This window comes from Gobio gobio (assembly GCF_949357685.1).
Source record: "Gobio gobio genome assembly, chromosome: 21".
In the NCBI taxonomy this organism is placed as follows: Eukaryota; Metazoa; Chordata; class Actinopteri; order Cypriniformes; family Gobionidae; genus Gobio; species Gobio gobio.
In genome coordinates this window covers 36,725,080-36,865,610 of record NC_137117.1, presented here as the reverse complement: position 1 = coordinate 36,865,610, position 140,531 = coordinate 36,725,080, and the positions used below count along the sequence as shown (strand labels likewise).

The 140,531-nt window shown below is 38.7% G+C and overlaps 2 protein-coding genes across 2 annotated transcripts; one reads left to right on the top strand and one right to left on the bottom strand.

Moving 5' to 3' along the window:
• Positions 1-11,908: 11,908 nt before the first annotated feature.
• On the top strand, positions 11,909-16,465 carry LOC307117211 (putative methyltransferase YdaC; the record flags this gene model as incomplete). The annotated part of the gene is made up of 2 exons (XM_079802003.1): positions 11,909-12,344; positions 16,269-16,465. The coding sequence occupies 2 exons, from the start codon at positions 11,909-11,911 to the stop codon at positions 16,463-16,465; spliced, it is 633 nt and encodes a 210-aa protein (XP_079658129.1).
• Positions 16,466-25,850: 9,385 nt separating this feature from the next.
• lgr6 (leucine-rich repeat containing G protein-coupled receptor 6) lies at positions 25,851-135,470 on the bottom strand. The gene is made up of 18 exons (XM_079802973.1): positions 135,039-135,470; positions 89,394-89,465; positions 57,267-57,338; positions 55,216-55,287; positions 51,295-51,510; positions 50,800-50,871; positions 45,254-45,322; positions 44,448-44,519; positions 40,854-40,925; positions 40,225-40,293; positions 39,307-39,378; positions 37,686-37,751; positions 37,346-37,417; positions 34,669-34,740; positions 31,098-31,223; positions 30,122-30,276; positions 28,994-29,074; positions 25,851-28,591 (listed from the first exon to the last, which is right to left on the bottom strand). The coding sequence occupies exons 1-18, from the start codon at positions 135,230-135,232 to the stop codon at positions 27,342-27,344; spliced, it is 2,874 nt and encodes a 957-aa protein (XP_079659099.1). The 5' UTR covers positions 135,233-135,470; the 3' UTR covers positions 25,851-27,341.
• Between the last annotated feature and the right edge of the window lie 5,061 nt (positions 135,471-140,531).

Below are 140,531 nucleotides of genomic sequence, written 5' to 3'. Positions count from 1 at the left end.
TAAAATTATATAAAGTAATTATTCCATCACAAATAAATCGCTCAATCAAGTGGCTGTCTAGTATTATACACAACATTATACATTCTCATATACAATATAACATTTTTATATTATTATTTAAAATGATTATTATTGCCCCTGGTTCAGTAATGCACTCTTGTAATAAAGTAGCAGTGGCTGGGACAGATTTTAAGTATCACCTCAAGATGCAATCTAATCCTGCTTACATGAAATAAGCTGCTCATGAGCAGGTTTAAGCTTACGGACCTGTTGCTATGACAGCAAGTTCAGGATGAGCTTCGAAGAACCAAACAATCCAAGATCATGCCAAATCGTCAACAATCAAATCCAGCTAACTGAGTTAGCGAGGTACGAAGAACGGGCCCCTGTTGAAATCACTCATGGTTCTGTTCATATCTTCAGTTTATAGCACTGACTTGTTCAGTACATTTAACTTTTCGCACTTCTGCTGAGGATTTATTGACTTGTGGTCTGAAATAAGGTGATCATTACAATAATTATAGCTGAACAGTAACTAGTAGTAACGCATGAACAATATTTTTTACAATGTAAATATTAAAAAACCTGAGGTTTAAATGCGACCATGTTTCAATTGATATAGACATACAAAATATAGTGTTGGTAGGTAGGCAAAAACTGGATTATTTCTGAAAATGCAAGGTCGACATGAAAAAGTGAGACTTTTCTTCCATATTTTGACGTATATCACGTGGAATTTTCACATGGTCCCTTATTTTACTGCAGGCAAGTAAAGCGAGTCGGAGCAGCAGACAAACAGTAATATTACTGTTATATCAACACGCACTTTATTAAATTAGTTATTAACTGTAGTAATAGATATGTGTAGTAGGTTATAGTTAAAATCGTCAACGTAGTTGTTTTGTCAGTCTAACTTACTATCTTTTGTAAGACTGTCGCTCTCAGAGAACACGACACATGCTTCTTTTTGCCGCCGGCCCTAAGCTGTAAATTCAGTTCTGTTTATAGTAAGGTGCGTCCCGCTGGCGGTGATGAAACGTTTGCCGCCGAATACGTCACTCCCATTTCTTGCGAGATGCCGCGGCCGACTAGCCGGCGGGCCGCCGGCTTCATTTTCTCTGGCGGTTGCCTCCGCCTAATGGACCGCGGCCGGCTGGCGGCAAGCCGCTTTGAAATACAAGGATTTCTACTCTCAAAATCGACCAGCCACGTTGGTTTGGCTTGTTGGGAAATAGAGTGGAACTGACAGCATTTTAACTAGTTCTCACATTTGAAGCGATTATAAAATCATATCAAATATTAGTTTTTTTTTGCTCCAAAGCCATTAGGGTTTATAACAGATTCTTGACTCTTGATTCCATGATAAGGTTAGGTTTAGGAAATTACATTTAAATTTTCACTTGATTATTTGCATGTCGAGTGTGTTTAAACAGTGTTGGTCAATTTGACCCATAATGGATGTAATACTTTTTTTTTTTTTTTTTTTTTAGCATAATAGGAGGGTTAAGAAAGTTTGAAAGTTCATTTTAGTATATTGAACACTTTTATTTTTGTATTGCCCTTTTTCTATTTCTTTTTGGACTGACTTTAAAATAGACATTAAAAAAAATTAGAACTTAGAACTTCATGACATTTTACTTTTTCAAAACCCATATTTTTCTGTAAAACAAAAATATATTATTAATGATTTAATTATTTTGGAAAAATTCTACATTCATAAGACAAGAATAACTCAAAAGAAGCCCTCTAATATTACCTTTTATAAAGCTGATTTTTACAATATACTTTGAAACCCTTTCAAACATGAGGTCGCAAAACAAAAAGCTTACAAAAACAGAAACCTGAAAGCTTTTCAATTTCATGTGACTGCCTTAATATTATAAAGTATTTTCTATCTCAGAATTCTTATTTTTATTATTTATTTTATATACAGTGTTACATTTGTTGTTGTTATTCTTTGTTCTACATATTCGGAACTGTACACGCAGAGGGTACGGCGTACCCTACGCATAGACACGTTGGATACGCCGTACCCTACGCCGTAGCCTGACGCGCACCTCTCCAAAAATGTAACAACGCGTCAATTCTACGCGGACCGCAAGCGCTGTGATTGGTCTGCCAGAACCCTTCCCTCAGGTCAATAAATAAATAAAAAATCTGCGATAGGAGTGTGTGGCTGCGTTCGAAACCGCATACTCTTTGAGTAGGTACTCATTTTCAATAAGTACTTACTTAACAAGCTCTAAAAGAGTAGGTACTATATTGCCTGATCTCGTTAAGTATGAATGCGATCCGCACTTTATGCGCCATGTTGACGTTATCATGTGACCTACGACGTTATCTCAAGCGCAACGACTTGAAAGACGAGTGACAGGTTTAATTCATCGATCTATAAATGTCTTAATATTGATTAAACTTGCTAATTGTGTGGGCTTGTTGAAGAAACAGCTGCCCATTTATTTTGTGATATTAACCCTACTAATCTGACCCAGTTTTATCCTTACCAAAACCCACAATCGTGATCTCTTAAATATGTTGTTAATTTCTTTATTTTATATGCAAAACATGTCATCCACAAGCAAAATTGGCCTAAATCTCCTTTATATTTTCCTTTTTAAATTTAACTCCTGTTTTATCCCTCAATCCCTTATTCAAAGATCTAACCTTGTTATTGTTTTTTCTTTGTATATAATGTATGCAAACCCATGATATTTGTTTTATTATTAGGATTGTTAAAGATACAACCATGTAATTATAAAATAAAAGATAGGCCTATGAGTGACAGGTGCAGTAACAGCTCAAAGCATCAATAACTCCACAGCCCGACCTGTGCAGTTTCCCTCAGAGTCTGCAACGAGGACGTCTTTCAGCTGCTTGAAGATCTCACCTTGGGAGAACACTGTTGATTTTATACTCTTAAAATGTAAGTTATTACTATTCAAAATTAAGATTACCCCAGAATGAATTGCATTGCTAGCCCACTAAAACACTTACAATAATAATAATAACAAATGCTGACCAATACTTAATTATATTACTTTTTTTTTTACTGAAAATTATATTGTTTTAGTAAAACAAGCAAAATGCAACTTGTTGTCATATGACATAGCGATGCATGAAAATACACTAGAACAAATGCAGCCGATGTGAATACCAATTTTCAGTCAAGCAATGAATAAATGCATGAGTTAATAAAATATTTTATTTACTGACAACAATAGGAAACATGAATTAATGAGTAAAAGAATGAATAAAAGTAAACATCACAAATGAATAAGTCACCATGAAACAAAGCTTTATTCAAACGTATTGTTCTAACAAACCATCACACATTTACAGACGGTGAACCCCACATCTGCTGCCATCTCAACACAGCTTGATGAAGCAGTTGACCACGTGAACACCTTCGCCTGTCCTAGCCGTCCCTCACGTCCCTTCTGAACCCCACAACCTTGAAGCAAGAGTGGGAGAACATGTGCGGGACAATCTGACTGCTGATGTGTCTACTCCAAACATCCGTGTGCCTGCTCTCCATCAGCATGACTACTTAAAACGCTTTACAATTCATGTTGTCAGCATCCCATTTCTTGCCATATTTGATTTAATATTTTTTACAATTACATGCTACTTGTATTGTAGCTTTATGACTTTTGTGGTGTAGTGGGCTAAACACTGAACTGATAAGCAGAAGGTTTCTGCTTGGATCTCCACCAGTGTGTCCTTGAGCAAGGCTCAACCACAGAAGCTCTGCAGCAAATGCACAGACATCAAGAATCAGAAAAGTGCTGAAATAACTCTGTTTGAAATTAAAATAAAATACAACTTAAGATTTAAATGTATGTTTTATTCATTTCTGTAGTATACTCAAAGCCTTTGATGACAGGCTTCCTTCATCTCCCTCTCTCCAGTCTCCACCAGATAAACACACACGTGCTCTTCTGCCCCTGTTACATCAGACAACATTCATCTTACCTGTATCTTAAACAACACCTTGATAAAAGCATACACGTTTATGTGCTCAATAGCCTTAAATGTTGAGGTAGTTGCTGATGTGTTAATGTTCCTCAATTCATCAACAGTACTAATGGACAAATAAAAAAAGATTACTTATGTTTAGTTACTTTATGTAGATCTATTAACATTACTGACGTTCATGTAAAGCAGTGTTGACCACAGTGAACTCTACATTAGATTAGATTAGATTCAACTTTATTGTCATTACACAAGTACAAGTACAAGGCAACGAAATGCAGTTTAGGTCTAACCAGAAGTGCAATAGCAGCAAGTGCAGGATATACAATGGATGCGTAAGTGCAGGACATGGATATGTACTGAATATGTATAAATATGTATAAATAGAGAGACGTTATTACTATAAACAGAACTGAATTTACAGGTGAATATGTACAGTGAATAAATATACAGATGGCTATTACTATAAACAGAATTTACAGGTGAATATGTACTATGAATACAATATACAGATGGCTATTACTATAAACAGAATTTTACAGATAGAGGTATACAATAATATGCTAGGCTAATATGAGGAATAGCAGTGGAATAGGGTAGTGCAATAAATTATGGACAGAGCTATCCGGAAAAAAAAAAGTGTAAAGTGCAGTGGAAAGTGGTTGCATATTACAGTTAGAAGTACAGTGCAAAATGCAAATGTAAACATTGGTACTATAAATACAGTCGGCAGTGCAAATGAGCATAATCCAGTTAAGATATGGCAGTGCAAGATGCATATGTAAACAGTTGTTACTGTGATAAACAGTCGGTAGTGCAAATAACAAAGTGAAGGAAGATGTGAGGTAGGAGAGTTATCAGTTTATGAGGGAAGTGGATCAACGGGGGTTTGAGTTCAATAAAGAGACAGCTCTGGGGAAAAAACTGTTCTTTAGTCTGCTGGTCCTGGTCCGGTGGATCCTGAAACGCCTGCCGGAGGGCAGGAGAGAAAACAGTCTGTGGGCTGGGTGAGAGGAGTCCTTGAGGATGCTGCGAGCTCGATGCAGGCAGCGTTTCCTCTGGATGTGTTCGATGGCAGGCAGTGGAGTCCCTGTGATGCGCTGGGCAGTTTTCACCACCCGCTGCAGTGCCTTGCGCTCCGCAACAGAGCAGCTCCCATACCACACTGCCACACAGTTGGTCAGGATGCTTTCTATTGCGCAGCGATAGAAGTTCACCAGGATAGCCGAGGAGAGCTGATTCTTCCTCAGTGTCCTCAGGAAGAAGAGGCGCTGGTGAGCCTTCTTGACCAGGCTGGAGGTGTTGGTCGTCCACGACATGTCCGCCGAGATGTGGGTCCCCAGGAACTTGAAACTGGAGACACGTTCAACAGCCATTCCATTGATGTGGATGGTGTCGTGTGTGCCTCTTGACTCTTTCCTGAAGTCCACGATGAGCTCCTTCGTTTTGGTGGTGTTGAGGAGCAGGTTATTATCAGCGCACCATGTGGCCAGGTGCTGGATCTCCTCCCTATAGGCAGTCTCATCGTTGTTGCTGATGAACCCAATCACCGTAGTGTCGTCCGCAAACTTGACGATGGAATTAGATCCATACACAGGCTTGCAGTCGGCGGTGAAGAGGGAGTAGAGAACTCCCTCTTCACCTCAGTATTATAGCACACACACATCACTCTGATCAGATGTCTATTTCATGCTGTGATGTCATCTGCAATACTTATCGAAAATGTTCCTGTCAGATGTTAAATAAACATTTAGTAAGCATCTTTATCTTTAAGTATATCGTTTATGTAAATCCACTTTGGAGACGTGTGTGTGTGTTACTGGAGCTCATACATAATAAAACGTGTTTTTACAGCCCAATCACAACTACACTATACTGACTGTCGTCTTTACACTTTTAACAATTCAACAGTTTAACGTTACTCTACAGTAGTCCAACAAATGCGATTTTAACACAAGGAACGGTGATTTTGGTTTGTAATACTCACATTTGATTGGCTTTTCTCCGCCTGACGTCTCCTTTCCTGTGGCCTCAATGGAAGGCAGGGATAGAAAAGTATCCGACGATGGGTACTTCACAATCTGGGCGGAATCAGTAGGCCATCCGGGAACTTCTCGCCTACTCTTTTATGATTACTGAGGTTTCGAACATACTTCTCCTTTCACGTACTGTTTTCGCCTACTATATAGTAGGTAAGTAGGCATATTCGAACGCAACATCAGTCTACGCACGTCCGAATCTCGCGAGAAATACTCCAAAACCCTGGTAGTTCTCGTCTACTCTTTTATGAATACAAAGGATTCGAGCATACTCTTCGCTCGCCTACTGCTTTTTACATACTATATAGTAGGGAAGTATGCGGTTTCGAACGCAGCCTGTGTGTGTGTGTGTCAAGAAATGGGATGATAGTTCCTTACGACTGCTATAACACAATATTTTGCAGTCCAGCGATTCTTTATGGTAGTAAATAAATACATAGATCCGCTGAGTATAGTTTATTTATTTTCTCATTAAAACCAAAGATGTTAATCAGTATACCATGAACAGGGACACATTAGGGTATATTTCGTGAATGAAGTCTCCGCAACAGCAATCGATTGCTCGAGCCACCGCTGCTGAAAACAGCGGCCACAAGCTCTGCATGATTTCACAAACACATTCCAGCGCCAGATCGCCTTATTTAACTTTACTAATCAACTAGAGATGCTTAATTTGTATTAGATACAACAACTCAAGCTGCAAGAAAAGACGCTCTCTCACTGCTGCGGATACTCCGACATGAATGCACAGCAACAAACGGCTTCTTCTTCGGCTGTTGTCTTGATTACACCAACATGCCCGAGGACACTGCCAACTAGCTCCTGCATGTGGAATTGCACATTGACGCAGACAACAGCGCAGAAGTATGAAAAATAAAATGCTTAAATAAATAAATGCTCACGACGGCGTCGGCTACGCGCGTAGCCTACGGCGTACACTACGGCGTACTGTCGACGCAGAAGTATAAATGGGCCTTACCACAATGCTTTATTATTTTTATTTTTCTCTCATTGTACTTTTTTTATTGTACTTGTCTATAAATGTACTAATTTAAATAAAAACAAAAAGAGAAGTACCTCCACCGGCCGAGAGGGGCAGTATACCTAAAAAAGACGGAAGACAAACCGGAAGAAGTTACCCCGCGTGAGTTCACATATGAAACAGATTCACCAACAGCGGCCGTCCACTCATCACACGGTTTTAGTATTTGAAGAGAGAAGATTAGAAAATATCATCGACTACGAGCGTTTAAGTAAGTACATGTTTCCTTTTTGTGTAACGCAATATTATGTTCATTTTTTTTACATAGTTTTTAGTTTATCTTAGTCATCTATTTTCTTGCCCAACTAACGTTGGTCAAGCTAAAGTAGGCTTGTTTACATAGTTGCCTATTGTTAATGTTACTACTAACTTTCTGAAGAAGCTACATAGTTTCTTCCAGGCATTGAGTTGTTTTCCCCTTCTTCTAAGATACATATGTTTATACGAGTGTGAGTACAGTATGTGTTTTAAGTTAGTTTTGGTCGAATACGTAACAAGTCCCTGAACTTCTTGTATGGACAATTCTGCCCCTTATGTGGTAATGTAGACCCAGCAGTAGATAGCGAAATCTTTACGAAAAAGAGTGATCAGAATAACTTGTTGTTTTCTAACTAAACAGAATGATGTATATACCGGTAGGTTGTTTTAATTTGTTTGTTCCGACACGCACGCTGTTAGTCTAGTGCACAATGCAGTGTTAGCGAACACGTGCTGTTTCGCCTTTTTTACACACTGAGTTCAATCATGTTAAAATGTATCTAGCTACTGTAGGTAAGTTAGCCAAAGCTTTACATCTAGAAAGACTTAAGTTTAACGTTTGGTGTTTTCTTAGAAAAAATTACATGCTGCTTGTCCAGTAGCAAGAGTGGCTAACAAGTGTTAGCTAACACGCGCTGTTTTGCCTTAGAGAAATGTTACACACTGAGGTTAAGCAATGTTGCTAGTACATGTTAGAAATGTAACTAGCTACAGTAGGTAGCCAAAGCTTTACACCTAGAAAGACTAAGTATAACTTTTGGTGTTTTCTAACAAAACAGAATGATGTATATAGGTTATTTAAATGATTTTGTTAGTCCGAACAAGCATGCTGCTAGGTCAGTTCACAATGTAGTTACAGTGGCTAGCAAGTGTTAGCTAACGTGCTGTGTTGCTACTGTTCTTCTTGAGTTATTTCTCTGAACTGCTGTACTTTTTTTGTTTGAGGACAATGTAGTTTACTTGAATCACTACACTGAATTAATACATTTTACTGTTCCACATTTGCCTGACCAGTTTTTCCCCCCACAGCATAGCTACTGTATATTCTGTATATAACGTTAACAATGCGGTTTTGTTCACATTGTTTTGCAGATACCTTGACCAGAGCATAAACGGTTATCTTCACCCAAGAGACGTACTTTTGGACAATCGTTTCGGCTTTTAAGATAAATGCATTGTTAGTCACAATGTCTAGTTACTGGGCTAAAAGGAGACGAATATTGAAAGGAGTTGAGAGGGACAAACAGGAAATTCAGGGTATCCGCGGGGCATTAAAAAGCATTAAAAGTCATTAAATGGATTTTGCGAAAATTAAGGCCTTAAATGGCATTAAAAAGCATTAAATTGTATTCTTACAGGCATTATTTTTTTTTAGATAGCCAGTTAATATTGAATATAGCCTTCATAAGAAAGCGCAATGTGATGAATATACTTATTAACCTGATCTAGCTTCCGAAACCCCGCTACTGCCGCACGAGCGCGAGATCTTGCTTTCCTGCCACTGCGCAGGCGCACCTCTCTCTGCGTCTGCTGAGTGGCTGAGAGGAGCAGCGCATTCAGTTGAGGCTGTGCGCTCTGCCAGAGAACAAAACTAGAGCTGCGTCCGAAATCGAATAGTTCTCTACTATATAGTGTGCGAAAAACAGTACGCCAACAGAGTAGTACGTCCGAATTCATAGTAAGATTCTTACGAGATTCGGCGAGATTCTGAAGTGCGCATGCGATGGACACTTTACTCTCCTCCCATGAGGCCATGGAAGACGATTTATGAATGGAGGTGAAGGGACGCAACTGACGCTGGTAGGTCACATGATCATGACAACATGGCGGATGTAGTACGTCCGGATTACATTCATACTACATTAATTCATACTATATAGAACATATTTTTTTAACGGTCGCGAAGTTCTTTCAAATTCAAATGTAGTACCTACTCACCCAGTACGTGATTTCTGACGCAGCCTAGTGGTGTGGGTTGTGCCAGAATCAAGTTATCTTTCGCTCTTTAACAAACAATAACACACAGAATTATGCCTAAATGTACGTTTTATGAAGTATCCTCATAAGAACAATGAGTTTTAAATGAGTTAAATAACGTCTAAAATTAACTTTGAACAAATATTTAATATATACTGTCTTTATTTTTTCTACATTGGTGATTTACTGTGGAATTATTACATCATACAATATATTAAAAACATGTTTTAGACAGAAAAATGTGTGAATAATCTAGAAAAATTCAATTGACAGAAAGTTTACATTAAAATATATTATGCATACCCACTATCTATCTACCTTTTGTATTTATTGCTTTGCATATTGTATGTTCAGGGATGACTGATAAGCAGACATGCTATTTATGACTGGATGTAACTTTTGATAACTTTGCAGTAAAAGTGGCTATTGATTTTGCCCTATCAGTGTGGCTCTCCTAAAAAAATAGCTGTTTAGGCTTGTGCACCATCTCGAGGGGAAATGGACACATGAGTGACGCACACACATAAGGAAACTCAGTTAAACATACTGCGGTAAAAATTCAAAATGTGGAGTTTTTTTAACTTGATACAGTTATCAGATACAAAATCACACAACCTAGAATGCTGTTTTCCTAAGCAGGCTAGCATCACGATTAAAAACGTGACACTGATTTCATACAACAGTCAAGTTAACAAATAGTTAATATTAAGTCAATTACATTTTAGAAGGAACATTGTTTGAAATTATTTTCACTGCTAAAATAGAACAAAAACAGTCAAAGATCACAGCAGAACCATATAGCAACCCTGAATCCCAATGTGCATACTATCCGCCCTATATAGTATTGAATATTACTAATGTCTTTAGGATGGATAGAATGCACATTGAGACGCAGGCTCAGCCTTGATTTCGTTTTGATTCAGCGTTTTGACCAATCGGTTGAGTCAAAGATTCAATGACCCATTTATAAACACCTGCCTCATTCTTGAATGAATCAGCCATTGGAATGAATCGTTTGAATGAATGACTCACTTAAGACAGTTACTTGACGCCATCTACTGGTGGTTTACTTTTAATTTCTTAACATTTCTTACAATCCCATAAAATTATTTAATGCAGTTGTAATTTTTTTATTGTAAATTTGTAAATGATTTAGTTTGATTGTTAACAGACACAAATCTATCACACATGTAGATTCAAGTATGTTAAAGCTCCAATATTCTAAAAGGATATTGCTTCAGAAATTTTACACTACAAAAAATCTATTTTTTTCGGACAAGCAACTGTTTTACTCGTACAAGTGAATGACAAGGCTTAATGTCGAGTTGTTAGTGTCTCCTGAATTGCAGAAGTTGACGTCATTCATGTAGGCTATATCGAAACTAAACTTTACCACGCTAGCCTTTAACCCTGAAACCATTTAAACATACATTTTAAATATTTAGCTGTATGTATTTACATTAGACTTGAACGCAACGCAGAGAAGGACCTTGCCTTTTCATTTATAGTCCAGCACGTACCTTTTGAGTGTGTGTGCTCAAAACGAAAAAATATACGACGTCCAGAAATCAATTTCAGTAATACTTAACTGAGTTCATTTAACGACATAGATCATAGGTTTAATGATAGTTTTACCCTTACATCTACTAAATACATAGATCCACTATTTGCATAGATGAGTCCAATGGTCTGGCGATAGAACCCGTGCCAGAGGTTCTGGTTTCTATCCGCCCTCGTATAGTTTTTTTTTTCTCTCATTAAAACCAAATATGTTAATTTAATAAAATTGTCCCGTGAGATGTTTCAAAAATGGACGGCGACAATATCGACCCTGGCAAAATGTGGTGTCCCACAACCAAAGTATGCCTATGTATGGTATTCGGTGCCTTTTGGTCATCATACAATTTATATTTTACAATCTCAAAATCAAAAAGAAATGTTAAATTCTTTTGGTCAAGCTCGGGTACGTACATTTAATAATGTATCAAAATCAATGAAATGGAACATCAAAAATGTCAAACCTGTTAGGGACAAATACAACCAGTTTAAAATACTTATTCTAATGGGCATTGTGAACATTATCTTAGACCACGGGCCAGACTTCACTCCCCACATGCATCAATGAGCCGTGGGCGCCCATGACCCTGTCAAAATCGCTCAAATCCTTATGCTTACCCATTTTTCCTGCTTCGAACACATCAACTTTGAGGACAAAATGTTCACTTGCTGCCTAATATATCCCACCCACTAACAGGTGCCGTGATGAAGACATAATCAGTGTTATTCACTTCACCTGTTATAATGTAATGCCTGATCGATGTGTATATATATATATGCATAAATTGTACTTACTTTCTCACAAATGCATAATTTTAAATGTTTTCGTTTTTAAATATAAATGTCTAAAAGGTGTTTTCGTTCACTTTTTAAAGTAGCCTACTACATTATTGCTACTCCAGTAAATTTTCACTGTCTGAATTATTAGTATTTCTGTTATTTCTGAATTATTAGTATTGTGTGCTATTTGTATGAAATCATGTGAATTGCATTAAATTCTGCTTTGGTCATAATGAATGTTCATGTGTAAAATAAATAACTCTTTTGTTTTGCGTGTCTAGAAATGCTGTTTAACAAATTGGGCAAACAGCTGGGTCACCCCACATATTCTCTAACTGGATGGTTGGTGAGCAAGTTCTTTAAATGGCACAATCAGATTTTGGAGGAGAATGCAGTGAAATTGTGTAACATCCAACCCAACGACACGGTGCTGGAGCTGGGTCACGGGCCGGGCTTCGGCCTGCAGGCGGCCTCGCAGCTCCTCACGGGCCCCAGAGGGAAACTGCTCGGTGTGGACTACTCACAATACATGCACCAGATGGCCAGTAAGCGCATGATGGAGCAGATCTCCAGAGGAAAGACTGTGTTGTATTTCAGTGATTTGGTGGCCATGCCAATAGAGGAAAACACTGTTGACAAGGTGTTTCACTGTAACTGTTATTACTTCTGGCCGGATCTGAATGCGGGAGTGAGAGCGATTCACAGAGTGATAAAACCAGGTGAGATCACAAGAACGTGAGTGAAAATCTCTAAACCAAAAACAATGTGTTTATTTTAAGCAAACTTTAAGTTGTCACAAAAAATTAAGAAGTGAATGAGACTAACAGGGTCTGCTGGATTTGTGGACGGTTCATTTAGATTTGTAGATAATTTTTATTTTTATTTTATAATTTTAAGTAAAAAGAGATATCGAGAGATTACGTAAACAGCAATAGTAGGACATGATTTCATGATTTTCTTTATTGTGCTCTAACAACTTAATAAGCAAATGTTATTTATTTTTGCATCAACATCATCATGTAGCCTACATGATAAACTCCTCTCTAAATATGTTACAATTTAGCAATACATTCACACTGTTCTTAAGGGGGACATATTTGTCCGTCTTACACTCTTAAAAATAAAGGAATCCAAAAAGGGTTATTTGCGGCAATGCCATAGAAGGGGGGTGTCAAACTGGATGGCAACTGCTCTAAAGCTTCAAATTGAACACACCTGAACCAGCTAATCAAGAGGTGTGTGTTCGAGCTTGGTACATAGCTCCACAAGAACAAAGAAATGTGTTTGGTTTTTTTCGAGGTGGCAAGAACAAGAACAAAGTTCGTTCTGGCTGGGACATCATACTTCACGTGCCGAAGCAGGTGCCGAACATTTCCGCTTCTCCGCATTAAAGGCCGTTACATACTCTGCAAGCCCTGGTTTTGGGAGTTCTTGCAGCTTGTTCTCGACACATCGGCTGAGCAGAACTTTCTTCTTGTGGGTGTCCGAGAACTGTTGTGTGATTGGTCAGAAATTTAAATGCGGAGAAACGGAAATGTTGGTCACCTGCTTTTCTCGTGAGGTATGGAATGTCATGACCTGAACGAACGTTGTTCTTGCCACCTCGAGAAAACGAACACATTTCTTTGTTCTTGTGGAGTATGTACCAAGCTTAACCCCGCCCACTGTACATTTCTGACCAATCACAGAATAATTCTTGGACACCCACAAGAAAAAAGTTCTGCTCAGACGCTGTGTCAAGAACAAGCGGCGAGAACTCCCAAACCAGGGCTGCGAGAACAAAATGACGTCATTTTGTTCTCGCAGCCCTGGGAGCGAGAACCTTTTTCTCTGTTCTTGCGGAGTATGTAATGGCCTTTTGAGAGGCGGTGTGCAGACCAATCGTTGTACGACATGCTTGCGTTACTTTGATGTCATACATAATCTTTATACGCAGTGCCGCACCAAGTTGAACACACCTTAAATCTTTGGACGGCCCACTCCGGGATGATGTAATTTTTGCCGCACGCTCGTGTGGACGAAAACAAATTTGCACGAGCCGTCCCTATGCGACGCTGATGGTAAAATGTGTCCCATTGGAATTCTATTGAGAATGTAGTAAAACACTATGGAGAAAGTCCAACATGAGCTAAAACAGCCACTAAAATGACTGATGAAAAGAGGGGAAGCATCATCCTGCAAGCTTTTTCAAATGCGTGAATGCACAAAAAACACCACTCGCGCATAACGCGTGAACCGCGCAAGACGCTCAATTTCGCGTCATTCGCGCCAACGAGGCGGAATCGCGTCTGCGTCAACTAGGGATGTGCAGTAGACCGGTACTGGAAAAATACCGGTATATATTTTATTTCAAACGGTACGATATGATTTTGCTCATTTCGGTATATGCTGCTGTTCCGAAGTTCACCGCTAGGTGGCAGCGCGCTACCCATACTGACGTGAAACCGGCAAATGTGGCAACAGAACAAGATGAATACAGCAGTTGAATCTCACTCAACACGCACAAAACTCATTAATAAAGAGAGGAGTAGATGTGAAATTTGGAATTACTTTGCTTATAAAACTGCTGAAGAACCATCAAACCTTGCCAAGCATCGGTCACTTAATTCCTGACTTGTAAGACATTAAGAGATCGAAAGGTGAGTGCATAATTCTAACGATCTAATTTAGAAATTTTTCTTTCAACACTGATTAACACACATACATAAGATCGTATCGTTTAAATATAAAGAAATCTCCAGCGTTCGTTTCAACCAGTGACGTTTAGACCTCATAATATTTGCACGCATACTATTGCACTATTTATATCCGCGAAAGACATAACCAACTGTGTTTGTGACTACTCACTAAAGATTGACATTTTTGACATAATTTTGTGTGCATTTGACTGAGGAAAAACAACTTAATGATGTTGAAGGCCGAGCTTCGGCGTGCGTGAGGTTTATCTCTAAAGATGTGGCTCTGCCGATGTTAAGCAGAAACTCCCGACTGTATGCACATTTAAGAACAGATAGACGCGACGAGGACGTACAAAAACACTGACTCACAAGATAGAAAACACGAAAACACCGTTCTGTCGGGAGAGAGAGAAGCCGCAGTGTGTACACGAATAATAAATAATTAGCTACACATAAGAAATCACTGATCACAGATCAGAAGGAACTGAAAAAAGACTTCTGTTTTCATTTGTACATCCAAACACTGAGAAACTGCCAGTATTCACTCGTTCACAACCCATGATCTCTCAAGCGTTTGCATGGGCGTGCCAGATTCTCTGGGCGGAGGAAAGGGAGGTAACCGTTCCTGCTTGGACGTCAAACCAGGAGACTTTAGGATTGGCTCGTCTGGCCTGTCATTTTCTCAAAGGCAGAGAAAGACAGCCAGAACTCGGTTTTACACCGATCAACATTTCTATCCACTTGGGGACAATATTCAGGCTAGGGGAACTCATATTAATGTTGAAATACCTCATAAAATGAAAATTTCATGCCATGGGACCTTTAACATGTCAATCACTCGCGCCAGACGCTCTATTCGCATTCGGTGTGATTGCAGCATAAAAGAGCACAGAACTTTCTAAAGCTTTACGCTCCATTTCCATGTGGTAGGCACTTTCATATCAACTAACATTTTGAAAATACAAACAATTTCAGGAATCCAAAAATTTACATCAGAGCGTCTTGTGTTCTGCACGTGTTTCATGAATGAGGCCCATTGAGCAAATTTTTCGCTTTTTTATAGTTTAAATGAAGTTACTCCCATAATTAGCGCAAAACATCATGGGACGTAGGAAAAAGGTGGATAGACTGAACATGTAATATGCATACGCATTATGTCACCGTTTTCATAAATTCACATTTTTTGTAGTTTACACAGAGACAATAATGCTATGGTTTTCAAAATGTTGCAGTGCAAATTAATGACCAAAACGTTTTCCATTTTTAGTTAAAAATGGTGTTGTGTAAATGGCCCCTAAATCAGGGGTTCCCAAATCTGAGTTGAGGTCCACTTTCCTGCAGAGTTTACCTCCAACCTTGATCAAACTCACCTCGACAACTTCCTAGTCATCCTGAAGACCTTGTGCTTCTTTAGGTGTGTTTGATTAGGGTTGGAGCTAAACCCTGCTGGAAAGTGGACCTCGATGGCCAGAGTTAAGAATTCCTGATTTGAATGGATAGAAGAAAGACGTTATAACATAAATGTAGACTTTTTCACTTCTTTTTTTCACTGTATAACTTGTGACCAATCCCAATTTTACAAGTACAACGCCGTTCTGATAATGCTCTTGTATGTGGTCTTTATGAAATCATTGGTTTTTAAAGTCATTGAAAATAACTCATGAGGTAAAGTTTAATCTCAATATTACCTACATCTTATTACAATCGCATTATGAGGGGTGCATTCAAAGTCGGTGCGGTTGCCTAGACAGACAACAAGAATTTTTTTTTATAGAATTGGAGTGAAAATTCCATTTCAATTGGTATGATAATGCTTTTGCATTAATGACACCATGTAGTTCACAAGTTTACCTGATGATTCATGTGAGCATGATTTGAGAATTAAGCTGTGGACCTAGTCTTTCAGACATGTCACTCTCACACAATTTTTTTAATATTCAAAACAAATTATTCTCTGTTCCCCAGGTGGAATTATGGTTACGACTCTCAGACTAGAGAGTGTTAAAAAAGTAGCCTCAAAGAACATGTTAAGCGGGGAGAGCTGGCGTCCTGAGGTCTACATGGAAGCGCTGCAGTCCTCTGGGTTCACAGATGTCCGAATGGAGAACAAAAGAGAGAAACTCATCACATTTCAAGCTATTTTCGCTACTGCTGTGAAATAAAATTACTGTGTAATTAGGGTTGGGTACCGAACTGAGTACTTTTAAGGGCACCGACCAAATTACGTCGGTACTACAGAGTACCGATTCACATTAAATCAATCGTACCAAATTTCAGTACCTTAGAATGCATATTGTGATATAGTGTCTGTGAATATTAAACCACAAAAAGACCATTTAAATACGAATCATGCGTGTCTGTGTCTCTGTGCGAATGAATGCGTAGACGCACGGTTTACAGTCTATGGGTTTACCTCACACACTCTCACTCAGAATCGCGCGTGACGGTCGCATGTTTCCATCTCTGCCTCTCATACGAGAACATGAACGTCATCTTCAGAGCCACTGACAGGGTTTTTCCTGGGTCAAAAATGGTCTTCGGCGGTGGCTGACCGACATGGTCATCCACACATACACAGTAAAAAGTACCCTACCCACGTGATCTGCAAGCACAATACTGACAATACATTTAAAATAAATTCAAAGAAACAGTTTGTAATTTTTGCTTATCTTATTTCGATACCTTGATTTTTGTTTCTTTTGTTCCTCATTTTTACACTATTTACAAATAATTGTTTTGGTATATAACCATGTCAATATTAAAAAATAGTATTAAAAAAAATAACAAATAGCCTAATTTTCTGCCATATACAATTTCATAAAATTATCAGCTAGCTAATAACAACTTTGTTCTGGTTTCACCTCACTCCATTCTAAACTAAATGATTTTAGGCTATTTATTTACTACACATTGTCAACAGAAATAAGCTGAAAGACTGTGGATAATTCAAACTAATTCTTACAATCCACTCTTGCTAAATTGGGTGAGCACACTTGTGTTCTCATTTCAGATGTTCAGAGTAAATGATTCAACTGATTCGTGAGTTCAGTGTTGGACAGTTCAGTTGTTCTAACCAGTCGTTAAAATGATTCGATTCAAAGGAGTCATTAGGTCGCGAATCGGACACTAGCAGACGCGTTGTGTGTGAATCCCGTCTGTTAGAACATCGCGAAAGATTTGTCAACACACAGAAAACACTTAATAACTGGATAGGATTTGTTTCCCGTTTATTGAAAGTATGGTTTATGTCAGCTGGTCGGTGAAGAGTTAGCGTTTTTTGAGCGCAATTCACATCCAGCGGTAGTTCAAGGGAAAAAATGTCCGAATCCACCACGTGCAACATGGATTCGGTCTTCCGACCTTTTGATTAACGTGATATGTGAAATATTAGAATGCTAAAACGGTGCTTATTTTGAAGACTGAGAGCGTGCGCGCGGGATAGGGCTCTCCGCTCGTTCTCTCTGTCATCAGTTAACATGCGCCGATCACAAGCGCAGTAGATCTACATCACTCATAAATCACAATAACTGATCAAATAAGGCTTTGGCGGGGCAAAAATTTGTTTTGGCGGCCGCCAAAAAATGTTCAATGTAGGAAAAACCCTGCACTGAGTCACTTCATGAGCATTTTACCGTTTTATTTTAGAAAAACTATCGTCATATCATAAACACACAGAAACTCAAAGGTATTCACGGCAACCCGTCAAAATAAAAGTTTGGCTAACTTGACAAATAAATTACAGACAGCGACCAGGGCAGCTCTGGCATAATGTCAATAACACTTTAATAAATGACTTACAGGTTCTTTACAGTTATTTATGTAAACATCCCAAAAGTACCGAAAAAAGTACCATACCGATACCGGTTTAAATTTGAATGGTACCCAACCCTTTGTGTAATACTGATATGTAATGATAATATATCTGCCCAGACAATCTTTGTCAGGATCGAATACTTCAATTCACTGTTGAAATAAAAATATTTAAATGGTGGCTGTAAACTTACAGATTTGTTCAATCAGACATTAAATAATGAAGACAACTGGTCAATTAACAATATTATGAATGTGTAATGTAATGCATATATTTAGCAAAATACCCCACCCACATTCCCACAGTATCTGTTAGTACAGTTTACTGCAGGACAGCTCATTATGACGGTGTGAAATAAACAGTTACGGAAATGTAGAAATTAAAGCTTGATCTCCAATCTCCTCCCGAAAATCCCCCCAAAAAGTCTGTTGGTACCTTATACCTTTAATGTTTGGTGGGCCGTCGGGGCCAGCAAGGCCTTCTCTGCTGGCCTAATCACTATCAGAATCTCTGACTTAAATTGTAATATTTCTTTTCCATGAATGTGTGTTAAATTATTCCCAATAGTCTATTTTCTTAATTTCGTAGATTTTCTCTTGGTTGCGCTGCTTCCAGTAGTGTTTATTTATGTTAGAGCTTTTATCCAATCATATTCCAGGCGTCATGTGTTGCCAGGGTCAAAGAAATCTGCCTTGAGGCCTTCAGAATCAATATTGCTGGCGCCTCTGGGTTAAAATGAATGGCAATGAAACTGATAATCAGATAATCACTCAAATTTAAACAGCCAATCAGATTTCGAGAGGGCGTTCCCGGGGCCATCTAGCAGGTGTACAATAATGTCTGCATTTTCACGTCCTTTGATTGGATGGTCAGAAAGCGACACGTACTATAAGTAGTGGCCTAGTCAGAATAACTAGCAAAACCGCAGAAGATAAAACATCTGTAGTTTATATAGCGTTTTTTTTTTCAAACCCCAATGGCTGACAGAGGAGAATAAAATTAATGTATTAATTAACATACTTACAAAGCCATTTTCAAAATTCCCACGCTACAGCCGTCTCCAGCTTATCGCACACTCACGGAACGCTATTCGATCTGTCCCGGCTAAAAATGAACTAACTGCCATCAATGATTTTGAAGTCCCGCGGATCTCCTTGATTTATTTGAGAGCATGGGTCAGCTGCACACATTGGCATGTTTTGTGTACAAATAATCATAGCCTATTTTGGTGAGTAGGCTATAATGCATTTTATTCACATTTTTTATAGCCTAGAGTCAACCAAAATCAATTAAATTTTTTTTCTTGTAAATTTATGATTGAAATGTATTACTATTAATTCTTTTCGTTATGGATATATTATTTTCAAGTGTTTTGTGGGTTTTAAATCAATTTGAATGAAAAACTTTGTATTATCTTTGAACCTCACCTAAAATAAATTTGTCATACTGTTGGTAAGATTTTTCAAGAACCATTTATGCTGTTGCGTTTTCTTTCCTGTAGAATTTGCACACTAAAAAACCCTGCACAATTTGGGAGAACTCAGTAGGCAGCCTACTACAAAAATGCACGGAAAACCCGGATCGATGCTTCTGTTAGATATAATGTATGCGGTGTAGCTGTGGCTGCAGTGAAAGGAGACTTGTTGAATTGTGTCAATTGGGTTTCCTGCGTTAATAATTCTTATATGATTTAATAATTAATTATCGCTTCATGAGAGATGCAACGCCCTGTTATACTGCGTTTCTGTGTAATATAAATGGTTTCTATAGCCGTGGCGTCATGATTTTATTAAGAGGTGAATTAATTCAGGTAGGATACCACTGAAGGCCTAGGTGTGAAATGCACGGCCCGCCACTGGTTTTTATTAATATGGACACATGAAATTATACTCTAAGAAAATGCCAGTAGGTGGCGGTAAATGTCTATTCATTCATTTGATTCATTCATTCAGGAGTGAAGTAAATGGTTATTTTTATGAAAATGGTAAATGTAAATGGTTCTCTTTATGGTCCGATTCAGCGCAGATTCAGAAATGAAACGCCACAGTGTGTTGCTCGGAATCGGAGATGAACAATTCTGCTTTGTCTTTATATTTTCATTGGCTAAACTGGGTAAAACAGACTAAAAACAACACAATTTACTTATTTCATTAAACTGTTGAATAAGATCAGTATCGCACATTTGCACTAGTCTCATGCTATTCTAGAAAGAAAAATAAAACTGGTGAGATTGCTTAAATCATGATGTAAATGTGAGGGCGTTTGATGCGGGGGGTTAATAAAGGCCTTCTGAAGCGAAGAAAATGTAACGCCTCTCGCAGTTCAAAATGCTTATGTCATACATCGCACCAGTTACTCTTTTTTTTGTAAGTTGAAAATGGAAGGCGGTCTGGCAGAAGCTAGATATTTTACTTTATAACTTGTTAAATATGGATATTTTTCGAACACAAACGCATCGCTTCGCTTCAGAGGGCCTTTATTAACCCCCGGAGCCGTGTGGAGTACGTTTGATGATGGATCGATGGGCTTCCTTCCATTCATTGCCATTATAAAGCTTGGAAGAGTCAGGACATTTTTTAATATAACTCCAATTGTATTCGTCTGAAAGAATAATGTCATATACCTTGTGCTCCGTTACAGAGACCCCTGTGGTGAAAATACATTTTTTTAATGAACCTACTTTTCTAAATGGACAGAGGCATTCCTATTACCTAATAAGGAAGCTCAAACAGTAGCCAAATGTTTGGTAGAGGAGTGGTTGTGTAGATATGGAGCAGCTTGGAGTATCATGCCTTTTTAACCCTTAAAAAGACCCTATACCTTGGGTCTTTAGTGACCCGGGACGTCATTCACTACCCTCCTCCTCCTCCTTAATTTTTTTAATTTAACCTTCTTAGCATTCCTCAGTCAATACATTAGAAACAAAATAACAATAAAATATTTATAGGGTCACTAACGACCCGAGGTGTGTAACAGTGTAAGTATATTTTTTCTGCACAACAATAATTGAATCTTTGATGACTGAAAAAGTGAAATTCACCTTTATTCCACAAGGCAATGTCTGACACACACAACAATGAAGTGACGTTTCGCTCATAGTTACCGCAGGCAGAAAACAAAAGAATAGAAGAATCATCAGCAAAACTTGAAATGTCTCAGAGATTTACTGCAGATCAAGAACTGAACGCAGTCAAATATTACTGTCACTGTCACTGACGGTGGATCTGCTGAAGAAGCTGTCAGAGATCAAAATATTGATGTTGAAGATGTTGATAGTTTTGAGAATATGTTTGAGATGGTGAATATGAGGCAGATGCTGAATGAACTGAAATGAGCTCTGAGGAGGACAGTGATGATGGTATAAAACATCTGCTCAAACTGAACTCTTACAAGCAGGGGCATACATTTCATCTAACAGTTGGGGGGGACAATAAACATGAAATTTCTCACAAATAATACAGCCAAAATCGACTTGTGAGGAAATGTGTACCACAATAAAATAATAAAGTACTTATTTGGCGTTTTGGTGCACTGAAAAAATATCTAATGTCCGTTTTTCTTTTCTCTGTCATTTTATCTGACCAACAACACAAAGCGATAGTTGTTTAAATATGAATACGGTTCACCACGCAGTCATATTATAATTATTAAATTATCTTGCATCCTCAACATAGTATTTTATACAACCTGATCTCACAGAATTCCGTGAAATGAACACGGGTCCCTTAACTCAAAATCCGTGACAGTTTCACGGAATCGCCGAAAATTCCGTGATGGGTCCACGGAAGTGATTCCAATGCAAGTCATTGACAGTAAAAAGCAGACATGATTTTATGAATATTTATAGGCTACTTTCATATTTTGGAGCAACTAACTCCACTCCTACCCTAAACCTACCCACTCTCAACAATATAAAAACACATAACAGGCAAATACAAGTACAGTCACAGGTATTTATTGCAAAAACTGACCAAAAACAGTATAAAAGTATTAACTCATGTTGCATTCCAAGTCTTTTGAAGTCACACGATGTCTTCATGTAAAGAACAGAGTTGATCTTAATGTTTAAATCGCTAAAATGATGATCCCGCCGCTCCGTGAACACACTCATTCATATCTGATTCAAATAATACACACGCGTCTTCAGCGTGACGCATTCTGTCACGAGACACACGAGAGCCAATGGCATTTTACAATCGAAGCCAACGTAATGACGCTATTGGTCACGAGACATACGACAGCCAATGCTGTCAAAGCTGACGTAACGTTTCTCCCGGCGGCAAATTTGAAATGTATTTTTAATCTTTGGCGGATGGACTCGACGCTGCTGATCGCTTTTGGGGATTTTCTTCACACAAATTAATCGTTTGGCCTCGGAACACTTGGAATATTTGTACTTTTGGAATAAATTGTGCCTGCAGACGTATCTGCCTGTTATATCCTGTTTTTTTATAATACACATATGGTTAGGTTTAGGGAAGGGATTGGGTTACGAGTTCAAAACGTGTCTAAATACTGTAAAAAAAAATATTAAATAAATAAAATTATGCTGGCTGATTAAATCGAGAATCACACTCCATGTCATAATGGCAAAAATCATAGTTTCATGATGATAACCATGCCCAACGCGTCTGTATACTGTCATTGACTTATATAGGCATCACTTCCGTGGACCCATCACGGAATTTTCGGCGATTCCGTGAAACTGTCACGGATTTTGAGTTAAGGGACCCGTGTTCATTTCACGGAATTCTGTGAGATCAGGTTGATTTTATACTATGATATTCAGATATTTAGATATTCAACTGCAGCAAGCCCTCTGATCTGCCACTTAATATCATATTGAGCTAGCCTAGAAATCTAGACGCACCCTAGTGGCAGCAAATGTAATTTGGTCGTCTAGCAACTCTCTGTTGGCTTGTGAGCTGGAAAAACGAAACTCTGGTCAGGCCAATCACATCGTGTATAGAGTCGGTGGACGGGCTTAACATACGGCAGCGGTTACGCATGCTACTTGTAAACAAAGCAGCTGGCGAACAGTGGTCTTTCGAATCGGTTTTGGCCGCGACTCGCGACTTGGAGTTATAAGCTTTTCTTTGAGGACTCAAAATGTTTCTAAACTTAAAACGCATTTTTTTGTCCCGTTTACATTTGTATTGTTTTACTACTTACACATTTATTTTAAGTATATATCATTATATGTTGTATATGTTTCCCTCGACCCCCTGCGATTTACGCCCCTCCTTACAAGCTCCAAAAGGTAACAAAATACACTTTATTTTATTCTTCTGTAATTGTTACTCTTCAGACCCCAAACTCTTCAGGAGAGATTTTAATAATTGTGACAGGTAGAGATCCACCCGTGTTAGATATAGATCTGGGTCGCTAAAGACCCGGATATGTAATAATGATTGGTGAAACATTCATGCAAGGGTTAAAGAGCTGTGTAGATTGCTGAAAAGTGGAAGATTAGTTTATTGAAGAATTTAAAATTATTAAAAGACACTGATATTAGTGGCCACGATTCGATACAAACTGCGATACTGAACTCACGATACGGTATGCATCGCAATATTTTAAGCCAATATATATATATTAGGGCTGCAACGACGCGTCGACGTCGTCGATGACGTCGACTGCGAAAATAATGGCAGCTTCTGCTCCCGGGCATAGTGAAAATGATAATTTATCATATAGAGCCAGACCACGACATTCAAAAGTATGGGATTACTTTAAACAGAAGCCGAATTAAACTGTGCTTTGTTCGCTCTGTAACGCCGGTTTATCACTGCGCGCGGTGGCAGAGCAGAAGCTGTGCGCGTGGAGAGCGGGAGCTTTCACACTGCCAGTCAGTGTTGCCAAGTCCGCTTTTTTTCCGCGGAATTGGGCTACTTCTACACTGTTGCCGCGGGCTGTGTCTCATGTCCGCGGGTTGAAGCAAAAAAACACACATATTTAACCCCCCGAACGCGATGTTTACCAGAGAACCTCCCCGAAACGCGATTGGGCTTGTTTTGGACTAGTTTTGAGTAACGAATGGGTGGGTTTTGTTGTGTAAACCTGGCAACCCTGCTGCTAGTGTTCGTCTCGAGCAGCTGAACCGTGGCGCGTGTATTGCAACAGACGGTCACATTTTCCGGGATTCTTCTCCGACCCCAGTACGTCTCGTGCTTTTATTTATTATGGGCTGCATATATCTCCTGTTAATGCGACCCGGTTCCCCTCTGTCCCAAACACATATGCATAAAACATGCTGTATATAGGTAGTTTGCATGATTAAAGTAACATTAAAGTTAAGATATGCCTCTAGCTTTAATCATTTTAATGTGTCTTTGAAGTTTGGGCAAAAACTTCTGGCAGCTTTAGTCGTTGTTTATGCACATGTATCTTCAAAATAGACGACTAGTTATACATTAAAACTATGCTGAAAGCTCCTGTATGTGAACCTTTTGCAGATAAATACAAGCGTTTACTATTGACACAAATCAATAAGTAAATCATACTCAACTACTATAGTAAACAACTTTTCCTAAGTAGGCCTACTCTGTAGGCCTATACATTTTATGATGAATAGTATCATTATATATTATGTTTAAAAAGCTTCTTGTGTTTATATATTTCATTATAAAATGGCAAACTATGTACACTACCCTTCCTGAAATACAATTAATATTGTCATCATTCATTGATTTCATGTTAAAATAATATACAAATTCACTACCCTCTTTGAAATACAATAATCAGTAAAAAAGAATAATAAGATTAATCTGGAAAAATAATCGTTAGATTAGTCGACTAATCGAAAAAATAATCGTTAGATTAGTCGACAGAAAAAATAATCGTTAGTTGCAGCTCTAATATATATATATATATATATATATATATATATATATATATATATATATATATATATATATGTATATGTGTATATATATATATATATATATATATATATATATATATATATATATATATATATATATATATATATATATATATATATATATATATTATATATGTATATATGTATATATGTATATGTATATATATATATGTATATATCTTTTTTTTTTAACTTTTTTAAATTGATATTAAAATTATATTATTATTATTGTATTATTATCAGGACCCACAAATATTCCCCCATTGCATTGTTATACATTTATATTCAACATTACATATAGTCGTTTAATGTAGCCAAGTGTTCTGACTGTCATTGCTCTAACAAACTTGTCTTACTTTCCAGTCCTCAGAATTTAAATAAAACAAACCACTATATCTAGAGAAGGCAAAGAAATGGACGGCACAACATGCAATCCAGAAGAACAAGGTATGAGTTGTACTTTAAACTCTGGCAAAGCCTGAGCTCAACACACACTGTCATAACACACACGAGCCGCTGGGGGGAGCCGTTGTTATTTTGTTCACTCTGATTGCACTGATTTCCTTCTCTCTTGTGTTTAAGGGTTGTGTGGAGACGGAAGAAAAGACTTGCACTGAGAATAAAAATAAGAGAGCTGCACACAAGAGAGAAGCACTTTAGAGTAACCCAAGAACATGTGCATGTAGTGTATTTGACAAACATCCGAATCATAGTAACTGAATCTCATTGTTATAGTTCGTTTTATATCTGGGTTTATTGTTGATGATAGGAATGTAATAAAATATTCAAAGATACACTACATTCACATCCCTCTGAATTGTTCAGTAGTCCTCAAGACATACATTTATGAAACTAATAACTTTATTAAATCATTCTTTATCACATGTGTACAGAAATATGAAAATATTTACATCCAGAATAGTGTCTGTTGTACAAAGATCTTAAAATTTCAATATAAAAAAATTACATTTTAATATACATTTAATATAAAAAGAATAGAAACCAATAAGGATAAAAAAGGTATAGCATGCTAGATCAGAGGTAGTTATATTTTACAATACAATAGCTAGCCTACTTTACAATCTGTAAAAGATCCCGACCAAGCTTTATTACGACCTAATCAAATCACGCATAATTCTTTTTATATCTTCAGTTTATAGCACTGACATGTTCATTTAACTTTTTGCTCTTCCTTAAACCCGTGGTCTTGGTGCAAAAAAGGAGATGCAACTCTGAAAATAGATGTTGTGAGGCTCAGACATAGTCTATGTAAGTACGTGAACACCGTGATGAAAGCTTGATGTTCACACCGTGTTGCAAATTACGTTTTGACTTATTTAAATACATACTGCATTCTCAGACTTACTGTCAGGTGGGTTTCGGTATGAATTAGCACAATGTCTCCTATGGTGCGTTTTTGCTTTCAGATCAACTTCTGTCATGTTCGAGCATTGGTTTGAAGAAAGTCAATTTGTTCAAATTAGTTGTCAACATGTTTAAAGCTAGATACCTGAATTTAGGGCACAGACATCTGAAGGTAGCTCTGTTCTCTCGAGGTTTCATACCACCACAATGCATGTTAAATATGTACAGTGTGACTGGGAGCTTGCAGATCATTGGCCAAGCTTTTTGTATACTTGCAGAGAGTATGTTTCTGGCCTTATGTTTTAGCATCTCTTGGCTTGGTTTTTTTTTCTCTAAATATTATTTGACCATATACATAGGCATTTACCTTCTCATACATTTTTTTTTTTTTTTTTAAGTAGGGGCATACAAGTTACGACTTGCGAATAATTAACAAGACTTTGATATATACACACTTGGAAATGAATGCATAATGCTTTGAGATACATGACACAAGAATTGAGCTTTATGCAGAGACCTTTTTCACATTGAAATATTTTAGATACATAACTCATTTTACATCAGCAAACATCCCTGTGATATTTTCCTAATTAAATGAATGTTCCAGGTTCAAACCAATAACATTTAAAGTTGTTGAAGCTGTGAAATTGAAATGAATCGAAAATCCTCAGTATTCCCTGGATGGTGATATACTGAACCCGGAACATTCCTTTAAGCCTACTTACACAAACAAGTTACACAAAATAAATGCGGATTTGTTTTTGAACATTTAAGATTGTTGCTTAAATTACTGAATAGCCCACAAGATGTGGTTAGGATCTTTTTTGTATGCCATGTAGCAGTTGGGACAGTACAGCTGTATATAGTCCCACAGTTTATTGTTCATTAGCTCTGAAGGTTTTAGGGGTCAGTTCATATGTAGGCTCTCGACTTCTCGCTCTCAGAGGGTCCTTGAAAACTTTAGAGTTTAGGAGAAGACTTAAGAATGAGTTGAGTGAATCGGGGAGTGGTAGACTCTAGAAAAGAAGGTGCCGTTATGAGTTTCCAGTCCACTGCTCCTAAAATGCTCCTGCTCTTTGGCAATGAGTTCTGGTGTTGACCTGACCAGGCTCTCTCCAGCGCTCTCCCTCTCTGATGAGGGTTTCATCTGCATCTGGCATGGGATGAGAGGCACTGAGGGTGGGCAAGAAAACCGGGCGGCTGTCTCTGGGTTTGGTGCTGATGAACTCTCGAACACTGCATCCGCTTCAGCGGCAAAGGACACCAGGGCTTGAGTGGAGTCATATGAGCTTTTCTCCGTGTCGACCGAGACGAAGGAATCCAGGTTGCCGTCATGATGGGGGTGAGCTCTGCTAAAAAGGAGACGCGCATCTTCACGGAAGTGTGGATTGAAGAGGAGGTAGAGCAAAGGGTTGATGCTCGCAGGAAGAGGCAGAAGTACCAGGACGACTGATTTGACAACCTCCTCGCTCACAGGAAAGAGTCCCAGAAGGGAGGAGAAGGTGAGGAAGGCCACGGGGCAGTAGAGCAAGCAGTTGGTGAAGATGAGCCAGGCCACATGCTTAATCATGGCACAATCCCAAATGCTGTCGAAATCTCCCTTCATCAGGTCCCAGTACAGTTTGATGTAAGTTCCGGTGATCACCAGGAAACACAGGGAGTTCATCATTATCAGAGCGACCATAAAACCCAACGTGGAGGGTTCGCCATCCGGCAGTGGTGACGGCGTGCAGAGTGGAGTTGCCCCGTACTCCCCGACCCCAATTAGCGGCAAAGCAGCGACTACCAATGAAAGTGCCAAGCACGCCACAGAGGCGGCTCGCACGCTTCCCAGGGAGGGCGACTTTCCGTAGGCGCGAGCACACGACACGGACACGCTGCACTGCACTGCAGCCAAAGTCAGGAAGAGTATGGAGCCCTCCGAGGCTAGTACTGAAAGAAACCCTGTTGTTTGGCAGCCGGCACCTATTTCCCATTGAGCTCCATGAAGTGCAAACTCTCCAAATGTCCGGGCGTCAACCAATGCCAAGGTGCCGGTACACAGGCCCGTAAGCAGGTTGGCGCCACTGATGGTGCCGATGATGAACTTAACAGGGGAGAGATAGCTGGGTGATGCAAAGACAGTCAAGAGGAGAAGGCTGTTTCCCATCAGCGAGACCAAAGAGATGAGCCACATGCCAAGCCGTACCACCCAACTGTCAAACAGGTTATCACATGGTTTAAATGGACCTGAAGGGGTGAAATGAGCAATTAGAATTTTAGCATTATATCAGAAAGAACATATTGACTTGAGGCCTATTCACACTGGGGGCCAGATTTACTAAACAGGGTAAGTTAGCCTGAGAGCGCAATTCCAAAAAAAACGCTGATAAATTGGAAAGTTTAGCTTGTGATCTACTCAAACTAACCACCATTTCTGGAAATGGCAACACTTTAAATTTTCCTTTAGATGGTAATCAAATCACATTGAGCTGAAGTGTTGGAGGAGTGATTTTTTTTTTTTTTGGTGTAAACATACTATTTTTCTTGAACATGCTTGTTGTTTAGTTTAGTCTTGACATGAACAGGCTTTCATAGTCTGGGTGGCATACATGTGACCTAGAGTTGAGATGTGCTGCTGATTGAATTTACCTGGGATGGGGGTACACTGTATGCTGGTTTGTAGTTTGGACTCCTCAATAGCTAACTGGAATTCCTCTAAGTCAAGGTCATCTGCAAGTGAACACATGAAACGCATGAGGCACCTTTGGTTTGTGCATTTACGGCAGTATGATGAAATAGTCTTCAGTGTTCAAGATGGCATGATGCACTCAGTCTGGCAGAAGATAAATCACCATGTTCTGGACATCAAGTCAGCTGGAACAGATTAATTTATCTAAGGGCTTTAGCACCACTCAACACCGAACACATCTCAGTTGCAACTTTCCATTTCTCCTTCAGTGTGCAATCAATCATCGGGCTTTGTTCACGCTCTGGTTTTGTTATTTTCCGATAAGCCAAATGGTATGTTTTGGACCTTGAATTGTTAATGTTTATCTAATTTCCCATGGAGTGTAATTACGGAGGGCTCCTTTCAAGTCTGAAACCTGATCAGATCACATAGGGGAACGCATGGAGAAAAGACACATTTTATTTAATCTGTCAAATACCTGCGGTTACTGTAAGGCCCTGACATGTTTCTACTGTGCTAATTAAAGATGAAGAGACTAGCAGATAGAAGAGAGCAAATAAAAATAGACGCGCGCACACACTCTCTGTGGAAAACCGCTACAAGTGGTGCTTTTATGTTCCTTTCACTTGAGGAACGTGTTTGTGTAAGGCCAATGTTTTCATTTTTGGCTACAGGGACTTTGATAAAAGGTTTACTGTACAAACTTGAGTGACTTGATACAATACAGTATTGGAGATGGGAAACTTGCCACGATAAGTTCAAATAATTTCAACTCAACCAACTGCTTTATTCTAGCTGGTTGCATGTCTATTAAGAATACAAGTCTAAAACCATTTTGATCTAAATTCTTAATTTTAAATGCTTTATATATATTTTTGGTCATAGTCTCAGTGACTTTATTATTGTTGTACAAGGTGTAAAATAGTTATAAATAATGTGGAGGTGTCTACATTTTTGACAGGTAGCGGTGGTGGATGAAAAGGCACTGTTTTGCAAATGGTGCTTGCTAAAGCCACTTTCTTCCTAGTCACAATGCTGTATAATGTTGACAGATTTGTAAGATGGCCTAGTTAAGTTGCAGGACTTACAGTTGTTATCAGTGGGAATGGGGAACAGGGACAGCGCTTTCTTCTGGAGATCTTCCTCTTCACTGCCCATCTGTTCTTCCCACTGGCTGGCTGCTTTGTAGCTGTTACAGGCTCCAAATACACAGCACTGATAGGCATATGGCATCTCAATTACCCTGTTTCAACAATAGGGATGCAATGTTAAAAATTAAAACACAAAATTAAAAATAATTTCATCTAATATTTTTCAAACCACACATTCTGTTTTATTATCACGTGCCAAATGGAGTTTTAACATAAAAAACATGGACACATTGCATCAGTTTTAGGAAATATGAAAACTAGATCCCGTTTCAGAGGAAAAAATTATTCATCAATCTGCAAATAACGCATGAAGTAATCTAGCAATACATCTAACCGCAAGGGCTATTTTAAATGTATTTGGGTCATGAATGAAACCGTGATTTCTCTTTAATTGTAATCAGGAAATGGTAATACTTGAAATCTCTCTTTTTTGAGGTGCTAATCAAATCACGGCAGGACTTAAGGATGAAGTCTTGGAGCGTTTCCAAAGCCCTGAGCTGTTGATGAATCAGGACAGGATATTTATAACAGGCTCTCTTGTATTGAGAATATGGAGGTATCTTGAAATAATCTTTCCGCCTGTCAGATGACTTTCATCCAGCCAGATATTCTACGGAACTTAACAAACAGAAACTGTTTACTCGTAGCAATGAACAGAATGTACCTTGCCACAGACTGTTCCAGATTTTTAGTATCTTGAAACTGTCAAATCTATAAATGGTTGAACGTTTCTCTGAAAACAGAGTAAAACCTTGTGTTTTTGAGCTATTCGAGGCCTTTGTACTGTGGGACTTCTTATCCACAGACACTTGTGAATTTTCTTTGATGGTTTAACATGAAAGTGTTTTAAGTCTAGCTGTGGGGATAGCAGAGATGATTGAGTTTTTGGGGTTGTTGGTCATCACAAATGTACCTTATGTTGGGGAAGTCCTCCTCTCTGAAAGAACGCGAGAGTGCCATGTTGCCTTTCAGTTTAAGATGAGTAAGGCTTGTTAGCCCAGCTAGCGGGAGACTACTCAGTCGGTTCCCAGTGAGATCTCTGGATGGAGAGAGGAGATATAAATGGATCATCATGTGTAAAAAAAAAAGAAAAAGCTGCAGATGGAGCTAAAGTGGTGCTACACTTGAAGTACCTGCTTAAAATGTCCAATATTATACTATAAGGTAATTTTGTGTGAATGTTTGCCAACATTGTGCCTTGGAGATCTCCTGTTGGAAATCTTGGAAGTAAAGTCTAGCAGCAAAAAAAGTGAAATTTGATCCCTTCAGATGTGATGTGGTTAAAAAGGCAACCAACACCAGTGTTGGGGGTAACGCATTACAAGTACCTTGAGTTACGCAATCAGATTACTTTTTCAAATAACTATTAAAGTAACACATTACTTTTAAAATAAGTAACGCACGTTACTTTGTTTTCCCATTTATTGACGGACAACTCTCTTGTCCCCATGTTGAGAAAAATCGTATAAGTGCAGAGGCGTTGTGTGTAAACATGATGGTTATTGTAGTTCTAGACCAGAGGTGTCCAAACTCGGTCCTGGAGGGCCGCTGTCCTGCAGAGTTTAGCTCCAGCTTGCCCCAACACACCTGCCTAGAAGTTTCTAGTATCCCTAATAAGACCTTTAGCTGGTACAGGTGTGTTTAATTGGGGTTGGAGCTAAACCTTGCAGGACAGTGGCCCTCCTGGATCAGGATTGGACACCCCTGTTCAAGACTAAATGTGAGCATGCATTTACAAAGCTCACTTGCAGACAAAAAAGATTCAGTATTCCTCAAAATGAATAAAATCAGTGAAATGCAAAATCAGAATACTATGCAAACCTCCAATAATTAAATATGTTAAATAAAACAAATATTTTATGCATTTAATCTCACTTTATTGACCAATGTCTTGCCTGCTGACCTTCAATGATTCAGTTAAACCATAAGCATAAATAACTTTAAAAAATTTGTTTTTATGGGTGAAGTAAAACTTTTTTCTCCTGCGTCCTATTCTTCCGTTATCCAGAATGGCAGCAGAGCTGAAAGGTTTGTTTGAATTTGCATTTCCTTCAGCTTATTATTTGCGTATTATTATTTGATTTTATTATTTTAATTTTTCCCAAAAATATAACTTTTTTGTTATAAAAAAACAAAGAAAAAGAACAAAAAACAAACAAGCCCAGCCCTGGTGAGAAAAAGTAACGCAAAAGTAACGTAACTCATCGCTTTTCTTAAAAAGTAACTAAGTAATGCAATTACTTACTTTTTACACGCAATATTGTAAGGCATTACCTTTCAAAGTAACTTCCCCCAACACTGACCATCACATTGACTTTTTAGCCATTTTGGAGTTATACAGTTAGCTGGTGTGTCAGTGATTTTAGTGGATGTATGAATTCAGTTCTCCGCAGGTTCACATATACCGCTTTTCCACCAAGGCAGTGCTGGTTCGGTGCCAGAGCCTAGTTTCAAATCGGCTCTTTGTCTTTCCACACCCAAAGCACCAGCTCCGAACTAGGAAAAGTGGTTCTTAAGTAGCACCAAAACATTGCTGGTCTAGAAGTAAGAACCGATTGCGTCAGGGGCTGGGGCCGGGGTTACCCTGACCAACAAGACCAACACAAACTCGTGACCGCCATTTTTGAAATAGCAGCTAATGGAGCTAATGGCGTCTCGATTGTAAACTCCATCTATACAAATGACGGCGAGCTGAACAAATGTGTTGGATTCGCTGTGTTTTTATGCCGATGTAGGATCGTAAAGCCATGTGCATCAATAGTAACGCCAAGTTCGCCATTGTTGATGGAAGGCTTGTTCGAGATGCATCGCCGCTGTGCAAACCGATTGCTGTGTGACAACGAGTACAACGAGAGCACACGACTACTTATGCTTTTGAATCGCTCATGCTGTATTTTGATATCATGCGCGGATCGGTTGAACAAGCATGGTGTGTTTCAGTGTTTGTGTTTCCCGCTGCCTCGCTAGCGTTGCTGAGAAAGATGTGACAGTACAGTGTACAGTGACGTAAGACCTGGCTCTGTGGTGGCTCTCTAGCCTGTGGAAAGACAAACTGGTTCTTAGAAGGCTCGTCAGTCGAACCAACTCCGAACTGGCATTAGCACCCGGTTCCTTCTGGTGGAAAAGGGGTAATAGGTATCCTTGCAGAGTAACCACAGGTGTATTTCGTCGCATTAACTAAATGAACATGATCCACTAATAACCAAAAAGTCTCACAATAGATTTTATAAGTGTCCTGATTATGCTTTTTTTCTGATTTTACCCTTCATGTAGTGTGTGATGGCTGTTTGTGAATGTAAAAGGTCTGCAAAGTTTCAAAGATCAAAGTGCAGGATGAATGGAATGTTTCAGGATGCCTGAAACAAATCGTCAATAATTCCAGACTTAATTCCTGCTCAAAATTATGTAGGTTTGTGACTAATTTGTCTTGGGTCTTCTCTGGCAGCCTTCACTTGCTTCATGTTGTCGACATGTCAAGAAGACGCTGTTTTCTGAACTGCGAAAGCAAATCCACTTTGCATGCGCTTCCAAACGAATGAGGACAAGAAGAGTCATCTTATCTACAATGTACAACAAACTAAATAGAAACGTACCACTTAGAAATGTCCTGGTTCTTCTTTCAATGTTTCAATATCGGACAGTATTCTGCAGTGAACTGTGAAGAGGCTGCATGTGAACGTTTCCAACAGCACTTGTTGATTGGAGAACCGTTTTATGTAAACGGAACATGTTTTGGCACACAGGTCTTGAACTTTTAACCCTGATGAAAGCTGAAATGCATCCGTTTAAATAAAACTTTGCATGTTCCAGGTTCAATACAAGGGACTTTCTATCGACAGCATCTGTGGCATGCTGTTTATTACCACAGAAAATTAATTTGGATTGTTTTTACAAAGTGAAGGATGAGTCACAATTATTATTATTATTATTTTTTGTGGAAATGAACAGCATGCCATAGATACTGTCGATGGAGTTGTACTTGTATTGAGCCTGGAACAGTGATTCGCCTTTTCCATGCACTTTGTTTCGGCAGTGAATCTGTCCCAGAATAATTACGTAAGAGGTTTATACAATCTATTGCAATATCCACTCGGGTATGACGCTCTACTGTCATTCACTGCAGCACACATTTATCAGCCTCACTTTATCAGTCTTCCTCATTCATTCATCACATTCTTCACCTAATACTGCTTGCGTTTAATCGTCTGTGACTGACGACACGTCTTCACTGCGCAGAGCTTTTAACCGTGATTACAACCGCAGTCTTTTCACTTTGAGCCAATGAAAGCATTGCACAAATGACAGAAACTCAAAAATGTGCATCATTGAATCTCTGTGTTAGTGCAAATGAGATGGTTGTGCCAAGTCACAGTTTTAATAACAGTTTTGTACATCTGTATGTAGACTCTGAGGCGTGTGAGCTTTATCTTCTGTGGCAAATCCAATGCTATGCACTGGCAATGTTTTGCATATAGTATACTTACAGTTTAATGAGAGACTGAAGAGAGGAAAAGGCGTCAGTGTGGATGGCGTTGATCCTGTTCCAGCTTAGATCCCTGTAATAAAACACCTTTTACTCATCCATACACCTCTCATTTCTCCTTTTCTCAAAAAAATAAAAAAACAGAAATGCTTTTTGCTCAGATCTTGACAGGCAACATTAAAGTTTATATTCTTATCTTGCTCTCAAAATCTTATTACAGTAATCATTGTTTTGTATATTATTTTCTGGCTTTTGGTTGGCAAGTTGTTAATTGGTTAATTTGTGCAGAATGTCTTGGCCTCCAGGTGGAAGTATTGGTGAGCTTTACCAATTATTTCTATGAATTCTATTATTTCTTGACACTATATCAATGTTCTATATACAGCAATGTTCTATGTTCTATATATAAAAATCTATATGTACAGCGGAGTAACTTTAAAAAATAAATCCCAATTAACCCTTATCCTTCCCTCACACTTTGTAACAAATCCTACCCTCGCGGGTCAAAATTACTCAAAGCCCTAAAATTATATATATATTTATATATATATATATATATATATATATATATATATATATATATATATATATATATATAATTTTTTTTATTTCATTTTGATAAATGTATTTAAATTTTTTAATGCATTTTTTTTATTTTATTTTATTTACCTTTAAATTACTAGATTTTATCAATAAATAATAATTAGTAATTTAAGCACATTCTTCACATTCTTTCAGCTTCAATTCAAAAATTTCATGCATAACCCTTTTACTTCAGCTCAAAATATCTTACATTTGGTGTCTTTGTCGACCTCTTGTAGAAAAAAGAAAATGTAAGATATTTCATGACTCTTGTACTTGATGGCCATATGCTGCATTCACACCAAATGCGAATAGAGCATCTGGAGCGAGTGCTTTCCATGTTAAGTCAATGGTCTGGAGGTCCTGCGGGCGATAGACCTGTTTCGCGTGGCACGATGGACGCGATTCCACCTCTTCCGTCTTGCGCGTTACGTGCAAGTGATTTTATTTGGTGCTTTTTGTGCATTTGCGCATCTGATGCCCGAGTTGAAAAATCTGAACTTTGGCGTCTATTCGCGCCGCATTAACCAATCAGGATCCTGCTTGCTGCTGTCACGTGGTGAAGTGACATGATGAGAAACTCTGCATAATTTAAAAATACCATTATTGTGTCACAAAAGGTAGTTTTAAGACTTTTTCAGGCAAGAATGTAGAATGTAGTGAGTAAAGCTCAAATCTGTGGTTTATTTAAAAAACAAATGTATGTGCCGTTTTTGGAGTTGTGAGATCCAGTGGATCTCCCCGGCGAGAGCAGCCTTTCCTCGGCCAGTCCTTCTAACGTTGGCCGCTGGCTCAGATGTCCAGTAGTGGTTAAACATGAGATAGAATTCGTCTTGTGTAGATCTAACGGGCGATCTTTGGTTTCATGAATCTATCATTTGTTGTCTGCAGAATCATTTTGACTGAGGGCAAAGAGAAGTTTCCTAAATTTATTTTTTAGGATATTTAAATATACATGCAGTGAAGATAATGGAGGTAGTGCGTTGCCTGGGCCACATTTGTGTGGCTATTAATGTTTAATATATTTTTTTATGAAAATGAAAAGAGGCAGAGTGGTGTTTTATGACATATTTTTCCTGGAGCGTCTTGAACGCTTTCGCCGTGGACGCGCGGATGGATTCAAAATGTTCAAGCGTCCAACTAGACGTGGTAGACGCGATTTTGGCGCTCTATCTGTGTTTGGTGTGAACGCAGCATTATAGCTCTAAATGGAGCAAATGAGCTTTTCCGCTGGGTCAGTTTTTCTTCAGAATGCATTCAGATATACACGTATAGACATTATAAAATAAATTTTTGGTTGTTTTAGCATTTTTTGTTTTTTCTGTGTACTGAAGCATTACATTCATTCCTATGGGGGACAAATTGAGGGAAGGATTTGTTACCTTTTTAAATTTCAACCACAAAATTCATCGAATCCAGTCAATTTTTTTTGTGCATGGTTCAAATGCGACAAATGTCCTAGGGTCTTGGACGACTCAGATTAACTCTGAATTTTTACATTTATTTCTAAATGAGTTTCGGGTCAAAATGACCCGAGGGAAGGATAAGAGTGTCACATCTCTGTGTCGCATTTACAACATTTCAAATCCCTCAGTTCTCGCTGTCTCTGAAAAGCCAAATCGATGTTGATTCATGTTTTATTACAATCTCTGTCGCGTTCGCTTTTTGCCAGCAGACTGTTCGGCGTTTGTTTAAAACAGGTGATTCCCCGGAGGTTGGAAATTTAGCATGACCATGTCAACTTTTCTCACTCGCTAAACTATGCCACTCCTACATGCGTCAAAGTAGCCGGAGCAACTTTTCTCTATTTACGGATATGACAAGTGATGTTTATACGCAATTTCCCACAATAAAAAAACCAGGTCTAAAATATAAATACTTATAATATAGTCTTACCATAGTGAATCAGGGTCATACAAAAAGATTGATGATTGAACCATTATTTAAATTTAAATTTTGTTAATTTTGAACCAAAACAAGTTACATAGTGTACCTTTAAATTAGAAAAATGCAAATCATAAGAATTTTATATAGTACTGCAACTCTTGAGGCCATCAGAATGTGTGTGTGTGTGTGTGTGTTTGTACAGTACTCACAGTGAGCGTAGAGAGCCGAGTTGTTGGAATGTGTTCATCTCAATCTGTTTGATCAGATTGTGCTGCAGGCCTCTGCCGAGTCAAAACAAGAAAGCTGGTATTACTGCATCTTACACACACACACACACACACACACACACACACTTACACAATGCCAGACATCATATACAGCGACCATGGACACAGTTGAAAGCTTCCAAAATATGGACAATGATGGATTGCTACTGTAATGAGTGTCATTTGTCAAGTACTATGTGGGTTATTTAGGGCTCTTAGAGTTATCATAGATATATTAGCAATATTACTCCATTACACTAGAGAGAGAGACGCCTGAACTCACATCTCTTGAAGCGAGGCACAGTGGTAGAAACTTGGCAGCTCTTCTATGACATTGTGAGACAGCTCCCTGAAATCAAACAAATATAGATTAGAAATGTCTTCACATGGAAGATTCTCATAACTGGCCAGTGCTAGACTTCTTTATCTCAAAAAGCATTTCTTACTGTTTGCTCAGGACTAATGACAGAAGTTGACAGGCAAAAACGTTTTTAACACTTCACAAAAACGTAATAATTCTTACCATATCAGTAGTTTAATATCAAACGAATGTATAAAAAAAAAACATGAATAAATACGTACACACAAATAAAGTTATAATTATTTTGATGTAAGAATTTTCCTCTTCTAGTCTGTGACTCAGTAATACATTCATCACGTAATTATTATTTAGCTCTGTCTGTTGATGCTGGCGGCACAGAAATGACACACTTGAGCCTCAATGACCCATTATCAAAGACCCATTAAGGCAAGTCAGTTCACATATAGTTTCTGTCTATTGGAATGTGAAATGACAAACTGTTTGTAAAATTATATTTCAACAATATTTTCCAAAGTGGAAAGAAAAATCACAATAATGGTACGATTTTGCTTATTTAGTTTAAATTAGCATGATCTCAAATGAGCATTAACATGTTTCTACAAGTGCACCATCTCCTTTATACTGTTCCTGTCTTAAGAAATATACGCTTACATGTTTGTTAATGTAACATTATAATTATAGCTCCTAGTTGCATGTCAGTACAATGCTTTGAAGTTTAGTTTTAAGGCCATCATTAGTGCATTATAGTGTTTATGTAAGAAGAAACCTTGGAGATAGAATAAGCAAATATAGAGAGAGAATGGCAAATTAAGCAGCTACTTTGCCCACAGGTCTAATTCTTCATTTGAACAGTTACATAAAGTCTCGCTTTTCCTGCAGGGGTTTCTCTAACTGAACTTGTCCATCTGAATTTTAAAAAGAGTGATTAAAGTCGAAGAATTGTTTTTTTTGTTTTTTCTCTTAAACACACAAGCTTGCACAAATGTGACCCTGGACCGCAAAACCAGTCATAAGTGTCATTTTTTTTGGAATAAATAAGCTTTCCATTGGTGTATAGTTTGTTAGGATATGACAATATTTGGCCGAGATACAACTATTTGAAAATCTGAGGGTGCAAACAAATCTAAATATTGAGAAAATCGCCTTTAAAGTTGTCCAAATGAAGTTCTTAGCACTGCTAATATTTTTTTTACATATATTTACAGAAGGAAATATTCTTAATATCCTAATGATTTTTGGCATAAAAGAAAAATGGATAATTTTGACCCATAGAATGTATTGTTGGCTATTGGCACAAATATACCCGTGCGACTTATGGCTGGTTTTGTGGTCCAGGGTCACAAATTATTATTAAAAAAAAAAAAATTCCACAGAGTAAAGTTGGCTAAATATCCACCAGCTGATGTAAGTTCATGTTAAAAGAGGCTTTTAGGAACTCTTGAAAGTGTGGTTACATCAAGATCAAATCCCTCAGGGTGAATTTCAACTCCCTTTGCCAGTTCGGATCTTTAGGCATCTTTTAGAGATGAGCTTTCAGATGTGTTTGTGTGTTGCAGGTGTGTATTTGTGTTAGGAAACTCACAGCACTCTTAATTTAGGCAGCAGGTGGCAGAGATCGTATGGCAGGCCGGTCAGTCCAGCTCGGATCAGCGTACTGAGAGAAAATCAAAGAGGAAAGTTTACACTGAGTGTGTGTGTGTGTTCATGTTTTCTAGAACATCTAGCACTTCAACCTGAATGCTCATTGATTCACTAAATTGAGATTAAATTAAATTATTATTTTTTTCTACAGCATTGAAACATTCTGCTAATTCAACAAGATAAAATACATTCTTGTATTTTAAGGATGTTCAGATATTTTCACTGTAAACAAGACAAAGATCCTTTAAATTGATTAATTAAAATTGAATTACAATAAATAAAAGTTTCTGTGTGGCAGAGCATTCTTGCCTATAAGCTGGGTAAATACATTAAAGGCGCAGTGTAGTTTTATTGTTGTTGTTTTTTTTCCATGTAAAAATACTTCCTTCTATCCAGGCTTCATAGGCAGAGACATGATGATTTCCCTAAAAAATGTAAACAACAGTCTGTGGCGCTATCAAAATGTTCCTTAGTTTGAGGAACCCGACCAGCCCAACACAGCAACATTGACTCAAACTATGGCGTAAGATTTGGGTGCGACCAAAAGCAGTTTAAAAGCCATTCTCCCTTAACTCTAATGAGTGGTTTAATGCTCCGTGGCTTTTAGGATCAGTAACTATACACTTCATATTCACTGATGCTTCACCAGTAAATGTTGAAGGGCTTGGTTCAGTATGCCCTTGCCTAAGCATCTTTTTTTACCCTTGTACGAAACCCGCTGACATGCTGAGAGATCAGTAAAAGCATCTCTATTTTGTCAACGGTTATTCCATTGTCCTCGGCGGTGGGAAGAACTTCTGGAAGTCTCTTAAGTGAAACCGATCCTGCGTGAAATGGGGACATTTGATCTCAGACTCACAGAACTTGCAGGCTGGTGGCTCCTTTCAAATCTGGAAACTCTCGGATCTCAGTGGCCCCGTTCAAAGAGCTAAAACGAGATTAGATAACTCATTAGTGAGGATCGTTCTGCTAATGAAGATGTCGTCCAGCAAAACCACAGGGATGTCTACTGTTACCGTACACACTTAGCTCTCCATCGTCTAGAGGGAATATTATTCTATTTGATTCCATCATTTTGATTACACTTGCGATGCTACCCAAAGTCAACAATGGAAGACGGTAGACTGTATCAAAATAATGAATGCTGAATAGACACTCACAGCATTCTTATGCATTATCTGTGTAATTTGAGATAGATAAATGACTTTTCACTGGTTTTATGAAAAGCTAAATCTCATATTCTGGCATTTATGAGGTTATAATTGAAACGTGCTGTTTTTGGAGACAAATTACTAGTTTAATGTTTACTTATGAGAGAGGTGATGGCAAGAGGTGAGCAAGATTACAGTATCCATCAAAATGAAAGCAATGATGAAATGGAAATTATACTCATTTGCCAACTGGTACTTTAGAGGTGCCTTATCGGAAGCCAAACTATTCTGTTTAATCATGTGTATGTGATCATTTCACACATAGACGTGTACTTACAGTGTGTGTAGCTTTGGCAAGAACTGAAATGCTGATCTGCCAACAAACTGAATGGGATTCTCGTAGAAGTGACTGAATGGAGAAGAAAAAGATGGATCATTCTAAACGGGTGCCTGTTCCATTTTGACAAGAATATATTTACATTCTTTCAGGAAAGAATGTGTTTAAGCATTAGTAAATTACAAAGTGCCATATCCAGCTAAATGAACGAAGCTTAACATGTGCTGAAACATGACATTTCTTGTACTCTACTGTAATAGGGTTGAGAATTCATTTAGCACTATTAGGTGTTTTTTAAGGATAAAAAATAATAATGCTGATATTTCTATCAACTTTATATTAAACAAATCAGTTGTTCCTGGTAACAGGGTTGAGATGTAAAAAAAGTGGTAGCATAGTTGAGATGTGAAAGAAAAGTGTTAACAGGGTTGAGATGTAGAAAAGTGGAAACGGTTGAGATGCAAAATAAATGTGTAAACGGTTGAGAAGTAGAAAAGTGGAAACGGTTGAGATGCAAAATAAAAGTGGTAACAGGGTTGAGATGTAGAAAAGGGGAAACGGTTGAGATGCAAAATAAATGTGTAAATGGTTGAGATGTAGAAAAGTGGAAACGGTTGAGATGTTGAAAGGTGGTAACAGGGTTGAGATGTAGAAAAGGGGAAACGGTTGAGATGCAAAATAAATGTGTAAATGGTTGAGATGTAGAAAAGTGGAAACGGTTGAGATGTTGAAAGGTGGAAACGGTTGAGATGCTAAATAAATGTGTAAACGTTGAGATGTAGAAAAGTGGTAATGGTTGAGATGTAGAAAAGTGGAAACGGTTGAGATGTAGAAAAGTGGTAACGGTTGAGATGCAAAATAAAAGTGTTAACAGGATTGAGATGTAGAAAAGTGGAAACGGTTGAGATGTAGAAAAGTGGAAACGGTTGAGATGCTAAATAAATGTGTAAACGTTGAGATGTAGAAAAGTGGTAATGGTTGAGATGTAGAAAAGTGGAAACGGTTGAGATGTAGAAAAGTGGTAACGGTTGAGATGCAAAATAAAAGTGTTAACAGGATTGAGATGTAGAAAAGTGTAAACGGTTGAGATGCAAAATAAATGTGTAAACGTTGAGATGTAGAAAAGTGGTAACGGTTGAGATGTAGAAAAGTGGTAACGGTTGAGATGTAGAAAAGTGGTAACGGTTGAGATGTAGAAAAGTGGTAACGGTTGAGATGTAGAAAAGTGGAAACGGTTGAGATGTAGAAAAGTGGAAACGGTTGAGATGTAGAAAAGTGGTAACGGTTGAGATGTAGAAAAGTGGAAACGGTTGAGATGTAGAAAAGTGGTAACGGTTGAGATGTATAAAGGTGGAAACGGTTGAGATGTAGAAAAGTGGAAACGGTTGAGATGTAGAAAAGTGGTAACGGTTGAGATGTAGAAAGGTGGAAACGGTTGAGATGTAGAAAAGTGGAAACGGTTGAGATGTAGAAAAGTGGAAACGGTTGAGATGTAGAAAAGTGGTAACGGTTGAGATGTAGAAAAGTGGAAACGGTTGAGATGTAGAAAAGTGGTAACGGTTGAGATGTAGAAAAGTGGAAACGGTTGAGATGTAGAAAGGTGGAAACGGTTGAGATGTAGAAAAGTGGAAACGGTTGAGATGTAGAAAAGTGGTAACGGTTGAGATGTAGAAAGGTGGAAACGGTTGAGATGTAGAAAAGTGGAAACGGTTGAGATGTAGAAAAGTGGAAACGGTTGAGATGTAGAAAAGTGGTAACGGTTGAGATGTAGAAAAGTGGAAACGGTTGAGATGTAGAAAAGTGGAAACGGTTGAGATGTAGAAAAGTGGTAACGGTTGAGATGTAGAAAAGTGGAAACGGTTGAGATGTAGAAAAGTGGTAACGGTTGAGATGTAGAAAGGTGGAAACGGTTGAGATGTAGAAAAGTGGTAACGGTTGAGATGTAGAAAGGCGGTAACGGTTGAGATGTAGAAAAGCGGTAACGGTTGAGATGCAAAATAAAAGTGGAAACGGTTGAGATGTAGAAAAGTGGAAACGGTTGAGATGTAGAAAGGCGGTAACGGTTGAGATGCAAAATAAAAGTGGTAACAGGGTTGAGATGTAGAAAAGTGGAAACGGTTGAGATGTAGAAAGGCGGTAACGGTTGAGATGTAGAAAAGTGGAAACGGTTGAGATGTAGAAAAGTGGAAACGGTTGAGATGTAGAAAAGTGGAAACGGTTGAAATGTAGAAAAGTGGTAACGTTGAGATGCAAAAAAATAAAAGTGGTAACAGGGTTGAGATGTAGAAAAGTGGAAACGGTTGAGATGTAGAAAGGCGGTAACGGTTGAGATGCAAAAAAATAAAAGTGGTAACAGGGTTGAGATGTAGAAAAGTGGAAACGGTTGAGATGTAGAAAGGCGGTAACGGTTGAGATGTAGAAAGGTGGAAACGGTTGAGATGTAGAAAAGTGGAAACGGTTGAGATGTAGAAAAGTGGAAACGGTTGAAATGTAGAAAGGTGGTAACGTTGAGATGCAAAAAAATAAAAGTGGTAACAGGGTTGAGATGTAGAAAAGTGGAAACGGTTGAGATGTAGAAAAGTGGAAACGGTTGAGATGTAGAAAGGCGGTAACGGTTGAGATGCAAAAAAATAAAAGTGGTAACAGGGTTGAGATGTAGAAAAGTGGAAACGGTTGAGATGTAGAAAAGTGGAAACGGTTGAGATGTAGAAAAGTGGAAACGGTTGAGATGTAGAAAAGTGGTAACAGTTGAGATGCAAAATAAAAGTGTTAACAGGGTTGAGATGTAGAAAAGTGGTAACAGTTGAGATGCAAAATAAAAGTGTTAACAGGGTTGAGATGTAGAAAAGTGGAAATGGTTGAGGAATTCAGGAAAGAATGTGTTTAAGCATTAGTAAATTACAAAGTGCCATATCCAGCTAAATTAATGAATCTTAACATGTGCTGAAACATGACATTTCTTGTACTCTACTGTAATAGGGTTGAGAATTCATTTAGCCATTAACACTATTAGGTTTTTTAAGGATAAAAAAAAGAATGCTATATTTCTATCAACTTTATATTAAACAAATCAGTTGTTCCTGATAACAGGGTTGAGATGTAAAAAAAAAAGTGGTAACATAGTTGAGATGTGAAAGAAAAGTGTTAACAGGGTTGAGATGTAGAAAAGTGGAAACGGTTGAGATGTAAAATAAAAGTGGTAACAACATCTACTTGCTCAAAAATTGATTTTGGATCATTTTTAACCAAATAAAGTTACGGACTGCAGCTTTAACTAATAAAAACTTATTGGAAAGTGTTACCATTTTTGTCAATAAAAATTGATATATTTTCTAATACGGGTAGGAGAAAGAAATTAAATTCATTTAAAAATAAAGGCACTGCATTATTTACACTTCTACACATTTTAAAACATGTTAAAGAGGGAAACAGAAGGCACCAGTTTTGTAAAATGACCCAAATATTTGTCACATATTTCCTGGTCCATTGGCTGAGTCAAACAAACTTCTATAACATGTCCTGTCTTTTACACATTGAGGCATGTTTAGTCAACAGAAAAAGGCTTTGCTGTCGTTTCTGAGACAAGATACTCACATGGTCTGCAGAAGTGGGTTCCCCACAAACGCTCTCTCGGGAATGGCCTTAATGTTGTTGTTGTGGAAACCCCTGCAAGACGTATGGAGAGTGAGAATATGACCATCTGCGCACACTTGAACACAATCTACTATAGGATGAGGAAATCCAGCGATCAAGAACAGCTTTGCGGAGCGCTTTTGCTAACTGCATCTGTTCCGTATAGGCTATAAATTGTAGCGCTGACGTGCTATTTCGGAGTGGCCACACATTCAACCTCTGCAACAGCTTATAATTCATCATCATCTGCCGTCACTATGAATATAACCATGCTCAAGTTAATTTATGGCACACATGTTGCCAGCAAATTGTAATCCGAAAATTCTAAACAGTCTAAAATAATTACGCGTGTTAAATAAACAAGGTTAAAAGGTCTTTTTTGGGTGCCGAAAATTAATTTATCACCTTGGACAATCGAGTCCAATTGCATTTTATCTTAGGGAAAGTGCAGCACTCCCCCATAAGCACACGTGTAAGCCATTTGGTTGCGTCAATTCACATTTGCCCATGTAAACATCCTTTGTATCTTACAGAAACACCTGTCGGGGGGCAGTCCCGCAGGCAAAAAACACTTTAGGATACTTGAGAAGGAAGGACTTAAGCGCTCATCTCTAAGCATCTGCTTTTTTGCAGGAAACTTGTGCTTGAGAACCACATTCTAGGGACTAACCGGGATTTACAAGGAGCACGAGGCCAGGCCAAGCGGTCCACTTTAAAGGAAGCACGCTGACACATGTATGCTGGGTAAGTTAGTCTCGGTTACTTACAGTTCCTGAAGCTTGGCCAGTGTGCGAATGGCCACGGGGAACTCTTGAAGGTCATTGAAGTTCAATTCCCTAGAGAAAGGAGATCAACCATAAGAGCAGAAGGATTCTGACGAAAACACAAGCTAAGAAAAGGATTTGCATAGTGTTTATGATTTAATAAGCAAAGCCATTTTTAAGTTATGACCACCTTTGGAACAACAATTAGCTGTCTCGTCACATATTAGCCAAACTGTTTTGATTTTTTCATTTGATCTTTCATCCTACGGGTCTGTAGCATAAGCAAACGCTTAAGAACTGTGGTTCCAATCAGTCAAAATCCTTCCCCATGACCTTGCAGGTTTTCCGTGTTGGTCGTCTTTGGAGACCAAGACAGCTGTTCTAAGCTAATCTGACATGACGTGACCTCTCCTCTGCATACATTATTTTTGTTGTATGCATTTCATTAGCCTTCTAGGAAACCTGTGTCAAAAACCACTCTTGAACCAAAACACGGGCGGTTGCTAAGGGCGAGCGGCCTTACACGCAGGTGCAAGAACAATGTGTTTATGGCCACAGTTTGCATGCTGTTTTCCTTGGATCTCAGCGTTCCTTTTCATCTCTGATTCTTTTAGTTTTGCAGATAATAATTATTGGGAAAATCCTATAATTGAACAGGAGCTTTTTTTTTTCCCCAACAAAACCTCCATTTTGCCCAGTAAAGGCGACTGGGCGGCATTAATAAGTGCCTTTTGGCCCTGTTTCCTCAAGGTCCAGGTCTTAGTCATATCATCCGCTCCCTGCAGTTACAATACCCAACTCTGAATGTGTCTCTTCATATCCATAATTATATGTCTTATCCCTTAGTGTTAAGTGTACGCTTTCAAAACAGTCCAAATGTTTATATATTTTAATCTTTTTTCTTTCTTAAAGGGGGAAAAACGTTTTTGGCAGGTGGCCAGTGTGTTTGAAGTGAGCTTGGTGAATAGGGGTGGACCCGCGTTGGACGCCATCCAGAGAGGGCGAAACACTTGCTTAATTCCAGTGTGCGTAGGTGTACATGTGTTTGTCCATATGTGCGTGAGTGTGTCTGTGTTGCAAAACAGTGTTAAAGCGAACTGAACTTGGCCTATTTGAGGTGAATATATATATAAGGAAATTCTTCTGCACCATTTGTGTCACCAATGAAATTGCAAAAATAATACATTTTCAAACATGGGCTAACCCACAGATAGTCCCGCCCCAAACTCATGCCATTGGTTGAACCAATGTTGGCGGGCTGGTCAGAATGCTGCAGAACCTGATTTCGCCAGGTGCAACATGTTCCTGGATCATAATCTTTGTTGATCCTGGAACAACATTTCAACCAGTCAGATTGATGCTAATGACCCGAGGTGTGTAACAGTGCAAATATATTTTTTCTGCACAATAATAATTGAATCTCTGATGACTGAATAAGTGCAGTTCACCTTTATTCTACAAGGTGGCAATGTCTGACACACAATGATGAAGTGACGTTTCACTCATAGTTACCGCAGGCAGAAAACAAAAGAATAGAAGAATCATCAGCAATACTTGAAATGGCTCAGAGATTTACTGCAGAGCAAGAACTGAACACAGTCAAATATTACTGTCACTGTCACTGATGGTGGATCTGGTGAAGAAGCTGTCAGAGATCTAAATATTGAAGATGTTGAAAATAATAGTTTTGAGAATATGTTTGAGATGGTGAATATGAGGCAGATGCTGAATGTACTGAAATGAGCTCTGACAATGACATTTATGATGGTATAGAACATCTGTTCAGAACCCTTCCAAGTTCCAAAAGATAACAAAATATGCTTTATTTTATTCTCCTGTAATTGTTACTCTAATATCAGGATAATATCATATAATCGCGACCGTTAGAGATCCATCCGTGTTAGATGTAGATCCGGGTCGCTAAAGACCCGAATATGTAATAATGATTGGTGAAACATTCAACCATAGTTAGGTGCTTCTACATCAAAGTTAATAACCTATAATTTCTTTCTGATTTTAGGGATAACTTATAGTTAGGGTTAAGTTTGGATATGGTTAGGATTCCATTTTTGAACAGGAATGTTGTTCTAGGATCAACAAAACATGCTGACCCAGGAACGCGTCAAACTCTACAAAATCAGGATGCTCAAACAAGCAGCAATATTTTGGTAGTATCACAGAGCCACAGTGTCAAATGCTTTTTGGGTGAATCAACCTACGAATGGCTTACTTGTAGATGACTACAGGATAGTTGGAACAAAAATCGAAAAAATATACTAAACAAGAGAATCAAATGGATTGCATAACCAGTTGTATGAGCAATTTAGATTTATATGAATGTGAATCAATGTCTTTTTATTCATTAGCTCTCACACTTCTAGTGAGTCATGTAAGTGCATCAAACACTGCATGAAAATTCACTCGCACTTGCGGCCTATAAAATCGTCTGCATATGGAGAGACTGGGAACACAGTGCTGTGGGTGAGCCATGGCATGTGGCTCTGCCATGTCTACATCCTGGTTTTGTTTAGAACATCCGTCAGTCTTGTTTGGAGACTACTTTGATATGGCAGTGAAGAGGAATGCCTTTCATTTCCTGGGAAGACCTCATTGTTTAGAACGGGAGCTGTCAGTTACCTTGATTTACATTTCATCAAACCACGCAGAAGTCTGTTTGAAAGCTAAATCATCAGGCATCATAACAAAACAGCACAGCGGTGGCCACTAAGTCTGATGATTATGAATGTGTTTTCAGAGATAATTATAGTGATGGGGATTACAGCAGCATCAATAAAAAGATGCACGTTATCCCACGAAAAGATGTCTGAGACGATTTAAAGAAGGCTAATATGTTTCCCTCCGTTGTTTCAGGAAGCTCAGCACTTCCCAAACACATATGTGCAACTGAACGGAGACAGCTGGCATGATTTCTTCCAGTGTGTCATGTTACATGTAAGAATATTTGCCTCAGGAAGATTAGTTTCTTGCTTAGCCATCATTATAGCGGTGATTACAATGTCATTCAATATACAACATGACTACATATTAGGTTTTATGGGACCTTTTTTTTTAACCTCTGTGACATTTTAATTATCATGCATACCAGTTTAATACTTTATCCACTACAGAAGCATTCCGAACTGTATCGTTTTTGTCATTTTCAAGTGCTTAAATCTAGTGCAATAAATATCTTCTCCTTGAATCAAATCTCCTTCCAAAAGCCAAATTTATCAAGCCACAGAATTTTCACGGGAGAGTTTCAGCACATGGTTCCTCTGTGATTGCTCTCAAATGAAGTGTTCAGTTCAGTGTGTGCAATTCTCAAGGCTGAAATCTTCTCGTAAAGAGGAAAACGTCATCTTTAGCACTTCAGCAGGCTGTTAAAAAGCAGGTGTGAACCTCTCGGTATCCTGGAGACCACCATGACTTTAGCATATGCTTATTCCTTTAAAGCCAAACTTTCATAGCATGGTCTATGTAATGTCTTTCATACATTACATTACAAATATGTGTTGGCTTTGGTTCATAGGCCCCTTTCAACATTTCTCATGAATTTTAAACGCATTTCTCATGTATTTATTGGGCGTATTTAACATTTGATTTCAATCTACCATGTTTGGTAATGTATAATAAGTTATACAGCATGAGTCTGGCAGAGAATGTCTGTTATTGTCCAGCTGTGATTATGAGAATTGTAGCCAGTAGCCATACAATTAAGTTTCTTAATATATATTTTGTACTTGTTTATTCATTTATTCATATACTAATATATTTATATAAATTGTATTATGTTTATAAAAAAGGCAGTCCATTTAAGGATTAGTTCACTTCAAAATGAAAATGTCCTGATAATTTACTCACCCCCATGTCATTCAAGATTTTCATGTCTTTTTTTCTTCAGTCGAAAATAAATTATGTTTTTTTGAGGAAAACATTCCAGGATTTTTCTCCGTATAATGGACTTCAATTTCAACCAACGGGTTGAAGGTCCAAATCAATGCCGTTTCAATGCAAATTCAAAAGGCTCTACACGATCCTAGCCAAGGGATATGGTCTTATCTAGCTAAACGATCGTTTTAATTTTCTAAAAAAAAGTAAGATAATAAGTATATACTTTTTACCACAATTACTCGTCTTGTGCTGCTCTGCGACGCACCACGCATTAAGAAATCACGTTGGAAAGGTCACCACCTCAGTGTTTACAAAGTGAAAATGCGAAGACTAATACAAAAGCCCTTTACCAAAAAAACACTCCTTTTCCTACCTATTCCACAGTTGGGATCATGCAGAGCCCTTCGGAACTGCATTGATTTGGACCTTCAACCCGTTGGTTGCAATTTAAGTCCATTATATGGAGAAATCCTGGTATGCTTTCCTCAAAAAACTTCATTTCTTTTTGACTGAAGAAAGAAAGACATGGTGGGTAAATGATCAGGAAATTTTAATTTTGAAGTGAACTAATTCTTCAAAACTTGATCCAGTGTAATATAATTACAACCACCTCAAACATGGTTCATGCTATTGACATTGCCTGAATGGTCCAATATAAATGCACACGAGTGTAGTCATAGAACACACAAGTTTTCAGACAAGAATCTTTTTTCTTGAAATCCACATTATAAATGGAATTATTTTCCATCACATTTCCCACTCATTTCAATGACCGTGTTTGCTGAATATATGAAGGCAAAGAGGCAAAATGAAGCACATAATAAAGCACAAAAAAAATTGTAGCCTATTTGTTTTCCTTTGGAAAAAAGAGTAGGGGTGCAACCCCGGCATCCTGGCCAAATTTGCCCATTGGCCTCTGTCCACCACGGCCTTCTAATCATCCCCATATCCTGATTGTCTTCATCACTTAGTCTTCTCTCTACCATAAACTGGTGTGTGGTGGGCGTTCTGGCGCAATATGGTTGCCGTTGCATCATCCATGTGGATGCTGCACATTGGTGGGGGTTAAGGAGATTACCCCCCTTTCATGTAAAACGCTTTGAGTACCAAGGAAAGCGCTAAATAAATGTAACAAATTATTAATTATTATTATTGTAATAACAACATTAAACACTAGGGGCATCAGCCTTATAACCACAACCCCAAGGACCCCCTGTATAGTTTGTAACACACTGCTTACATGGATGAGTAGTTTTGTATGGTACACTAAAAACATCATCCAACACTGAAGTCATTGTCAGGAAATTATTGTTGCTTCTATCACAGAAACTGAAAGCCTGCCATAAATTCTTAGATTTTAATGAGAGGCAAGAGTGTTTCTTAAAAACAAAGTACTGCAATTAACATGTTCATATCTCAACAGCACAAGTATTGTGTAACGAATGATTTGTTTATAGTTCATACAAAGATGAACTACTGAACATAAGTAGAGTCAGGATAGTCTGCTAGTAATTTTGATTCATATTTATAGCCACGGCCTCTTCCATAATAATATCATGAGGATGCCAAAATCAAATAACAGATCAGGGTCTGTTTGCATTAAAAACAGGAAATGCTTTCATGTTTTTAATCTTTCATGAAGGGACGATCTTACTCACAGAGTCTCGAGGCTGTGCAGTCCCTCAAAGCATTTCTGTCCGAGAGTCCGGATCATGTTGTTATGAAGATGCCTAAACATAAAAAAACATTCATTAGCGTTATAATAAACATCAAAACAAACCTCAGGAATGACACCTGTTAGGCTGTGCACATTACTCAAATAAACGTAAACGTGGCGGATTAAATATAAACCTGATCCACACTATCATTTCCCTGCTTTATAATTGAAAGAGTTTAGGATTCTTGTGGTGTCCTATCAAACCAAGGCACGTGTTCCGACTTCCTCTTCTTTCGTGGTTTCCATTCCTCACACCGATACATGCACAATGGTTAGTGTGATGTACTCAGGATCAAGAGCATTTCTAATCTACGTTAACATTTAATATTTTTCTCTGATTGTAGGGATTGGATATGTTGGGGTAAGATACTAAGCATGCTGATCCAGATATACATCCAACTTGGTTAAAATATTTTGTGTGGAAGTAGATACGTACAGGACAACCAGGTTGGAGAGGTTCCTGAAGGCATAGTCTGGGATGTGGGTGATGCGGTTTAGGGCAAGGGTCATAGCCTGGAGTGAGGAGAGGTCATTGAGGGCGCTTACTGGGATCTCTGTCAGGGCATTGTCATCAAGCCACAAGTGCCGCAGGGACCGCATACCCAAGAGGGTCCTTGCTGGCACCTCCATAATCAGGTTGGCATCCAGGCGCCTGTTTTTGAATGAACAGAAGCAGATGTTTATTCCTGTACACAGGTTATGGAGGGTGCAGAAATGATAATGCAGTCAGTCATGTTTAATAGTCACTAGTTGGTTAAACTTTCACCTCAAGTTTGTGCATTTATTTAATGTCAATTCAACAGCAGACATTTGTTAAAATGAGCAATTACTAATGGCAAGAATTAAGAGACTGGTGTAATATGCCATTCCCTGCAGATGAATCACTGAAGGAAGTTTCTGAACCTGTGTTAGCAAGACATTATGCACTACCCAAACTCCATAAAAAAATACTTAACGTCTTCCACTAGCTTTCGACCTTTTTGATACTGAGGCCTGACCTGGCATGACTCCAGCCCCAAAGTATTTATGACCCAGTCAGCGGTAACACTCCTTGTCCGTGCAGTGTCCTGTCATGGAATCGACCTCTTTCATTCCATTCATTAAACTGCCACGCCTTGCAGAGGTATATCAAAACAGATGAACAAAGGAGCCACCAATTGTGGCTAAATGGAAAGAGGGTATGGGCTGTGGTCTGCGGTCACAACATTTCTGCTTTGACAATATCATAATTAAAGGATCATTCTGTTGCCTGTTTGTTTCTATTTTTTTGTTCTTCTAGTGTAAGGATTGGCACCACTACCTGAGCGCTTTAGTCTCACTCCCCAACTGATTTATATGCAAGTGTTTTATGAAGCTATCTTTAGTTGTTCCAGCATGGACTTGTTTAATGAGAGTTTTGGCACGATTGCTGCTCTAAACGAGAAAGAAGCACTGGTAGCCCACAGGTGGAGTGCTCTGCTTTGTGAATTTTCACATTTTTGAATTTAAAGCTTTTGAAGAAAGAAAGGGTGCTAAATCACAGCAAGTGGGTTTCAGAGGATACAAAGAAAAGTTGTGCAATCACAAGCCAGGCGTACAAGGGCTGCCGAGGCAAAGATCTCGATCCAACCACATGAAGGCATTTTGAAAATTGGCCATTCCTTTTTCATTTAGCCTGCACTCATATGGTGTAATAAAGCACCGATTGATAATTTGATGGCTTTGTGGCATGCTGAGCTGATTTGGTTAAAGCCACCAAGCAATTGCTCCATACTGACTGGAAGGCTTTAAGACACTATTGAATCAACTGTTTTTCTCTCTGATTTTTGGAAATTAAACAAAGAAACTGAACTTAAGATTAAAGCTGTGAAAAATATCAGAGTTTGCTGGAATTAATTGAAAGAGCAGACGTTGGGATTCTCTCACAAATCGAAGAACTGAGTGAAACATCCCCCCATTTCTTTGCAAGGCTGTTGTTCACAAATCTTGACATCTCCACAACCAAGATGAATGTCCTTCCTATGTCAACAAGTTAAGCCTTTGATCTAATGAATGTTGCCCCCTGGATTCAGTGGATGGGGGTGTGTGTTGAACCTCAGCGATCAGCAAGTGTGATGTATGATAGCAGCAGAGCACGTGGAGTTAGCCGCAAGCATTTCCTCTGCATTTTTTCCCCATGACCTTTCACACACATTAATTTGCACTGGCCTCTCCTCACCTCCCCTCTGGCATCCTCAACCCACGAGTCATTCAGCTCAGGGCAATGCACGATGAGCATCAGTAGTAGAGGTACTTGAACCCAAAGTACAATGCTATTTGGCTTGAAGAACTCGCCATATTCTCGGACTACGTTCTCCATGCTGTGCAAACCAGCTAGGAAGCAGTGATTCAAACTAAACACCAATATCTTGCTGATGACATCTCAATCATCTGATTTGATAGGCTTAAGACTTGAAATTACATGTGTAAACATTGATTTAGTCATCTCATTCGCGTGAAATCTCATTGGTAACCCCCATGTGATAGAGAGGTGTTGTATTGCCTCTGATTTAAGGAAGGTAAGTATTATTGTTGCTAAGCTTTGACTTCACCTTTATCAGATCTTTCTTTCATAGACTAAATCCTGGAAGGATGGTCTTGACATCAAAGGATGCTCTGTGCTGAGTGTAGCAAGTATAGACTCTAGTAAAGAAACAAAGATGAGTTTCATCACCAATCCTCTATCCTGCCCCAACTCATCTTCCCTCTGTCTACATCGGGCGCCAGTGGACTTCAAACCTTATAGCCCCCCCAGTGGTTAACCGATCCCCATCTTATCATTACCCTAAATTACATGTTTGTTGAGAACTAAATGCCTTTCTACTCTTGTGGGAACTCAGGATAGAGCACCTAGCTGAATCACTGCATATTCTTTGTTATGGGGGATTGAAAGTGAGCGTAAGTTGGCTGGACGAATGCCAGAGCTCTGTCTCACTACAGGGAGGGCCTGGACACAGTCTATGCACGTCTGGAGCCTCTTCTGGAACCAGGCACGTCTTCCATGCGGAAAAAAACTCTGTTGGTGGCAAAGGAATTAAATTTGTACGCCATGACTCTAATGAAAACATCCTTGCAAAGGTAGAAGGAAATGAGCGAATGGATATTTACATGGAATTATTCATTTGGAAAAAGTGGGTGTGCGGCTCCGCTCTGGGATGCTGACTGGCATCGGGAAACTGGAATAATTGAAAGGAGTCGAGGGGTGGATGTGAGTCGAGCAGATGGACAAGGCCAGACAAAATCCCAGACAATATTTAGATTCTGACCTTTTCATGGGGAACCAGTTAGGAATAGGGGGCGTGATTCCGATTAGGAGGGAAATGTTGGACCTAAGGGAAGAGTAACTGATGGAAAATTGGGCTCTTCACAGCTCATTGAATCTCCCAGCACTCGCTCAGGAGCCAGTGTGCAGTGTCTGGCGGTTTCCTCATGGGTTCCAGATGCGCCAACAGCCCTGTTAAGGTTCCTCCTTTTCACCGTTCTGATATTAAATGTGACATAGTCACGTTTTGTCTTCCTCAAAAAGAGTGACCTCTGGAATATCATATTTGTCTCTGTTGTAAGTTAGCATTAAGCTAATAGCTCTTATAGAAAAAGTATAAACCCAGATCTGCTGAATTCATTTTCAAATTGTATTCATTTTAAATACAGAATTATACAGACCACACAGAAACTACTATGACTTTTTTTACTCTTTCTCGATTCCGTATTTGTTGTTCCTCAGCAAAGAACTGCATGGCATTGTTTGCAATTGAAAATACAAAATAGAATTAAATCTATGACCAAAATCTATGCGTCTCACTATTATACAGCCAAGGAACACCTGTTTTACCACTACCATGTGTGTCCTAAATTGCAAACTTGATCCTCCCTGGTGGGGTGTTCTTTAATGAATGGCCTAATGGTCCTAATAGGCATATAAATAACTAGGCTGCATCAATTCTATTAGAGAGAAATGCCAAGAGTTATCTCATGGCTAGATTAGATAGAGGGGTGCTAAATCATTTGTTTTGTTACTTGTGCTGTGCTTATGATGTAATATTCGATACATAATTCTTCATCATGCTTTTTGGACGAACAGCTCCACTTCCACTCAGACTTCCTTTGCTATATGACGGGGAGCATCTTCTAAGCAAAATAACATTTCACATGAGACCAATATTGGAATCAAGTGAATCTGTTTTATTCCAGCTGTTAAGCTTGAAGCTGTGGTCGCAACCAGGAGGTCTTCAATTGGCATGTGGACCTATCCAATGTTGCTTTAATATACACCATTGTTCCATGTAAATCTCTAACAGGCCAAATTTGCTTTTGATCACTTGAAGTATGTGATACTTACAGAGAGAGCAAATTGGGTAATTCCCATGGGTCTTCACTGGGCAATCTCTCTAGCTGGTTATTCTGCAACATCCTGCAAAGATACAGTAAAAGAACATTAGAAAGATAATTCATTCTGCTCTGTATAATATAACACTATCCCCCGGTTTCACAGACAAGGCTTCAATTAAGTCAATGCCATTGTTTTGTCTCAAGATGCACACCAGTAATGTTTTTTTTCTAAGGCATGTTTATGAATTTTACTTAAATGTCTTAATTGATCTAAGGCCTAATCCTGGTTTAAGCTAAGCCCTGTCTGTGGAACCGGGCCTAAATGTGATTTATAATAAATTTACAAAGGAAGACTAGTATTATCTCAGTGGCAATGGGTGGCCTTCTATTTGTATTAAGGAAATATAAAAAAATCACAACTAGTCCACCACTAGTTCCATATGTGTAATTTGCTGGGTGCTGTATTGTAAAAGTTAACGCTGAGGCCATTTTGCGAATTGAGAATGACAGTGTGGCTCCTGGGAACAAGAGTTGTCCAGCTTACTACTGATGAGGTTACCTGTCGCTGACATCAATCAGTCAAGAGATATGATTTCAGGTACTGTGTGGTGCACTTTTCAATGGACTAAATCAGAACATGGGAGGGGCAGAGAGACTGAACAAGACGAAACAGAACGAGGGGGAGAAACTGCCTGGGTGGGCCACTGAGGTCATGCTCACAGGACTCATCGAATAAAAGAACGAAAGAAACAGGAAGTGGTAGAACAATGACACTGAGCTCTTTGAACAAAGCAAATTATTCCAACGTGAGAGCATGAGGCCACAGACGTTGAGCTTTAATTACAAGGCAGACAGCTTTATCATGTCCAATCAAATGAAACTCCTGACATTTGACCACACAGCAGAGAATTGCCAGTGTTTGGAGGAATAAATACTCCTTTGTGGACAGGGTGCCCTTATCAAGGAAATCATGGTGCCACCATAGCCATTGTGAATCTAGACTTAAAATGTCCAGCAGTCTTGATATGACATTGCGAACAAGCCTCTATTATTTAGTCATTCAAATGCCACAAAGTTTGTATTCATCCCTCCGCACTTTCAGTTTTGTGTGGCATTGTCATATTTTCACCAATTGTTCTTCCTTTTCGCCAATCTTTTCTTGTAGTTGTGGTTCATATGTTTTAAAATATACATTTGAAATATTGATTGTGACTAGTTCATTGAAAGCTGAACATTAGTTAAAAAACATCAGGGGGTCAGGTGCTCGTGCCTCAGACAAGTTAGGTTGTTGAATAGGATAGTATACGAAGCACAATAGAGCACAGAAAGCAAACAGAGAAAGATTTGTAACTATTGTAATACCCAACCCAATCCCTTTATGTCTACACTGACCACAGAAATAAGATCTCTGACGATGACAGTCATTATCTTGTTTTCGAAACAGGAGAAAGGATGTTAAAATATTAAACTGAACTAATTTTCTCATGAACCTACTAAAATGTAACTCTAGTAACGGATAAAGAAAACATTTTTAATAAGGTACAATTACTGAAACGGTATTGGCACATGATGAAGACAAACCTTTTCACTTTATGGGGCAATAAAAGGATTTGATGTGACAGGGCAATTTTCTTCAGTTGTGCAATCAAAAATATCAATATCAGTGGATTGTTGATGACAATACAGGGCACATTTACTGAAGCTTCCAGGACAGCACGGAAAGGTGGATGGAATCCTGTGTGGAAATTTTGAGATGTATGTTGGCGTGAATGTGTTTCATGCCTGGCATTTGTCTTTCCTTTTCCACGCCATCAACTGGTTAAGTCAGTCAATAAAATTACAATCTGTCAATAAAACATCAACAAACACCCAGGCATAAAGAACAGCTCACTGACCATTCACCACAGAGCAAAACCTGAATCATCACCTGTCAGCGGTTCTGTTTCTAATTTTGCAGAGAATGAAAGTCTTTTTCGGAATGAATCAGCCTGAATGTTATTTTCCATAGAAGCATTAACTGAAACAAAAACGCTCTCACTCTTTCTGTCTTTCGTTACTTACAGGACTTTGAGGTTGTAGAGGCCTTGGAGCACGGGGCCAGGGATGTGTCTCAGGTGGTTGCCCGAGAGTCTCCTGTGGAAGGACAAAAGAAGTGCTCTGGTTCATTTGCAGTCCAACACATTGATGACTTTAGCAGAGAGATGAGAATCTGGTGAATTCATAAAGGCGAGTGTGCATGTGTGTGCGTTCAGGAGCTCACGGTGAAAACAAAAGTGAGAGATCTCCTTGGACACGAGAACCACAGCAGCTGGGGTTCAGATCTCTCTGGCCGCTGGTCTTTACCGCTCACATACAGAAACCTCTCTTTTGTATGGACTCCAAACACGTCAACACATTTTGAAAGGAGCCAAGATATGAATGCGCTCTAAGCTCCTTTTGCCTCCTGTGGCAACACACACGTCATAGTACGGCTGAATTTATATACAATGGCCAAAGATAAAATGGATAGAATTGCTATTGAGATGGAAAATGCACTCTACGCTCTGTTGTTAGACCTTGCTATTGTTTAAGGGCCTCACGCTACAGTCAGGGTGCAAATTATGGAAGTTTGGTGTGTATACTAAAACGAGAGATATACTCAAACAAGAAAATAATGTCGTCAGAGCTAATAATGTTACCTGATGTCAAATAGACAATCTTAACCCTTTTATGCATGAATTATGGCAACCTTTTTATTGCTTCAAGATTTGAACTTATACTCTATTTTTCAAAGAGATTTTCAGATGTCCACTTTAGTGGACAGTATGCATTCTTATTTTTAACTAAAGATATACTGTATTAAACATAATACAGTAATAACACAGTAATACTGTGTGTATTTAACAAACCAACGAATGACATTATATAAAATCATGTGAAAACTATAAAATATATACAAACATATAACACCGCTTGAATTATGGCAAGCACAATTGAGTTTGTTCCTGTTCGATCAGCAGACACAGAAGAACTTCATAAAAGTTGAATTTGATATCAGAACATGAGAACATGATTCCATCAAAGTTCTGCTGAAGGTACCCAACTCAGACTATGTAGAAAACACTTATGCTCCATCCACTCTACCAGAGTATGTTGATTTACTCTTGTTAGCTAATAATTCTAATCATGTTCAAATTTCTAACATGAGCTTTCCTGAAATCTACTCTATTGATGTTTTCAAACTGGAAAAAACTAGTGATCAGGTGTTTTCAATCTCAACTGAAATGAACAGTGTTGGGAGTAATCGGATTACTTGATGTAATGAGTAAAATAACAAATTACAAGTAACATACATTATGTAATCACACATTTTTACCTGCAAGGGTCTCCTAGGATTGAAGGAATGGATGGATATTTTGGAGCAACTTGGCATTTCTGACTGGCCATCGGCCATCTTTGTTTGAAGAAAAAAAAAATGTCCACATACAACGGCTTGCCACTTGGTGGCAGTGTAAAGGATGATGCACTAGTGTCCTATGTAGTGGTTGATGTGCAAGTAAGCCATCAAAACCCATGCATACGCAAGAATAGCTGTCCACTGTTGTGACCTCTATGCGTGAAAGTCATATTACGTATAACCAAGTCATGTTCGAATCATAATTATGTGTTCAGTGCCATAGGTGGGATATTGGTGCCAAAATCCAATTTTATTTGTGCAGGACGAATTTCACCAAATCTTCCCTTAAATCATCTATCAAAATTAAGCAGAACATCATGGCTGATACTTCTAAAATGACTCAAGACATAGGAAAGACGTTCCCAGAGAGAGTCAGAGCAAATATCAAACAGCTGTAGGCTCACCCATCCGGACTAATCAATTTGTTTATCAAACAAATCACTTAATAAGCATGGCTGTTTTTTCCTGGGTGGCAGAGTTTGAGGAAAGTCTGTCGAAGCCTCACAAGGAGTCATGACAGCCTAAACAGGACCACCCATACCTCCAAACTCCCTCAAAATCGCTCCATCCTGCCGGAGTAGCCTCAGTCTCCTCCTGTACGCCAAATGGTTCTTTTTCTGTGACAAGATGAAATTTTTGAGAATCGCGGCCAATGTTTAGCATGTAAGTCAGCTTAGCTAATGTGATGGGTGCGACAGCTCTGGCAAAGCAACAACAACATGTTGTATACAGGCACATTAAGGGCGACACAAGCCCAGAAAACAGAAAGCCAAAACTCAGAACTGGGTCCATGACCAGGTCTGACAGATCTTCACACACTCCCTTATGCACTCACACACACACACACACACACACACACACACACACACACACACACACACACACACACACACACACACACACACACACACACACACACACACACACACACACACACACACACACACACACACACACATGTTTGTTTTTGTGAAATGTGAGGACATTCCATAGGCGTAATGGTTTTTATACCGTACAAACCGTATTTTCTATCCCCTTACACTGCCCCTGCCCCTAAACCTAACCCTCACAGGAGACTGTGCAGTTCACTCTCTGTGAAAAAAACCTCATTCTGTGTGATTTATAAGCATTTTGAAAAGTGAGGACATGGGGAACGTCCTCATATTTCACCCTCTTTTTGTAATACCTATGTCATACCCATGTCATTATACACATTTGTGTCCTGATATTTCACAAAAACATGCCACACACACACACACACACACACACACACACACACACACACACACACACACACACACACACACACACACACACACACACACACACACACACACACACACACACACACACACACACACACACACACCATTGAGCCATGCCTCTGAGGTTTTTAATGGCTATCACTTCATGTTGTGCCAGACCACACTCCCATCCGTAGATTCTATTTCTGGTAAGACCGTGTGCCGCCACTCTTTCACAAACATTTGTTTTGCGTAGGGCGAGAGACAGAGGGAATGAAAGAAGGGAATGGAGGGGCTGGTGGAAGGCAAAAATAAAAGTGTCAGATTTGGAGGCTGTGAAGCTTAGCGGTTCACCCCATGTAAATAGGCCAGTGATGGTTTCACATGCGTGTCGGATGAGGTTTCAGGCACGTACCACAGCGAGCTGTTCTGCTGAAAGCTCGTGCCAGCTCTGCGGTCAACTTTTATCCCTCGTTATAATTCAGTCATGTATCTAAACACTGGAGCTCTCTGCTTTATGTATTCTCTCACATTACAGACAAACACGGCTCTAATGCTAATTTTCCTGAGTCACATGTGTCAACTTGTTTTATATACTTCTGAGAAATATCTGGAATGATTAGTGTATCATTATGAATATTAAGAATGTTTGTCAAATCTTGTTCAAAATTGAATTTGGCCGTAGGAACGTACATTACAAATCAGATAATTTAATATCTAAACTCAGATATACTTTGATGCATTTTATACACGGAAAGACAAAAGCCAGTAGAATTTCGTCGCTCAGTCGAAGTTGCTGACTTTACATTTCAGTTGACAAAATGCAACTGGCTTTTGTCTTTCTGTCTATGAAATGCATTAAAGTGTAACTGCATTTTGTCATGAAATACTGTATTCCGTGCCATGTAATTCTTCCAGTCCACTTCAACAACATTAGTTAGGTCACTGGTCCTGGAATACCCCCAAACTCTGCACATTTTGTCTCCCTAATCAAACACACCTGATGTATCTCATCAGCTCATTAGTAGAGACTTCAAGACCTGAGATGGTTGTGTCAGATTAGAGAGACATACAAAATGTGTACTGTTGGGGGGGAACTACTGAGTTAGGTTACACTTGAAACCCCACACTTTGAGCAGGGGTGTCCAAACCTGCTCCTGGAGATGGAGATTAAGGTGCTATTCTAAGGTACTAATATGCACCTTTTAAGGGTAAAAAAAAGTACAAATACCGGTATGTCCTTTTAAGGGTACTGCCCCAGTGAAAAACTGTTGTACCCCTAAAGGTTAAATTTTTACAATTTTTTTTCTGAGAGTGTTGTTGAGGTGTGTTTAATTGGGGTTGGAGCTAAACTTAGTGGCCCAACAGGAGCAGGATTGGACAAACCTGCACTAGAGATTTTGATGTGGACTTGTTAGACTCTGTTTGACATTGGACTTTGCTTCATTTGATTGGTTCGAAAGTGGTCTTTTGAACATTGTGTGCACTAGCAAAACACTAGCCGGGATGCCAGCCGAGCTTAGCCACGCCCACAACATTTGAGGTCGGGAAGTTCGGTCTGGACTTGATCCGTTGTGGAGCAACTAAGCCCAAACAGAAACTGTTCGGACCAATCAGATTGTCAGGCCGGCTTTATACGATGATGGACAGATGATCAACAGTAATGTAATCATTCACGTCACCAAAGAGCGCTTGGGTTGAATTCGTTCTAATCCTAAACAGAGAACTTGTTCGTATATGCATTCACCTTTACTATTTCTCTCAGAAATGATGATCGTGTTGGTAAGTACTCTGTGTATCCTTAAATTCTTTTTACAACACCAGCAAAGATCATTTACACTCATCTTCTTCTACTTCTTCCAGCGCGCGTGCAGTTGAGTTCTGTTGACAACTATGCGTCGCTCAACATACATCACTTACTACGTTGCTCTGATTGGTTGTAGGTCTATTCAATTGAGTGCAGAGGCATTTTCTTTCCTGGTTCGGTGGAAACGCCCCATAATCACAGCCCAATGGAGCCGTATCAGACTAGAATCTGGATAGCAAATCGCAATAAATTCGACAAATTCACTTGAAAAAAATGTCAGGTTTGATTAACACTAGAACTACCAAGGCTAACTTTGTTGAAATGAAACCAATATAGCTACCCTGACTTTTCCTGAATGTGTGTATATTTTGTTATAATATTGTAATTTTATTAAAATTACAAAACACAAAAGCGTTCTGAAAATTTCTACTCAGAATGGCCATAACGGTCAGATTGACTGTACGCATTACGGACAGCATATGCCAATAATTATTTCAATGTTGGCTAGTTTTCCCCACCAGTGAAGATGCGCTTCACTGATTTATATGCTATTGCTAAGCTAAAATGTAGCTTTACCTTTGAGATGTCAGCAAGAAAGAGATTGACTGGTGCAGAGGCTTTGGCCTTGCTTCAGAGCCTTGATGATGCTGGTGGCTGCATATGATTGTTTCTGATTCGGATAAAACTCCAGAGCGTTGTAAAGTCCAAAAGTCAAAGTGTATTGAAAAAAGATAGATCTAATAATTTCCAAAATTCAAAACATGTTTTTATCTAACAAAATATTCTTCTTCAATCCATATTTTTTTTGGCATTTAAACTTTCAAAAACAAAATTTTCGCAGTGAAAAAAACGTTGCTCCCCCGCTTGCTACACACAAAGCGAGGCACACACCTTCAGGTGCGGTCTAGTAGCTCTTACACAATTCTATATTACAATTTTTTTTTTAAATTTAAACCAAATTGTTCGATTTTATTCAAACATGACATAAATGACATTTGGGGCAGTCTAGTACGAACGGGCAGAATGACCGCTATGGCCATTCTAGTAGTTACAGAATTATGGTATTTCTATTGTTAATGTGAATTCTGGTATTGTTTGCAGACGATACAAACACAAACTCTGCTAAATACGACTGTGAACCTCTATTTCTTTTTCTGCTTGTCTCAGAATAAATTGCCTTTGGAGAAAGAAGTAGTGAAGCTGTCATCTTGTCCAACCGATAGTGCTCAAGGTGGTACTCACATTGACAATTTGGAAATAAGCCAGTCTAGTACTACACATACTACAACAATTCAACCCCAAAAGTGCAGTGTGAAACGAGACTAGTGGAAGCAGAAGGAGGAGAATAGAATCAAACTCAGGTTCAGACCAAGCAATCAAACCAAGTGTTTAAACAGCCTAAGAGACAACATGTTAAACAGAACCTCTTTGAACTCTTCCCTAATAACCCATGCCAGCCTACTAGTCTTTGCTCTCAGTCCAACATTTTCCAAACTGCCCTCAACACTCCACTCCCCTTCAAAGAATCATTGAATGGTGAGATTAAGGAAGGCGTGAATGCGAAAAATATGTTATTGGTGGCAACCATTTCAAAAGCTTGGTACATTTGGGTTTCAGCTCTAAACTGATCCTCAGACCAATTGGTGTAAAACTCAAAAACAGTTTTTCAAAACAGATTTAATGCGTTTTGTTGGATGCAAGTTGCACAAAGTGTATTTACTTGCTGTGGTGTGTGTAGTGTGAGATCGCCAGCATCTGTCCAAATCAGACCAAACAATAAAAGCCTCCATCAGATGAAGTGTGAGCTGAGCCTTTTCATACTGCAACTTTTACCACAGATGTTTGTTGAAATTAAGTGTGAGGACACATTTGGTTGTCAAAAAGCATAATCACAACCTACTAACAGCTCCATTGTTGCAGTTCCAGTCTGTTTTTAGCATCAATTGCGACCTCATAAAGTGGCAACCACATGTTTATTGGGAGTAGTTTACGAGAATCGGCTGCGTCGCAGATAGTGTGTGTAAAAAGGTGGAGGCTGGCTGAAAGCTGTGTTGACAACAAGCAGCACAAGTCAGAGGCAAAGAACTCTGGCTGGTTATTGTTAGGCCCCCTGCATGACATCTGTCTTCTGTTAGATGCCTCATTGGGGGCCAAAATACCATAAAACTTTAATCATACTTGTCTTTTTTTATTTTGGTTTGTTCACAGAGAGGTAATTTCAGTTGAGTTTCAGAGAAGAGTTGTTAGGGAAAGAACAATAAAGCCTTGATAGGACACTCTGGTGGAACTCTCTGTTCTCCTTTGCCCTCAGCCTTTGGATGTATCAGTGAGTAAATTGAATTGTGAAATGTTTTCCGCATCCACATAGGTACAAAGCTTTTCAGATTTCAGCAAAAATGGTCATTCATAAAAATGTAAATCCCATGCAGTTAGGTTACACATAAATGTGTAATTCCTACAATGCTAGCAAAACAAAACAGATTTAAAGGGTTAGTTCACCCAAAAATGAAATTAGCCCATGATTTACTCAACCTCAAGACATCCTAGGTGTATATGACCTTCTTCTTTCAGACAAATACAATCGGAGTAATATAAAAAATGTCCTGGCAAATCCAAGCTTTATAGTGGCAGTGAATGACAGCCCAAAACTTAAAGTCCAAAAAAGTGCATCCATCCATTATAAAAGTAATCCATAAAAATATCCATATTTAACAAGTTATAAAGTAAAATATTTAGCTTCCACCAGACAGCCTTCCGTATTCAACTTACGAAAAAGCATAACTGGTGCGGCGTATGACGTTGAGAGGCGTTCCACTTTCTTCGTAAGTTGAATACAGAGGTGGTCCGCCGGGAGCTAGATATTTTAATTTATAAAGTTTTAAATATGGATATTTTTCTTACACAAACCTATCGATTCACTTCAGGGGGTTTAAGCCATGTGGTTTACTTTTATAATGGATGAATGCATCTTTTTGGGCTTCAAAATTTGGCCTGTCATTCACTGCCATTATAAAGCTTGGATTAGCCAGGACTTTTTTTAATTTAAATCAAATCGTGACCGTCTGAAAGAAGAATGTCATTAACACCTAGGATGACTTGAGGGTGAGTAAATCATAGGGTAATTTTCATTTTTGGGTGAACTATCCCTTTAATGACTGTTTTCAAACAGTTTTCCAGAACACTCCCCCTGCATGCCATTGGTTGGAAGGACTAATAGCCCTACCCCAAAACACTTGCCGCTGATAAAAACAATGTTTCTATATTGGTGTCAGAATGCTTAACTTATGAATGGCTTGCTTATAGTATTTTAACACACAAAAAAATACACTTTAGCTTTAAACATTTTGGCGAATGTGTTCGGCGAGTCATTCAGTGTATAAAAACGTCCATTCCTTCTGGCCCTAGTCATCCCTAATCCAACAGGACAACATTTATTGACACGTTGCATTACACCTTCCAAACAGCAGACCCATTTTTTCGTCCTTTTCTGGAAATGGGGCCTACATGATAAATTACTTTCATAGAAATAAATGCATGCCATGGCCTTGAGGCAGTTTTCAAAGAGCTTAATTTCATTGTCTCTTAAATTATTTATTTTTGCAATTACCGCAAGCATGCTGCAAGACAATGGAAAAAATAAACCTGGACAAATAGTGATTACTTAAACAAATTACTCAAACCACATATGTATTGCATTATTGAACAACTAAATCTGAAGAATTCTCTGACTGGTGAAGATATCATTGGTTTTAAAACCCTAAGAACCGGGTCATATTATTTGCAATGCAGTTTCCTATGGTATCAGTTTCATAGCACGATGGAAAACGTTTCTATAGCTAAATCATTTTCGATTGGATCCTGGCCTCAGGAGGATCTGCAACTGGAAAAATGTACACGTTGTGACTGTACTTCCTCTGGCTTTGAAATTCGAAGTCTCGCCAGCTCCCTGAAAGTGACCTTGTCTCCTCGAATATGTATTCATCATCACTATAAACTCTGACCTGTGCAGAAATAGGCTGCGCACGGCCCCTTTTGATTCTCTCGTAAAAAAAATGGATTGGCATTTACACAGATCTTTATCACAGGGCTCTTGCTCTGTCCCATGCGGGAAGGAAGATAACAGAAAAATCCTGTGATATCTCTATGCTATCATACATAGAGTAACCAAAATTGAACATTTCAAGAAAACAGATACGAGTTAAGACCAATTCCCGTATCAAATTTCCTAACTTTGATTTCACAAGCCAGTGTTGTGGAAGCTATTCTGAAACTGACTGTCTGTTTAATATCTGCTATCACTTTATTGTGATGCTCCACAACAGATATTCTACTGACTGTAAGTAACTTTGCACCTACATGTCAACTTATTCTACTAACCCAAACCTTAACACCTAACCTAACATCTACTAACAGTCTACTAATACTCTAATGAGAGTGAGTAGACATGTAGTTGACAAGTTAACTTATAGTTAGTAGAAAGTTTGGTCACACTTTAGTTTAGGGCCCAATTCTCACTATTAACTCACTATTAACTACGACTTTTGCCTCAATAAACTCTCAATTTCTGTTTATTAATAGTAAGGTAGGTGATACATATAGGTATTGGGTAGGATTATGGATGTAGAATCTGCAGAATAAGGCATTAATATGTGCTTTATAAGTAATAATAAACAGCCAATATCCTAGTAATTTGCATGATAATAAGTAACTATTTAATAGTGAGAATTGGAACCAAAACTAAAGTGTTACTGAAAATCTAAAGTGGACCATCAAAATAAAGTGTAACCGGTGTGTCCAAACATTTTGACTGGTGGTGGAACACTATATATATATATATATACACACACACACACACACACACACACCGATCAGGCATAACATTATGACAGGTGAAGTGAATAAGAGAGCAAGTGAACATTTTGTCCTCAAAGATGATGTGTTAGAAGCAGGAAAAATGGGCAAGCGTAAGGATTTGAGCGAGTTTGACAAGGGCCAAATTGTGATGGCTAGACGACTGGGTCAGAGCATCTCCAAAACTGCAGCTCTTGTGGGCTGTTCCCGGTCTGCAGTGGTCAGTGTCTATCAAAAGTGCTCCAAGGAAGGAACAGTGGTGAACCGGTGACAGGGTCATGGGCGGCCGAGGCTCATTGATGCACGTGGGGAGCGACGGCTGGCCGATCAAACAGATGAGCTACTGTAGCTCAAATTACTCAAGAAGTTAATGCTGGTTCTGATAGAAAGGTGACAGAATACACAGAGCATCTCAGTTTGTTGTGTATGGGGCTGCATAGCCGCAGACCAGTCAGGGTGCCCATGCTGACCCCTGTCCACCGCCGAAAGCCCCAACAGTGGCACGTGAGCATCAGAACTGGACCACGGAGCAATGGAAGAAGGTGGCCTGGTCTGATGAATCACATTTTCTTTTACTTCACGTGGATGGCCAGTATAGCGTGTGCGTCGCTTACCTGGGGAGCACATTGCCCCAGGCTGCACTATGGGAAGAAGGCATCCAGACAAATCCACGATGGGATCAAAAAACATTCAGACTAATCTGAAATAAAGTGTCAAAGATATCCAGACAGTTTGAGTCATAGTACAATGAAAATCATCTCGGCTAAATGCAGTGCGATACCATGTTTTGGTTACTAAAGAGAATCAAAATGTGGGTAGCTGAGGCGAGGTGAAAAATGTAGAGGGTGCATGTGAAAGGTATTTAGATAGCTAATCTTTCCAGGTGGCATTATCTTTGATGAAGAAAAGATGAGAGAAAAGAAAAGAAAGGAGAAGAGGTTATCTGCAAACACATGGGCAGGGTGGGGGCTTTTACGTAGGTGCTAATCTAAGTGTGTTTATCTGTGTCTGACATTGTGACTGTAATAGCAAATCACTGTCTGATGAAAGACATCTTCCCAGAGCTCTCGATTCGCCGATATTTTGTTCTGACAAAATCTACGGAAGAAAGGAGATTATATCTAAAGTAAAATACAGATGAAAATGGTTGCCTTAGGGCCATTCCTTTCAAGAAGCCATCACGTTTTTTATATTTTAAAAAATAGTTAAGCTTTTTAGTAAGTTTTTTGTGTGTCAAAAAAGTGTATATTAGCAAAGTCCCTTTAAGACAAGTTATTTCACTCGGCGGCCATCTTTGAAACGCCTCTCGGGCAGGCAAGTGCAGCTCCTATCTCTTTGAATGGGGAAACATCAAATTCTCCAAAACTGTTACGATTAAATTTCATATTTGAAATCACCAATGAAATCTGACATCAATTGTCTCATAAATTTTATTTCTAAACCTCAATCCTAAACATGTACTGCCTGTTTCAATAGCAACTGGAGTGGCAACTGCAGTGACGCGATGACTTCACCAATCAACGATTGGCTCTTTCATTTAGAAGGCGGGGCTTATTCACCATATTGTGCGTTGCACTTTCACCCATTCATACGTAATCTTAAGTCTTCTTTTATATAAAGTCTTTGATATTAGACATGTATTTGTCATATTTTATATATCTGTATCTGTTGTTTCTCTTGACAACATTATGTTGCTGTTTCTGAATTAGGATAGAATTGGGAATTAAACTAACTGTCACAACTAAACAAAAAGCCTATTTTTCGATGGCCCATTTTTTATTTATTCACTAAACCGATTTGTTGTTACAGACTGAAACCATTATTTTTTTTCTCTGAATTATGAGTTTATATCTCACAACTTTTTTCTGAATTGCGAGTTTAAATCCCTTTTAAGGGGCACATAATTTCATGGACGAAAGGATCTGTCTGTATCACAAAATATTTTCTTCAAGAATTGTTTTGGTGCATTCCATTTCATATTCATTAATGCAAAACATATTACATTATTAAATCACATTCATGAAACTAAGTTTTCATTGAAAACCCCTGTGCTACACAGATTCACCAATGCTATGTCATTTTAAATATGTAGATTATAATATAACTTCAACTTTGCGTTTGTCTCATTCGGTAGAATTCATTACTCATTTTAGGCCTTTCTGAATAAGGTATTTGTTTTCAGGCACATCCCTAATCATTAGTTCTTCTTCTGCTGTTGAGAAACTTTCTCCCTACTTTTCCCTCACCATGACTGCATGTCTTAAGTTTCTGATCGTCCAATAGGCATCACAGATGTGTAAATGTGGATGGTCAAGTCATGTGTTGAGCGTCTGACATCATAGACATTTGGAGTATGTTTTCGTAGTACAAGCACTTTTATCTCAAAAGATCAAGGAAAATGTGATTGCTCATGATACAACCCCTTTAAGGTTGACGGCGTGTTACTTCAGAGGCACGCGTTGCAAACAGTGCATGACTTAAAACTACCATTCTCTTGCAACTAGACCATAGAAAAGAAAGATGTTTATCTCGCAACAAGCCAGATTTCCATTCTCTTTCCCAGCGATCACAAATTAAAGCATGACAAACTCAAGCATGTGCCCTTTTGATCTCCCAGCTAAACTAAAACTCTTTCAAACGTTTTTGCACATCCATATTTTTCAGATAGGTGTAGGGCCAGATTTACTAACAGCTTGTGTCAGCACAAATCCTCTTTTGGCGTAAAATAAATAAATAAATAAAAACTACTGTCAGAATTCACTAAAGACACAGTGAAAAATGTGTGCTGAAAATGCATGGACATGGTTATTTTTGCAGCAGACCTTATTGTATATGCATTTGTTGGGGTTTCCTTTTCAGATGCAAAATTTATGGAAGGAGAGTAACCTTCATTCTTCCCTCTGGTCATTTTGACCTGAAACTAATAATAATTTTTAAAAAGTGCTCATCAAAGAGGTCCTAGACCTCAGGACTTTTGTCACACTTGAATCACGAATACACAAAAATGTAGTAGATTCGAGGAGTTAATGTGGTTGGCATGTAAAAAAAGTAACAAATCCTTCCCTCCCGGGTGAATTTGACCACCTTAGGATTGAATGGAATGCTTCAGAATTCATAGAAAAACCTAAAAAAATGCTCAAAATGAAAACTGAAAATGCTAAAAAAAAAAAAAAAATGTCTACATGTGTATCTGAATGCATTCTGAAGAGATAAACTCAACAACTGACTTTAGGACCCAGCGGAACAGCTCATTTGCTCCATATAGAAATATCATGTTATATTATTTTTTTTCCCCCCACAAGAGGTTGGCAGAGACACCCAAATTGACCCAATGTGAGATATTTTGAGCTGGTTATGCATGTATTGGAGAGTTATTTTGAATTTAAGTTGAAAGAATGTGCTTAAATTATATTATTTATTGATCAAATCTAGTAATTTAAAAGTAAATAAAATTAAAAATAGTAAAAACAAAATCTCCAACAAAAAGGATTTGTTACAGGACGGAATGGAAGGATGTTCACAAGTTCACACCGAAGCATGGTCAAGTGCCTTCCGCGTCACAATCAAGACGCTAAAGGTACACCTGGGCATCACTATATCGACGCGCAGGGGTACATTTCAGTTGTTCGCCCAATGTGTCAGATCAAGACGCATTTAATTCTTTGCATTGGTTTTATGAATATTTATAGGCTACTTTTATATTTTGGAGCAACAAACCCAACTAACCCTAAACTTACCCACTTCTAAAAAATATAAAACTCATAACAGGCAAATACAAGTACAATCACATGTATTTATTGCAAAAACTGACCAAAAACAGTATAAAAGTATTAACTCAAGTTGCATTCCAAGTCTTCTGAATTCACACAATGTCTTTATGTAAAGAACAGAGTTGATCTTAATGTTTTAATCGCTGAAATTATGATCCTGCCGCTCCGTGAGCACACGCACACACTCAGTCAGTCAGTCATATCTCATTCAAATGATACACCCGACTCTTTAGCATGACGTGATCGGTCACAAGACACACGAGAGCCAATGACATTTTACAATCAAAGCTGATGTAATGACGCAATTGGTCACGAGACATCTGAGAGCCAATGCAATTTCACTAAGAAATCTGACGTAATGTTTCTTCAGGCGGCAATTTTTGAAATTTGGATGTGTGCATGATGGATGGAGCCGCTGATCGCTTTTGGGGATTTTCTTCTTCGGCGGATAGAGTCGTTGATCGTTTTTGGGGGTTTTCTTCTTCGGCGGATAGAGTCGTTGATCGCTTTTGGGGATTTTCTTCTTCGGCGGATAGAGTCGTTGATCGCTTTTGGGGATTTTCTTCTTCGGCAGATAGAGTCGTTGATCGCTTTTGGGGATTTTCTTCTTCGGCGGATAGAGTCGTTGATCGCTTTTGGGGATTTTCTTCTTCGGCGGATAGAGTCGTTGATCGCTTTTGAGGATTTTCTTCGGCGGATGGAGACGCTGAATGCTTTTGGGGATTTTCTTCTTCGGCAGATAGAGTCGTTGATCGCTTTTGGGGATTTTCTTCTTCGGCAGATAGAGTCGTTGATCGCTTTTGAGGATTTTCTTCGGCGGATGGAGACGCTGAATGCTTTTGGGGATTTTCTTCTTCGGCAGATAGAGTCGCTGATCGCTTTTAGGGATTTTCTTCTTCGGCGGATAGAGTCGCTGATTGCTTTTGGGGATTTTCTTAGGTGGATAGAGTCGCTGATCGCTTTTGGGGATTTTCTTCTTCGGCGGATGGAGACGCTGATCGCTTTTGGGGATTTTCTTCTTCGGCGGATAGAGTCGTTGATCGCTTTTGGGGATTTTCTTCTTCGGCGGATAGAGTCGTTGATCGCTTTTGAGGATTTTCTTCTTCGGCGGATGGAGACGCTGATAGCTTTTGGGGATTTTCTTCTTCGGCGGATAGAGTCGCTGATCGCTTTTGGGGATTTTCTTCTTCGGCGGATAGAGTCGTTGATCGCTTTTGGGGATTTTCTTAGGTGGATAGAGTCGCTGATCGCTTTTGGGGATTTTCTTCTTCTGCGGATGGAGTCGCTGATCGCTTTTGGGGATTTTCTTCTTCGGCGGATAGAGTCGTTGATCGCTTTTGGGGATTTTCTTAAGTGGATAGAGTCGCTGATCGCTTTTGGGGATTTTTTTCTTCGGCGGATGGAGACGCTGATCGCTTTTGGGGATTTTCTTCTTCGGCGGATAGAGTCGCTGATCGCTTTTGGGGATTTTCTTATTCGGCGGATAGAGTCGTTGATCGTTTTTGGGGATTTTCTTAGGTGGATAGGGTCGTTGATCGCTTTTGGGGATTTTCTTCTTCGGCGGACGGAGACGCTGATCGCTTTTGGGGATTTTCTTCACACAAATCAATCGTTTGGCCTTGGAACACTTGGAATATTTGTACTTTTTGAATAAATTGTGCCTGCAGTCGTATCTGCCTGTTATATCTGTGTTTTATATCATATAACACACAAATGGGTAGATTTAGGGATGGGATGGGGTTGGGTTACATGTTCAAATGTGTCTAAATAGAGTTAACAAATGTAAATAAAATTAGGCTGGCTGGTTAAATTGAGAATCACACTCCAACATGCCATAAAGGTAAAATCATAACCCAATATTATTTTCCCACCTTGCCATGCCCAACGCGCCTGTGTATGACGGCAAAGGTTTCTCATTGAAATCATATATCGTGACACCTAGGGGTACATTTAGCGTCTTCATTGTGATGCGGAAGGCACTTGACCATGCTTCAGATTTTGACGCCTTGGGAGTGAGAACGGCTTGCTTAAACCAGACACTAATTTGGTCATTATGGAAATAATCCGGCTGCGTCTGTGTTCTTTAATTTGCACGTCGCCAGTGGATCAAGCGCTGAACTTTCCACTCCCATCAGCGCTTTTTCTGTAATTGTGCTTTCACGCTAATTTGCCCTGTCTAGTAAATCTGGCCCTTAAAGTCATTATAATATGTGTAATGAAAACGAGGCCACGTCATGGCAGTATTGTGGAAAGGCGCCAGATACAGCGCAGTCTGATATTAAGCTCAGTTATTAAAGCAGATGTGCTATAAAGCTGACCTGAAAGCTTTTGTTTTGATATAGGTTTCTCTGTCCTCCGGTCTGCACTTACTCCAATTATCCTTCATTAATTACAGGATATAAGACAAACCCAAAACTCTAAAGATGGTTTAATTCACTCACAAGTGTTAAACGAATGCTTAATGACAGGGATTAAAGATCAATGAGAGATTGAAAGGAAGGGCATTAAAAGAGAGGAGAGGGGAGTGGTGCGCCCCAGGAGATCATCTGCAAAAGCAGGTGGGTGGCAACCTCCAGTCTAGTTATTTATTTTGCTTGAACTGCACAGTGACCATAGAGATGCGTTTAAACACTCCTCAATAAGGCTATTAAATATCTTATTAAAGAAAAAGTGCCATTACTGCGTCAGAGACATAACAGTGATAATAAAGGTGTGTTGAAATGTCTGATTCTGTATAATTTCACCAGGCTCCAGTAGCTCAAATATTAGAGAAAGACACTAGCAAAACCAATTATGTGGTTTTAAATAAACAGGAATGCATGAATTGATAAAATATCAATCTAGGCTCATTAGAAAAACATGGCTCTATCTATAAAACGTACCTATACATACAATTCACTGCAGTTTCCAGCTGAAGTTAACACTAGAGGCCGTAAATACTATAACATATCCTCAACATACATGTTTGATTTGTAAACAAATACATTTTGACATTTGCATCACAAAGCTTAAAGACGTGTTGAAGCTAAAATGGCATGATTGCTTGAGCAAATGCGTTTTATCTCACATTTGTTTTTGTTCGGTTATGTTTAGGGTAGGGTCTAGTGTTATTTTCAAATGTATTATTAACCTTTCGGTAACACAATTTTGATGTTCCCTTTTGAACATTTTACTGACTATAAGTAACTTTGCAACTACATGTCAGCTAACTCTCATTAGAGTATTAGTAGATTGTCTTTGTAATACCTGCTAACACTTTATTCATAACGCTCCTCCAACAGACATTCTACTGACTATAAGTAACTTTTGACTGATTCTAACCAGAGGACACTCCCCCCGTATCTCTGGTTAGGAAGGTAACCAGGTGAGTGTGAGGAAGACGGGGTGGTGGAGGGATGCTGAAAACTTGGACTGGGTATTTATATAGTCCTCCACTTGTGCTGATTGGGTAGACATGTTGATTACTGATTGCTGACAGCTGGTTGGAATGACAGAATTATTGGATAGATCATTTGAACGTGCTCCTCCCGTACTTTGTTAATGAAACATCATAAAAAATAAATCCATAAAATAACGGAAAAACTCCCAGCAGCTCATTACCTGGACATTGTCCAGTAATTTTACGGACATTTCCGTTAACCTGAACATAGAATGCAATGAAGTAAAAAAAATTGAAATATGGGAAAAACATCTGTAAAAAATTGAAACGAAAATTCCATTAAATTAATACAGTACAGTACATCGTGCCCTATTTTGCAATTTTTTAGTTTAAGTTTTGTCGAGTATTCTCATTCTCATAAGAGCAGTCTCAAATGAGTTAAATAACGTCTTAAATGAACTTGAAATGAAACATGCGCGTGACAGAGCGTCAGATCCGCTTGAAGTGACAGCATCATAAACCAGTTACTGTGATGTCTGTCATTAATGTCAATGTAACTGTAGCTTTAATAACGATTAATCTCTAATTTATTTATTATTTATGCAGTGCAGACTGTTTGATAACTTTTTTACATTTCTGTACATTTCCTACCTGTTAGACAGGAAGGCCACAGGTAAATATGACATTTATTATAATGGGTTTATGTGAAGATTGTTTTAAGTTCATACATTTTGAAATTGATATAGATTTCAATTATTCTCTAATGTTGATTGTCTTTCATTAATGTTTAAAAATAAATACATTTCACAGAGACATCAACAGCAGTGTTAGTGTCAGTGAGACTGGCCTTCATTCATAAAAAAGATGCCATTACAACAAATATTTAAAGTCTTTAAGTTGTTTCTACATTAATTTGGAGAATAACTGTAAAATTATTACAGTATAAAGCATTAAAAACGCTGACGTTTCTAGTCATGATTAATCGATTAATCGCGATTAATTACAGAAAAAATGGCGATTATTTTTTTTATCAACGGATATCACTTAATTAAACATTGCCAGTTTAAAGTACATTTACTGGGATACAACTGAACTCAACTCTCATTTTACTTCAAAAGTGTCGCAGAATATGCAAGAAGCAACATAATGACATTTTGCAGAAATGTCGCCACAGGCATGTTTTTCCATTTGAGCCTGACAGGTGATACAGTGAATGCAATGCAAGTCCCTTAGGATAAGCATCTTCCAAATGCATAAATGCAAGAAGTTTGCTTCCTTGCACCTTTCTACGGAGCCCTTATATGAAAGTTGAGGAAACGTGTACCACCTGCTCTAGTTAGGTGGCCATAAACAATGAATCTTCATAAATAGATTTAAAAAGAAGAAAAAGGTTTCAAAGGAAACAAGTGAAATCCTGGAAATCTTGGCTGTTGGATATCTAAATACAGTAGTGGCATTTCTGGCGCTGCGCCGAGTTCTGCCACAACATGTTTCATTCTGTGTGTCTGCTAGGTGTGTTTTAAAGGACCTATTTATATTCACAAGGAGTTTTCCTTTGATGTGTGTAAGGAGATCCGCCATTCACTTTAAAAGATTCCCGAAGTTATAATTTCTAGCTAATAGCAGGACTTTGATTTATATTGTGGCAGCTTACTGTTTATCTTACGGCCGTGTAAAGCAGACAGTGTCATGTTCATTTTTTTTGTTTTGCGCAAGGTGTTATTTTAAATGTATGTCATCGGCCTTCATGCTGAATATATACGATCGGACGTCTGTATTTGCTCATCTGCTCGGCAGAAGCTTCCTCTGATGTGAAGACAGCAGCTCATTTCACTGCGTGTGGTTCTCTCTTCATAAGTGTGTGTGTGTATGTGAGGAGTGTACAGCTCATCTCTATGATCACTTCACATTGATCTGACGACCATCACATTGAACAAGACATGTTACAAATTACTACACTGAGTCCGCCCATGTGTTCATATGTGTGTGTGTGTGTGTGTTGGGGGTTGTGTTTGATTGATATAGCAACACGGGCTGTGTAATTTGCTCCATATGAGTTGGGCTGCCGGTTGGGTTCTGGTTTATTATGGCAGGGCAGAGTGGGAAAAGCATCCAGCACTCTGCGGTAGGTGACTCCAGTGCTGTCACCTGCACTGACAGGCGTCAATCAAAATGATTCACAACCACCTCCTTCAGCTCATGTGACGGCAAGAGACGGGAGTGATTTCATTCTCCCACAAAGCCAATTTGTTAAAATGTGTAATGTGAACAGCTTTTATGAAGATTACCATTTTGGTTTGTAGGCTTTGACAGTTTTATAGCTTTATGACTTTTCAAACAAAGCTGGATTTGGAATTATGGGTTTCACTTTATTTGGATGGACCTTTTAACACATTGTGTTGACTATAAGTAACGTTGCACCCACATGTCTACTAACTCTCATTAGAGTGTTAGTAGAGTATTAGACCGGTAGGGTTAGGGTTCGAATAAGATGACATGTAGTCGCAAAGTTACTTATAGTCAGTAAAATGTAATTTTGGGATGCATCACAATAAAGAGTTAGCAGATATTGAGCAGACAGTCTACTAATACTCTAATGAGAGTTACATAGTTGCAAAGCAACTTAAAGAAGTTGTAACTTAAGTAACTTAAGTGCACTCTGATTACTTATGAATGGGAGAAAGTGAAACGCCTAATATGGCAAATAAGCCCCGCCTTCTAAATGAAAGAGCCAATTGTTGATTAGTAAAGTCGCGTCACGGTTGCTATAGAAACAGGCATTACGTCTAGGAATATCTAGGACTGCGCATGCGCTTTATCCAGGCTGAAAAATATATATATTTTTTGTCATTATTCAAGCATTTAGAAACAAAATTTATGAGACCGTTGATGTCAGATTTCATTGGTGATTTCGAATATGAAATTTAATCGTAAGTTTGACGAACAGTTTTGGAGAATTTGATGTTTCCCCATTCAAAGAGCCTGCACTTGCCTGCCCGAGAGGCGTTTCAAAGATAACCGCTGAATGATATGACTTGTCTTAAAGGGACTTTGCGTATAGTCAACAGAATGTCCTAACATTTTTCTTTAACATTCTCTTTCTAACATTTTTCAATGTACATTTATGAAATGCACTTTCTGTGAAGCTGCTTTGAAACAATGTGTATTGTGAAAAGCGCTATACAAATAAATTTGAATTGAATTGAATTGAATGTTCAAAAGGGACCATCGAAATCAAATGTTAGCGAATTATGTTGCAAATGTGGATTAAAGCTTAGCATGGAGATACACTATATTGCCAAAAGTATTGGGACGCCCCTCCAAATCATTGAATTCAGGTGTTCCAATCACTTCCATGGCCACAGGTGTATAAACTCAAGCACTAGGCATGCAGACGCTTCTACAAACATTTGTGAAAGAATGTGTCGCTCTCAGGAGCTCAGTGAACTCAAGCGTGGTACCGTGATTGGTTGCCACCTGTGCAATTAGTCCATTCGTGAAATTTCCTCACTACTAAATATTCCACGGTAAACTGTTAGTGGTGTTGTAACAAAGTGGAAGCAATTGGGAACAACAGAAACTCAGCCACGAAGTGGTAGACCACATAAAATCACAGAGCGGGGTCAGCGCATGCTGAGGGTCACAGAAGTCGGCAACTTTCTGCAGAGTCAATAGCTACAGACCTCCACACTTTGTGTGACCTTCAGATTAGCTCAATAACCATGTGTATAGAGCTTCATGAAATGGGTTTCCATGGCCGAGCAGCTCATCCAAGCCTTACATCACCAGGTGCAATGCAAAGCTTGGGATGCAGTGGTGTAAAGCACGCCGCCACTGGACTCTAGAGCAGAGGAGACGTGTTCTCTGGCGTGAGGCCTTCTCGTCCAACATCAGTGCCTGACCTCAGAAATGCGCTTCTAGAAGAATGATCAAAAATTCCCATAAACACACTCCTAAACTTTGTGGAAAGCCATACTGGAAGAGTTGAAGCTTTTAGAGCTGCAGAGGGTGTGCCAACTCCATATTAAACCCTACGGATTAAGAATGGGATTTTATTAAAGTTCATGTGCATGTAAAGGCAGACGTCCCAAAACTTTTGGCAATATAGTGTATACACAGAGCTTGGAAATAATGTTCAAAAATCAAACTTTGTTTTGTTCTCTTCGTTTCAAACCTGTATGCCCTTATTTCTTCTGTGCAACCCAAAAGAAGATGTTTTGAAGAATGTTGGTAAACAAACAGTTTTGGTGACCATTGACTTCCACAGAAGGAAGAAAGTCATACAGGTTTAAGCGATGACAGATGATGACAGATTTGTATTTTTGTATTATTTTTTTGTATGAACTATCCCTTTAAAATCAAATCTACCGTCCTCTCCACGCATTCCACAGTTCTGAAAAAGATTTATCCGTCTCAAACTGTTTCTCGTTACCTAGATTTTCACTGCGGCTGAAATGTAAACAAAATTTTTTGTGTGAAAATACACAAATTACATGTATAAACATACACCAAACAGATGTGAATTCCAAACATTGTCAAGACGTGATTTGTGTGTTTTTGCTGTGGTTTGTGTTTAGTAAATTTGCTGAGGACCCCTCTGTATTTCTTGGACAATTACGCTACACTGTCATTTACCTCCCCTTGGATCGTAAACTATGATGTTCCAATGATTTCTCCACTTGGATCACAGTTGCACTACTGTTTGTGTCCTCACGAAGGTTGTTCAGACATTTATGAAGCCAAGTTTAGGCCTTTGTGTTTATTGCTGTTACACATGAAAACCATCAAAATACATAAAGATTAATCGTTCTATCTATCTATCTATCTATCTATCTATCTATCTATCTATCTATCTATCTATCTATCTATCTATCTATCTATCTATCTATCTATCTATCTATCTATCTATCTATCTATCTATCTATCTATCTATCTATCTATCTATCTATCACTTGGTCTATCTCTGTTTGTTTTTATCTCTGTCTGTCTGTGTCCATGTGTTAGTGTTTTCATTCATGCTTCATTGTTTTTCTGTCCTCAAAAGGGTCAAAACACTATTAAAATCCTCTCCATGGCAGTCACGTCCTCACTGGAAGCAACACAAAGCAACAAGTATGTCTCATAAAATGTTACGACATGAAAGTGGACAGTGGAGACTAACAAAACCTTTTGCGCTCCTCCAAGTCTGCCAGAGACATGAGCTCTATATTTTGTTTTTTTGGCTTCTTGTCATAAAACTGGAGATGGGGACCAAAGCAGGGTTTACGTCTATTGAGGGGGTTACATTAAAATCGCAGCTGGTCTTTTTCCTCATATGATACCTTTCAAGGCTTTCATCTCCAAATTTGGCCCCAGAGAACAGAGGAGAGGTAGAGAGAAAGCGCGGCATTCATCACATTTTCATTGATTTGCACAAGCATTTGCAAAGAAAACATCAGATGCTGAGGCTTAGTTGGATACACGGTCAGAGTGGGCCTGTGAGAGAGGGGCTTAAGGGTCATCACAGCCTGGTGCGCTCCAGCGTCGTTTTATAATGCAAGTCCTATGCTGGATTAGGCTCTGAGGGTCTCGTGTCACCAGGGTGCTAGTCTCGCATAGCCAGGCCTTCAGTCTGACGGCAGAAGGTCTGGACTTTTTCGCAGCTTTCAATGGTCAGGGGCCGTCCAAGAGGACGTTTGACTGATATGTAACGCAACCAATCACAGTTTGTTTCGTTCCGCGTCATATTTAGGGGCGTGAAAATGTAAAGTTGATGTCCCTGCAATAACAGACCAGTGTGCGTCTCTATAAATTAATCATTCAAGAATGCTGTGCAAGTTTACTGCAACAATGGAGCCGCAAACTTCACATCATTTTGAAAATCCAGTGTTTAGTTGATCTTGGTAAGCGCTCCTTGTCACAGTTGTAAACACAACGGCGTTCTTCTTCAACGAGGGAGTTTGGAGTCGCGGCATTTGTTTCAAGGAAGACCGTTAAAGAACGCAACACGCACGTCTCACGGATATCCTGTAGAATTCAACCAATCAGATGGCGACTTCGTAACTCCTGAAGTGTTTCCAGATACCAGTGTACCATATGCATCAGACGTTCAGCCAATGGTCCGTGGGTTTTAAGGCCCTGATATACTTCAAGTGAAAAACGAACAAAATTAAAGACGTAATTTCGAACAAAATCAGACCAACACAAAGTTATTTTCAGGAGTTCGAAAGAGCTCCCCAAAGCAAACTTGTTTCGGCTGTTAAACACCTTCAAACTACCATCGGTCTGTGGCGAATACATACTGTAATAGGTAGGTGTGCACAGAGGCTCCGCCTTCTTTGACAAGGAAATCTTCTATGGTTCATTTCTTCTGTTCAGTCCATCAAGTCAAATGTGGGTAAAAACACGAACACACGCGACTTTTTCCATGTTTAATAAAGCTGTAAATATTTTACAAAGTGCTAAAAAATACACGTGACGTGACTTGACTGCCGTGTAAACTTGTGTAAACATATCCACATTGCTATGATCAGATGCTTTCTTAACTGCTGTTTTCTCACCAATGTCATTTTACTTGTGTGATTATTTTGTTGAGCATGAAGCACATATTTAGCCTACATATTCCTCTAAATGCCACTCTCTGAAGTGTGGATGACTGGATGTTCGCTAACAGTACATCAAACATATTTCAAACTTCTTTTTACCTCAAAGCAAAGAAAAAAATGACCTTCACCGTGAGTATATCGGGGACTGTAGACTACACTATAAACCGTAACTCTCAAAATAATTCATTGGTTTGAGTAGAGCCAACTTAAATTATACAAATGAATTCAATCAAATAATCTAATGAGTATTTAGAACAAAACTGACACATTTTAAGTAATCTGTTTCATTGTTTTGAGTTTTATTTTTTAATTTAGACAAACTTAAATGTATCTGAAACTGGGCTGGGATTTCCCAGCATGCTTTGCCATCACACCCAAAGGGGAGAGTAAATGCTGAAATTAAGTTTCATATAATGTTTGTTTTGTTTTTGTTTTTTGTGCAAAATGAATGTTAAGTGGGAGATTTAGTAGTGTTTTGCAATGCTAGTTTAGAAGAGTTTCTGTTATGTTTTCGGGGGGTTATCATGGTGATGAGTGAAGCATGAGCTTGGTTTGAGAACAGATATATGTTAAATATTTGATATTACCATACTCATTCAGCAATGGCTATGCTGATGCTAACAAAGCATTGTATTATAAATGTAGCATTTATTGTATTAGCTAGTTAAAGCTAGCCAAGTTTCCACTACTACAAATATTTAAATTGAGATTACATGATAATTTAAAGTTAAATGTATGAATGAGCTTACTCAAATATTTCAAGTTAAGAGCAATTAAAATGAGTTCAAAAATCTGCAAATTCTGCTTACATAACATTTTAATTTCTTAACTTATAAATGTGATGTAATTCATGTACCAGCCAAAAGTCTGAACACACTTGAGTAAATGAAAGAATTGTACTGTTTCTTGTTCATTTTCAAGACTTACTGAATTGCTGAAGGTTTTTAATCAGTTCTAATAATTCAGTTCCAGTTCCCTTAGCTTTCCCGTTCCTCCTCTTGAACCTACCAGGAAACAGTTCTCATGCATATCCTGACAGAGTGTCCAGTTAACCTTCTCTCGAGAGAACATGAGAGCTTCCCGCTCGCTACAAATCGCAATTAGTAAAGCAAACACCCGCAGTATTTCCAGCCAGCCGTAATGCCGTCAGAGCAGCTGATTAATGGCCTTCACATGAGGGATTAACCGTTTTCAAATGGGGCAACACTGCACCCATTAAACCCCATCAGCAGTGTCCTGTGGACTGCAGTGAGATGGAGATACCTTTAGCCCTCTAATGGCTCAGCATCAGCTTGCAATAATAAAGCAACAGAGCAATCTGGCCAGGGTTTGTTTGGTTGATGACGAAGGAGCCATGAACTGTGATTTCAGCTGAGAGCCATTACAGACAGAACGAAAGGTGGGAGAGGGGAGCTGGCCGTGGCCTTGTCTCTCACACAGGATGAAGAAGATTAGAAGACTTAAGAAAACAGGAGGATGGGTGTGAGACAGGAGTTCCAGGTCTTTAGCACCAGAGTGCCCCCTTCTTAACAGGGCTGACAGTCAGTTACTGCTGAAGCCTGAGAAAAAAGCTTGGTCTTCAAACTGGTTATGCTGGTCTGTTTTGATTGTTTTAAAGGGGGCTTGGACACTTGTCAGGCTGGGAAACCAGCTGAACAACTAGCCAGATCATGCTAGAAGGCCAGCTAAACCAAATTGCAAACCAAGTTTAAATTGCATTTTTGTCAGCAGGGCAAGTTTATGAAATAGCTAGGAGGTATTTTTTTAATCAATGTTATACTTCTTAATAAGAAAGATCCACCACAAATACTGAAGGGCTTGAATTCCTGTCTCACACCCATCCATTAAACTTTTCTTTGGTCTTTTCTGGAAATCTAGAAAGCTCTCTTGTTAAAAAGAAGTGCACTTAATTGCACTTTACAAATAATATTTAAAAAATAATGTACACTTAAAACACTTAAGTGTACTTTGCCCTTTCTAATAATTAAAGGTTAAATTAAACGTTTTACTTTAAATAAAATGTTAAATAATTATGTTTTAATAATCGTTTGTCGTGCTTTAAAGAAGTACACTTATTTTGACTAGCACATACTTGATTCTAATTTGAACTGTAGTGTATTATTTGATATTACATTTCAAGTTAATATATTTTTAAATGATCTAAATGGCAGCTTCATCATTACAACTGTGTAACTACAAATATATTTAAATACGTCACACCAGTTTCAATAGAAATTATATTCTATTTTATTTTAGTTTACCATAAATGCCAGTACTTTCAGTAATACACTTTAAAAAACAATAGAAGTAATTATGAAATTACATATGAAGATGTACTTAAGTCTTACTTAAAGTGTCAAAAACACTCTGCTAACTGCACTTGGTAGAAATTTAAACTATAATATATTTCTGTCAGGATCGCTGTCGTCAAAGATGATTGATTGACTATTAGCATACAGTTTGGATTGGCGGTATGGTTCTGTTCTGGGTGAAAACTCCCTGCGCATCCGTGCAGCCTAGCTATGCCATGGATAAGCAGCGACAACCCCCCTTAGGGTAAACAGAACAGAACCAACATAATGTATCGCAGATATCATTAATGTACAAAATAATTCGGGAATTTAGTCTGATTCAAGGGGAATAAGAATACAAAATCCTGACTGGACGAGAGGAGGAGCTGGGGATGGAGGAGGGCAAATGAGCTCTGGAGAATGCGATAACTGCTGATAGTACTGAAAGAGCTTATATGTGTATGCTGAAATAGACGTCGCATTCCTATAGGTAGACGTGATCAGCTGACAGCCAGCCTATGCGAGCTTGACTAACGTGATCTGCCAGAACTGACGCTACGCTTGATTTTCATATAATTGAAATTAACAAGCAAATATGTGCCAGATTTACTAAACAGAGCAAATTAGTATGAACACGCAATTCCAAAAAAGCGCAGATGAGAGTGTAAAGTTGAGCACTTGATCTACTGACAAAATTCAAAATAAGGAACACAAGCGCAGCCGGATCATTTCCATAATGACCAACATTATCTAACAAGAGCAGCGCAAATTAGCGTCTGGTTTACGCTTTTTTGGGCGGTAAATAATGGCGCGGACACCAGTAAATTGACGAGAACGCAAACCTTGATTCGTTTAAAAACTCCCACAAATTTTGCGTCTGAAAGGGAAACTCCTACAAATGCATGTGCAATAAGAACAGGAACAGGTTTTTTTAACAGCAAAAAAGCGCCCTATGTGTCCAAAACATCACACTCTAAAAATACTGGGTTGTTTCAACCCATGTTTGGGTCAAATATGGACAAACCAAACCACTGGTTTAAATTTTTTAATTACATTTTTAATCCCAACGGTTGGATTTGTCCATATTTGACCCAAACATGTGTTGAAACAACCCAGTATTTTTTAGAGTGTGATGTTTTGGACACATAGGGCGCTTTTTTGCTGTTAAAAAAACCTGTTCCTGTTCTTATAGAGTTAGAGTTTGTATAGAATTTATTCTTTTTAAAAGTATATGCTAAATGTACTTATTTTCCACAAAGGCTGCCTACAACAGTATTTTATGACATTATAAGTGTGTTCTAACGAAAATTATGTCAATTGCGACACCTCGCACATATACCTCAGGGATAAGGCAATCCCAGAATGCTCTGTGAAAAGCTTCATAAGTACTGTATTTATCCTAGATGCTGGACAGAGGTGGGAGATGTGTCAAACATAAATATAAAGTGTTTCACTCATTACTGAAAAGTATTGATGAAAACAGTTAAGTCTAATAAAAAAAAAAACTATAGATAAATGAATATGGTGACCTCCTGGTTATTGATTTTTCTCGGAACAAAGATAAATGTGCCACTATTACACTACACAACCCGGCCAAGTCCCTGTTTGTATATAAATAGGCAAATGCTTAACAGTCTATGATTGTATCATTATTATGTTTCTATCACGTCGTATGTATGGCAACAGTTCCTCTAACCATAATTCATGGAGTGTGTAGCTTTTCATTTCTTAAACAACCATGTATGAAGACACATCATGGCCATATTCCAGGATGACAATGTCAAGATTCATCGGCTCAAGCTGTGAAAGAATAAAGAATCATTTTCACACATGAATCGGCTCCTCGAGTCCAGACCTTAAATTCACTGAGAGTCTTTGGGATGTGCTGGAGGAGACTTTACAGAGTGCTGGACTCTTGCATTGGCAATACATGAACTTGACCAAACATTGATGCTCCTCTTGATGGAAATGACATCATTTATTTATTTCCATCAAGAGTTGCGTACATTTTTGGCCAATCTCTTGTATTTAGATTAGATTTGCAACAGCGTGATCTTGTATTTAGATTAGATTTGCTACAGCATGTAGACAGCACACAAAACTCACAAGCTTTTGGAACAGATCTCAGAAAATCATCAACTCTAAAGAAGGCGAGGTATCAGAAGTCAAAAGGTGGGGTTCAGGAAGTAGAAGGACATGCTCGGCTCAGATTGCGTTTCATCTGTCCCAAAGGCGCGCAACAAGACTTCCTCTTCCCCCTTTCCACACTCGCAGATGACCTTGGAGTTGATAGGACAGCAGCCAGAATCTGACAGCCGCAGGTCATGGGAGAAGTTTATGTAATGCTGAGGGACTTTGGTGGGTTATAGTGTTACAAAAGTGAACAAGTAGATATTGATGGCTCAGTCTGAACTCTGATTGAAGTAGACGCGTACCGCATAACTCAAACACAGGATGTGGAGGGATAGCGTTTGGGTCAGGTCAGATCCGCCTCTCTGCACGATAAACATAAAGACTTGTCTGTATTCTCTCATCATATACTTTTAATCACATATGATCGTTCCGATTAATCATTTGATTTTTTTTTTTGGGGGGGGGGGCAGATTAAGGTGTAACAGAGACTAAAAGAAAAAGAGAAAACTCCCAAAGAGCCCGGCATCATCCCCAGGGCATACAGAACTTTACAGATGATCCTCAAAATTGTAATTTAGACTGTGCAAACTGCGGTGCCTAGGGGTGTAAATGAGTACCAGAAAGGGTAAAAACACAGAAATTCATCATTCCCAGCAGCACATCAAAGAGAGCTAAGCTTGAAATTTATCTCCCACTAATACCACTGTAATGTGTTTTCAGTCAAACTGTCTCTGGGAGTTTCTAGCTGTTCATAATGCAGTTATTGAATAGGAACAAAGGAGTCTATTATATTCCTTAACAATAACTACAGTCAAAATTAAAATGATATGATTTTAATGAGGTGTACAATACGGTTCCAAGCAGCGCTAGGGGCGTTACAATCATATCTCATTATATCCCAGGTCTTTTTCTCACAATATTGCACAAACACTTTAGATATATTTCTTTTTTTAATTATTATTATTTATTATGTGTAAGGCATGTCTGCATTTGTTTTTTTTATTATTATTCCTTGTTACTGGTTTGCTTGTTATTGTGTGGCTTTTTTCTTCTTCTTTGCATTTGCATGTGATTTTCTTCTTTTTTTTTTTTTGACTCCCTGGTAAAAAAAATGGGGCCTTCTATAAAACAATCATATATCAATATATTGTGATTTTTTTCTCTTTGTGTAATATTTGTAATAATAACAATAATATTGTGAATATTGCATCAGTAATTTAGATCCTTATATTGTTATTTTTAAAAATACGTTACAATCAATTAATCATTATTTATTTATTGATTTGTTATTACTAACTTAATAATAATAATAATACTAATAATAATAATTATTATTATTACTATTTTCTATTTATTAATAAAATCCTTATATCCTAATATATTGCATTACAATAAGACCCTTGTATTGATATTTTAAATGCATTATTTATTTATTTGCTTATTTGTTTGTTTGTTTGTTTGTTACTTACTGAAGTATTATTATTATTATATTCTATTTATGAATAAAATCCGTATATCCTAATACAGTATATTGTTATATAATAATATCATTGTATTATATTTTAAAATTCATTATTAGATTTTATTTTTTAATGTGTTTATTTGTTTGTTTGTTTTTTGGTTACTTACTCAATTATTCTATTATTATTATTATTTTCTATGTATTAATAAAATCATTATATCCTAATATATTGTTATATAATAAGATCCTTGTATTGCTATTTTAAATTCATTATTAGATTTTATTAATTAATTAATTAATTAATTCGTTTTTGTTACTTACTGAATTATTATTATTTTAAATGTATTAATTAAATCCTTATATCCTAATATATTGTTATATAATATGATCCTTGTATTGATATTTTAAATGTGTTTAAGTATTTTTTGTTTGTTTGTTACTTTCTGAATTATTATTATTGTCTTGTTTTTTTTTCATTATTGATTAAATCAATTTATGTGTGAATAGAATTTCCTGCAGTTCAATTAATACAGAATCAGGTAGTAAAAGGGATAGTTCACCCAAAAATGAAAATTAGCCCATAATTTACTCACCCTCAAGTCATAGGTGTATATGACATTCGTCTTTCGAATGAATGCAAATCGATGCGTTTGTGTAAGAAAAATATCCCTGTTCAATTTATGGAAAAAGTGTTGAAAGTTCCCCTGCCGATCGAAAGACTAACGTGACCAGGTCCGCTCGTCATGACGTCACGTACACATCTTGAGTTTCACTTTCAACATTCAACACTTTTCCATGGAAGGCGGTCGGTCGAAAGTTTACTTGATAAAGTTTTAAATATGAATTTTTTTCTTACACAAACGCGTCGATTCGCTTCGGAAGGCCTTTATTAACACCCCAGAGCCGTGTGGAGCAGTTATTTGACGAACAGATGCACTTTTTATGGACTTCAAAAACAGAGCAACTATGAATCCAATTCTAATGCTTGGATTATCCTGGACTTTTGTAATATAACTCCAATTTTATTCGTCTGAAAGAAGAATGTCATATACAACTAGGATGACTTGAGGGTGAGTAAATTATGGGCTAATTTTCATTTTTGGGTGAACTATCCCTTTAAGTTATAAACCCCTTCTTTGAGACACTGGAAAAAAGGTGAAGTGCAGTTTCAGTCGCGATACAATTACGGTATGTTGTTGTGAGGCATCTTGATGTATTGAGTCATGATGAAACATTACGATCGAGAGGTAACTGGCTAGCCTTAGTTAGTTAGTTGAACAGAGGGGTTGGGACTCAACGTTTTCAGAGAGAATGGCTTCAGGTTTGTTATTTTGTTGAAACTTCGACATCTTCCTCTACCCCGACCAGTTTGTTTGAAATGTAGCAACAGCACGCCATTCCCAGGGAAGTAAGGACTAATTCAGTGAAGTGGAATGAGGAATTGCTCGTTTGCTTTGACAGCCACGCCATAAATATTGACTCCCAGAAAAATGTTACATTTCCTGCAGGCCTCTTGCCGTCGGCATGTTCCCCAACACTTTCTGACAGCTCTGGGCATTTCCAATCCATCCTGTTTGTGTCAGTCAGGTGGCCCAGACTCCCAGCTGCTCCGCAGACCTGCTTCTGCTGCCGCTGACGGCACCATGTGTGAGCTGCCACAGCGGCCAGGTGCTTTTCATTTCAATCTTAACGCTCTCCAGAGACTCTCAAAGGGGTTACGCTAGGTCTCACCTGAGCTAATTGGTCCTTCAGGGGGAAAAGTGTGAGCAGACATGCTATATTGGCTTTAGCCTTCAACTTATTTTGATGGATGGCTGACACGTAAAGGTCTAGACAGAGTATGTACATGCTAGATGTTGGTATAAAATACGTTTGATCATTGATGTGGCTCTGATGAAGCTTCAGGAAGTACTGTAGCATCTTTGAGCTTTGAAGAGAGCATTTCTTGCTGACACATGCTGTGTTAAATGTGTCTGGCATTGGAAAAGATTGAAAAAAAAATGAAATTTTTGCCAAAAAAATACAAGATTGGTGCGATAAAGACCAAACATAAATGGGTAGTTGACATGTCCTGCTGTGTAACATGCTATACTCTATTTAGTTTTTTTTTACGTTTTCAATTTTTTTCATCTTTAATTAGCTTGTATTAATTGAGACACTACATGGACATTTTTTAATCGATGTTCTTATTTTTCGGGAAAATTAAATTAAAACGAAATAATTAAAACTGCATAAAAAGTATGAGTTTAACAAAATGTGGTGACGTTTATGCTTCAAAGAAGAAATAATAGGGCAAGATAAAAATTAAAGAAATATTTAAACAAGTTTAACTGTTTTTTATATAAAAAAGTTATATACATATATAAAATACTATAATATACTTATTAATATACTATACTATAATATATTGTATAGTATAGTATATTAATAAGTATATTATAGTATTTTATATATGTGACCCTGGACCACAAAACCAGTCATAAGGGTACATTTTTTAAAATTGATATGTAGACATCATCTGAAAGCTGAATAAATAAAATCTGGAATCTGAGGGTGCAAAAAAAAAAAATGAGAAAATCGCCTTTAAAGTTGTCCAAATTAAGTCCTTAGCAATGCATATTACTACTAACAATACATTTTTTATATATTTACGGTAGGACATTTACAAAATATATTCATGGAACATGATTTTTACTTAATATCCTAATGATTTTTGGCATAAAAGAAAAAGGGATCATTTTGACCCATTCAATGTATTGTTGCTATTGCCACAAATATATACCTGTGAGACTTATGATTTTGTGGTCCATGGTCACAAGTTTTTTTTCCCCAAGTATAAAATACTAGTGAATTGAAATGGTCCATCCCTTATTTTCATTTTAATGTTGGTAAAAATATAGGGTAATAAATTAATGTGAAAAAAAAAGTTTAATAGAAAGAGTTAATCAACATGTTATACGTCAACTACCCAAATACACAACGCATTCTACGGTCATTATCACCCGAGCTGATGATTTCATTTATTTATTTATTCATGGTTTTATGGTATCTAGGTCTTGTATAACACATCTGGAATTGCGTCATTCTCAACTTAACCTTCACTGAAGCACTTCACATAAATAACCACTCATCAGCCGGATTTTTTGTGTACACCGTTTTGTCACACCATAGAGGTGAACTCAACTGAAATACGCTGCAGTCCAGGTTTAAATGCCATTCAAATGTACTTACAGTTCACTGAGGAAGTGCAGGTCGTGGAAAGCGTTGGGCTGAATCTCACTGATGTTGTTCATACTGAGATCCCTAAAATCCAAAAACAATAAATAAAAGAGAGAGAGAAATGAAGGGTCAATGGCAATGACAATGAGATCAGTTATGCAGTTGTCAGCATCATTACTCCAGTCTTCAGTGTCACATGATTCTTCAGAAATCATTCTAATATGATGATTTGATGGTCAAGACACATTTCTGATTATTATTATCATGATTTTGTAAAAAACGTGATACATCTTTTTCAGTATTCTTTGATGACTAGAAAGTTCAAAGCATTTATTTGAAATGTAGAAATCTTTTGTAACATTGTAAATGTCTTTACTGTCACTTTTGATCAATTTAATGCATCCTTGCAGAGTATTAGTATTATTTTAATAATAAAAAATAAAAATAAAAAATATATATATAACTTACTGACCACAAACTTTTGAACGGTAGTGTATATCATAACAAAAGTATATATAAAGTATATATTTTTTTAGTAAAAGTACATTGAATGAAAATGTCTGTCCTAATCAAACATGAAACTTATAAATATGATCAGGAACTGCATAGATCAATAGCAATATGTAACAAAATAGGAAAACTGTCGATTTTGTAAAAGCATAAACAACAGCAGAATTAATAATATAGCTGCAAGCAGCAATTATAGGGGCCAAGCACGACAGAAGCAAATAAGGAAGCTAGCAGCAGACCAACTGCAAAAATGAGTAAAGACATTTGGAGACAAAAAGTTTTAAACCCATAAGTATATTGAGTTGTAAAGAGCCTATTTCATGTTTTGTTCAATTATAGGGCCACCAAGTGGTGCAGTCCCACCGTTGGACTCGGCATTGAGCTTTGTGACATGGTGCATTATCCTGCTGCAAGTAGCCATCAGAGGATGGGTACATGGTGGTCATAAAGGGATGGACTTGGTCAGAAACAATGCTCAGGTAGGCCGTGGCATTTAGGGGCCTAAAGTGTGCCAAGAAAAAATCCCCACACCATTACACCACCACCACCAGCCTGCACAGTGGTAACAAGGCATGATGGATCCATGTTCTCATTCTGTTTACGCCACATTCTGACTCTACCATCTAAATGTCTCAACAGAAATCGAGACTCATCAGATCAGGAAACATTTTTCCAGTCTTCAACTGTCCAATTTTGGTAAGCTTGTGCAAATTGTAGCCTCTTTTTCCTATTTGTAGTGGAGATGAGTGGTACCCGGTGGGGTCTTCTGCTGTTGTAGCCCATCCGCCTCAAGGTTTTGCGTGTTGTGGCTTCACAAATGCTTTGCTGCATACCTCGGTTGTAACGAGTGGTTATTTCAGTCAAAGTTGCTCTTCTATCAGCTTGAATCAGTCGGCCCATTCTCCTCTGACCTCTAGCATCAACAAGGCATTTTCGCCCACAGGACTGCCGCATACTGGATGTTTTTCCCTTTTAACACCATTCTTTATAAACCCTAGAAATGGTTGTGCGTGAAAATCCCAGTAACTGAGCAGATGATCCTGAAATACTCAGACCGGCCCGTCTGGCACCAACAACCATGCCATGCTCAAAATTGCTTAAATCACCTTTCTTTCCCATTCTGACATTCAGTTTGGAGTTCAGGAGATTGTCTTGACCAGGACCACACCCCTAAATGCATTGAAGCAACTGCCATGTGATTGGTTGATTAGATAATTGCATTAATGAGAAATTGAACAGGTGTTCCTAATACTCCTTTAGGTGAGTGTATAGTCTTGTGTCCACTTTTGCGTGCTCTTCATCAAATTTGTTTTCGCGTAATTCGAGAATGGTTGGGTTTATCAAAAAGCTTTTGATAAATGTTTGCCAGCATGGTCTGCTGATGACCTGATATGATTTTCATGAAAACCGGACGAACCGTTAGGGTCTAGGAGGAGTTTGAAAAAGTAGTTTTTTTGGTGGGAAAATGTGGCGAAGAAATGGCACTACCGACAATCGAATCACCTTGAGAAATATTTTTGTTTCTAGCCCTTCCGGTTCAAAAGTTATTAGCATAAACACAAGTGCAAATTTGGACAGCTGGTGGCACTAGAGGGATTGAGTTAGATACTCAAAATTTACTATGGTGATAGTTGAGACTGTCTGTGTGCCAAATTTTATAACTTTCCCGCAAGCGTCCTATGGGGATTCTTAGCATAGAATGGCAGCATAGACTCCCATTGCGGAAGAATATTAAGAAGAAGAAGAACGCCAACGATTACAACCTTTGGTGCTTGGCCCCTAATTAGCCATATTATCAAGCCACATATGAATTTTGTGAATATGTTTACTCCTCCCTTTTTATAATAAGTGTTATTACCAAACTATGATTAAGTAGTTAGTTTCATTGTGTTATTTAAGTCTATCATTGTTTTTGCCTGCTGTATGTGGCTTATCCGAACAGAACTGTGACTCATTTCAGATCACGACCCTCTGGTTGAGAACTAATCATTTGTTTAATCTAGGTCTACGCGTTTCAAAGAAATACTGATATTTAGTTTATGAGTTTATGCTTGTTTAGTTTATGAGTTCATTAATTTAACATCATAGGCTCCACGACCGGATATTTTACTTTGTGGTCATAACCGGAGCTTTTGACAGACACGATCGTGATCATTGATCAACATTCTCATTTTCGTTCTTGCGATATTCATTAAGCTTTTAAGCGCAATCAAGATGAAAACCTGCACAATATTGATTGTTCTCCTAGAGTAATTATGAGTAATCCAACACAGTAGATCTCATGTTTCAAATGAAAATACCGCCTGCATCAGTTGGCTGGCTTCAAAAAGACCAACAATACAACCCTTGATTACAACATGTGAAATCTGGCTTTGTGCTTTTTTATAGTACTATTATTACAGATGCCTCTCTCAATTTCCCGTTCAATTAATTAATGGACTCCAGAGCCAGAGTTAGTGTGGTGATTATGTGCACAGCCCGAACCCAATGAGAGCAGACAGATCTGATGTCTTTATCAGCTGTGCCAATTCCATCAATCAATAGTGTTGATTATAGACCTTGCCTGATCTAGACAACACCTTTAGTCAGAGACCTGGACAATCTCTGGATCGGTTGATGAGAGGCTCTGGCTTTGATAGTTTCTTCCGAAGGCAGCCAAGGCCCTTCTGAATGAAACATTTGCACTCTCGTATCAAAGAAAACCCACACCTGCACGTTTTACCATCCATCTGAGAGGAAGAGTGGAGAGAGAAAAAAGAAAACAATAAAAGAGGAAAAATTTTCCACTCTGAATTATTGTTCAACGGATGTAATTTCCTCTCTGGTTTGCAGTACGTGTGTGTGTGTAGTTGTGTTCCAGATGTTTTCTGCCTTCAACCCAATCGGACCATCTTGATCATCTTATATTTTTTCTCTTTTAAATTTGACCTACCTATCAAAAGACATTTCGGACTCAGGTATATATTTTACCCTCATACTTTACCCATCACCCCTAGTGTGTTCTGAAGTCTTAAAGGAATAGTTCACCCAAAGTTGAATATTATCTCTTATTTCACTGAACCTCAAGCCATCATAGATGTATATGACTTTGTTCTTTCAGGCGAACACAATTTGAGCTATATTAAAAAATATCCTGGCTCTTCCCAGCTTTGTAGTTTCCGGCGTGGGAGGCGGTGTGCTAACAAGGAGCCTAAAGACAGCAGCCTCTAGCATCAGTCACTAGCATGCCTATTTGAGGCCAGGGGAGTGAGGTTTACAGCTCTTACTGGCCTATGTCTGTTACACGCACCCCTCTAAACATCACACCAAATGTCACTGTTCCTACTCAACCTGTCCAAGCGGGATTCGAACCGGGGACTCCGGAGTGGGAGGTGGGTGTGCTAAGGACTGCAACCTCTAGCATCAGTCGCTAGCGTGCCTCTTGAGATCAAGGGAGTGAGGTTTACTTGTACAGCTCTTACTGGCCTACGTCCATTACACTCACCCCCCTAAACCTCACTCTCAACTGGGTCAATAGCAGCAACTATCACTGTTCCTATTTGATCTGTCCGAGAAGAATTCGAACCGGGGACACCGGCATGGGAGGTGGGCGTGCTATAGACCGCAGCCTCTGTCATCAGTCACTAGCGTGCCTCTTGAGATCAGGGAAGTGAGGCTTACACGCAAAGCTCTTACTGGCCTACGTTACACTCACCCCCCGAAACCTCACTCCCATCCAGGTCATGGCACCTAATGTCACTGGCCTGAGCGGGACTCAAATCGGCGTCTCCGGCATGGGAGGTGGGCGTGCTAACAAGGATGCTAAAGACCGCAGCGCAGCCTCTTGAGATCAAGGGAGTGAGGTTTACATGTACAGCTCTTACTGGCCTACGTCCATTACACTCACCCTCCTAAACCTCACTCCCATCCGGGCCACGGCACCAAATGTCACCGGGACTCGAACCGGCGTGGGAGGTGGACGCGCTAACAAGGACACGAAAGATAGCAGCCTCTAGCATGCCTCTTGAAATCAGTGAGGTTTATACGCACAGCTCTTACTGGACTATGTCCATTCCGCTCACCCCTCTAAACTTCACTCCCATCCAGGACTTAATCCAGCGTCTCTGGCATGGGAGGCAGGTGCGCTAAAAAGGACGCTAAAGGCCACAGACTCTAACGTCAGTCGCTAATGCACCTCTTGAGGCCAGGGGAGTGAGGGTTACTCGCACAGCTCTTACTGGCCTACGTCTGTTACACATATTAATACCTTATTTCCAAATCTGAGGATCTATAGCACATTCACTTGAGCTTTAGACATAACCGAACAAATATTTAGAAACTACAAGGCTTATTTCTCAGTGGAAATTACTCATAAGTTGAAGAAAATTAAACAATTGAAATTGATGAATACATTCACTTCTTTTAACTGCTCTGCCAGATGCCATTGCTATTCTGTCAACGAACCGCACACACAAGATTGACGGACACCATAGACAGGCAGCATATTTTCAGACAGCCTGATAGATCTCAATGGTGTTACTTAACCTACAGGTGTAATAAATTATTCAAACCATGGGTTGAGCCACTCCAGAAGTGTCACAGTGCTGCAGGGTTGGTGTAGTGCTAAGAAGAATCGGGCATCAGCTGAAGTGGTTTTACTGCAAAGACCTTGAACATCTAAGCTTGAACATTTTTAGCACGGTTTTCATTTAGGCAATGCCGAGTCGACATTGATGCAACCAAACTGCAACATTACTTCATTTGTTGTCCCTGGAGGTCTGGAACAGCCAAAAGGGCAGCTTCTCATAACCGTAGACCACCAGGCTTGAGAAGATAAACTGAAAAGCCTGAAAATATTCATCACAGAGACTTTGATACTTTGTTATTTATTTGTTTTGTCAGTGTGTCAACCATGACAAGGTGAAAAGCTAATTTGCTTTAGATGGGGCCTGGAAAACTTCACTCAGGAAAAGAAACAGAATGAGTTGACCTGACCACCACTGTTTTCCACTGACATGGTGGCATGGAATGCAGTCAACACAAACCTGTTAAACTGGAGGGAATATTTGGGTTTTGAACTGCTCCCAATATCGCACACATGAGCTGGTATTTATGGCTTAAAGAGCGTTTGCCATCAAGGTGTTGACGGCTAGCCTACAGCAGCTACACAACTAACTAGAATATTAATTCCAAATCAGAAAAATAAGGATTTATAGCTGTGTAAAACTAGTTTCACACCCAGCAAACCACATTCAAAAACCTCAGCATAGCCTGTGCACTAAATCAGTCAGAACTGAGGTTAAAGGGATTTAACAACTTTTTGTAAGACAAGTTTATCAAGGATTTTCTCCTTTATTTTAATTTAGCAAATGCCCTCAGTGCTAATATGCTAAAGGCAAGATTGACCAACAGCTTGCTCCAGTGCAAACCCTCTTTTGGCATTAAAAAACTACTGCCAGGATTTACTACAGTAAATAAAACACGCAGTGAAAAAGTTCATGGTTATTTTTGCATATGCATTTGTAGGAGTTTCCCTTTTAGACACTACAATGGGAGGAGAGTATTTAAATTAATCACGCAAGGTGATTTGCTAAGCATGTCTTATGCCAGGCTCTAATTTGCGCTGCTTTTGGTAGATTGTGTTGGTCATTATGGTAATAATCCTGCTGCGTCTGTGTTCTTTCATTTGCACGTTGTCAGTACCTTCCACTCCCATCAGTGCTTTTAAGGGATTGAGCTCTCATGCTAATTCACTATAAACAATAATTCAATATAAACAATAACAAGAAAATTGTATAGGGTTGCTAAAGACCTGCACAACTTTTTTCTGCACAACAATAATTGAATCTTTAGTCTGAAAAAGTGCAGTTCAACTTTATTCCACAAGATGTCTGACACACAATGATGAAGTGACGTTTCTCTCATAGTTACCGCAGGCAGAAAACAAAAGAATAGGAAGAATCATCAGCAAAAATTGAAATGGCTCAGAGATTTACTGCAGAGCAAGAACTGAACGCAGTCAAATATTACTGTCACTGTCACTGATGGTGGATCTGCCGAAGAAGCTGTCAGAGATCTAAATATTGATGTTGAAGATGTTGATAGTTTTGAGAATATGTTTGAGATGGCGAATATGAGGCAGATGCTGAATGTACTGGGAAATGAGCTCTGATGAGGACAGTGATGATGGTATAAAACATCTGCTCAAACTGAACCCTTACAAGCTCCAAAAGGTCACAAAATATGCTTTATTTTATCCTTCTGTAATTGTTACTCTAATATCAGGAGAGTTTTATATTATCGCAACAGGTAGACATCCATCCGTGTTAGATACAGATCTGGGTCGCTAAAGACCCCAATATTTAAGAATGACTGGCGAAACATTCAAATGCATTTAATGGTTAAAAAAAGGTTAAAAAAGGGATATAGTCAACAAATCGGAAACTGGGCATCTAGGCCTGCAGTGTAAATGACTATTTCAGTTTGTTACTCTCAACCACTCTCTTTCATCTTATCTTTAGTTAATTTAGCTATTTTAGCTTTCGAAAATGTTTTTAAGTCAATAGCTTTCGGTTTTCAGTTTTAGTGTATGATAATAACCCTGCTGTTTTTCAATATAAAGCCGCTCCCTCATGTGGTAATCCTCAGTTCTTTCCACACTCAACTAACACATCCTGTTTTTTACAGCAATAAGTACAGTTAATGAAAACGACTTTTGTTTTTCAGCCAAGTGGGCAATGTTGATTTAAGAAATTAAGAAGTGTAACCAATCTCCTGCTGCCTTTATGGAGAAAGTCATGTTCTTCACACTGCACACGCAGCTTCTTATTGCAACCACTGCAATCAAGAAGATATTGCTTTTCTTTATTATTTTTTTCTATTTTAATTAAAAAAAGGCAGATGTGATAGGCGCAGTCCCGGTTCACAAGAGGTCATAAGCACAAAGGCAATATCTGGCAGCCATGTTTAGGCGCTGAACACATGGTTCCTGATGATTATTGCAGTTATTACTAAGTACTAAGTGTGTTCAGGCAATCCGGCAAGTATGCCTTGCGGGAGACGGTATATATCGAGGCTGTGTCGCAATCTCTTCCCCCACCGTTTGCACATGTAGGGGTTTTGATGCACGGCCATCGGAAAGATGATACTCGTAAACGTCAACACATGCAATGAAGACTTTACTAGTTTCAAACAGCTGCTGCCTCTCTCGGCTGCCCCCCCCCCCCCTTCATCATACGTTTAAATGTTATTCTGGCCTTTGTCTTCAACTTCATTCTACAGATGCCCTGGCATTTTCATTTGAAAAAAATTGTCAAGTTAAGCTTGCCTTGATATATGACTACAGCATGGCCTTTTTGGTTTTATAAAATGGTTACCACTCAATAAACAATAATAGCATTATGATTATAAGTTTCCCATTTGTAGGAACAGGTATTTTAAAGTGTATTTGGTTTTCTATAGGAATGGTGTACATTGCTGTTTGATCTAAAAGTGAGTGACAGCATCTGCCACTGCAACTGTAGAATGACTCCTTTATATATATAGTGGATGATTAAGTGAAATAGGACCACCTGTCCATGTTTTCATGACTTTAACGCTCTGGAAAGAGGTGAAGTGTAGGTTACAAAAGCATTTTTAGCCCTCTAAGGACACATGACATAAGCCTGGCTAGAGAGAGAAAGACGGCATGTGTTGACTCTACCAGCACAGTTTCGCATTTACCCCATAGAGGTATATGATGTTTATTATTTACAGAGAAATGATAATGAAGAATATTTACTGTACTCGCAGACATATTTATACAGAACAACAATAGTTACATTTAATAGAATATGCAGTGATAACAATTGTTTTTCACTATAAAAAACCTTTTTTGCACTGGAAAAGTTCTTCATGAAACCATCGATGCCACTAAAGAACCTTCATTTTTAGGAGTGTTAATACTTGAAGTACTTCAATATTATAACTATTTAGTAAAATATGCATTTATAATGTTAGTTTTTCAGCTAAATGCACAGTAGGCTTATGCCTTTGCATATCGTATCATTTTATTTGTGCATGTGCTCATTTCTAACTATTTCAAACCATTTCTCATCAACAACTTGTTTTGGAAATGTCTTTTAATTTCTTTGACAGGATGTTTTTAAAATCAAAATGTAAGTTTCTTTTTTTTCAAATTACCATTTGAAAACCTGAACAAACCTTTCAATTGCAAAAATGATCCATAATGTTTTAATTCCATTAGCTTTTTACTCCCACAAAATTGTTATTGTATTTTATTTTATTTTATTTTATTTCTCTCACTTCCTGATCAAAGTTAATTACATTTTCTGTTTAATTTTTCATTGTATGCAATGTGTTATACACCGATTTAGACCTTCCTAAAATTGTGTTGGTCCCCCTTTTGCTGTCAAAACAGCCCAGACCCGTCGAGGCATGGACTCCACTAGACCCCTGAAGGTGTGGTCTCTGGCACCAAGATGTTATCAGCAGATCCTTTAAGTCCTGTAACTTATGAGGTGGGGCCTCCATGGATCAGACTTGTTTGTTCAGCACATCCCACAAATTTGATTGAGATCTGGGGAATTTGGAGGCCAAGTCAACACCTCAAATTCGCTGTTGTGCTCCTCAAACCATTCCTGAACCATTTTTGCTTTATGGCGGCGCATTATCTGCTGAAAGAGCCACAGCCACCAGGGAATACCGTTTCCATGAAAGCGTGTACATGGTCTGCAACAATGCTTAGGTAGGTGGTACGTGTCAAAGTAACATCCACATGGATGGCAGGACCCAAGGTTTCCCAGCATCACTGCCTCCACCGGCTTGCCTTCTTCCCATAGTGCACCTGGTGCCATGTGTAAGCGACGCACACACACCCGGCCATCCACGTGATGTAAAAGAAAATGTGATTCATCCGACCAGGCCACCTTCTTCCATTGCTCCATGGTCCAGTTCTGATGCTCACGTGCCACTGTTGGCTCTTTCGACGGTGGACAGGGGTCAGCATGAGCACCCTGACTGGTCTGCGGCTATGCAGCCCCATACACAACAAACTGAGATAACTCCTTCCTTGGAGCACTTTTGATAGACACTGACCACTGCAGACCGGGAACACCCCACAAGAGCTGCAGTTTTGGAGATGCTCTGACCCAGTCGTCTAGCCATCACAATTTTGCCCTTGTAAAACTCACTCAAATCCTTAGGCTTGTCCATTTTTCCTGCTTCTAACACATCAACTCTGAGGACAAAATGTTCACTTACTGCCTAATATATCCCACCCACTAACAGGTGCCGTGATGAAGAGATCATCAGTGTGCTATTCACTTCACCTGTTATAATGTAATGCCTGATCGGTGTATATTCCCTGTCTGTTTTTGGACTTTTATGTTATTTCCTGTTGTGTGTTTTTCTCTGTAGTTTTCATGCTGATTAAGTTCTCCAGGTGTTACCATTTAACCACGGCCCCTTGTTATCTTGTTCGTCTGTATGTATATGTTGCTTTTGTTTCACTCGTGGTTTGTCCCTCGTTGTATGAGTTTGCCTATAGGTCTCTTGTGTTACCCGTTTCCTTGTGGTGTTATTAAACTTTCTAGTATTTAGATCCTCTCTCTCGCCTGATCATTCATACCCTTTATGACAGAACGACAGACCCTGCTATAAATCAGCATGAAAACTACAAAGAACTACAAAGCAAAACACACAACAGGAAATAACATAAAAGTCCATAAACAGACAGGGAATAAATAACACACAATAGACAATGCATGCAAGTATTTTACTTTGAGTCCCACAAATTTAATTAAATTAAATTAAATTAAATTTGTTCTCTCACTGCATAATCAAAGTTTATTTTATTTTAAAGGTGAACTATGTAGGATTTTTGCAGTAAAATATCCAGAAACCACTAGGCCAGTGTTATATATTTTGTTCAGTTGAGTACTTAGAATATCCCAAATGTTTTCAACTATTTGTAAATCGTGAGAAATTGCTATTTTAACCAAGGAACCGGGACGTGTGAGCTATGCGTGTGAGGGAGTCGCCTGTTGATTGCGTCATATCTGCGTCACCCTCGGTCTCCGGTTTTATTCAGTGAAACACTTTACTTTCACTGCAGTGTGAACAAATGTCATAGCAGCCGCCGAGCGAACGTCATAACTTCCTTTTCAACACACTTAGATATATCTAATACGATAAACAGAGTTGCGTTACCTCACTCATGACTGGAAAAGAGGAAGTGGCGCCGGCAACCGTGTCATAATAAAAGTCCCGCCGGCGACTATGCCACAATAACAGTCCCGCTCTTCAATCGCTTCTGCGGCCTTGCTCAGCTCCACAACACTCGCTCCTGCTCTGCTTCAGACTACAGTAATGTTAATAATCGCATCCATGAACATGATTTCTGCTCGAGTCCTATCCTGACTGTTTCCCACCGGCTGTGAGGTGAAGACCACATGTCCCGAGATTCTGCGCTCAAACGTGGCGTCATCAAACTACGCCTTTGTTTTGAACAGGCGACCTCTAGTGGACGGAAAAGTTACATAGTGTAGCTTTAAGTCCAACAAAAATATTTTATTTTATTATTTTCTTTTCTTTCTTTTCTTTTTTATGTTCTTTTCTCGGTTTAATTTTTCATAGTTTTTTTTTTTTTTTTTTTTACTTTGAGTCCCACAAAAATATATAAATATATTTGTTTTGTTTTGTTTTGTTTCATTTATTATTTATTTTATTTATTTTTTCTCTCACTTCATGATCAAAGTTTGTTTTATTTTCTCTGTTTACATTTTTCATTGAATGCATGTTTTTTTACTTTAATGTCCCACACAAAATATTTTGTTTCATTTTATTTATTATTTTATTTTAATAAAAAAAAAATCACTTCATGATCAAATGCATGGCAAGTTTTTTTACATTGAGCCCCACAACATTATTTTATTTTATTTTATTTTATTTTATTTTATTTTATTTTATTTTATTTTATTTTATTTTATTTTATTTTATTTTATTTTATTTTATTTTATTTTATTTTATTTTATTTTATTTTTATTTTATTTTATTTTATTTTATTTTATTTTATTTATTAATTTTTTTATTAATTTTTTATTTTTTTTATTTTATTATTTTATTTTATTTATTACTTCATGATCAAAGTTTATTTGATTTTCTATGTTTTCATTTTTCATTGTATGTATGCAATGCATGCAAGATTTTTTGTTTTGTTTTTAATATAGGCCTACGCAAATAGTTTTCACATCATTCACATCAAGTACACATAGGATGTGGACAAAAGACCAAAGCAGGGTGCTGAAGGAATCCAGCGCTGGAGACATGACTGGACTGCTCTGCCGGTCGTGTCGAGGCACAGCAACAGAGAGGAGATGTAATAGCCATCTTTGAAGTGGCTCTCGAGGGCTCGCTCCTTCCGCCAAACCCTGGCACAGGTATGCTTTAATCTCTACTGCCTCACGCCAGCTCATCATCAAAAGCATGACATGCTATTCCTCTTACAATAACTGCATTTATTGTATACAGTTTGCCCAGAATCAATGAGAGAAAATACCATTTCCACTGGACATATGATGAAAACTTAAAGGTCACAAGGGCGCTCGGCACTTTCCAGTTTCAAAAAACATTAAGGTGTGTCAGAAGTTGACAATGATGATGATGATGATGAATTGGATGATGATGATGACTTCAATCTCTGAGTCAGACCTACCACATTAGTGAAAAACCTTTGGGGCGAGTTCACTGTGAACAGCAAGGAAACTTCTGGGAATTTTATTTGACGAATGCAAAATTCCTGCCGAGGAGCATAAGAATATTTTTAAAGACAAAAGGGAAGGGGAAAAGTGGGTGAGACAGATGCATAGATTAAGAGGCTGTTTGGGAGAAGTTGATACAGTCTCCATGGTGAGAAACCTCAAGCCCTTTTCGGGTGAGACAAAGTGTGGAGGTTCAATTCATCATTCACTCCAAGTTGACGTAATGGCATATCAGAGAGACCCAGGGACCCAGAACAACAGTCTTAGACTTTGCTCAGAAATTGTTTCCTGCGAACAGTTCCCACCTCAAACACAAAGGACAGCAAAGTGATAAGCTAACACGCTCGTTCGTGCCGCTTTGTTTGTTGATAAGGCCGGATCAAGTGCTACTCGATTGATCATTAGAGATATTCTATGTCTTTCTCACCCCCTTGATGACAGCGACCCATTTACAGCACTACTGGAACAATCTGAGCATTGTTGGCACGTTTCCTGTTTTTTGTCTCCCTTGCATGGACGCTCACTAACTCACAAACACTTTCCTGTATAGGTCAGGGGCCAGAGCTTCTCAAAGTGTCTTTACACTAGCTTCAGTGGAGACCACCCTGGAGCGGAAGGAGGGATTGAAGTTAAAGCTTCACAAAATAACATGCGATAAGGCAAAAATCATAGTTCCCTTTAAAAGACAGAATGAGGATAGGGGTTCCTCTTTGTACGACGGAACTCCAGGCCATAGAGACACAATGAGCTTTCTGTACGGCACATTGCTCTTGCTTCATGGCAAGGGGTTTGAATTCGATTTTTTTGCATACCATTTTAATTGAGTACATTTCTATGAACAAGGTAGAAATCACTTCATGACCAATGATTGTTTTAATTATTCTTTTTTTTTTTTTTTTTTTACATTATATTATCATATTATTACATTTTTATCATATTTATTTTATTGGAACTCTTCTCACTTAATGACCATGGTGTATTTATTATGGTATATTTATTTTAGCTTTTTTATTTAATTCCCTTACTTCATGACCAAGCTTTTTTTTTGTTTCATATTCATTACATTATTTTATTTAATAAATTACATTTTATTTAATAAAATTCCTATCACATTAATTTTATTTTAAATAAAATTAATTTTTTTATTTTATTTTATTTTTTATTTATTTTATATTGCTTTTTTTAACATCTAATACTTCATGACCATGGTGTATTTTAAGTATTTATTTTTATTAGTTTTAACTTTTCTCACTTAATGACCAACTACTATTTTATTTTGATAGTATTTTAGTTTTATTAAACTTCTCTCACATCACGACCAATGGTTATTTTATTTTAAGTATTTTGTTATTATTATTATTAATTTATAAAAAATTTACTTATTTTTAACATTCTTTTTTATTTTAAAAAATGTATAACTGAAAATGTTTTATGCGTTTTGGCCGTTCATTTAAATGACTATGTCATTTTAGGGCCTGAAAACGCAAACATTTGAAAGCGAGTTTTCAACTTTTTGAAAGCGGTACCGTTCTCGTCTCCATGAAAACTACAAAAAAAGTGAATATGTGAAAACAGTGACGTCATGCGCTTGCGTATTATATGATCAGTCTATAGGTGCGTAGTGTTTCTTTACAAAGTGACATCGCCATCTACTGGCCTGGCATGAATAATACAGCGTTTTTAGTTGTTTACGTAGATCCATATGAACGGGGATCGTTTTGACAATGGTGTCGTCTGTATGCAAAAAACGCAAATAATTTTTGTTTTTCAAGTTTTTACTACATCGTTGTCGTGCAAACGTACCCTAAAACTTTCAGAGACATTTGATTACTTTCTGCTATTTAATTTATAATAAGAATGCAACAATGAGCGGCCATTTTTGAAAGGCGAGATCAAATAATTAACAATGGTATATAACTACTGATGATTATACGCCTCAAATACAATATTGTAGTTTCAAAGTTTTGCAAAACAAACAATGTGGTTTGAGAGTGTACGGAGACTTGAGTTCTGTTCCAAATGATTAAACTGTGCATTTGCACTTCACACTATGTACTCTATGTACCATTTAATGGATACATTTTTAGAAGACACTATTATACTACACAATGGCGTAGAATAGTGCAGAAGCATGCACCATCAAATCGCAGGTTTATTCGCAAAGCTTTATGAGAGTAGGCATTTTCTGGTGAGAGAAGTTACATCACTATCTGTGATATGCACTCTCTTCACTCAAACAGAGGATATAAATGATCTTTGTCCGGTGGTCCCTGTCATCTCCAAACTGTTTGACCTCTTTCTCTTCCTAACTACTTCCACCCAGTCCCACCCACTAAGCTACCACAACCTCTCAATCTCAGTCTTTCTATCTGTCGTTCAGCATTTTCTGCTCCATTCATACTCTCGTCCTCCTCTAGGCTGGCAGACCTAATCCTCCCCTTCATCACCCTCCAACCTTAAAAGCTGACATGTTTGGGTAAACATTACACAGCCCTGTGAATCCTGAGCCACTGGTGGAAAGCCACAAGACAAACAGGCCGTCCTCAGGTGCTGCTGTCCTCTTCAAAGCGCTGGATCCCATTCAATAGCTCTCAGTCGTTAACACTGCTGCTCTAGTCCTGCTGTTCTTCGGTTAAACCCACACATGCACCCAAAAGAGAAAAGTAGGCCCTGCAGACATATCCGTCTCTCTCACACACTCCCTTGCCTTTTGTCCTTATACGCAGGTTGTGGCTTTATCTTCTCATGTACTTTCTTCTTATTCTTTTCTTCTTCTTACGAAACTCTTCTAAAATGTAAATCATTTACTCATCCCCATGTTAAGTCAAACTTGCATGACTTACATTCTTATTTTCCAAAAAGCAACAGATCATAGTAATCAAGCTGTTATCCGGAACTGGCTGTTAACATAAATTAAAATCAGGGAACAAATTAGTGCAACGTGACCACGATTGAACTAAAACAAGAGAACAAATGAATAAAACATGGCCACAATTGAACTAAAATGAGAGAATAATTTAGTACAACCTAACCATGATTTAACTCAAATGAGGGAACAAATTAGTTCAATGTGGCCATGATTTAATAAATCATGGGAACAAATTCTCAATTAACAGAAGAGATGTTCTTTCTGCCACATGTCATAAGCAGGGCTCTGTATACTGTTAAGCTCCAAGAATGGCAACAAACCACCAAAACACCATAAAAGTAGTCCAAATGTAAACAAATTGTTCTGATTTGTGGTTCATAGAAAACTGTTCTGATTAAACGGTTCATAGAAAATAATTAGCGTCTTGAGTTAATCAGCGACTCAACTCAGTGACTTAACTCAATGACTCAACTCAGAGACTCAGCTCAACTTGGTGACAACTCAATGACTCAACTCAGTGAATTCAACTCAGTTCCTCAACTCAATGATTCAACTCAGTTCCTCAACTCAGTTCCTCAACTCAATGATTCAACTCAGTTCCTCAACTCAGTGACTTAACTCAATGACTCATCTCAGTGACTCAACTCAACTCAAATGACTGAGTCATTGAGTTAAGTCACCGAGTTGAGCTGAGTCACAGAGTTGAGTCATTGAGTTGTCACTGAGTTGAGTCACTCAACTCAGTGACAACTCAATGACTCAACTCTGTGACTCAGCTCAACTCGGTGACTTAACTCACTGACTCAGTTCAGTTACTCAACTCAATGATTCAATGAATAAACTCAACTCAGTGACTTAACTCAATGACTCAACTCAACTCAGTGACTCAATAACTCAACTCAATTCACTGATTCAACTCACTGACTCAACTCAATGATTCAGTGACTTAACTCAACACGGTGACTCAACTCAGTGACTCAACTCAATGATTCAATGAATCAACTCAACTCAGTGACTTAACTCAATGACTCAACTCAACTCAGTGACTCAACTGAATGATTCAACTCAACTCAGTGACTTAACTCAATGACTCAACTCATTGACTCAACTCAGTGGCAACTCAATGACTCAACTCAACTCAATGACTCAACTGAATGACTCAATGACTCAACTCAATTCACTGACTTAATGCAATGATTCAACGCAACTCAGTGATTCAACTCAATATCTCAGTAACTCAATGACTCCACTAAACTCTGTGACTCAACTCACTGATTTCATGATCCAATCGGCAATACTTACATTTCAGTTTGATCCTCAGACAAAGCTTTTGTGTGGCTTCAGTATCAGAGTAAAAGATCATCGAAACTCAAGAGCTTATAGATTTGAATTTGAGAACTTGCACAATTAATATTTGTATTTATAAGTTAAAATTTACACTCACAGCTCTAATATGAAAAGCTGAATGCTTCAATTTGCACACACAGACAATAATTTGAAGTAGCAGAAAAAATAATTACAGATGTGTAAAGTGACATTCAAATAAACAAAAAGACAGACCCAAATGTCAATATTTATTACATATTTACTTTTGCACTTCAGTTTCGCTGTAGTACAACCACATGTCGCCACTTACTGCACAACCTCTCAAATCTTGCAGTGCAATTTCAAGTCTTGGTGTGATTTTCCAGTTGCAAAACTCACTTGTGCACTTGTACATGCAGATGCAAGAGAGCAGAACCGAGGGTAGCGCTGGGGTAGGAATTAAGTCGTTTCATTGGTTGATGCCTAACCAATGAAGTGGGATGTGTTCTTCTACTCAAGAAGATTTAGATTTAAACGCACAAGTTGTCTTTAACAAATAACAGCTTAAGTAAATGACATAATTTTCGGTTTTGACAGAACTACCCCTTTAAATCTTTTATGGATTCTCTGTTCAAAATTCACTGTGTTCCCACACAAGTCTTGATGCACTTCTAATGTTAGTGTGAACAGGAACGATTTTGAGTGCTTGCTTAAATTGCTCATTTAAAGGTGTATTTTGAAAAGGACATGTTTGAAGGGTAATCCAAAAAGAAAAACTCTTGAAAACAGAGTGTAGGCAACATCAAGTAATCGACTGAGGCGAACTCAACAATGAGATGGGATATGATACCCTGACTTGAATGGATGAAAAACCGAGAGAGAAATTTGCTGAAAAGAAAAGAACAACAATATTTGCCCTTCCTCAAGTCCTGAAAAGGCTGTCTGGCTTAGCATTCTCCTCACACAGATTCACAATGACACAGGAAGGAGGAAACAATACTCACTTCCCCTCCTTCTGTTTTCCTACAGACATGTTTTTCTTTTACATACTGTCAAGCTTCCTGAGCTCCATATTCTGTCTTTTGTTGCGCTGACTGGCCTCCCTTTCACTCATACACAATGAACAAGAGGACACTCTTTTACCTGAGCGAAAAACACAAGACGAGTGCTAAAAAAAAAAAGAACTGGGAGGAAGAAAATGAGGGCAGAGCGAATGAGGGAGGGAAAGACACATTCTCATTGGTCGTCCTTTATTTTCTGTATAACGCAAATGCTTAATGGGTGGGAGAGTCAGATGTCTGGGTGGCTAAATTGAATGTTTAGTCTGCGGATGCGTCATGGGAGCTGCGCTTTATACTTCTCTTTCCCTCAGGGCATTAGGATGTCATTTGAATTAACACACACACACACACACACACACACACACACACACACACACTGATAGGGTTCAGAATTCCTGTTCGTCATAATCTTCATTGAAGCCTTGATGCCTATTATGAGTTCTAGTTTGATGTTATGCTTTTTTATTGCACTGTCCTTTTTATTGCAAGTCTGAGATTAATATCTGTCTGTATTTTTGGCATCACTTTGTTGAATTTCCCCTAATGCACTCATGAATAAGTTTGCGAAAAGCTACCTTGGCTTTGCGGCGCTTTAGAAGAATTTGGCCCTGAGAGAATGTTTTTGTGCACTTCTATAAAGCACCAACAGCAAATTGAATTCAGAGAAATTCAAATGTGATACAAACACCAGCATCAGAGGGTAAGACTACACAACATGCGCCGTAGCACAGAAGGCTCTCTATATCCCAGAATTCCGTCTACCTCCCACACGGACACAGGCAGAACAGACATTGTTCTGTTCCGTTTGCCTCCTTTTGCATATAGACAAAAGATGACGTGGTTTGGACTAGAGGCATGAGTCAAAGGTCACACCGCTGGATAATACTCACAGGAAGTGGACTGATAGACCTACTTCCTCCATACAGCCACAGAAACATTCACAAAAAGCCTGTTCACGCTATACAATATCCGGCAGCCTTTGACCCACATGCATGGCAGGGGCTTTGTAGCATTTGTTTGAAGTGTCCAGCCACAAGTGCGCCACATTATCATGCCGATATTGTGTCTAGTTGTGTTTTATTATTAGCATTTAGTGTCTTACAACCCTAGTTTCAACCCATCAGTTTTAGGGTGTAGGCTTTCTATTGGAATAACCCAAGATTTTAATATGATCCAATTGGAAGCAATGCCTTTTCATAGTTCACAAAGTTTATTTATGCAAGGATACATTTGAAAAATTGTGCAAAAGGTTGACTTTATCCAGTTAGCCATGACATCATTGAAGGCCAGTAAATTAAGAGTATTTTTAGTGCTGTTAAATCGATGGATCGCATCCAAAATAATAGTTTGTTTACATAATATATGTGTGTGTACTGTGTATAATTATTATGTATATGTATATACACTCTCATTCATGTATTTAAGAAATATTTGCATGTATAAACTGTATATATATTTATATAACTATATATACATATTTTATATATAAATATATATAAAAAAACATAAATATATACATGCATGTGTGTTTATATATATATATATATATATATATATATATATATATATATATATATATATATATATATATATATATATATATATATATATATATATATATATATATATATATATATATATATACATATATAAATTATACACAGTACACACACATATATTATGTAAACATGAACCGTTATTTTGGATGCGATTAATCACGATTAATCGATTTGAGAGCTATTTTGGGAAATGTAACTTTTACTTCGTCACATTCCAAAGCATAATATTGTACTTATATTTCACTGCATTTCATAAAAACATATCGATCCTTGTTATTTAGAACTGAAAAAATAGGCACCCACTCTGAAACACTGAGACATTCGCGAATGGGATTGACCCAATTGCAGATGTTCTCGCGTCAAAAACTCATTGATTCAATGATCCGGTCAAAATGAGCCAAGAACTGGGATATTGTCTGAGCTTGAATGTGCATGCGACTAATGCCATAGCTACTAATGCCACATTTTAGTATTGTTTATTGTCAATGGAAATCATATTTAGGTCATGACTGTCAGCTATTTGTCGGACAAGACCCACCCACTTTTTACGATCAATGAAATTGGACCCACTCACTTTTATCGTCTCTAACATTCAGCACATGTCTGTTTACCTACCCCTAATCGATAAACACTTATTATTAAACACGTTAGATGCTTTATTTTCACTTTTCTAATATTTTCTTCATTTTTATTGAAAACAAATGCCTTTCCGATCTGATATGCAAAAGGCGGACTCGAACCGCAGGTCGATTTGTGTCAAAACTAGGTGCCGCGCATCTTATCTCTACACTACTGCCACTCTCAATGATAAGGCGATTTCTGTAATTTTGTCTTTCCGAACTATACGTTTAGCAAGCAAAGCGGTATATTTGTACTTAATGTAATTGGCATCTACTCCAGTAAAAAAATTCTGAGGACCCACCCACATTTTTTTTGCTTCCGACGCCCATGGTATATGTCAATACATATTAAATATCTGCACTCCTTTTTCTTATAGTGCTGGCTAATGATCTGTGTGATTATTGTTATATATAATAACGCGACTGCTCATTAATGACTCTCACAAATTGTTGTGCTTTTTCTGGGGAGTTGGAATGAACTGCTGCACTAATAGAGTGTCATAACCGTTCACCATGCACTGAAGACCAACGGTTAAGGTTGTGATTTTCTTTAAATAATAAATTCAATTTCGGTTTGTTATTTAACAAACCCTAATATATAACCCAAGGACACTTGAAATATACAACACATGCACTTTTGCGCCTTTTTTTTAGCTTGATGCTGGTCGCAATTCACTGTCAGGAAGGGCATACTGCATTAAAACAACACCAGGGTGAGTAAACAATGACTTAATTATCTAAATATAACTGTTTAAGAACATCACAATTCAAGAACTTCTGTACTTTTACTCAAGTGCGTACTTGAATTGTGTCCACTGTTTAAGGCTTGAAAATGCAAAGGCATCGGAATCAAATTGTTGGAGGGAAGGTCAGCAATTGTTCTCAAAAACGAATGAAAATACCTGGATTACTAGCAGAATTCCATCACTGATTCTTTCAAGAACTCTTAGAGATCATCTTACCCACAAAACAAAGCCTTTGGAATCTGAGATGACAGTTTAAGCATCTCATCTGCTATTTAATGTGTGATTCTTACTGATTTGTAATTCGGTACGAAAGAACTTCTGGACTCTGTCTGAACCGCTTGCCAGTTGCACTGTTGCCATATTGCAGCTCCCTGAAAGGAGACAATGTGTGTGACACCTAAGCCTCCGTCAGTGTTCTCCATGAGGACTCTATTTAAAGTGCCCATGTCCTTCAAAAAATCTCGATATCGGTTTCTCTCCCTCATTTTCCTTCTGTCTTCAAGGGCATGGAGATGACACTGCCTCTTTTAAGGGAATAGTTCACCAAAAACTTAACTTATTTTTTTGTCTGCAGAACACAATACTGTTTCTAATGGAAGCTTGTTTCCGCCATAGAATAAAAAAATTAAAAAGGTAATTGCGTCTTATCTGAGATTATAACTCACAATTGTGGCTTTATAATCACACAAATTGGACTTTATAACTCGCAATTGTGACTATAACTCGAATTTCTGACTTTATATCTCGCAATTCTGAGATAAGAGTCAGAATTGCGAGATATAAAGTCAGAATTTCGAGTCTTGAAATTTGGCATTAGTAGCTACAGCATTAGTCATGTGCAAATTCAAGCTCAGACAATATCCCAGTTCTTGGCTCATTTTGACCGGATCATTGAATCAATGAGTTTTTGACTCCAGAACATTTGCAATCCCATTGGCGAATGTTTTGAATGACATACTGCACGAGTGAGTATTTCTGTATGGACTAACCCTTTAATAAAGACATTTCGAGTGTCTTATTCCCCTGAATGTGCTCCATCCCAGGACCCCTGGACCCAGCCCCTCCCCGTCCTCCACCAAAAACGCATTCCTCCATGTCTTCCACCGCCTTTGTTGGCTCTAAGTGTCGCTGTGATCTCCCGCTTTTCTTCCCGCTCTCCGTTGTCTCGTCACCGTGCTCTCCTTTTCTCTGCCTTGTAATCCTTCCTTCCATAGAGTGGCATTAGCACAGGGACTCTTATCGTCTTTGATGCTACTGCAGGGATTTGGGCAAGCATTAAGTGTCATTAACGCTGGGACTATTTATCACCTGCCTGCCAGCGGATCTGGCTGCTGCTGGATGAGAGCTTTGAGCAGGCTTTACTCACCACACTTGGCCAAAGATCTGAGCCCTGGATGGGTGGAAGGGGAGTTTACGGAGAGCTGGGCCCTCGGTGCGTGCCGACTGTGGCCTGCCACGTCATGCTAAGCGCGCTGACGAAGTCTTGCTTTGGGTTCGAGATGTACTGTACTCAGGCAAATGAGCTTAGAGAGTTCAGGAAATATTTTGAGAGCTAGGAAGTGGTGTTACGGTGTCTCTATAGCTGTTAAAACCAGGCTGGATAATGAAAATTCAACCACAAACGAAAATGTGTGCGGCTGAATTTTTGGTGGAAGTTCCTTGTTGTTCACTCTACTATATTTAGCCTTGTGAAGCTTTAAAGCAGTAGTTCTCTTAAAAATCATTGATAGAGTCATGAATTATTCACTCTCATGTCGTCCCAAATTCGTGTGCTGATTTAAAAAACAATGGAACACAAAAGGAGAGTTTTGGGATATTTTTTCCTTAACTTCCATCATTTGGGAGAAAATGCTTCCCCGCCATTAGTCTCAGCCTCAGAAGTCATGCCCACGGACCGTTGGCTGAACGTCTGATGCATATGGCACACTTTTCTGGAAACACTTCCGGGGTTTTCGAAGTTGTCATCTGATTGGTTGAATTCTACAGGATGTCCGCGAGACATGTGTGTTGCGTTCTTTAACGGTCCGCCTGGAAACAAATGCCGTGACGCCAAACTCCCTCGTGGAAGAAGAACGCCGTTGTGTTAACAACTGTGACAAGGAGCGCCTACCAAGATCAACTAAACACTGGATTTTCAAAATGATGTGAAGTTTGCGGCTCCATTGTTGCAGTAAACTTGCACAGCATTCTTGAATGAATAATTTATAGATGCACGCCGGTCTGTTATTGCAGGGACATCGACTTTACGGAACAAAACGAACTGTGATTGGTTGCGTTACATGCCAGTCAAACGTCCTCTCGGGCAGTCCTTGGCAAATGAAAGCAGCGATGGAGTCCAGACGTTCTGCCGTCAGTCTGAAGGTCTGGCTATGCGAGACTAGCCCGCCATTGACAGAATTTTTCGGCTTTCCGTGTTTTCACTGTTATACGGTAGGGGGCGTCTTCTGAAAGAGTACTGAATCTCCTGATTAAAGCACACGCAAAGGAGAAGCAGAAACAAGCGATATCATATGTAATCATATGCATATGTAAAATAACGCGATCATCAACATTAAACAGCATATAAATCAAAACTGCCTAATGTTACTGAATGAAATGTTGACCCAGGACGAGCTATAGGACTGTGAAGCTTTGGGGGTGTTGATGGACTCGATCTACTCCATCTATGTTTTGATCATCGTTCTGAATATGATCCAGATGTAGTCTTGGAAAAAAAATTAGATTTTCTCAGCTTTTTGCTTAAAATTGTGCTTTTTTAATGAAACACATGGTTTGGTTTAAAAGTAGAGGCTTTATTTAGATATTCATATGAGAAAATATTCTGGGGGCCTCAAACATTTTGTGAAAATGATAATAAATGTTGGTGGTGGCTGTCAACTTTTTTTTTTTTTAACGCAAAGAGTTAACAGACATGGTTACTATTTAAAGGGGTGGTAAAACACATTGTTTTGAAGGCTTGACTGTGTTTGTGGGGTGCACTGTAACATGTGTTCATGCTTCGTTTTAAAAAAAATTGCCTTATTTTTCATATATTTGACCTTTATTCTACACTGCTCTGTCCCTCCTTGTAAAACGGTCTGATGCTTTCCGGGTTGTATGAAGCCAGTCCCTCAAAAATACGCAGTGGGCTCTGATTGGTTAGCTGGCCTAGTGTGTTCTGATTCGCTAACCGCAGTGCACGGTTGTCGGAAACGTCACGCCCCTTACCTTTACCGGAGGCTGTGCTTTGGTCGGCGTCAATAAAACCATATGAGAACATTTGAGTGAAGATGATCGAGCAGAACCTGTTCAGTCCTCAAGTGTAAAGACTGCGGATCTATAATGATCGCTACTGAATGGCATTGTTACTTTTGTATTTTTAGAACGATTATAGCCAAATATCTGTCGCAAGAACTATTAACCCAAAACAAACACTAAACATTGGCTTTACTAGTAAGTTAGCCAAATCACACACAGAACCATGTTTAGCATGCCTGAAGATAAACAATACATAAAAGCTCTAATCTAAGAATCATTTACACTAATGTCAGGTTCGCTGTTGAGATTTTAACGTTAGTGTTTGTAATGTTAGGTGTTCGTCGGATAACGTTAAGTATGAATGAGCATTTAACAGACTGGTTTGCAGAACAGTGTTGTCATCTGTTTACTTCCTTGCTACAACCTATTACAGGAAAACACATCGATGAAATATAAATCAGACTTACAGGTTGTGGCCCGTGAACAGCTTCTGTTTGTAAATCCAGCTTTCAGGACAAGCCGTTGTGCATATCCTGCATTGAACTCGCGAAGTTTGTGGAAGTTTGTGTTGTCCTCCGTGAAATGTGCAGCGCGCGCGCCGTGCATCCATGCACCGGCAGTGTTTTTTTCACGCAGCTGACGTTGTGCAAATCTGGCATTGAACTCGCGAAGTTAGTGGAAGTTTGTGTTGTCCTCCGTGAAATGTGCAGCGCGCGCGCCGTGCATCCATGCACCGGCAGTGTTTTTTTCACGCAGCTGACGTTGTGCAAATCTGGCATTGAACTCGCGAAGTTAGTGGAAGTTTGTGTTGTCCTCCGTGAAATGTGCAGCGCGCGCGTCGTGCATCCACGCACCGGCAGTGTTTTTTTCACGCAGCTGACGTTGTGCAAATCTGGCATTGAACTCGCGAAGTTTGTGGAAGTTTGTGTTGTCCTCCGTGAAATGTGCAGCGCGCGCGTCGTGCATCCACGCACCGGCAGTGTTTTTTTCACGCAGCTGACGTTGTGCAAATCCGGCATTGAAATCGCGAAGACGGTGGATGTTTTCCTCTGTTAGATGTGCTGCAGAGAGCCCTGCGCGCCTGATTCCCCGCTGACTCAAACACACGTGCTTATAACATGCTGTGTGTTAAACGCTCTGCAACGCACCCCCGTCCCAAGGAAGGCTGAACAGAGCAAGTACCCCAGACCTGCAATCCGGATGGAAATAACAGCGTTTCCTCGGCGGCAACAACACTCCAGCCTAACTAACTTATACCACAACAGCGCCGCGATACAAAATGGCCTCACCCTCCCTTATTTAATATTCTCGGAGGAGGGGTTTATGTAAATATTGAGCCTGTTGATGTCACCAACCCTGGAGGAATGTGTGTAGTCGCCTACTGGCCGTTTGCTGTAGTTCTTAGAAACTGATTTCTTTAAAAGCAAATATCTCCCTTTGCTTTAAACTTTGAATGTTGTAACTTTGCAGATGTTGTTTATGCTCAAGCAGCAACATTACACGCTAGCTAAAGTTAGAATAGTGAAATCGTGGTTTACCACCCCTTTAATGTCATTGTATGGAAAATACCTGCATTTACATTCTTCAAAAAGTCTCCTTTGTAAAAGGTTATGGGTTTGTAACACTGTGGTGGAGAGTAGATTTTGTTCATTTCTGGGAGAAGTGTCAATTTAAAGAGAAGAAGTTTTGAGATGCTTTACATTTTATACATTTCAGGCCGCTTCTCATTGAATGTTTTAAAGGAGTTCCTGTACACATCATCTTGTCAGCAACTCCAGCTCTCATCTTCCTGTTAATCCTTCAGTTCTAACGAGGCTCACTTTGCCAAACATGATTGGTTTGAGGACAGTCTGCCCGGGTCTGGGACTGAACACAATGCCCCCTTTGTGGCAGGAGAGAATGGGGGTTGATGACAGGACAAGGGTCCGGCAGATTTCCATGGCGCAGGAGGAATCTCTGCAATGTGAGCGTGCACATCCTACCCTGTGGGAGTGATCGCAAAACATGCACGCGATTGCGGCAGTGCTACTTGGATGAAATTGAAATCCATATAGTCTCCAAACACATGAGAAAACTGGATGTCTAATATCTTTTGTTAGCTCTTTTTATATGTACAAACTTCGATAAATAAGCCTTTTCTAAAGCGACACCTGCAAGTACAGACCAGACGCCTTCCTGCCTTCCCATCATCACCTTGTATCAACTCCACAATCTCAAACCGTGAGTGCAAACATTGACACTGACACCTTAGCTCTCTTTATTCCTTTGACAGGAACAGGAAATATCGCTGTGACTGAGCTTACTCTCCTCTTTGTCTCTCCCCCCTCCCTTATTACAGCTATTGTTGGTGTAATAACCCAGTCATCTAGCATCTGTCCCAGGGCAATGTACATCTTAAAGGTGGGGCGAATGAAACCTCATGCCTGCCACATCCTTCCTCTGGAATATAACTGTACCTTTGTCTTCAGCGGAAGCTACATTGTTTGTTCACAACGCCACTGCATCTTTAGCTCCTGAGGGACTTTCATTGAGTGACTGCACCAAGTGTCACTACAAACTGCCTGTAAAAAATGTGTAAGGTAACGTTCAAATGTGCATTTAATTAATTAGATTCAACTGTTTTCACGTCAATATGCATGACAACACAAGATTACACTAACAAAAGTCTTTTTAAAGGGTTAGTTCACCCAAAAATGGATATTCTGTCAATAATTATTCACCCTCATGTCATTCCAAACCCATAAGACCTTCATCTTTGGAACACAAATGAAAATATTTTTGATGAAATCTGAGAGCTCTCTGACCCCTCTATAGACAGCTATGCTATTAACACTTTCAAGGCCCACAAAGTTAGTAAAGACATTGATAAAACAGTCCATGTGACTCCAGTGGTTCAACCTTAATGTTATGAAGCGACAGGAATACTTTTTGTGTGCAAAAAACTAACAAAAATAACGACTTTAATCAACATTTTCGTTCTAGTCTGTGTCAGACTCTTACGCTGTTGACGTAGTGTAAACAGCGCAGCGCTTCCCAGTTCTTACCATTTGCAGACGCTCTTCACATGAGCACCATGTATTCATCAAAAATAGCTTAATTTTTGTTCTGAACAATGGTCTTACAGGTGTGGAATGACATGAGGGTGAGTAATTATTGACAGAATTTAAATTTTTGGCTGAACTAACCCTTTAAGGGTCAGATTGGGTAAAAATAGTGAAATTTTTGTGGCACTGGCAGCACCAAATAAAAAAAAAAAGCCTGTTTTCAAAAACAGGTTTTCCATCTACTCCCCCCAATGTGCCATTGGTCAGTCACACAGCTAGCCCCGCCCCAAACTCACACCATAGGTTGAGCTGTTGTTTTGTCAGTCTAGTTGGGATGCTCAAAATAACAGCAATGTTCTGATGTCGCCACAAAGCTACAGTGTTACACTTTTTGGAGGAATCAACCAACAAATTATGGCTGTCAGGCGGAAACCTTGTATCCCCAAAAACCCAAATTTTTTAAGAAATGAAAAAAACAAGCAAACTGTATTTTCTAAATAATGAAACTCTGTGTTGTCAAAGTTGCTATTGTGGCTTTATATATAGTCAGGCACTTGCATGTGTCATTATATTATTAACATATTACCAAAGTCAAGCTTCAAATGAAGTAACAAGGCTTTTGACCATAGACTGTAAAAAAATATGGACGTGATGTCACCCGTAGGATTCTGAAGAGCATATTTGAAGTCTAAACTCGGCCGTATTTCTTTAAGTACCCATGTTTCTTGAGTAAAGAAAACACTGTACTTATTAAAAACAACCAGTTCTTTATTTATCCTGCTTGCAAACAAGCCGATACAGTCCAAACCACGTGGCACTTAATTCACTGTAGAGGTGGGCGGAGTTATGAGGTTTGACTGACAGTTTGAGGATCCAATGGAGTTACAAGCTCTTTTTAAAACCTTTCATTGGTTAAGTTTTTGCAAAGTCCACTGAGAGACATGAAGGCTGACCAATAGTAATGATTTATGAAAATAAATCAAAAGGACGAAATATGGAGATTTCTACCCGATGGTGACGAAATGGTTGTCTTTGCATATTAAATTTGAATGTGAGAAAGTGTTTTAATATCTTGACACACTTCACCTTTAAGTTAACAAATGCACAATTGAACTTTTTACAGAATCCGTTCAGGACTTAGCACAAAAGTTTCCTAGAACAAATTGAGTGGCATGTCTAAAAATGAGATACTTACCAGGGAAACGTCTGTTTTATTGCAGTATTGCCTCATGATCATTATTCTGTCCTCTATTATTAAGATATATTAGTACTAAATGATTGTTTTTTTGCCATCTGCTCAACCCTCCACAGCTATTTGGCTAATTTGACAAAAAGGAATGTGGATTGTTGAACTCAATAAGAATGCAGAAGGAAGTTATTAAATTCTTCACTCCGTTGTTGCTGTCAAAAAGATGTTTTCCTATCCGCCTAAGAAACGTGGAATAAGCCACTGATGAACTGTGTAGTCACCATAACGTCCTGGGATGAGGGCCATCTGCTAATCCAGAGGTTATGAACCAACACTAATGTTGTCATTCCTAATTGAGTAATGAAATTCATAGGCAGCAAACAGACGGGACGGTTCTCTAGTGATTTTGGTGCTGTTTGGCAAAAGTTGTGCTGAGATAAATCATGCATAAAGAGAAATGCGCTATGTTGAGAAGGCTTGTAGAGAGCTGTGATCAAAGACAGTTTTCCAGAGGATTCTTGTAATAGTGTCGCTGGGATGTTTTGGATTACAGTTCAAAAGTTTGGGATCTGTAAGATATATTTTAAAATGTAATTTATTCCTGATGGTAAAGCTGAATTTTCAGCATCATTACTAGTCTTCGGTGTCACATGATCCTTCAGAAATCATAAAACATTTCCTATTATTATCAATGTTGAAAATGGCTGCTTGTCCAACTTAATTCAAGTGGAAAGTATTCGTTTTTAGGACTCTTTAATAAACAAAAAAATGTAAAAAGTACAGCATTTATTTAAAATATAACATTATAAATGTCTTTACTATCATCTTTGATCAAAGCAATGCATCCTTTCTGAATAAAAATAGCGTGATTCCGAACCCTCATGTGCTCAGTGGATACTGTAACATCTAGTGTCACCAAAATAAGTTCTAATAGAGACTTTATGGTCATCTGAACTCTGCGGGCTCCTCAATGCACTGGCCCTTGAGTAATTACAGACATCTATCTTTCACTCAGTGCTGTTCTCTAACAACATGGTCCTGGCCTGTGGCCAAACACACACTGAGCCGGCAGCAATGTGAGCAACATCAAACCGCACACTGTCCTCCTCAACAGACTCCCTGTCAACACATTTCCTTTGAGTCTTCAAAGAGAATCGGTGACTTTCTGGATGTACCTGCTTCTCACACAGTAGTGCACTATGTCCACATTCAGTGTTTTGAAGCAACAGACTATACTCATGCACAGATATTCAAAAAAAAACAAAAATAGTGGGAACATTTTGGGTTTAATACAAACTGCTGCATACATTGGAGTCCACTGAAAATCTTTTAACTCCTGTCATGGCAATATACTGTAAATCTGCTAAAAACAATACATTTTATGCAATATGTGTGTCAATTAAATGACCATTTTTAAATGTCAGTGTCTGTTTACACTAACTACGCTCACTGAAGTCTGGTTTGGCCAGACAAAATTATGTAAAATGCTGGATTGTCAATAGTTGCAATAGTGTAGGGGTAAGGTGCAATTCATACACACGAGGACTTGAATACACCTCTTCTATGATTAACATGTTTTTTTTTTGATGGACATAAAGTGAAAAAAATGGGACACAACTGTCCTGATAATGAAGAAAAAATCCATAGAAGAGGTCAACTGAGTTTTAGGGATGATATAATTTTAGAGGCCAACATGGGAGTTAGCATCACTCTGGTCCCCTCAACAAAAACCCAATAGGATTTTCCATTGGCTTTAAGATTATTGCAGAAACTAAACTGTGGCCAACAAAAGTTTGACATTTTGTTCATTAAGAGAATCTTTACAAATTAGCAGAACTTTTAAGGCCCAAATACAATCGCTTGAAGTGAAAAACTAAACATAGGCTATAAAGAAACTACATGGTAACATGACTTGAACTTCACCATCATTAAGCTTCTGGTAGCTCTTTCAATCTTTATTTAAAATTTAAAAGTTTGAAAGTTAGAGTTCAATTATAAAGATGAGACTGTGAAAGTGGACTAGTGAGAGTTTACCTGTTCGGCATAATGACGTTTAATGTCCCACACAACCTCTGTAGTCCCAGTTAGACACTTCCCAGCAAGCAATTGCTGTCATTTCACCTTTTCGGTTAGCTATAGACCTGATATAATCAGGCTATGAGTAACACTCTTCTAGTCGTTTTTGCCAAAATCACTTGCGAGATGTATGATATTCCATCATGTAAGCAAAGTCAACAGTGATTACAAGGTGTTTGGTTTAATTTCTTTGACATGTTCATGTTCTAGATGACTAGTCTATTATTGGGCTATGGTTAGACGTCTATTCAATTTTCACTGACAGCCCAAATTGTGCCTTGTTTTAGCCTAGACGTCAGGGCTGTGTTTGGACGGCTATTAGACGTCTTTTAAATGCAAAATTGCTTGCTGGGTTGTTAGCAACCACCTTTTACAAGACACATCAAAAAATGTTATAACAAAGGGGGATATTTGGATGTACTTTATGCTATAAAATAAAACTTATATCTTGAGCTTGTGTTAGCTCTCTATAGAGCTAAACTTGTATAGAACCCGAACATAACATGCAAAACAACTAATATTAGCATTGCTTTTCATACGTGACTGTTATCTTCAAAGAGTAACTTAACAGGTTAGTCTTTGCATCTACATGTGTAGTTGTTATCCATCATGCATTGTGGATTCTATAGCCACAAGCCAACACCCAAACCAACACCCATCCCTCCCTGGTAAGATGGGGGCGGGGGGCTCCAGGTCTGCGAGGAGTTTGAGAGGGAGCAGTCTGGAGCCAGCAGCCCGATGCTGGGGCTGATAGTGGGCTTGTCCCATCGTCTGGCTTCAGCGTGGCTCCTCTCTCCTCGGCTGCCCGCCTCTGAACACAGTCCTGTTTACAGTGCGGCTTGACCTGGGTCAGAACCGATAACCATCGCTCCACTGACATAATGGGCAATCCGCATGGAAACCATTTTTGTCTTATGGAGAGGAATGCACTACGGAAAAGGGGGAAGCTAAGAGGAAGAGATTAAAGTTTGGAGGAAGTCTTTGAGAGAAGTGAGACTCTGTAGGGCCAAGACACGCGAACGTTTCCGACTTTGCCACTTGATAGGAATGTGTTTCCAATAGCACTGATTTGCTATGCTCTCAGGGACAATGAAAATCAAACTAAGACCTTATATTGCTGTCAACAAGTGTCTCATTTGTGTCTATTTTTTATTTCTCCAAATTAATTTAAGAAGAAACATTGTGACATTGAGACGAAGCTAAATTGTCTACTAAATCTCTTGAACTATAAAAGAGCAGCCCCTAAGCAATAAAATATTCCTCTCTCAGGCAAAAAAGGGTGTTCACACTTGGCATGTTTGGTTATATTAGTTAAATTGCTCTGTTAATGTGGTTCATTTGAATAAGCATGAAAGCCATCTGAACCCTGGCAGCACCAAACAAGGAACCACTGACCACTGAAAAGATGGGTCTCGTTCTGCTTCCAAACGAACTCGGTTCGAATGAAATATGAACGCAACATGGACCAAAGACATGTAAACTAACCAAAAACAGGACATGATGTCCCAAGATGCGACCCTAAAAAGGACAGAATGCTCAAGAATACCTGTTTTTTCTCATCATAGTTGTGATGTTGCTTATCATAGTTTGGTACAGGCATCAGAACCGGGTCACCACACAGCCGATCTTCACTTGTGTGTGATGGAGGGATCCCTGCCGCTGTTTTGACTCCTTCACACATTTCTCAGTTCTCAGCTGGTCAAAATACCATCATATGGCTACGGACATACAACGAGCGCATTTAGCCCAGCACACAGCATTGTTTTGGATTTTCGGGAAGTTCTGTCTCAAAATATACGTCATAAAAGCCGACCTAACAGGTTGTGAACATATCCATATGCCTTTAGTTTTAGTATCTTTAGGTTCAGTGTTAAAATGCTAATGTGAACGCTAAGTGGACCAGGACTATTTTTTTTATTTTTGGTCCGTACCAAACAAACCAAGGGAGCAGAACTAAAAGTGTGAAAGCACCCTAAATTATATAAAATACAGATGAAGTGCCCACTGAAATCAACATATAGGGTCTCATGGGTTTGGCTTCAATTTATAAAGCCGCAAAGATGTGAGAGAAAAAAAAAAGTGAGACCAAGAGAATGAAGCAGAAAAAGTGATTGAGAAGGAGACAAAGGAGAAACAAATAGATCTAAATATAGACAGAAAGTGAGGGACCAAGATGCGGGCGGCAGAACAGAGTCGATCCTGCTTGTGGTCTCACCCTCTGGTTACGAGAGTCTGGGTGGTCCACACACACACACAGGCCCTCAATTTCCCTCAGCTCTTAATTCGCTTGTCGTGGTTTTCTCCACAGGCCAGACTCTGGTTAGCCATCACCACTGCAATGCGTCACATAATGACAGCAATTTGCGGTCGTGAAGGGAGAAAACGAGAAGACAGAAAGACACGAGTGTCTTATTTTTTTCGTGGAAGACTGAGCCACAAATATCTGAGAGTGAAGGGATGGGTGAATCAAGTGGATGAGGAATAGAGAAAAAAAAACTATGTGGAAGGACAGACAGACATGTGGCTTTGTTTTACCATACTTTTGCACATGCCATTAAAATATATCCATGAGATTGCATATCATGACTGATGTGTGGATTAACATACTGTCAAAACTGTCACAGAGAACGATTTGAGTTAAAACTACAAACTGAGATTAGGCTACTAGCCACACAATGTATAGTTTTCCATAACTTAGGATCATTCTCTATTTCGTTCCGCTCAATCAGGCCTCAAATGCCTCAGAACATGCTGATCCACATGTCATAACTTTCTGAGAAGACGAGAAACTGATATGCTGCACAAAGTTTCGCACAGCAAAATTCACTCTAGTCCGTTTAGTCTCTAGAACAGGGCCCTTGAGGTCCACTGTCCAGCAGGGTTTCCCAGACAGCAACATGGTGTCTGCCCAGATTCGGGCGACATCTGGTACATGACCTCAAGGCTAGATTATTGTAACGCTCTACTGGGTGGTTGCCCTACACGCTTAATAACCAAACTCCAGTTTGTCCAAAATGCAGCAGCTAGAGTTTTTACTAGAACCAGGAAGTATGACCGTATTAGACTGGTTCTGTCAACACTGCACTGGCTCCCTATTAAACATTGCATACATTTTAAAATCTTTCTAATTACTTGCAAAGCACTAAATGGTTTGGCTCCCCAGTACTTGAGCGAGCTCTTAACACATTATACTCCATCACGTCTAATACAGATAATACAGAGAATATCAAAATCAACCACAGGCAGTAGATTCTTTTCTTTTTTAGCACCTTAGCTTTGGACCAGTCCTCCTAGCATTGTTCGGGAAGCAGTCACACTCTGTCAGTTTAAATCTAGACTAAAAACACACCTCTTTAATCTGGCATACACATAGAACATTATTAATTTCTATTATTCAAATCAGTTAAATGATTGTTTTATGCTGCTTTAACTAGGTCTGACGGAACCAGGAACACTTTCCATAACACCTGATGTACTCGTTACATCATAAGAAGCATGGCATCTACGCTAATGTAAGTCTCTCTGCTTATCCCGAGGTTTACTGTAGTCTGCCGGATCTGGACCGGATCCAGATCAGATGGTGGACCTGTGCCTAGGCATGACCACAACACATCCTTGAAGAGTCTGCAGAGATTGTGTCAACTAGACTCTCCCCTATGAAGGCCTCATCGACACAACATCCAGTGGCACTGATCCTCAAAGAACTTGTTGGTGACTCCGATCTTCAACCAGATGGAACTGGACAAATATTCTGAATGTTCCGATCCAATCTGACTTCTGACCTGTAATGCTGCCTGAATCAAAATCAAACACTGTTCGTTCATTGGCCAGAGGAGAACTGCGTAAAAAGCGCTATTTAAACAAAGGTGACTTGACATGTGGATTCCACGGATACCAGATGTGGGTCGGATCTGGGCCGACACTATGCTGCTGTCTGGGTAAGGCCCATCCCAGATCAAACTCGCCCATCTGTAATTTTCTAGTAATCCTAAAGACCTTGATTAGCTTGTTCAGGTGTGTTTGGTTAGGGTTTAAGCTAAATTCTGCAGGACGGTGGATCTCCAAGGTCAGAGTTGCCCACTCTTGCTCTAGAATGTCACTGGGAAGATATATCTTCTTCTAAGATATATCTTCATTAACAAACATTTTTGAATGTTTGTTAATGTATTTGATCATACAAATATCAAGGTTGTGTGCATGAGCATGTTGCAGAATGTGACTGACCATTTTTCTTTCACATAGAGAGAGAGGACATGGTGGAGAGAGGAGGGGGGAACTGAATGCCTGATTCAACCCACATGAACGGCATGGCTAGGTGTGCTATAGGGCGCAGCTCCAACACATGCAGCATTTTTGTATAAGGTAATAGACACTCTTTTTAATCAATAATATCTTTAGAATATTTCAAGCCTAGTTCTCCAAGTCATGTTTCAGATATAGTGACTATAGACAAGTGACTTTTGCGCTGCAAAGAGAGTTATGTAAATCGCACATGTTTTCATTTTTATGATGCATTCAACATGTTCACTCGCCATTCATCTGGAACGCCTGATAAATCATTACAAGGTCAAATCTGTAGTTTTGTTCAGTCTTCTACAAACAAAAATTCTTTTTGACATACATGTTTACACTAAACCACTCTGACCAGCTTCTGGGAGAGATGCAGAGAGGTGGAGGTTGAATGTAAAGAACGCAATGGTACCCACATTCATGTAAAATCCAATCTAAAATACAGTCTCTTCAACATCAAGGTGACTGTATCTCATTTAATATAATACGCAAACTCAACAATTGCTCCCTTCTTATATAATAAAATAATCAATCAACTGCATTAACACCAAAAGAAGCAAAACATCTCTCTACATGTTAAGACTATTTGCCACCTCCTGAAAACTTCACTCTCTAATCAAGTATCAAAGAGAACATCTTTCAAAGCCTTTTCAAAGCAGGAGTGCACTATTTAATGTGTTGCCTAGAGAGATGATTATTGCAATAAATTTCCTGGTGTCCCCAGTGGCGAGCAGCTGAAGCAGCTGCAGGTCGGGCGGAGGAAACGCCCTCTCTGTCTATCCTCTTCACTGGCTGGAGTTCACCCGGTCCCTGGAGCTCCCGGCCCTGAGCCTCCAAAGAAGATGCACAAGATGGTTTGCTGGACTTCGCAAGACATCGGCAGCCGAAATGCTGCTTGCAAATAAAGATTGTTCGATAGGCAAGTTTTTTCCATCGACATTTGCTTTTGTTTCCCTGCTGTGCATGAGTTGGGAAACCTAATATGCATGTCAAAGCCAATGGAACACATTGAAACATAAATTTCAGATGGTGACCTCAACATCAGCTCTTATTCTTTTCATTTATTTTCATCAGATATGCTGGGATTTTTTAGTCTCAAAGCAGAACAACTGTCCACATTCAATGTGGCAAATCATCTGTAATGCCTTTTCGCCTATACCTTTGATGTTTGCCAGCAGTTTGGCAAGTAAGAACATGCAGTACTTTTAGTCATAAAGGATTGTACCTGCACAGGCCGCAAGGTTCTTGCCCGTAACAGAGTATCTCAATGGCATTATTGGAAACTCATCACATTAATTGATCAGCTTTAGCATTTGGGGATGCTACCTTCAACTTGATAGTACACTAGCACTCAATCTTGTTTAACTTTTCGGCACACATCCAAGCAGACCTCTTCCATCCATCTGGGTAAGAATTCTGAGCTGAAGTTTTCTGCTTATTACTCTTAAAATGCAAGCTATTCTTTCTTTGGCACAATGCTACGTAGCATCAAACAAAGTTGTGATGTTCAAAGATCTTATTTACCAGGTTCTTTATGTGTAGATTTCTCATAGTTTAAGGACGCCACCTGCATTTCGACAAGTGCATTTTTATGACGCAGTGGGCTCTAATAGATGTGTTTGGACTAGCTGTACTTCTTTCAGAGATGTGCAGCTGCGAGTGAATCTGGCACGTCATGCACACCTCATGGCTTCCTTCTTAAGCAAGCATTCTATCATCTTTTACTGCTCGACACAATGCCCTGAATAAACCAGAACCGTCCATCAGAAATGTCTTAACTAGAGTCTCTCCCAAAAACATGAAAAAAGTGTCACTTGCATTTTTGTCTCATTACAAAATGTTTCTAGATACTGCACCAAATAATTATGGTACCAATGTTACTCCGATATTGAGAGGGGAGCAGGTTATGTGATTCCCCTTTCCTAGTTTGTTGAGGAAACCTCATAAAATCATGATACATAGATAGTAACCAGGATTCAGCCAGTAATCATTCCTGATGCAAGGCACAGCCCTAAATAGTTCAGATAAGGAAAAAATTTAAATTCCTGCTTTGAGCCTGCCTCTGTCTGGCTAGCGATCCTTCCTGGTCCACATATTGCAATCTGGGATGAGTTGTATATTCTCAATGCAGCAAATGTAAGCAAACTAATTAAAAGAGCATTAGGGGGGACTGTGTAAGCTGTAAGCTGTATGCATGTAAAGTAATCTATTTGGAAACTCTGAAGGTTTAATTTGAGTAGACGGCTTCTTACATATGTGGATGGGAAGTGACTGCTGTCGCTCCTTTATGGTTAAGATCATGAATCTGAAATCTGAGCTTCTGTATAAACCATTTCCACTTAACGATCAGTATTCTGGGTCTCTTCTTTCCCAGCCTTTGTCCTCCCTTAAGGTTTCCAGTGGTGTTCGAGGGGGTGAAAACATGTCACCTCAAAAGCACAGTTTATAGCTTCTGTCAGATCCAAAGAGCCGATGGTGAAATGTGGCTAAGGACTTAACCGCAGGTTAAGAGACCCCCACACAGACCCCTATAGAGGTCTGCGATGGATTGTCAAGTTTGCCCAGGGGCTGATTTATGAACCTCTGACATTGAAAAGGACGGAATCCACACTTAACCACTCATTCAATAGTTTTTCCCTCACCAGAACCCCCAGGACAGTTTTATTCCTTAGAGGTTGCTCTTTCATAGACCAGGAGCATTCTCACTTAGGTTCACTTAAAGGGGATTTATTAAGCAAAATTCACTATTACATGGTGTTTGAATTTCTGGAGTACAATAAACTTCATAAAACTCATCAGTAAAGTTTGGCCATCATTCAGACGGGGTCTGCTACAACAGGCTTGTACTAATAGTGGGTAAAACCAAAATGACAACATCATTTCTAACCATTATTAAACTAAACTACCTGTTCTATCGCCATACAGCATTCTCTGGCTCATTGTCTGACTCCAGTTACTGAGAGTTTCTGACATTTTCTGTGCGTGATATTATCTTGACAACACAGCATGAGCTCTTGAAGCTCCGCCCTCCGCTTGAAAGGGGGCGGGAGCAGCAGCTCATTTGCATTTAAAGGGACACACACAAAAACGGCACATTTTTGCTCACCCCCAAAAAGTGCCAATTTGAACATGCCATAAACACTCTGGGGACATCAGAGACTTATATTACATTTAAAAAGGTGGCATAATAGGTCTCCTTTAAGAATCAACTTGTGTCATAGATATTTTTCATAAAGTTCCACTGGAGACAAATGAGACCATTTTTACAATCACATGAAACATTCAAATGAGATATTTTTGAGTACATTGAAATGTCATACTTATGGCACAATACCAAAATATGCCATCATATCTGTGCATAGTTTGCAAACATTGCTAAAGAAAATGCTCCTTTTGTTTTCTATTTGATCTGATTGCTGTCTAGAACCACTTGATTCCTTCTTTCCTACAGAAAACAGGAGGAGAAATTACACGTCTTAATTACAAAGATGGATCATCTTTGCAATCCTACACAATATTTTTGGGGGACCCACAAGGAGTTTGTTCTTTAGGGTTGGTTATTCTACCGTGTGCGGAGTAGAAGAATTTGGGTCTTCTCCTCCAGCTCTGGATCTATTTAAAGATGTTCTGGAGATGAGGCAGTCTGCGGTAGGTCCACTGGTTTATTTATCCTGCATGGGCTCTGACTATTTTCGGGCTGACTTCACAGGGCACTAATTGCTCTCGTTTCACTGTTAGGTAACGGGAAGAGAAGGAAATGAACAATCACTCCCATGTTTGTTTGAGGGTGAGGTTGAGTCTGCGACTCCGTATGTGTACTAGCTTGTACACAAATGGAGTCATGTGTTAATGACAAAACATTCTACATGAAAAAAAAAAAAATGCAGCCGGCCTGTTTTTTGTTTATTTGTTTTTCTTTCCATTCAGCCTTTCTATCCGGAATTTGAATTGAGGAACTGAGGAATTTATGAAAGAATGTGTTGTTTTTTTCCTCCACGAATTGCGTAAAGACCATTATATAGTAAAGACATAAAATGAGGAATTGATAAAGAGTTTGTTGTCATGTATAATTAATGTAATTTGGTTCTGCAAGTAGGGTCATAACACTTTCAGGTGTAAACATACCTCTGTCTGTCTTACAGCCTGGAGGGTATGTTGTACATCCTGACCCCTCTCACTCACTCACTACATTGCACATTGGTGTGGCAGATTCCTATGTCTGTTTGAATTGTCCAATACTCTGAAAAGATCAAACTCCCTCCCCGTTGCCTTGTCCATGACCTGTCCTGACACACAAAGCAAGTAAACAGGCCACTGGGGTACCGTGAGTTGAGATCTACGGTCAGAAGCCTTCTTACCACTTCTACCAGACATAATACATAACTTTCACCTGCTTCTTGCTTCGGTCATGAACCAACGCCGAAATTTCACCCCGGCAAACATGTACGTCTCTGTAAACTGGACTTCGTCAGCTGGAAGTTTTTATTAAACTCACCATTCCAGATACCCCGTTGACGTTTGGAGCCTCATTTGAAGACAGTTTTCGTTCTCTTTCTCCGAGGAACAGTCTGTGAGAATTCGAGAGATGCCAAATTTGTCCATGTGTTTCATATATTTGTTAACTTTCAAGTATTACTTATTGGAGACTCTGGATTTTGGTAATGGACTGTTGATGGGGGTACACATACAGCAACATAAATCCACCGGAGCACCTCAGCTGTGATGTTATTCCTCAGCACTTTGCTCTGCGTGAGTCCCGCTGCGTTGCTTTGCAGTGGTCCCATAAGCATCAAAGCTGTGAGTGATTGTCCATGCAGTTTGTCAGCTAGCACCCCCTGAGGGATCAGTCTGCAAACTTACCACATTATAAAGCTCAAAGTGTTGACCACTGCCAGGATGAAAAGACCATTATCACCCTGTTTCATTGAAGAGCTTGTGAGAGAACATTAGAGCCCTTGGAGCCGTTTAATGATGCAAGCTGCCAGAGTTGAATTCACTCAGATTCAAAAGTGCGTAAACAACTCTAAAGGTCTGAGGCCCGATCTTGAAAAGGCCTTCTTCTAAACTCTGTGCTCACCCAGCAAGCAATAGCCGCCATTTCACCGTCTCCGTTAACTATAGACCCGATATAGTCAGGCTATGAGTAACACACTTTTAGTCGTTTTTGCCTAAAATGTATGATATTCCATCATGTAAGCAAAGTCAACAGTGATTACAAGCTGTTTGGTTTCATTTCTTTGACATGTTCACGTTCTAGATGACTAGTCCATTATTGGGCTATGGTTAGACGTCCATTACATTTTCACTGACAGCCCAAATTGTTGTTTTAGCCTAGATGTCAGGGCTATGTTTGGACGGCTATTAGGCATCTTTTAAACGTAAAATTGCTTGCCGGGCACTTTTTTTGACAGCACAGAGGGGACAGAGGGGACAGGAAATAATTGCAACAAAGTGATCGGGCAGTAGGCTATGTTAGCAATATCCTAACTTCTCTTCTCAGTATGAGCACCATGTAGCACCATGTAGTCACAGGAAAAGTTTCGTCAGCACGCACTTAGTCATCATGAAATCAAAACTGAAAAATTACCATTTTTTTGTTGACAGCACTTTGGGTGACCCAAGTTCGAGCCACGACTGGTGATCCTTTCTTGATACTGCCTCCTTTCTGTCTCCCACTTTGCTTTCTGTGAATTCTCTACTGCCCTGTCCCAATAAAGGCAAATTAATTAATTAATAAATGTGCGTATGATTGTATAGCTTGCTCCTCTTTCCTTTTAGGTTAAAGTCCTAACTAATTTTCCTCATTGAATATCCATATTTATTTATAAATATATCAGATTATGGAAGTAAAACAGCATTTCATGTTGAATGAACTAAACTCAAATGTGTTTGCGTGGTTATGTGCCATAATTGATAAGTGTATATAAAATTTGTTCCAGCTGTATGTAATATTTGTTACATACGTATTTGTTAGGTGTTAACTCTTCCTGTTTGACCCTTAAAATATAAATCACTGGTCAAAAGGGTTGCAAATAGATTTATGGCCCTAAAATCAGATAACACAACACACTTCAGAACTTGAAGGCATCTTTCACACACTCGCTCCGTTCATGTTTCTGACTCTAAAAGGTTTCAAGGCCAAAGCACTGGAAGTTGAGGCAGGCCAGTAAGCGAAAACATGTGTCTGCAGCCCTCAGCTCGAGCTCAACATTAATTTGTGTTTGTGTAGAAAATTGCCCGGAGAGAGATGAAAATATATGGCCCTTGGCTTCAGGGAATGGGCTGACAGCTTTGAGGTTTGAGCTGGTTGTATGATGATGTTTTAGCTGGTTGATGCTTGTACTCATCTTCAGTTGAGAAAACCTGGTTTCAGTAGAGCTGACATTTTCAGTGTTTTCTTTGAACGGAAAGGGTTTTATCTTTATTGTAGTTATTTAAACATTGGGTTTGCCAAATAATTCCTTGGATTTAGTACCCCTGCTTTCCTAATATACATGAACCAACTGTCAAAAATAATTGGATTGTGAGTATATTGTTTTTAGCTTAAACATTCTGCTTCAAAATATGTAATATTTACAAAAACCAAATGAAACATACGAAATATTGTTTTTGCTACAGGGCTGTTGATTGCTTAAATATGATTGGTTGATGAACGTTCTAAGATGTGCAATTATTTTCAGGGAAGCGCACGGCTCAAGTAGTTCTTGGCAGGTCTTGACCGCATTACAGTTCCATATCACTTCGCCAGATGATTTCAGTTATTTAAAATGTCTTTACAGCCGACAACAGTAAAAGAACCAAAACCCAAGTAAATAAATATAGAAAACTATAGGATAAAAAATTACTAACTATTTCCATGTTTTTTTGCGACAAAATTACGTTTTATTATGTATGGAAAGCACATACTCTCTTTCTCCCACTCAAACGCACACACACATACAGTACAGACACACACTTGTGCAGAAACGTGTTGTCAGCACTGCTCTGACGATTTTATTAGTAAAATAGTTTAACAACTTAAAAGCAACATGACATTACTCACTAGCGAGGTAAGAATGGTGCTGTTCTTGAAGCAGATAAACTTACAGTTTCGCTATTAGTAATACACTTGCTTAATCTCTCTCTCTCTCTCTCTTTCTCTCTCTCTCTCTCTCTCTCTCTCTCTCTCTCTCTCTCTCTCTCTCGCCCTCTCTCTCTCTAATAACTGTATTATTAATTGCATTAGTCTGCTATCAGTGAAGCCTCCGTTTCAGCTCTAAAATGGTGTTTTGGAATTAGCAACAGAGGTGTGGGATAAAGATGCGTAAGAAATTAGTCCTACACTCAAGAGCATTTTAAAGACAAAACCTGACACATGAATTACGACATCTGAACAATGTCTTGAGGTGTGGTATCTGTAGTATAAGCAGAATAATTGACTCCGGTCTGTTGAATTATTAGAAAATGATGCACACTTCTATCAGCACCTGTTTTGAAAGAGCCTTATTCTGCTATTAGGAGAGGCTAAATGTTGATTCTGAAAAGGATTGCTCACTGCAAAATGGAAATTGTGTTATCCTTTACTTAACCTCATAAAACACAACAGAAGATATTTTGAAAAAAATTTCAACCGTTTTTGTTTCTTCAATGAAAGTCAATGGGGTTGCTTCGCAGAAAAAAGAAAGTCAAACCAGTTTGAAAAAGACATGTGTCATGTTTTTAGTTTGTTTCTGGTCTGTTTTCCAGTTCTGTGAATGTCTGTGTTTCTAGGTTAGTTTTCTAGTGCGTTAATCAGTTCAGTTCTCTCACTTCCTCAGCCTGTTTGTCACCATGGTCACTAATTGATTTAGTTCTGCTCAGGTGTGTTTAGTTAATAGTTTGCTGTCTATTTAAGTCCTGTGTTTCGTTCAGTTCTTTGTCAGGTCTACGTCGTGTTAGGTTAGGTTGTTCTGTTCATCTTTATTGTTTCTGAGTTCTATGTTAATTAATACTAAAACTGCTTGCATTTAGATCTGCATTCCTCCTTCATTGCAACCAGCCATGAAAACATGAGGATATGTAAATAATTTTTCAAATTCAAAACAGCATCAGCCGTGTCAAAATATATGGTATTCACAAACTTTCGACCATTTTTGTATACATCTGTGCATTGATGTACTGTGATCATATGCAGTCAAAATATATCTGATGTGCTGCATCTTAGATCTTGTACATCAACAAATCTGAACAGATTGTGTGTGTGTGTGTGTGTGTGTGTGTGTGTGTGTCTTTAGGAATGTGCATATGAGTTTTATTTATGTTAGTGTACAGAACAGCAGTATCTAACTTTTCCTTTTCTGATGTACCGCAACATCCACTCGTGTAGAAACCAACAGAAACAAACAAAAAACACTGCAAAAACAGACTCTCTTGGTGACAGACTTTTTCCGCGCCCCAGGGCACCTGTTGTCCCTAATGGGCGATCGCTGCAGAGCGAGACAGGACAGGCATTTAATACTGGCACAATGTCCAGCGCTGCTGCCTGCTTTCTCAGTAGCGCGTTCACACAGCTCCCACTTGTGCTTCGCTTTTCACTCTATTAACTCAATTTAATGCTAAGCAAGACCTGTCATGCATAAAAGGATGGAGAGTATCTGCTTGTTATGTGCAAAGAAAAATAAGCAGCAATAAAAGCATACAGACTTATTAAATATAGAAGCTACAATAAAAGAAGCAAATGAAATAACATTTTAATATGCTTTTTGTGCGCAAAGAATTAACAAAAACAACGATTTCTTCACATCTATGTCAGTCTCCTATGCTGTTGACGTAGTGTAAACAGTCCAGCGCTTCCAAGTTACGCCAGAGCTACGCCAGTGCGCCTCCTTATCATTGGGCGATGATGATGCTGGATATGCGTGTGATGATGAAGGAGCTGGCCAACGCAAACTGCGTAGAAGACTGATACAGACGAGAAGAAATAGTTGAATAAAGTCGTTATTTTTGTTTGTTTTTTCCGCACAAAAAGTATTCTCGTTGCTGCGTAAAATTACGGTTGAACAACTGTAGTCACATGGACTATTTTATCGATGTCTTTACTAACTTTCTGGGCCTTGAAGGTGTTAATTAAATTGGTGTCTATGGAGGGGTCAGAGAGCTTTCGGATTTCATCAAAAATATCTTCATTTGTTCAGAAGAAGTCTTACGGGTTTGGAACGACATGGGGGGGCGGGGGTAATTAATGACAGAAATGTCATTTTTTGGGTGAACTAACCCTTTAAGTTTAAAAATACCAAAATAATTTCATGACAGAACGTATGTGTCTTTGAGGGAAATGTATTCCCAGTCAGAAGGGGGAATCGAATGGGGCAGCTGGGATGACACATTGCAGATTTAAGCACTAGTTGCTAGGCAACTATACATCCCATAATTTAAAAAATAATAATAATTATAATGCAACAATTGGGCACAGATTTAGTGAGTTTTCAGTAAAGGGATTAAAAGTTACAGCTGTTCAAGTTAAATAATAATGACAGGCCAGTGCAAAAGCACCAGAAACCATGTTCTAATGCAAACACTTTTTTTCTTGTGTTGTCTAAAAGTTTGACATGAAAAAAGATGACCGATGAATGAGCACTTTCAGTAAACGGCGTCAGAAGAACAGAGCTTTCTTACAAAACGGTCCCCGTCGTACTTAAACACACACTTTGACATCTCAACAATGACACGCACATCAAAGCTCAGTCAATATTTACATCAATCTGCTCTCCTCCGGTGAAGAAAGAAAGAACTGCATTTGAAAGACTTCTGCTGGGCTGATCTACACAGACTCATAGTGAAACTTTGAGGAAAAGAATCAAAGTCTTTGTGAAGGAATCAATCTGACCCAAAGAACCCTTGGAAATCCAATGAACACAAAGATTCACTAGTGAGACTGAATTAAAACATGACATGATTAGCCCTCCTTATATTAATACGATTAGTAGAAAATGATCTGCAGTGTTTAAGTAGGAAATGGACATGTATATCAAATATGAAACCGAAGTCATGCAATATATTGCACAACGCAATAAAATTCCCAACAACATTGGCCGTACAAAAAGAGATCCGATCCCATGCACTTGCAAATGTCTCGAGACACCGCTCAAGACGTTTCAATATGTTTGAAAGGTTGCGGTACATGTGTTTGCAATCCAATTCCCAACCATGAGCTACGCTTCCTCCAAAGCCTGAAACACAACTCTCTCCAGTTATTGATTCACGTGAGCTGCACAACGTTTTATGAGCGAACATTTGAGTCCTCCTTTGCGTCATCATTCACAATCAGGGGACATATGGCATGCCTTAGCGATTAGCATGGACTTAAACCCAACAGGCTTCCAGCTGACATGGAGAAACCCAATACTGTACGGAGCGCCCCACTGCATCACTCTACACACACGTTCCCATCAGATACCGCTGCACTGAGAACTGTCACAGGACACATGGGAAACAAGCAGTGCTTTTCCCGTTTGGTAACGAACCGCACGCTCTGTGCGGTTCCGCTCGTGCTGAAAGTGTCCCGTTTGGGTCAAAATAGCTTTGCTAATGTGAGCGGAGTTTGTATTACAGCTCTGATTGAAGGTGCACGTCAGCACCAATCACTCAAGACGGATCGCATGCATGTCAAACACCCCGAACTGGTGGATCCAGAAATGGGTTGCAAGTCACAGAGGGAAAAACAGTACTACATTTCAATAATATGACACATCTAATCACATGATAATAGTTAGGACAGCAAAAATGAATTAAATAATAAGGATTAATTAGGTAGCACTTTTTTTTACAGTCCTGTTCCCCATGTACATACTATGTACTTATTATAACTGGGTAATAACTAGGTACTAACCACCTACTCCTAAACCTAACCTTTACTTTCTGAGGTAAGTACACATACTTAAAATATGTCATGTTGTTTTTGTTCATGCCTTCAATTAAACAAGGGTATTTAAGTGCAAATTCATTGAAGAATCCTCATAAACAATGAGCAAAACTACTCCACAGATGCCACAGACTGCATTAAATACAGGTGCACTTGCAATGAGCATAAATGGAAGACCAAGAGAGCACGAAACCACTGATTCTTCACAATTCTGTTGTTAAGATGCAGCTCCTGCTATGATCAACAAATTTGAATATTATATATTTAATATATAAACATCTGTTTACTTCTGAATGATCAATAATATTGGCACTGTGTTGGATTTCCGCTTTGATGCCCTGACGCAAAACCCGTTGTCAGAGTCTGTTATTAACTGTAAGCCTTTCATATCTCTTAAACCCCTCATTCAGGCATCAAACAATAATCTTGCAGCCAGATATTTAAAGTACTCAAAGCAAACAGTCCACAAGAACTGTTCGCAACACCGCACTGTCTCGGCAAAAGCAGGTGATCGAAGAGGGAGGGCGTACTCACAGGTAAGACGTCAAAGGACTGAGGTCAGTTGGCACACTGGATAGTCCCTGTTCGGAGCAGTCCACAAGCAGTAGGATGCCATCCTCCTCACACTGGCACGCAGACGGGCACTGCTTAACAGGCACTGCGGCACCCGGCGGCCCGTGAGAATGGGCACACAAGACGGCATGCAGGATCAGTAACACCACCAACATGACAATGACTCCAACTCTTGTCTTTCTGTGGATGAGCTGTATATCTCTCTCTTCAGTCTCACTCAGCTGCAGCTCTACTTGTCTGTATGTGTGTATGTGTCTGTCCGCTCTCAGCTCTCTGAAATGTTATCCTAAGCCTCGTCTCTGTAGATTTATTCTGTCACTTCAAACTCCCATGGGTGAATGAGTCAGTCAGGGGCTTACGCAGGTCTTCTCTCTCTCTCTCCAGTCTCATCTCACTTAGGAGACATTCACCTATTGTAGTGGAAGCTTGCAGCGCTTCTCCGATTGGCTGGAGCTTTTGGAGGGCGGAGCTGCACGGCACAGCACTCCTCCTACTTTCACTTGCGCGCTCTTTCTGCCTCAGGCAGCTGGAGTGGATGGTTGGAAGAAAGCAGGGGAGCCGAACTCTGAGAGGGGGAGAACTGACGGCCAGAGCGGAGCTCTCAATTTCACCATGCCTTCCCATCACACCTTTAGAAGTGGCACAATCCTTCCCTCGTAATCACTTTTCTACAGCTGCTGAATCCCAGAGTTTTCGTGGAAAGTTTCACTAGACCCTGCAGCGTAAATTTAGCCGTCAAACACCGACCACTTCTCCTGCTGTTGCTCCTCGTATAAATCATAGGCGAATATTGTTTCGCTCCATTTCTCTTGGAGCAACGCTTACATGGTGTTTTATAACCCGAACAACAACAATTGAGTTAAGCTGCGGGCTCCCCTCAGCCAAACAAACTACAGATTTACTACTTCACTGTCCCAGCTTGTACAGCGGGGTGTCTTTTTACCGCAAGCGGCATGAAAATCCTATACAGAGCGAGAGAGATTTGCATGGCTTGTTCGGTGGGTCTCACTTTAACTAGTGGTAGGAACAATGATGAATAGTGCTGTTTATTCAATTGGAAAAGTGGACAATGGAATTTTCCAGATCGCTAGGTGATAAATACTATCTGTTTATGTCTCGAAGGATCATGGGAACTCCTGATCGATTGCCGTCAAGGTTTCCAAGAGTGGCAACAGCTACATTTTACCTAAACATCTCAGAAAAACACTACAAAGATGTACCACAACATATACGTTTCCAGGAAATGTCCCGGATATTTCCAGGAGCTGTGTAAGTTTTCCTTTAAGAGGTGACTCCAAACATCTGTAAAACTCCTTAAGTACTGTCACGGTGGCCGTATTATCATGCACATTATGTTTAATGTTGTGAATTGTTTGTAAAGAATGCAATATTTGTATAATTGTGATCTTCTGCACACTGTAAAGCCGAGTAAGTTGGCAAAACTCAAAAAAATGTGAGACAATCAGTTACATACATTTTTTTAAGTTAAGAAATGTAAAGTTTAAGAAAACAAAACTTGCCGTTTTTTATTGCATACATTTAACTTATCAACTATTTTTAGTGATGGAAACTTGGCTAGCTTTAACTAGCTAATCCAATAAATGCTACCTTGCTAATTGGTAACACAATTGCTTTGCAATATAAAACATTTAACATGTTAACTGTATATCTGTTCTCAAACTAAGCTCATGCTCCACTCTTCCAATCTACCCCAAAACAAGCCATGTAAAAAAAAAAAAAAAAAAAAAAAAAAAACCATTACAGAAACTCTTCTAAGCTAACATAGCAAAACATTAAACACTACTAAATCTCCAACTTAACGTTAATATCACACACACACACACACACACACACACACACACACACACACACACACACACACACACACACACACACACACACACACACACACACAAACATAATATAATATAACACTTAATTTTAGCATTTACTCTTCCTTTTAAGTGTCATGGCAAAGCATGGTGGAAATCCCAGTACAGTTTCAGGTAAATTTAAGTTAGTCTAAATTAAAAGAAAAAAGTTCATAAAACTCAGATTACTTAAAATGTGTCAGTTTTGAGAACTCAAAAGAAAAAGAAAGTTCTAAATACTCTAATTTGAGAGTATACCAATTTGTTTAATTTGAGTTGGCTCTACTCAAACCAATTCATCATTTTGAGCGTTCGGGTTTACACGATATGTTGGCATTGGTTTCTGGAGAAGTTCCCATTAGAAACCTTGCGTAGCAGTGCCCAAAGCACTATCATCTCTTGTTCTGCTTCATTCTATTTTTGTGTAGCTTGTTTTTGATATGTTCATGGGGGGTCTCGATTGTTAGCGTGACACACATTTCCTTTTTGTGGAACTGTGGCCAGTTTCAGAGAATCAAATAACATTAGTTATTCATAGTGCTTCAGTTGTTTTGCATTAATCTTAGTCATCACATCTGTTTCAAAATCTTTCTTTCTAGGAGCTGATGCTTTTTATGCTCACAGCGTTACAGTCCAGCATGAGGATCTCCAGCGCTGCTCATTCATCTGATTTAGAGTCATTCACAATGGGCTCAAATGAATTCCACCAATTCATTAAAATTCCTCAGCAGAGACTATTTTCTGTGGAGCCTTTGTTACATTCCCTGAAAAAAATGAACTGTAGTCATTGATGCACATTATGTCTGCATTATCCACACACACACACACACACACACACACACACACACACACACACACACACACACACACACACACACACACACACACACACACACACACACACACACACACACACACACACACACACACACACACACCAAACACCATCAAGCACTCAATTCTCATGCAAACGCACATTGCAGTAATTGCTTTGCCTGAGGACAGCCTCAATATAGATCCACAAACATGCAATACTCCCCTCTCTTGGTTTAATTTATGTCAGTTCAGTTTCCAGTCATGTCATGCAAGAAGTGATGAAATGTTAAAGATGCTGAATAAGAAATATTAAATCAATAAAACATGATGATTGCCTGTAACCAAAGGAAAGTTTAATCGCTCATTGGATGCTATGCTCAGAAAACTTAATGGAACTCTCATTTACTGTATGTATCAGCTTTTGTTTCAAGTTTTCTACTTAAGATTTCTTAGGAGCAATACAATTAGTAATGAATGAACTATAAAAGTAATGTGAGGTCAGATAATTCGGCCATGGAGGAAACCCGATGAGAAATATACGAGTTTTGATCATGAACAAAAAAGAGAGTTTTGAGTTTTCGCAAACTTTAGGGGCACAGTGTGAGATTACCGAGATTACTTTTAAAAGCACTATGCATGATGAATGTGAGATTAGAAGAGTATTTTTCACAAGTTTTAAGTGTCTTCATTTATTAATCTCTAGAAGAAACAATTGGAATATTAAAGATATCAAATTTTTCCTAAATTTCCAGGTTTCCGTGTTTTCACTGATATACGGTAGGGGGCGCTATTACACGTCTTCTGAAAGAGTACTGAACCTCCTGATCAAAGCACATGAAAAATAAGTTGCAGAAACAAGTGATATCTTATGTAATCATATGCATATGCAAAATAACGCGATCATCAACATTAAGCAGCATATAAATCAAAACTGCCTAATGTTACTGAATGAAATGTTGACCCAGGACGAGCTATAGGACTGTGAAGCTTTGGGGGTGTTGATGGACTCGATCTACTCCATCTATGTTTTGATCATCGTTCTCACTATGATCCAGATCTAGTCTTTGACAAAAAAAAATATTTTCTCAGCTTTTTGCTCAAAATGTTGTTTTATGAAACGCCCATATTGATAAAAAAGAATGCATGAAGCTTTTTTTATGCAGAGGCTCTGTTCTTTCTTTTGATATATTGCATGTTCATGTATTCATACACTAAATATTCTGGGGGGCCATGAAAGATAAACATGCATAAAATAGCACAATATATTTAGACTTGCAGAAATATCTTGCTTATGAAATTGTATTTTAAAATTATATTAAAATTATCATTATGTTATTGTTCTCAACGATAGCATAAACCTCACTACATTTTGTTACATTTATGCTTAAAGTGTACAGAACACACACAGTTTCTACCAGTCTCATGTTAATCTTGAGTGCCTATAGAGTAGTATTGCATCCTTCATATCTCAGAAGAGTCTTTAGTTTTATCATATTTATAAAAGACAGATAAGCTGTACCGATTCTTTCCAAAAACAGCCTAACTTGTGGAGGCGTGCAGTGGGTGGAGCAGACACACACACACACACACACACACACACACACACACACACACACACACACACACACACACACACACACACACACACACACACACAATACATGATGGCATTAGATAACTTTCGATTCACTATACGTTCGTGTTGTTTACATTATATGCACTTACACGCCGATTGCCAACAAAACACAGACATTTGATGCCGTTTCAAAGTCAAAGTTTGACTCGTGACTGGGAACAAACAAACACACTTGCAGAACTCCGACAAACTGCATCCACTGTTTCCTTAACTCTGGGTTATTTGGGAATCTGAACAAGGTTATTTTTCCCTCACAACCAAAAACACACTTCTTAAGTGACATTGTTGATTTCTTGGTCTAAAAAAAAAATGGCAGCACTGCCGTCGGCTTCTGTAACCAGAATGTAACTCTCGCTCTGGTTGATGTGCACAGAAGAAGTGAAGGGAGAAGTGTCCATACAAGGAATTATGCCCTTTATGATGTCATACAGGGCCATACTCGAGAAAAAAACATTCCGAAACTTATTTGAATCCTGAAGGAGTGTATGTCATATGTCCAACTCATTTTTCAAGTTTAGCCATGTTTATCACGAGAATCCAACTCTTTAACAGTGTAAATAAGTCAGGATGCATAAAATAGCATTAAAACAAAAAAATAAAATATAATATTCTTTAAAAACGAGTCTTGTAAAATGTGATATTTTTACTAGAAAACTAGCAAAAAACATATATACGTATATGCATTGTTCACAAATCCCTGCTTTTCAGCATCTGAGCTTTTCAGAGTAGCTTGTTCTTTCTGTTTTGCTCTTCAGGAGAAATAGTGAGAGCAGATTTCATTCATGCTGTACAGAAAAAACACAAACCTCAGTCTCGCAGCACTATAAACCACAAAAATTATATATATATATATATATATATATATATAAGATTTTTTTTGTGTGGTTTACGGTGCTGCGAGCCTGAGGTTTGTGTTTTTCTCCACAGCATGAATGAAATCTGCTCTCACTATTTCTCCTGAAGAGCAAAACAGAAAGAACAAGCTTTTCTGAAAAGCTCAGACGCTGAAAAGCAGGGATTTGTGAACAATGTGGCGGCAGTAAAGGAGAAGTTGAAAGTTAGACGTGCTGTCACCAAACACAGCTCTGCAAACAGTTCCCACCTCTGGGCACCTGCTCGCTGAGTCGGAGG

What these genes read in the sequence shown, in the direction of transcription:
- lgr6 (XM_079802973.1), bottom strand. Translation starts at nt 135,232, where the DNA reads ATGTTGGTGGTGTTACTGATCCTGCATGCCGTCTTGTGTGCCCATTCT. An exon ending in TTACCCAATTTGCTCTCTCT is followed by an intron (nt 51,511 to 55,215) that starts GTAAGTATCACA and finishes ATTCAAAAACAG; the next exon opens with GCGCCTGGATGCCAACCTGA. An exon ending in GCCACCAGCCTGCAAGTTCT is followed by an intron (nt 39,379 to 40,224) that starts GTGAGTCTGAGA and finishes ATTTTCTCTCAG; the next exon opens with TACGCTGATCCGAGCTGGAC.